Source organism: Rana temporaria, chromosome 5 (assembly GCF_905171775.1).
Source record: "Rana temporaria chromosome 5, aRanTem1.1, whole genome shotgun sequence".
NCBI lineage: Eukaryota > Metazoa > Chordata > Amphibia > Anura > Ranidae > Rana > Rana temporaria.
The window spans coordinates 33,956,019-34,077,914 of NC_053493.1; the positions used below are offsets into that span (position 1 = coordinate 33,956,019).

The 121,896-nt window shown below is 45.2% G+C and overlaps 2 protein-coding genes across 3 annotated transcripts in view; one reads left to right on the forward strand and one right to left on the reverse strand.

Moving 5' to 3' along the window:
- The window catches only part of ANKIB1 (ankyrin repeat and IBR domain containing 1), a 215,858-nt gene extending 180,799 nt beyond the window's left edge, over positions 1–35,059 (forward strand). The window contains exons 15-20 of the mRNA XM_040352348.1: positions 14,724–14,869; positions 16,459–16,637; positions 30,095–30,146; positions 31,060–31,168; positions 33,155–33,198; positions 34,036–35,059. Coding sequence (XP_040208282.1) covers positions 14,724–14,869; positions 16,459–16,637; positions 30,095–30,146; positions 31,060–31,168; positions 33,155–33,198; positions 34,036–34,758 — 1,253 coding nt within the window. The 3' untranslated portion in view covers positions 34,759–35,059. The remainder of the gene's footprint in view (positions 1–14,723; positions 14,870–16,458; positions 16,638–30,094; positions 30,147–31,059; positions 31,169–33,154; positions 33,199–34,035) is intronic.
- Positions 35,060–66,464: 31,405 nt separating this feature from the next.
- On the reverse strand, positions 66,465–109,694 carry LOC120939919 (protein lifeguard 1-like). Of its 2 annotated transcripts, none has more exons than XM_040352350.1 (10): positions 109,587–109,694; positions 103,930–104,244; positions 91,350–91,428; positions 90,126–90,179; positions 81,910–82,000; positions 76,271–76,308; positions 73,180–73,267; positions 70,163–70,252; positions 67,588–67,635; positions 66,465–67,134 (listed from the first exon to the last, which is right to left on the reverse strand). In XM_040352350.1, exons 2-10 carry the CDS (start codon positions 104,234–104,236, stop codon positions 66,985–66,987), a joined length of 945 nt encoding a protein of 314 aa, XP_040208284.1. In that variant the 5' UTR covers positions 104,237–104,244; positions 109,587–109,694; the 3' UTR covers positions 66,465–66,984. The 2 variants fall into 2 exon arrangements, with proteins under 2 accessions (XP_040208284.1, XP_040208283.1); XM_040352349.1 differs by having other exon boundaries at positions 109,583–109,686.
- Positions 109,695–121,896: the final 12,202 nt, after the last annotated feature.

Below are 121,896 nucleotides of genomic sequence, written 5' to 3' on the forward strand. Positions count from 1 at the left end.
GGCCGAAGAGGAAAGGTGCATGCTTGGGAAAAGTAGTCTGGTGAGCCGCGCACCAGCAGAGCAGTACACAGGTGCTCTCCTTACAATTCTCATTAAGCCATGGGACCTAACAGTATGACCTCTCTGAGCCTGCCCCCCTCCCCCGGGCCCCGACCAATGTAGCTGGAGAGCAGAAAGTAATGAGTGAGGTGGAGGATTGCAAAAATTGCCACTCCGGTGCAGCGCTCACTGAAAGTTGCCCTGACATGAGAGCGGCAGCCTTCTAGTTTGTGCAGTTTTCTTCTCCTTGTGCTCTATGTAAGTGTCCAACAGTTTAGCCTGAGCACTGTGTACAGACTGGTCTCAATGTGTGCTGTGCGCTGTCAGTGTGCGCTGTGCTATGGTGTCAATGGCTGTGCAGTTGTGTGGATCTCAGCGCTGGATTGTACTCCCTCCCGCTGTGCTGCAGCTCCTCTTCTCTCTGCCAGCCTGAATAAAAGGGGGAAGTGGGGACATGCAAGCGTGGAGCCGCACACACAGGCTCCTGATGATGAGATGAATGGGAGAGAGAGAGAGAGGATGGATGGGAGTTGCAGAGGAGACAGCAAGAGAATGGGGAAGAGACCCAGTTCTAGTGCCCTGTCCCTCTGGTCTGCCCCCAGTGCCCTGTCCCTCTGGTCTGCCCCCAGTGCCCTGTCCCTCTGGTCTGCCCCCAGTGCCCTGTCCCTCTGGTCTGCCCCCAGTGCCCTGTCCCTCTGGTCTGCCCCTAGTGCCCTGTCCCTCTGGTCTGCCCCTAGTGCCCTGTCCCTCTGGTCTGCCCCCAGTGCCCTGTCCATCTGGTCTGCCCACAGTGCCCTGTCCCTCTGGTCTGCCCACAGTGCCCTGTCCCATTTTGTTAAAGTTGTTGTTGGTAATATTTAATTCTGTAACTTGATTCTGCATAAAACATTGTCATTCCATGAGATAATCTACGAGGGCGTGTTTACGGGTGCAATTAGGCGCAGGGCAGTGTATGAATTGGGTGGGGCAACTGGTGGCGAGTAACTCTTGAGGCCTGGCTAGTAGCTCAGGACTTGAAATTTTGAACCCTGTATGTGTATGTGTATATATATATATATATATATATATATATATATATATATATATATATATATATATATATATATATATATATATATACCGTATTTATTGGGGTATAGCGCGCATCACTAAAGTTGGCCAGAAATTCCTGTGAAAAAAAGGATTTTGTACTTACAGTTTTGGTGTCTTGCGCGGCGGGCTCGTCGGCGGCTTCGGGTGTGCTCTTCGTCGGGTCCGGCGTCCTTCTGCGGTGTCCTCCTCGCTCGTTTCCCGCTTTCCTGCGCCGAATTTGAATACTGCGCTGGCATATACCGAGCGCAGTACACTCGGGCAGGCTCGGCTACGTGAGCGCAGGAGGAGCCGAGACTGCCCGACTATACACGAGTGTACTGCGCTCGGTATATGCCGGCGCAGTATTCAAACTCGGCGCGGGTATCGGCGTATATCGCGCACCCACGATTTTGCCCTGATTTTCAGGGCAAAAAAGTGCGCGGTATACGCCGATATATACTGTATATATAAAAATTATGACAGTATGAAGAACAGCCAGGAACTCTGCCCTAGACCAAAACTACTCTAAAAGTTTTTTTTTTTTTTCGTTTTTTTTTTTATTGCATAGACACAGGTCCAGCTTGGCACCATGTAACCATCCACTTCAGCTCTGGAACGTTTTACCCCCTTCATGACCAGGCAATTTATTGCCATTTGGCACTGCGCTACTCTACCTGGTAATTGCGCTGTACCCAAATTTTGTTTGGGTACAGCACCCAAACAAAAATTCTTTCCCACAAATAGTTTTTTCTTTTGGTGCTATTTGATCACCACTGGGTTTTTTATTTTTATTATGCAAAAATTAAAAAAGACTGAAACGTTTGGGGGAAAAAAACAATATTTTTTACTTTCTAATATAAAACATACCTTATAAAATCGAATTTCTTCATAAATTTAGGGAAAAATTTACTCTGCTACATGTCTTTAGGAAAATAAAAAAAATCCCAATAAATGTATATTGATTGGTTGGCTTGAAAGGTATAGCATTTTTTTTTACTACTAATGGCGGCGATCAGCGTTTTTTTTCGTGACTGCGACATTATGGCGGACACTTCGGACAATTTTGACACATTTTTGGGACCATTGTCATTTTCACAGCAAAAATGCATTTAAATTGCATTGTTTATTGTGAAAATGACAGTTGCAGTTTGGGAGTTAACCACAGGGGGCGCTGAAGGAGTTAGGGTTCACCTAGTGTGTGTTTACAACTGTAGGGGGGTGTGGCTGTAGGACTGACGTCATCGATCGAGTCTCCCTATAAAAGGGATCACTCGAGCGATGCAGCCGCCACAGTGAAGCACGGGGAAGCCGTGTTTACATACGCTCCCCGAGGTAAGCCGCACGCAGTGGGGGGGGGGGGTCCCGATCGGACCCCCGACCCGCTAGAAGGCAGGGATGTATATATACGCCCATCTGCCTGTACGTGCCATTCTGTGGACGTAAATAGGCGTGCGGCGGGCGTTAAGTGGTTAAAAACATCTTCTCAACGAAACGCGGCTAATCGTGAGTTACCGCGTGTACAAGCTGTTCCAGGCATTTGGTGCTTCAAAAGCCTCTAAACATCCATTCTGAATGCATTTTTTTTTTACTTTCCAAAAAAAGCTTCTAAACTCAAATGCCTAGAAATGACTGTAAATGACCCTGTGTACATGTACTGATAAGAGGAGAGTTCAGGAGCAGCTGAAAAAAAACACTCAACTGCTCCTAAACATCCATTTACCAGCAGCAGTGTACATGAAACCTAATACAGTGATCAGTGGGCCAGATTCAGGTACCGCTGCGCACTTCTTACGGAGGCGCAGCGTCCCGTTTTCTTTATCGTTACATCACGGGACACAGAGCGGCATTCATTACTATATGGGTTATATGGAGTACCTTCAGGTGTAGACACTGGCAATCTCAAACAGGAAATGCCCCTCCCTATATAACCCCCTCCCATAGGAGGAGTACCTCAGTTTTTACGCCAGTGTCTTAGGTGTTAGTCATGGTTTAGCTTGCCTCCGCATCCTTGGGATTAGGTGAGCTAACCGGTTCTGTCCAAAAAAGCCTCAGCGCTAAAGTGGTCAGTTACCGGACCCCAAACCCTTGGGGTATAGCCCATAATGCTTTCTTTTTAAGAGAGCTGGACCCTGGGCCCAGAACTTAGAAAACCTTTGGGTGCCTAATGTTTTCTGTTTGCCAGGGTGCTGTATGGGTCCAGGACAGTGGATCCTTCATGGAAGAAGAAGGTTCCCAGGGCCTGAAGGTCTAGACATCCCCACGGAGATGGGGGAAGATTGGGCCTCTTGCTTGGCAAAGTCCTGCGGCATGGAGCAGGTAAGTAAGGGGAAAAACTTGCGGAACTTGGCTCTTAGCAAGTTTTTTTCTGGGAGGTCACAGGGGACATGCCTAAAGTTATGCATTGCATCTGGCAAACCAGTCACATATCATGAAGATAGGATGGCTCTATATGTTGTTATTCCCCATAAAATGTGACCTCCCTGGTAGTGTTGGAAAAGCTGTGAGTGGGGCCTGTGTGTACAAAATGTATGTGTGTGTCAGAGAGCTGTGCTTACCTGCAAGCCTCCAGGCGATGCTCCATCCAGTCTTCTTCCTCATGCCTGCAAGACAGGCAAAACGCTGACCTCCTCGTGTGTTCCAGGCTGCGGCTGCAGGAACGGAGAGGCCCTTCCTCCCAAACCCCCCCCCCCCCCCCCTGTCGGCGGGCGCGCGCGCGGCGCGCGTTCACGTGTTATAGGCGCATTTTGGCGCCGTTTTTGCTGGGGGGGGAAGGGCGGGTCAGTGGTTTAAGGAAGGGGCGGCCCTTCCTTAGATGCCACAGCTCATTCGATACGTTGGTTTGAGGGAGGAAAGACTGGAGTGAAGCACGGGGCGCCGAGGACACACAGTGGCCAGAAAGAATACTACAGTCTTCAGAAGATTGTGGTTTAGCCTAGGAATAGGCTGTTTTCTTTTCCATCTCATAGTCTTTCTCTTGCAATACTACTCAGGGGGACAGAATGTTTTTTCTTGCCTAGATTTGAAAAAAAAAAAAAAAAAAGAAAGAAGAGAAGTTTTTCTTTTGAAAAAAAAAAAAAAAAAAAAAAGTGTCATCTAGGGGAGAGGAAACATTTTTTATCCCCCAAACAGGTGTTTGGGCATTTAACTATTTATAAGTCCCAGGTACCAATAAGTAGCAGGTGTACCTCGGTATTGTACCATGGCATCAAAGAACAAGTCAGAGGGTACAAAAGGTGGGGATTCCCCCACAGAGTCTGAGGTCTCGGACAAAGCTATGCCGCTGCTTTCCCCACAGGGAGCCTTTGGGCCATCGGGATCTGGGGCTGGAGCTGACGCGAGTCAACCCAACCCTAGGATGGTCACGGAGGAGGTGTTACTCACCTCTTTAAATGAGATGCAGAAAAGCATGGGAAAAATGATAGCCGCAGCTATGCGGGGTAGTAAGCGGAATAGATCTCCGTCACCCGTGCGCGGACCCTCTGAAGAGGAGGGCCTTTCCTCAGGGGAATTGGACGACCTCTTGGACAAGGACCAAGTAGGTTCAGGGATCGAAGATCCGGATACAGAGGAGTCTGGGGCAGTCTCCCTGAGGGAGAGCTGGTGGATTCAAGGCTTGACGGACTTGGTCCATAAGGCATTCAACCTGCCTGTACCAGATCTCCAGGTATCGACAGTTTCAGCTTTGGGCTCACTGAGGGCGCCTCAAAGCAATGCTGTGTTTCCGATCCATCCTCTATTGGAGGGAGTTTTGTTCCAAGATTGGAACAAGCCAGACAAAGTTTTCTTACCACCTAAAAAATTTTCTGTCTTATATCCTATGGAAGAAAAATTTTCCAAGAGATGGGCTTCTCCTGCAGTAGACGCAGCCATCTCATGTGTTAACAGGTCGTTAACATGCCCTGTAGAAAACATACAGGTTTTCAAAGATCCAGTTGATAAGCGCTTGGAAGCACTACTTAAGAACTCCTTCACTTCTGCAGGGGCAGTAGTACAGCCAGCCGTGGCTGCGATTGGGGTCGCTCAAGCTTTATCGGATCAGTTTAAGCAAATGCTTGAACTTATTCCTGCCCAGCAGGCAGAAGAATTTTCGGATGTCCCTAAAGCCATATGTTTTACGGTAGACGCAATCAAGGATTCTATCCAGCAAGCGTCACGTTTATCGTTATCCCTTATCCATATGAGAAGACTCTTATGGTTAAAGAGCTGGGAGGCTGAGCCCCCATGCAAGAAGCTCCTGGTAGGGTTCCCCTTCCATGGAGGACGGCTCTTCGGAGAGGACCTGGATAAATACATTCAGACCATTTCAAGCGGCAAGAGTACTCTCTTGCCAACTAAGAAGAAGGTTCAGGGGCCTGCGTTTAAACGACAGCATTCCCCGGGGCAGGGGCCCTCTAATGCCAAGCAGTATCGACGGCCTCCTGCAAGAGCAAACTTCGGCTTCAACAGCAGATCACAAGGACAGGCTGTTAGAGGCAAGAGGCAGTGGTTTCGCAAACCAGCAAAACCAGCCCCCAAGTCTACCTTATGAAGGGGCGCCCCCACCCACGAAGGTGGGGGGAAGGCTGCGACTCTTTTCGGAGATTTGGGAAGCCAGCATTCCCGACGAGTGGGTACGGTCTTCCGTGGCCACAGGCTACAAACTAGAATTCCTAAGGTTTCCTCCTCCTCATTTCCAGGAGTCGAGGATTCCAAACGATCTGGAGAAGGGAGCCGCATTAAGATCGGCTTTAGATCATCTACTTTCCCAGGAAGTAATAGTAGAGGTACCAGTCCTGGAACAGGGGCTGGGTTTCTACTCCAACCTATTCATCATCCCAAAGTCCAATGGAGATGTCAGGCCAATTTTGGACCTAAAGATGGTAAATGCATACTTAAAAGTCCGCTCATTTCGGATGGAATCCGTGCGGTCAGCAGCTGCCACACTCCAAAAGGACGACTTCATGGCGTCCATAGACATAAAGGATGCCTACCTTCATGTTCCAATTTATCAGCCACATCAAAGATATCTACGCTTTATGGTGGCCTCGCGTCATTTCCAATTCGTGGCGCTTCCCTTCGGGTTGGCTACGGCCCCCCGGGTGTTCACGTAGGTCCTAGCTCCAATCCTAGCCAAGCTAAGGATCCAGGGGGTCACGATCCTAGCATACCTGGACGACCTCCTAGTCATAGACCACTCGTCTCCCGGCTTGGAGCGAGCAGTGGCCCTCACGGTCCAATACCTCGAGAGGTTCGGCTGGGTCCTAAATCGAGAAAAGTCAGCATTCCAGCCCACAAGGCAGTTGGAATATCTCGGCATGAGATTAGACACGGAACAACAAAGGGTGTTCCTACCTCTGAGGAAGGTCAAAGCCATCATCCTGCAGGCAGCCATCCTGTCAGCATGGAGCAGAAGGCCACAGGCCTTGGATATCCCGTTGCCACTCTCATCAAGAGTCCGGCAAAGTCTGTGTTGGTGGTTGGACCCTCAGAATCTACTGAAGGGGAAGTCTTTCAGCCCAGTGGCTTGGAAGATAGTAACCACAGACGCCAGCCTGACGGGCTGGGGAGCAATTGTGGATGGTTGCACTCGCCAAGGTACTTGGGCAAAGCCAGAGAGGCTGTTACCCATCAACATCTTGGAGCTCAGAGCTGTTCGACTAGCCCTCAGGGCTTGGACGTCAAAATTGCAGGGGTTCCCGGTGAGAATTCAATCGGACAATGCCACGGCCGTGGCATACATAGATCACCAAGGGGGAACCAGGAGTCAGGCCGCTCAGAGAGAAGTGAGCTTGATTCTCCTATGGGCAGAGGCTCATGTGCCCTGCATATCGGCAATATTCATTCCCGGAGTGGACAACTTTCAGGCGGACTTCTTAAGCCGCCAGACTCTATGGCCGGGGGAATGGTCTCTGCATCCACAAGTCTTTCAAGCACTCTGCCAAAGATGGGGAGTGCCGGACGTGGATATCATGGCATCGAGACTCAACAAGAAGCTAGACAGGTTCATGTCCCGCTCAAGGGATCCGATGGCCTGCGGAACCGATGCTCTGGTTTGCCCTTGGCATCAGTTCAAACTTCTTTATGCGTTTCCCCCGATCCAGTTACTACCCCGCCTGCTGCGCAGGATCCGGGTGGAGCACATACCAGTCATCCTGGTAGCTCCAGCATGGCCCAGAAGGGCATGGTACTCACTAATCCTAAGGATGGTAGTGGGAAATCCTTGGACTCTGCCTCTAAGGCCAGACCTGCTATCGCAAGGTCCGATCCTCCACCCTGCCTTACGGCATCTAAATTTGACGGCCTGGAAGCTGAATCCTTGATTCTCAGGGGTAGAGGTCTGTCTCAGAAAGTAATCTCTACCCTAATCAGAGCCAGGAAACCGGTCTCTAGGGTGATTTATCACAGGGTCTGGAAGGCCTATGTAGGCTGGTGCGAGTCCAAGCTATGGCTTCCTCGCAAGTTCACCATAGATAGAGTTTTAAGTTTTCTCCAGCTAGGAGTGGATAAAGGATTGGCATTAAGCACAATCAAGGAACAGATTTCTGCCCTGTCAGTGTGGTTTCAGCGGCCGCTGGCCACCCACTCGCTGGTTAAGACCTTCCTTCAAGGGGTCTTACGTATTAGACCTCCAGTCAAATCCCCGCTTTGTCCGTGGGATTTAAATCTTGTTCTGTCAAGTTTACAGAAACAACCGTTTGAGCCGTTGGCTGAAATTCCTTTGGTTTTACTGACAAGGAAGTTAGTATTTTTGGTTGCCATAGTTTCCGCAAGAAGAGTTTCGGAACTGGCGGCCTTATCCTGTAAGGAACCATATCTTATTTTTCATAAGGACAAGGTCGTTCTCCGCCCTCATCCTTCCTTCCTACCGAAGGTCATATCCAGTTTTCATTTGAACCAGGATTTGGTATTACCATCCTTCTTCCCTAAACCTACTTCCAGAAAGGAAGGGTTGCTGCATACCTTGGATATTGTCAGGGCCATGAAGGCCTATCTTAAAGCTACAGAGAAGATCCGGAAAACAGATGTGCTGTTCATTCTACCGGATGGGCCCAAGAAGGGGCAGGCAGCTGCAAAGTCCACCATTTCTAGGTGGATTAAGCAATTAATCACTCAGGCCTACGGCTTGAAAGGGTTGCCTCCTCCAGTATCATTAAAGGCTCATTCTACTAGAGCCATGGGCGCCTCCTGGGCAGCACACCACCAGATCTCTATGGCTCAAGTTTGCAAGGCGGCAACCTGGTCTTCTGTCCACACATTTACAAAATTCTACAAGTTGGACGTAAGAAGGAATACTGATACTGCCTTCGGGCAGGCAGTGCTGCAAGCTGCAGTTTGAGACCCTCGGATTCCGGGGGGCTCCTCTTTTTTGAGTTAAATTTAAAAATTTAAGATTATTTTTCTCAACTAAGTTGGATTTATTATGATTTGAGTATATCTCTAAATTAAATCCTTTTGTCTTGGAGATGTTCTCCCTCCCCTCATTGTAAGCATTGCTTTGGGACATCCCATATAGTAATGAATGCCGCTCTGTGTCCCGTGATGTAACGATAAAGAAAAAGAGATTTTTAATACAGCTTACCTGTAAAATCTTTTTCTTGGAGTACATCACGGGACACAGAGCTCCCACCCCTCTTTTTTGAGGACCATTTTGGGAGGCATACTGCTTGCTACAAAACTGAGGTACTCCTCCTATGGGAGGGGGTTATATAGGGAGGGGCATTTCCTGTTTGAGATTGCCAGTGTCTACACCTGAAGGTACTCCATATAACCCATATAGTAATGAATGCCGCTCTGTGTCCCGTGATGTACTCCAAGAAAAAGATTTTACAGGTAAGCTGTATTAAAAATCTCTTTTTTGCCCTGCGCCCCCGCAAATTATCTGCGCTACGCTTCATTCACGAAGCAGTAGCCACGTAATTTGCGTGGGCGCTCCTCAAAAATGCCCGGCGTAAGGGCGCGTAATTTAAATGATCCCGTAGGGGGCGTGGATCATTTAAATTAGGCGCGTTCCCGCGCCGAATGTAGTGCGCATGCTCCGTCGGGAAACTTTCCCGACGTGCATTGCGGCAAATGACGTCGCAAGGACGTCATTTGCTTCAAAGTGAACGTGAATGGCGTCCAGCGCCATTCACGATTCACTTACGCAAACGACGTTAAATTTTAAATTTGCGACGCGGGAACGACGGGTATACGTAGCATTGGCTGCCCCTGCTAAACTGCGTACGCAGGGCTCGCGTATGGTTGTGAATCGGCGTTAGTATGCAATTTGCATACTATACGCTGACCACAACGGGAACGCCACCTAGCGGCCTGCGTAAGAATGCAGCCTAAGATATGACGGCATAAGGAGCCTTATGCCAGTCATTTCTTAGGCTGCAGTCGGCGTATCGAGGTTCCTGAATCAGGAGCATTCGATACGCCGGGGCAAGTAAGAAATTGCGCTGCGGAACTATGGTTACGCAGACGCAATTGCTCTCTGAATCTACCCCAGTGCTAATAATATGCACTGTCACTGTACTAATGGCACTGGCTGAGAAAAGGTTAACATTTAGGGGAGATCTAAGCGTTAACTGTGTGCCTAACAATGTTTACTGTGGGTATTGTTTTTACTTTACAATGTGCCAGTTTTTACTCCCTGGGGATAAAAATCTTATCGCTGTTGACTGCAGAGAGCTCTGTATTGTTTACCAACACCGGCTTCTGTCATTCGCTCAGCCGTTCAGCGGGGTCTGGCCATAAATCATTGGCCAGGACCCGCAGATCGGCTTGTGCTGTAGCAAATGACAGCACAGTTGAACTACTTTCACATTGGGGCGGTGAGAGCGTCAGCGGTAAAGTGCTGCTAGTTTTAGCGGCGCTTTACCTTCCTTTTAGCTGTGCTTTTTGGCCGCTAGCAGGGCGTTTCTAACCATCACTAGCCGAGGAAGGGATTAATACCGCCCATGTAGCGCTGCTGCTGAAGTGTTATGCAAGCGTTTTCGGCAGTGCTGCCCATTCATTTCATATACACACCGCTCCTCCACCGCCACCAAAGATGCTGCTTGCAGGACTTTTTTTTAGCGTCCTGCAAGCACGCCGCACCCGTGTGAAAGCACACTGGAGTGACAAGGGAGGCACTTTACAGGCACTATTTTTAGTGCTAAAATGCCTGTAAAGCGCCTCAGTGTGAAAGTGGCCGTAGGGTGGCGGACATGCATGCACTAGCCCCCTACCCGCAAACGCAAATCCCATATATTTACGTGATCCTGCACAGCCAAGCCTCACTGTAGCAGTAAAGCTACAGGAGCCGGTCGGCAAGTACCTATACATATTCCGTTCCCGAGGGACCACAGCGATCGCTGCGGTCTTCTGGATCCTGTACTGAGAGGCTACCCTTCTGCATAATTAATACAAGAGCGTCCTCACCTGCATTACAACAGAGACAAGATATACATAGGTAGATTCACAAAGCGTTAGGCCGGCTTATCAGTAGATAAGCCGACCTAACTCTGAATCTACGCCGGCGTTTGTTTAAGTGTATTCTCTAACAGAGATACACTTAAACATATCAAAGATAGGACGGCTTGTGCCGTCCTATCTTAGATTGCAATGTTTTGGCTGACCGCTAGGTGGCGCTTCCATTGCGGCCGGCGTAGATTATGTAAATTAGCTTTTACGACGATTCCCGAACGAACGCGAGCCCGCCGCAGTCGATTAACGTCGTTTCCGTAAGGCCTTAGGCGGCCTAAAGTTATTCCACCTATGAGGTGGAATAACAATGTTAAAGTATGGCCGCCGTTCCCGCCGCGAGGTTCGAATTTTTTACGTCGTTTGCGTAAGTCGTCCGTGAATCGGGAGTTACGTCGTTTACGTCTGCGTCAAAATCAATAGGCCCGTACGGCCTACTTAGCCGCAATGCGCACTGGGAAATGTAGTCGCCCGGCGCATGCGCAGTGTCAAAAAACGGCAAAAAACGTGAAGTCAAGCCTCATTTCCATACAACACGCCCCCCTCCAAGTCATTTGAATTAGGCGCCCTTCTGCATAATTAATACAAGAGCGTCCTCACCTGCATTACAACAGAGACAAGATATACATAGGTAGATTCACAAAGCGTTAGGCCGGCTTATCAGTAGATAAGCCGACCTAACTCTGAATCTACGCCGGCGTTTGTTTAAGTGTATTCTCTAACAGAGATACACTTAAACATATCAAAGATAGGACGGCTTGTGCCGTCCTATCTTAGATTGCAATGTTTTGGCTGACCGCTAGGTGGCGCTTCCATTGCGGCCGGCGTAGATTATGTAAATTAGCTTTTACGACGATTCCCGAACGAACGCGAGCCCGCCGCAGTCGATTAACGTCGTTTCCGTAAGGCCTTAGGCGGCCTAAAGTTATTCCACCTATGAGGTGGAATAACAATGTTAAAGTATGGCCGCCGTTCCCGCCGCGAGGTTCGAATTTTTTACGTCGTTTGCGTAAGTCGTCCGTGAATCGGGAGTTACGTCGTTTACGTCTGCGTCAAAATCAATAGGCCCGTACGGCCTACTTAGCCGCAATGCGCACTGGGAAATGTAGTCGCCCGGCGCATGCGCAGTGTCAAAAAACGGCAAAAAACGTGAAGTCAAGCCTCATTTCCATACAACACGCCCCCCTCCAAGTCATTTGAATTAGGCGCCCTTATGCCCGCTCGTTTTAGGCTACACCGCCGTAGGTTAGCAGGTAAGTAGATTGTGAATGACTACTAGCCTAACTAATTTACGGCGGTGTAGCCTAAAAAGGCTAGGCTAGGCAGCCCTAAATTTAGGCCAATGTGTGTGAATCTACCTAACAGTACCTATGCTCAAATCCCAAAAGCTTGTACTTGTATTTTAACGATCAGGTGCTAAAGGGGTGTGACCGCATGTTAATACTACAAATTCTGGATGGACCCTCTGCACACTGCTATGCACCCTTTCCAGCAAACTATGCAGAGAAAAACATGGATCTTTAGTTCACACACATTGCAATACATCTTTAAGCTGGCCAACTGCTTCAATTAATCCCTCCTACGGCCAGTCCTACACTGCTCTGCCACTGCTATGTTACAGTGGACACCATGCCAACCTGGGGCATAATGTTGGGGAGAGCTACAAGGTTCAGCTACCTGATAGTTTAAATACATGTCCAAGCTATTGGGATTTGTGCACAGGTAAATCTTGTCTTGACCTGAACCTAGAAGCTCTCCCTCACCTTGTGTCTTTATGCCCCATGTTGGCTACCATGCCCAACTGCACCAGATTCTGAGTGCTCCAGTTTTATTAACCCATTCAGATCTGCGCTAGAGCCGAATGACGGCTACAGCGCAGACCTACTTTGCCAGGAGGGTGTCAATAGACGTCCTCCCGTGCTCGAGCGACACGCTCCGTGATCAGCGAGTCTGAGACTCCCGACCCCTTACCACGCATGATCAGCTGTGAGCCAATGGGGGGGAAAAAAGCAGATCACCGGTGGCTGTCAGAGGGACGTCGGTCCCGATCAAGGAGAGCAGCCTCCGCCTCATCTGTGCCTATCGGTGCCCACAGTCCCACCTATCAATGTCACCAATCAGTGCCTCTCAACAGTGCTGCCCATTGTGTTACCTACCAGTGCCCATCGGTGTCACCTACCAGGTCCCATCAGTGCCGTCTTATCAGTGGCCATCAGTTACTGCCTTTTTGTGCCCATCAGCACATGTCATTGAAGGAGAAAAATTACCTGTTTGCAAAATTTTATCACAAGCTATGAAATTTTTTTTATTTAATTTATTTCCGTCTTTTTTTTTTTGTTAAGCAAAAAATAAATACCCCAGTAGTGATTAAATAACACCAAAAGAAAGCTCTATTTGTTAAAAAAAAAAATGTTAAACATTTATTTTGGGTACAGTGTAGCATGACCGCGTAATTGTCATTCAAAGTGTGACAACGCTAAAAGCTAAAAATTGGCCTGGGCAGGAGGGGGGTTTACGTGCCCAGTAAGCAAGTGGTTAAATATAACCTATTGTGTCTTTTTGAAGTAAAGCTAGCCTAACACTATTAGATTTTTTATTTTTTGTTATGTTCAGCCAGTGGACTGAGAAAGCTTTGTCACATCAATGATGAAGAAATGTGCCTTTCCCCTCTGGGGCATTCTGTTGTGACAGCTGCAACCACGGCTGTCAGAATACACTGATCAGTGGCTGATTAAGAAACATTTTCTAACATGTCCCTTAAACAGAAATCAGAGGGTCCGCTATTTTGAGTGGAGACTGTCGCACAGTTTTTTGTCTGCCAGTGTCCATTCCTCCTGTAGGCGAGAGCAGGGCCGTCTTAATAGCATCATAGGCCCCTGGGCAAAGTAATGCTCTGGGGCCCCTACAATGGAGACAGTGCAGGTAAACAGGCATCAAGTAGGTAGGAGGCAGACAAGCGGAGCTTCCCCTTTTGGGTGGAGATCTGCATTAACTACATGAACAATCATTCTGTACAGCAAATACTACATACATAAAGTGACAATGATGCTAGATTGATGCCCCCAGCACTCTGACCCCTCTACGCCCCAGATATCCCCCCAGCACTCTGACCCCTCTACGCCCCAGATATCCCCCCCAGCACTCTGACCCCTCTACACCCCAGATATCCCACCAGCACTCTCACCCCCTCCACACCCCAGATATCCCACCAGCACTCTGACCCCCTCTACACCCCAGATATCCCACCAGCACTCTCACCCCCTCCACACCCCAGATATCCCACCAGCACTCTCACCCCCTCTACACCCCAGATATCCCCCCAGCACTCTCACCCCCTCTACACCCCAGATATCCCCCCAGCACTCTCACCCCCTCTACACCTCAGATATCCCCCCAGCACTCTCACCCCCTCTACACCCCAGATATCCCCCCAGCACTCTCACCCCCTCTACTCCCCAGATAACCCCCCGGCACTCTGACCCCTCTATTCCCCAGATATCCCCCCAGCACTCTGACCCCTCTATTCCCCAGATATCCCCCCAGCACTCTGACCCCTCTACTCCCCAGATAACCCCCCGGCACTCTGACCCCTCTATTCCCCAGATATCCCCCCAGCACTCTGACCCATCTACACCCCAGATTTCCCCCCAGCACTCTGACCCCGCACTCTGACCCCTCTACACCCTAGCTATCTATGCTTTGGTAAGCGTGCAGGGGCCCCCCATGCAGCTGGGGCCCCTGGGCAGTGCCCAGGTGTGCCCTCTCATTAAGACAGCCCTGGGCGAGAGTCTAACCCAAAGGTTTATGACTTCTTGTGTTCCTCAAAGGCCTCCAAGAAACAGATTTTATGATTGGTACAACAGTGTATACTGCTATGGAAACTCTAAAAAGGAATTGATAATAAGCCAGCAACAAAATCAGCAATACTTTCCTGCTACTCGTTTAGGTGAAGTCTATACATCTGCTTAATACAATTGCATTATCCACTAACCTCAGCTTTTCATATCGCAGCAAAGAGCCCTTGACTGTGCACAGGGTGGAGGGATTCCAGGAACGAAGCTTAGAGACTACTTTCTAATTATCTGTACAGGATGCTATTAGAGATTGCCGCAGCAGACTTGTACTTTTCATTAAGCAGAGCGCGGTGCAGCACATGGTACTAAACGGTTTGTTGAATTCCCTTCCAGCTGAGAGCGGCTGCCCAGACACCACATTTATTGAAGACGCCGTACAAGAGCTCCTCAAGACCAGGCGCATCCTCAAGTGTTCTTATCCCTACGGATTTTTCCTGGAACCCAAAAGCACAAAAAAGGAAATCTTTGAACTCATGCAGGTGATGTTTGTTGTAGTTTCATGGGGCTGAGCTAATTAGGCCACTAAAGATTGGTAATTTGTGTATTTATCTGTATATTTGGAGAGAAAAAAATTACACGCATCAGCAGTCTATGTGCTGTGACAGGAAGTCAGGTAAATCTGTGGGTGTTGTCACAGACGGGAGATACATTTCTGCCTTGTTTAGACAATACAGCAATTGTTATTAGGCGTCGGCTGCAGAAGCAGCCAGAAATGGTTTAAGGGCGTTGGAAGACTTCAGCTGTTCAGAATGAGACAATTAAGGCCTCTATAAGTAATCCAGAGGATTACCACTGATTTGCTGCATCCTGAGGCTTCGTGATTGACGTTTTTCCCGAACGGCGCATGCGCTGTCCGTGGAATTTCCCAGTGTGCATTGCTCCTAATACGCCGCAAGGACGTCATTGGTTTCGACCTGAACGTAAATGACGTCCAGCCCCATTCATGGACGACTTACGCAAACGACGTAACTTTTTCAAATTTCGATGCGGGAACGACGGCCATACTTAACATTGGTACGCCGCACTTACGCCACCATATAGCAGGGGTAACTATATGCTGGGAAAAGCCTAACGTAAACGGCGTAACTGTACTGCGTCGGCCGGGCGTACGTTCGTGAATTCACGTATCTAGCTCCTTTACATATTTCGATGCATAAATCAGCGTACACGCCCCTAGCGGCCAGCGTAAATATGCAGTTACGATCCGACGGCGTAAGGGACTTACGCCTGTCGGATCTAAGGGAAATCTATGCGTAACTGATTCTATGAATCAGGAGCATAGATACGACGGCGCAACTCAGAGATACGACGACGTATCTGGAGATACGCCGTCGTATCTCCACTGAGAATCTGGCCCATAGTGGGTTTTTTTTGTTTTGTTTTTTAAATTGTTGCTCTGTTTTTTCAATAGCGCAAAAAATAAAAACCACAGAGGTGATCAAATTCCACCAAAAGAAAGCTCTATTTGTGGGAAAAAAAGGACATCAATTTTATTTGGGTACAGCGTCGCACAACCGTGCAATTGTTAAAGCGACGCAGTGCCGTATCGCAAAAAATTGCCTGGTCAGGAAGAGGGTAAATCCTTCCGGGGCTGAAGTGATTGTAAATCGGAGAGATAAAGTCGGAGACAGAGGGCAGTCATACTAAAAGACAACAAGAAGTACTTTAAATTCTGCTACACCCCGTGTTCTAATCATTGGCACCAAAACCTGGAATCCCAAATTCTAATTTCATGCATTTGAAGTGTTGGTAAATGTAGAAATTTATTTACATTTATTTTCCATATGAGAAATCTGCATTTTTGTTTATTTTGGATTTTAGATCAGTTTTAGGTGTCATTTGTTCATTCACATCATTTTGTATCTGCAGGCACTATTTTAATCAAAATCTGTTTGCCTGTTCAAATATAAAATAAAATAAAATAAAAGTCAACAGTTTCTATGGGAGGGACTTATTTTTTCACATGACTGTAAGCCTGGGAGGTGTCCCAATTACACTTTGAGGGAAGAGCAGACGGATGTGTTGAGGAGCACTGCCTACAGTTTCCCTTTTTGTTTCCCTTCTACAGACAGACCTAGAAATGGTAACAGAAGATCTGGCTCAGAAGGTGAACAGGCCTTACTTGCGCACCCCTCGCCATAAAATCATCCGGGCCGCGTGTCTGGTGCAGCAGAAGCGACAGGAGTTTTTAGCGTCGGTGGCACGCGGAGTGGCTCCAGCTGACTCTCCTGAGCAATCGAGGCGAAGGTAAGCGTTAATGCGCTTGGGTGATTTTGTTGATGCTTGGAATTCCTCAAGTGAAGTACAAAGTAATTGAGATTGGGCAGAATTCATTTAGGTAGATTCACAAAGAGTTAGACCGGCTTATCAGTAGATAAGCCGACCTAACTCAGAATCTACGCCGACCTAAGTTTAAGCGTATGCTCAAACAGAGATACGCTTAAACCTATCTAAGATACGACGGCTTGCGGCGTCCTATCTTGGATTGCAATATTTTGGATGGCCGCTAGGTGGCGCTTCCATTGCGGTCGGCGTAGAATATGTAAATGAGGGCATACGCCGATTCACGAACGTACGCCAGGCCGACGCAGTACTTTTACGCCGTTTACGTAAGAGATAGGCCGCGTAAAGTTAGAGCTAGGCTCTAGTGCAGGGATATGCAATTAGCGGACCTCCAGCTGTTGCAAAACTACAACTCCCATCATGCCTCTGCCTTTGGGTGTCATTCTTATGGCTGTCAGTGTCTTGCTATGCCTCATGGGACTTGTAGTTCTGCAACAGCTGGAGGTCCGCTAATTGAATATCCCTGCACTAGTGGAATAGTAATGTCAAGTATGGCCGCCGTTCCTGCCGCGAAATTCGAAAATGTTTACGTTGTTTGCGTAAGTCGTCCGCGAATCGGGATTTACGTTGTTTACGTCCACGTCGAAATCAATAGGCCCATACGGCGTACTTAGCCGCAATGCGCACTGGGAAATGTAGGCGCCCGGCGCATGCGCAGTACCCAAAAAACGTGAGGTCAAGCCTCATTACCATTAAACACGCCCCCCTCCAACCCATTTGAATTGGGCGCCCTTACGCCCGCCGCGTTTACACTACGCCGCCCTAAGTAAGGAGGTAAGTGCCTTGAGAATCATGTACTTGCCTCTCTTACTTAAGGCGGCGTAGTGTAAACACGCTAGGCTACGCCGTCTTAAAATTGCGCGCCCGTACCTGAATCTACCCAATTATTTACAAATACAACAGATCTAAAGTAGAGGTCCGTGCTAGAACTGCTTAAAGGGGTTGTAAAGGTTAGTTTTTTATTTTCTAAATTGGTTCCTTTTAACTACTTGCCTACCAGCCGCCGCAGTTCTACGGCGGCAGGTCGGCTCCCCTGCGCGTAGCCCGTAGCTATACATCGACTCTCTTAGCGGCCACTAGGGGTGCGTGCCTGACTCCCGTGCCCGGCGGGCGCGATCGCCGCCGGGCACCTGCGATTGCTCGTTACAGAGCGAGGACCAGGAGCTGTGTGTGTAAACACACAGCTCCCGATCCTGTCAGGGAGAGAAATGCTGATCCTCTGTTCATACAATGTATGAACAGCGATCGGTCATTTCCCCTAGTGAGGCCACCCCCCTACAGTTAGAACACACCCAGGGAACATACTTAACCCCTTCCCCGCCCCCTAGTGTTAACCCCTTCCCTGCCAGTGGCATTTTTTATAGTAATCCAATGCATTTTTATAGCACTGATCGCTATAAAAATGCCAATGGTTCCAAAAATGTGTCAAGTGTCTGAAGTATCCGCCATAATGTTGCAGTACCGAAAAAAAATCGCTGATCGCCGCCATTACTAGTAAAAAAAAAAATATTAATAAAAAATGCCATAAAACTACCCCCCGCTATAACTTTTGCGCAAACCAATCAATAAACGTTTATTGCGTTTTTATTTTACGAAAAATATGTAGAAGAATACGTATCGGCCTAAACTGAGGAAAAAAATAGTTTTTTTATATATTTTTGGGGGATATTTATTATAGCAAAAAGTAAAAAATATTATTTTTTTTTTTTTAAATTGTCGCTTTATTTTTGTTTATAGCGCAAAAACTAAAAACCGCAGAGGTGATCAAATACCACCAAAAGAAAGCTCTATTTGTGGGGGAAAAAGGACGCCAATTTTGTTTGGGAGCCGTTTGTATGTTTTTTTCTTTGTCCTAATTTGTCACTTTCTGTTCCTCCTCAGTAAGCTGTTCTGGCTGACTAACCCCCATGGATGATGGGGGCAAGCTTACTGAGGAGGAACGGGAAGTGAGAAATTCAGACAAAGAAAAAAAACATTTAGAAGGGAAATCGAAGGAAAAGGTAAGTGAACCAACAATGCACTATCTTAAAGGAACCTATTTAGAAAAAAAAAAAAACGAACCTTCACAACCCCTTTAAATTTAAAGTGTCACTAATCCAACATCATAAAAACTATCAATAAATGGTGTATTGCATGCTGTTCATACTCAGTCGCCATGAGATTTGTTTTCTGTATTCCTCAAAACTCCTGTTCCCTATCTCCACCTTCTGTTCATGTCCCCAATTCAGCTAGGAAGTTTGCAGCAGTGGTGGCAACTCTGCACATGCTCAGTTTTCAGTGAGTTTCTATGCTGAGCATTTCCTCCCTATCACATCTGAACAGCCCATGTGACTATAGAGTCACACATGTGGGTGTATACACAGTGATAAATGACAGCCCACTCCCTCCTCCTCCATGCCCACAAACCAACTAAACACAATGGGGGGGGGGGACATTACATGTAGATTGATGGAGGCTTCACCTCCCTCTTATTCTAAGGCAAAGGCTGAAGGGGCGTGACACAGCCTTTGACTGGCAGAAATCTGCCCACACCATGTTATTTCTACAAAATAATAAAGATTTAATTTTAAATATATTTGTATGCCAATTTAAAACCGTTTATTGATATTATTTATTTTTACTCCATATTCCAAAGGCTTTTTTTTTTAACATGTGACCAGCAGCAGAGGACCAGAAGCTCCTCCTGCTTATGTTTCCTGGCTGGGAGAGAGCTGGGTCATGTGACAGCTGTATATTGATTAGGAAAAAAATACTTATTTTTTGTATTTCAAATAATTGCAGTGCCATCATCCCATATACAGAAAGAGAGGGGACAATGTAAATCTATGTGTGTTTTTAGTATCGCTTTAAAACTGCTCTCATCTCCTCCTTCTCACACCTATACGAACTACATGTGGTTTAAGGCAAGTTTTTACCACCTGCCCCCTTTAAAGCGTACCACCAATTTTTGAGAGGTGGTCTTAAACAAAAACATTGTACATCGATGGAGATGGCTAAGAGGCACGACATTGTCTCATTCTGGGTGTAGCATTAAGGCCATGTCTTTATATCATTCTGCATGATCTGATTTGTGCTATTTTCTGATCTCCAGTGTTTGGATAATCTCATTACACACATTAATTACACATTGACGAGACCTTAAATTGGCTTCATCGGTCATGTGTCTCTACTCAGCTAGGACTCTACTCCAAAAATAGTCAGCAATACCTCCTCATATCGTCGTCTAATCTTTAATGCCAAATTCAAGTTATTTTAGAACAGAGACTTCATCTACCTTGTCAATCATTTATGGAAATGTTTCTTCCTGCAACAGCACTTGAGATATTTTACTTTATTTACACTGGTTGCACTGAGGTCTCTTGTTACCTGTGCAGGGCCACCATCAGGGGGGTACAGGCAGTACACCTGTAAGGGGCCCGGAGGTCCCCAGGGGCCCGGAGGCCCACATGGCCCCAGATGCAACCCCCCCCCCCCTTTTTTTTTTATTATTTTTTATAAAAAAATATATATTTTTTTAAATATATTTTTTTTTGTTTTTTTTTTTGTTTTTTTATTAAAGGGACAATGGGCCAAATTCTCAAAAGAGATACGCAGACTTAACTCCATTTTTCTAATTTTACACGGCGCGTATATTTGCGCGCGATCGTCAAAACGACTTAAGCAAAGATTTCCGTATTTTCAGCCGTACTTAAATTAGTTACACCTGCGCATTCCCGAGCGCAAATTACGCTAGGCTCGCCGCTGTTTTTGATAGGCAAAGATGCAAATGAGGGAGTTAGGGCGATTCTCAGAATTAAGTGTGTGTGCCGTATTTTCCGCCCTGTGTGCACCTGTTAGTTTTTTTGACTAAATTTCCACATTATAAAACCAGCCCTAATTTTACACATGCTGTGGAAGGGTTTGCAGAAGGAAGTGACTAGAGGTTACAGCTCTAGTTGTGAAGGTTGTTGTTTAAAAATGCCAGGACCAGCAATGATTTTGACGGCACTTGCTGCCTTACAGGCACAAAGGAGGAGGAGGGCACAGAGGAGGAGGATGAGGGCACAGGCGCGTGTTTATCGGCCACGCCGTGATATTTGGCAAATGCCAGCTCATGAGGTCATCGGCAACTACCGATTTGATAGGGAGGCCATCCTGGAGATCACCCAACCCCTTCATGAGGATCTAATCGCCCCAACCCTACGTTCCCATGCCCTGACACCTCTTGAAAAAGTTATGGCAACCCTCCATTTTTTATCGAGTGGCTCATTCCAGCGAGCATCTGGAGGTGTGGCTGGGATGGTGCAGTCAACCATGAGTAAATGTCTACATCAGGTGGTCCCTGCCATACTGCGGCGCATGAGCCACCAGTTTGTCATGCCCACCCAGGAGGACCAGCGTGTGCAAGCAATGACAGACTTTTACAATATTGCTGGCTTTCCTAAGATCATCGGGGCGATTGACTGCACCCATGTGGCACTCCAGCCCCCCCATGATACTGAACACCTGTTCAGAAACAGGAAAGGCTGGCATTCGATCAATGTCCAGATGATCGTAGATGCACATGGCCTCATCTGGCACGTTTGTGCCAAGTTTCCCGGCTCGTGCCATGATAGTTTCATCCTAAGGCAGACCAAGATCTACAGAGACTTTGAGATGAACGTGTATGGAGACAGCTGGCTGATTGGTGAGTGACATTGGTGTCAGGTATGCCCCCCCCATGATGCAGACATCACAAGGGGCACATGCATGACTAATATCCTCCTGTCTTTTCCCTTACAGGTGACTCAGGATATGCATTGGGACCCCACCTGATGACCCCCTTTAGGAACCCCCAAACACCCGGAGAACGAAAATTCAATGAGGTGCACATCCAGACCCGGGCTATAGTAGAGCGGACTTTTGGCATGCTAAAGTCAAGATTCAGATGCCTGGACAAGACTGGGGGTACACTATTGTATTCCCCAGACTTTGTATGCAAAATTATTGGGGCATGTTGCATCCTGCACAATTTTGCATTAAGAAGGGGCATGCATGTGGAGATATCTCCTGACCTAACCCCCCACCCAGGCAATCCCCCCCCCCCCCAAACCCCTCTACCCGGTCTGCTGAGGGCCAGGCAATCAGGAGACAACTGTCTGAAGGCATCTTTGCCCAGTAAATGCATCCTAATTATATTTTTGTTTTTGATTTGCAAAGACCAAATCACAGAGATTATGTGACCTTTAAATCTTTATTTTGCTAAATAAATGCACATTACTTATATGCCAAAGAGAATGTTTATTTTTATTTACAAAACGCACATTAATTATCTCACAATGAGAATGCATGAATGCACGTCACTGTGGTCCCTAGCACAGACACATCACATGCACATCGAATTGGATTAGATCCAAGTACCCCCCCCCCTTTGGTACTTGGGAGCAGTAACGCCCCGCCACGGCTCCAATTATGTCACTGTGCATTCATACACCATTCAGGAACCTAGGATGACTTCTCCCTGGTCCTGGGGATCCCTACTCCACCAAAACTGAGGGTGACACCCTTATGTTTTCAGGAATGCCATCCCCCCACATTCACACATCATTCACACACATAAACCAAATCATAAGTACAGTGTAAAAAAAAAAAAAAAAAGTACCCCTGCAAATTAGGGATGTTGCCGAGTGCTCCTTCTGAGCTGCCCACGGGGACGGCCACGGCCGACTGGGGGATCTTCACGGGGGGGGGTCTGTGCAGGGGAGGGAGTATTTTCAGGGGGGGGGGACTGTGCAGGGGAGGGAGTATTTTCAGGGCGGGGGGACTGTACAGGGGAGGAAGCAGCCTCCCCTGGTGTCTGTCCTCCTGCTGGCCTTCCCTCCAAGGCAACGGCTATCCTTGTCAGACAGGAAGTTATGTCAGCCGTATTGGCCTGCACAGCCCGGGTATTGGCCTGCACAGCCTGGGTGAGGGCAGTCACCTCCTGGGCCACACCTGTTGTGGCGTTCCTCAGGTCCCACAAACAGGTGATGACCCCCACGGAGTTGGTGGCCACGTCACCCAGTGACTCCCTCATTGCACCCAGGCTGCGCTCCACCTTGCTCATAGTTTTTTGTATTGCAGACAGACTGCGGGTCTGCCGGACATTGTCCCTCAACAGACTGACCGGCAGACGCACCAACCCCCCCCTGTTTTCAGGGGTCGGCATCCTACTTGCCCCTGAGGCTTGTGGCCTTGGAGGAGGAGTTGGAGTGAGCCATGGGTGCTGCTGCATGTTGGAGGAGGGTTGGAAGGGGCGACCCATGATGGTGGCCTGACTTCTGGGCGCCTGTGGGGTTCCCTCAGGGGATGATTCAAAGGTCATATCTTGGCCCATCATTATTTCCTGCCCAATCAGAATATTGTCATCTTCCTCCCCCTCATCCTCCTCCCACTCAACATCCAAATTAGGGGAGTTGTGGGCACTCCCCTCCCATGGCGAATCCTGCCCTTCTTGGGACTCTGCATGAGCCTGTCTTGGGGGTGGTGCAGCAGCCTGCCCTGATGGGCCTGCAACCTCCTGACCTGATGGGCCAGCAACCTCGTGACCTGATGGGCCAGCAACCTCCTGACCTGATGGGGCTGCCACCTCCTGGGCTGATGGGGCTGCCACCTCCTGGGCTGATGGGGCTGCAACCTCCTGGCCATCTGGGGAGGACACAAAACAATCACAGGTTGTTGGATCCATACACTTGGCACATCTTCCCTTCCCCCACCCACACATGCTAATCACCAGATAGAAATTCCAAAAAATTACCTGTCCTCATAAGAGGATCATTGTCAAAGCCAGGCAGGCCCACCACCTGCTGTGGGTGGAAACACTGGGCCACTGCCCATTCCTCCTCACTCATCCCGACTGGGCAGGGTCCCCCTCCTCCAGTGCCCCTGGTATGGGCATGCAGCGTTGCCAGCTTGTTCCGGGACACGCTCCTCAAGTCATTTTTTTTTTTTGAACTCCAGCGATGGTCCTGGTCTCCCCCCCCCCCCCCCCCGCCGCATTGATCCGATCGGTGATCTTTTGAAGGATCTCCTTCCTCCTGGCCGGGGTGGTGGTGTGGCTCTCAGGGCCATGGAGAAATCGCCCAAATTTAATGACGCCCTGAGCAAGTATATGCTTCTCTGCCGGTGTAAAATTTAGCTTCCTGCGCTTGGGAGCCATGACAGACAACACCCAGCAACAGGGAACTCACCCAAAAAACAAACAACAATACACACACACACCAAAGAAAATACAAACAAGCCAAAATAAAAAATAGACAGACAGCTACTATTAATTCGAAAACAAACAGGCAAAAAAGGAAAACAAAAAATATAAACAAAACCCAAAAAAAAATATTATGAAAAACAAACAGGCAAACAATCAAAACAAAAAACAAATTATCAAAAACAAACACCAACTATACCCTCCAACTCCACAAACACTTTTCTCACAAACCAATCTTACCAACAAACACTGACAAACGTTCAAAGCAGAAGCAACTTGCTTTAGGAAGGGAACACAGGGAAATACTTTTGCAATTGAAGTGTGTTTGACTGGGGCTATTTAGACACAGGGCGATCTTCAAACTAAGTACGCTTGGCCTTTTACCTATCTCACTGATTGCGCTGACCAAAGTTCTGCACATGCGCATTGAGGTCCAGATTCGTGCGCGCATGCGCAGTACGGCCGGCACTTCATTTGCATGGGGTCACGGCTCATTACAATGAAGCACGCCCACTTCATTCCCACTTGCCATAACCACGCCTTACGCATTGAAACTTAAGTTAAGGATGGCGCAGTTTTGTGCGCAAATGCACTGAGAATACGGTAGTTACGACACCAACTTAGGGCGCCGTAACTTAAATGACATAAGTTAGATAATCCTAAATTTACACATGGTTTTGAGAATTTGGCCCAATGTGTGTAAAAAAAAAGATATACAGTGAGGAAAATAAGTATTTGAACACCCTGCTATTTTGCAAGTTCTCCCACTTGGAAATCATGGAGGGGTCTGAAATTGTCATCGTAGGTGCATGTCCACTGTGAGAGACATAATCAAAAAAAAAAATCCAGAAATCCCAATTTATGATTTTTTAACTATTTATTTGTATGATACAGCTGCAAATAAGTATTTGAACACCTGTCTATCAGCTGGAATTCTGACCCTCAAAGACCTGTTAGTCTGCCTTTAAAATGTCCACCTCCACTCCATTTATTATCCTAAATTAGATGCACCTGTTTGAGGTCATTAGCTGCATAAAGACACCTGTCCACCCCATACAATCAGTAAGAATCCAACTACTAACATGGCCAAGACCAAAGAGCTGTCCAAAGACACTAGAGACAAAATTGTACACCCCCACAAGGCTGGAAAGGGCTACGGGGAAACTGCCAAGCAGCTTGGTGAAAAAAGGTCCACTGTTGGAGCAATCATTAGAAAATGGAAGAAGCTAAACATGACTGTCAATCTCCCTCGGACTGGGGCTCCATGCAAAATCTCCCCTCGTGGGGTCTCAATGATCCTAAGAAAGGTGAGAAATCAGCCCAGGACTACACGGGAGGAGCTGGTCAATGACCTGAAAAGAGCTGGGACCACCGTTTCCAAGGTTACTGTTGGTAATACACTAAGGCCCCCCATACACACGAGAGAATTTATCCGCGGATACGGTCCAGCGGACCGTTTCCACGGATAAATCCTCTCAAAGATTTCCGCAGATTTCTATGCGATGGAGTGTACACACCATCGCATTGAAATCCGCGCGGAAATCCTCTGGCGATGACGTGTCGCGCCGTCGCCGCGATTATGACGCGGCAACGGGCGCGACGCTGTCATATAAGGAATTCCACGCATGCGTCAAATCATTACGACGCGTGCGGGGAATCCCTTTGGACGGATGGATCCGGTGAGTCTGTACAGACGAGCAGATCCATCCGTTGGAATGGATTCCAGCAGATGGATTTGTTGTGCATGTCAGCAAATATCCGATCTGCTGGAATCCATCCCAGAGGAGATTTCTCCGCGGAAACAGATCCGCTGGCGTGTACACACCATAGGATCTATCCGCAGAAACCCATTTGCTGGGATTTATCTGCGGATGGATTTTATCGTGTGTATGGGGCCTAAGACGTCATGGTTTGAAATCATGCATGGCACGGAAGGTTCCCCTGCTTAAACCAGCACATGTCAAGGCCCGTCTTAAGTTTGCCAATGACCATTTGGATGATCCAGAGGAGTCATGGGAGAAAGTCATGTGGTCAGATGAGACCAAAATAGAACTTTTTGATCATAATTTCACTAACCGTGTTCGGAGGAAGAATAATGATGAGTACCATGCCAAGAACGCCATCCCTAATGTGAAGCATGGGGGTGGTAGCATCATGCTTTGGGGGTGTTTTTCTGCACATGGGACAGGGCGACTGCACTGTATTAAGGAGAGGATGACCGGGGCCATGTATTGCGAGATTTTGGGCAACAACCTCCTTCCCTCAGTTAGAGCTTTGAAGATGGGTCGAGGCTGGGTCTTCCAACATGACAATGACCCGAAGCACACAGCCAGGATAACCAAGGAGTGGCTCTGTAAGAAGCATATCAAGGTTCTGGCGTGGCCTAGCCAGTCTCCAGACCTAAACCCAATAGAGAATCTTTGGAGGGAGCTCAAACTCCGTGTTTCTCAGCGACAGCCCAGAAACCTGACTGATCTAGAGAAGATCTGTGTGGAGGAGTGGGCCAAAATCCCTCCTCCAGTGTGTGCAAACCTGGTGAAAAACTACAAGAAACGTTTGACCTCTGTAATTGCAAACAAAGGCTACTGTACCAAATATTAACATTGATTTTCTCAGGTGTTCAAATACTTATTTGCAGCTGTATCATACAAATAAATAGTTAAAAAAATCATACATTGTGATTTCTGGATTTATTTTTTTTTGATTATGTCTCTCACAGTGGACATGCACCTACGATAACAATTTCAGACCCCTCCATGATTTCCAAGTGGGAGAACTTGCAAAAAAGCAGGGTGTTCAAATACTTATTTTCATCACTGTATATAAAAAGAAGATATAATATATATATATATATATATATATATATATATATATATATAAATACATTTATTATTTTTATTAAAGGTCCCCCTTTTTTTTTTTTTTTTGTAAAGGACCCCCCCCCCCCGCTTCTCAATTCGCGGCAGCCCCCCGCTTCTCAATTTCAGACGGCAGCACCCCCCCCCCCCCTGGTTCTCTGCTCTAGGGGAGAGGGCCCATGCCTGAAGCTGTGTAAGGGGCCCCATAATTCCTGATGGCTGCCATGTACCTGTGTAACACTCACTCACAGCCTTCACAGGTATGTACTCTATAGCTTTAAAGGGGGTTGTAAACCCTCCTGTTTTTTCACCTTAATGCAACCTATTAAGGTGAAAAAACACCTTGCAGTGTCCGGCCCCCTCGATCCCTCATTTTACTTACCTGAGCCCCAAATTTCCGTTGGTGCGTTCCCGCGTCGCTCTCCACGGCTTCTCGGCTCTTTATTTGATAAATTGATAGTGCAGCCATTGGCTCACGCTGCTGTCAATCAAATCCAATGACGCGGCTGCTAGGGGGGCAGGGCCGAGTCATACACTTGGCGTCTATGGACGCCGAGTGTATGACACAGGAGCTGGTCCGCAAGGTAACCCCCTCGGGAGAGAGCTTCCCAGAGGGGGGTTACCTAATGCAGGGAGGAGCCGCCAAGGGACCCCAGAAGAGGACGATCGGGGGCCACTCTGTGCAAAACTAACTGCACAGTGGAGGCAAGTATGATATGTTTGTTATTTTAAAAAAACGTGAACCTTTAATATCACTTTAATAAAGGGTCTGAAACGATCATTTGTATCGCATCCAAATTATTAAAACTGACCTCCAGCCAAAAATACCAAGAGAAGGAGGAGTAAGCCTACCCATTGAGGCAAGGTTCACACCCATAAAAGACAAATCCAGAGAAATTCCCAGCTCAACTCACCAACCAGTCTGATTACCAACCAAATTAACCCATCCAACAGTATGCATTAAAACCGGGGTTTAGTTGGCAAACATTTGCAAATGCATGCGTAAGCTACAAGGCCCCTTCATGGCACCCTGTATTACCTGCGGTCCTAACTCCTGTACATGAGAGTCTCCACAGTGGAAGCACATGCATTCGAATAGATAGATGGAGTGGCGCCCCATTGCTGGTGTCTGTGGAAAAAATGGCGCCTCATTGTTGGTGTCAGTGGAAAAAATGGCGCCCCATTGTTGGTGTCGGCGGGAAGAATGTTACCCCATTGTTGGTGTCGGCGGAAAGAATGGCGCCCCATTGTTGGTGTCGGCGGGAAGAATGTTACCCCATTGTTGGTGTCGGCGGAAAGAATGGCGCCCCATTGTTGGTGTCGGTGGAAAGAATGGTGCCTCATTGTTGGTGTCAGTGGAAAGAATGGTGCCTCATTGTTGGTGTCAGTGGAAAGAATGGTGCCTTATTGTTGGTGTCGGCGGGAAGAATGGCGCCCCATTGTTGGTGTCAATGGGAGGAATAGCACCTTGTATCAGTGGGAGAAATAGTAACCCAAGAGCCAGGTAGAGGCAAGCAAAAAGCCTCATTCAGCCTACAGTTTAGAGGTCACTGCTGTAGAACACACTTTGAGTAGAAAATAATTCTACCCATTTGGGTCTCGTAGACATGGCGGGTGCTGCTATTCTTGTCCTGCACCCTGAACAGCGCAGCATTCAGTATAATGTCATGGTATGCAGGCGGCAGGACCAAAGGGCATGAAGCACTAAGGGATTTATACAACACTGCAGTGCGTGGTTAAAAGCGCAAGGTCTGAGCATAGCTCGCTATATGTAAAACCTCTTCGTTATTAGGCCAGGCACATAAGGACTGTGACGCGCCTTGAAGATAAGTAGCACAAAGTTCTGGATGGAGGTGCAGAGAATTTTATTAATAGGCCAAGAAGCATGGGAGAGAATTGGTCTCAACAACACCTCAAATATAAGATAATAAAAATGTTTAAAAACTGGTCTATGCGTGGGCACATATAATGGAGCTTTAATGCCGCGTACTCACGATAATTTTTCGGGTTATAAAAAACGACGTTTTAAAAAAAAAAATTCATTTAAAATGATTGTGTGTGGGCTTCACATGCTTTTTTGGGTTCTGAAATACGACAAAAAAAAAAATTCGAACATGCTGCTTTTTTTAACGACGTTTTAAACTATGTAGTTTTTCGGGTTGTAAAAAATTATCGTGTGTGGGCTAAAGCGGCGTTACAAACCTGCGCATGCTCAAAAGCAAGTTATGGGACGGGAGCGCTCGTTCTGGTAAAATTACCGTTCATAATGGAGTAAGCACATTCATCACGCTGTAACAGACAGAAAAGCGCAAATCGTCTTTTACTAACACAAAATCAGCTAAAGCAGACCAAAGGGTGGCGCCGTTTGAATATAACTTCCCCTTTATAGTGCCGTTGTACGTGTTGTACGTCACCGCGCTTTGCTAGAGCATTTTTTTTAACGATCGTGTGTGGGCAACGTCGTTTTAACGATGAAGTTGGAAAAAACTTAGTTTTTTCTAGGGGCTGAAAAATAAATTTTTTAAATGCCGAAAAATGATCGCGTGTACGCGGCATAAGAGTTTGCTGTGAACCACATAATGGAGGCACCAGTTCCTCTTGTGGTTCTGAATCCAGGGATGATCGAGTTCTAGAAACCTGGGGCCCGTGATCTGAGAATCTAAGCAGTTCACATGTGGTGAATGTTAGGAGAGGGTGCAAGGAGCTTGGAGAGAATGTCCCTCCTGCAAGCACCCAGACATGGGAGGTATGACTGCCTTTAAATGATGATACAGTAAAACCTTGGTTTGAGAGTAACTTGGTTTGAGAGCGTTTTGCAAGACGAGCAACATTTTTAAATACATTTTTACTTGATATACAAGTAGTGTCATGTCACAACTGAGTATAAAAGAGAAGAGAGGCGCCTCTAAGTGGAGCAATAAGGTTGCATTTAATGAAGGTACAACATTTAGCAACATATTGCTACACTTGGAGGCGCCTCTCTTCTCTTTTATACTCTGGAGCTCCTGCTGGATTTTGCTTCTAATCCCCTTGTGGAGGCTTCCATTTGTGGATGGACATTTTATGGTTACACAACCAATCACATTGCTATAATCTTTTTATATGGACTATACACTGAAGGACCTATGAATAAATGGTTGTGAAACAAATCATTTGAGTTTTCTTTATTTCTTATGGGAAAATGTGCTTTGATATACAAGTGCTTTGGATTACAAGCATGCTTCTGGAACAAATTATGCTTGCAATCCAAGGTTATTTTCCAGCTCTCCTCAGTAATTATTAAACTTTTTTTTTTTTTTTAGCTTCGCTGGAGGGACTTGGGACTGGGAATATCTAGGATTTGCTTCTCCAGAGGTAAGAAACTTCTTTTTTTTTTTTTTTCAGTTTTTTTTTTTTAACAGAATGAGTTTTATTGAGCAAATAGGATCAATACAATATGTGCAGTTGACAAGTAAAAACACAATAGCCAGTAAATTGGAACTGTCAGTACAGTGCGCTGGGTGAATACATCACAGTAGAACACTAACTGGAGCTGTCATAGGTAGAATACAAAAGGCACATAACTGAAAGCAGTTTGCATTTGCATCTAACCATAGGATGCATGAAAGGGAGTAACAAATATCCCCCTAGAATTCCAGCCCATATACCTAATGGAAGGGCAAGGAAGGAGAAAAAGGAAGGATGAAAAGAAGGGATTTTTGAATTGTGCCAGTTTTACACTGGCACATGTGGACTAAGGGTAGCCTCCCGTAGTATTTACCCTCCTTTTATAAAATAGAACATAGAAATATATGCACTCTATCCAACGTCTGAAGTCCAATGCCACCTTGTAGCAACCCACATATATGTTGATCAAGTCTAGTGACTTCAGGAGTTCACTTGCTGCAAGCTTGTTCTGAGTCAGCAATTCATAAAGCAAAGCCATTGCATGAAGTTGCATTTTCAGGAGTTCAGAAATGGAAGTCTTGATATTTTTCTTTAATTCACACCTATTATGCAGCTGTCAATGCAACAGGTTTTACTGCCCACTGGAGTCCGAGCATATAAAAGCTTGGCATAGGAAGCAAGTGGAGCTTATTTTCAACTTGCTCTGTAGAGGTACAGGAAACAGTTTGATGGTAATGGGTATTTGAGGCATTATAAGGCACCTACAGTCAATTTTTACCTTGCATACATTCCATGTATATTACACTTTATATGCTTACCTGGCAAAAGAGAGAATTGTTTGGAGTACTAATTTAGTTACAATCTTTAATCACCTTTACAGGAATATGCAGAGTTCCAGTATAGGAGAAGACACCGTCAGCGCCGCCGTGATTTGCACAGTATGAGAAGCAACACTCCAGATCCCGATGACCATGCAGAAGGCACTTTGGGTACTCTCCAATTTTCTGAACTGGCTTCAGTAGCAGTGCAGTAGATTTCATACTCCCTGAGATATCCATAGATGAACTTGGCTTGCACTAGTGTCAGCCGTTGAACCCAGGTTGCACTGGTGCGAGTCAGCTCGTTGAACCCAGGTTGCACTGGTGCGAGTCAGCTCGTTGAACCCAGGTTGCACTGGTGCGAGTCAGCCCGTTGAATCCAGGTTGCACTGGTGCGAGTCAGCCAGTTGCGTTGACCCCAGGTTGCACTGGTGCGAGTCAGCCCGTTGAACCCAGGTTGCACTGGTGCGAGTCAGCCCGTTGAACCCAGGTTGCACTGGTGCGAGTCAGCCCGTGAACCCAGGATACACTAGATTCAATAAATTCAGCTTGCACCAGTGAGAGTCAGTCAGTGAATGCAGATATTGCACTAGAGAGAACCAGCCAGTAAAGGTAAATCCATAAAAATTGATTTTACTAGTGGGTCAATCCATGAACCCAGACTGTGCTAGTGAAGGTCAGCTCATGAACCCAAATTGCACTAGTGAGGCTCAGCCAGTTAGCCCAGATTGCACTAGTAAGAGTCAGCCTACAGACCCAGACTGTACCAGCGAGAGCTCATAATCCCAGATTACACTAGGTAAAATCTGCTAATAAATTCAGATTGCAACAGTGAGTGTCAGTCAATGAACCCAGATTACATTAGTGAAAGTCAGCCTATGAACTCGGACTTTACTAGTGAGAGTCAGCTCATAATCCCAGATTACACTAGGTAAAATCCGCCAATAAATTCAAATTGCCAGCTGTAAAGGTCAATCCATAAAATCAGATTTTACTAGTGAGTGAATCAATGAATGAAGATTGCGCTAGTGAGGATCAGCTCATAAACCCAAATTGAACTAGTTGGGCTCCGTCCATGAACCCAGACTGTACTTGTGAGAGCTCATAATCTCAGATTACACTAGGTGAAATCTGCTAATAAATTTAGATTGCAAATGTGAAAGTCCATGGGCTAGATTCAGCAATGATTTACGCCGGCGTATCCATAGATACGCCGCGTAAATTCAAAGCTGCACCGGCGTATCTTCTTTTTGTATTCAGAAAGCAAGATACGCCGACATTAGCCTAAGATCCGACTGGCATAAGTCTCTTACGCCGTCGTATCTTAGGGTGCATTCTCACGCTGGCCGCTAGGTGGCGCTTCCGTCGTTTTCGGCGTAGAGTATGCAAATTACCTAGATACGCCGATTCACAAACGTACGTGCGCCCGGCGGTAGTTTTTTACGTCGTTTGCGTAAAGGCTTGTTCGGCGTAACGTTGCTTCTGCTTCTATGAGGCGCACACAATGTTAAGTATGGACGTCGTTCCCGCTTCAATTTTTGAATTTTTAACGTTGTTTGCGTAAGTCGTTTGCGAATAGGGCTGGACGCAATTTACGTTCACATCGAAACCAATACGTCGTTGCGGCGTACTTGGGAGCAATGCACACTGGGATATGTACACGGACGGCGCATGCGCCGTTCGTAAAAAACGTCAATCACGTCAGGTCATCAGACATTAACATAAAACACGCCCCCCCTTCCACATTTGAATTACGCGGGCTTACGCCGACCCCATTTACAATACGCCGCCGCAACTTACGGAGCAAGTGCTTTGTGAATACTGCACTTGCTCCTGTAAGTTGCGGCGGCGTAGCGTAAATACGATACGCTGCGCCGCCGTAAGATCAAGTGCAGCTACCTGAATCTAGCCCCATGAATTTAGATTGCACTAGTGAGAGTCGGTCCATTACCATCGATTGCACTAGTGAGAGTCGTCATACAAACATTTGTTGGAGAACTGTTTTTGTTTCAGAAAGGATGGGGGGAATACAGAACTGTTGCAACCAGAAAATATATTTTTCTGTAAGGGAGAAGAATACTGGACATTACATAGGAAGAGGAGGAATTGAATAACCCTTTTGAAATTGCATTGTCAGTTTGGTTCCTGTCATTTCAGATACCCTGGAGGTTCGCGGTAGCAGAAGACATGGCACATCCACGGTGAGTCTGACCATCACTGATCCTTCTGACACAAAATCTATAAAGAGCAAATATTTTTGAGGTGATTGCATTCCTTGCAGCAAAGCTGGATAGGTTTAGCTTCATTGGACTATAAATCATATTTGGCTTAGAAACTGGAGGATGGCAGCTTCCGGCATGATTTACACGAATGTGATTAGAATCACACAGAATTGCATGACAATGGAAATCACATTATTTTCAGTGGTGCCCATTCACATCAATGTGAATTTTGGAAAAGTTTCCTGTGCTACTTTGGTGCTATTCCAGCCTAACTGTGGCCCCATAGGGTTTAATATAATCGCATATACATGCTATTCTGATGCAATTTGGAAAGCAATTTTGTTTAACTGTCCACTTTCCTTCAACACGAAGCAGCAGCAGTGCCTTGACTACTAAGGAAGAGATTGCATCAAAATCGCATAAGGGTAAAATCACGCACAAGTTGCACTACATAATTGCACCTCAAAAACGCTACGGTGAGCCAGGCCTCTATGTGAGTCTTAGGCTGTTTTGATTTGTCTTTTGTCAGAAAACATAGCAAAACATGGAGGTTGCCATTCTCCAACAACTAGTTGCCTGGTGGTTGGTCAAAGATCATTTTTGGAAGTATTGGTTACGTTCATCATTAACCTCTATTAAGCCCAATCTCTGAAAGTGATGCTAAAAATGTTTAAGTCTTGATTTTAGCTAGCTGTGTTCTGTACAACGTTTTAGATTTGTAAATCAATGCTATTTTGTAGGATTAGGCAACGATTGCGCTGGAGAAAAAGATGATATCACTATTGCGTACATTTACCATCTTGCATTCCTTTGCAGGCGCTGAGTTCACTGGATGATGACGATCCCAACATCCTCCTGGCCATTCAGTTGTCTTTGCAAGAATCTGGCCTCAATGTTGATGAAGAGACTAGACAGTTCCTCAACAATGAGTCTTCACTAGGAGCCATAGGTTCATCTCTGCCTACAAGACTTGATCCATCTCCAATAAGCTTAGAGAACCCTAGGTCTGCAATGAGTAGCTCCGAGCTGCTAGAACTTGGTGAAAGTCTGGTCAGGCTGGGAGCTAGCAATGACCCATATGCAATAGACCGCATACACTCGAATTCATTCACCGATGTCCCAACATCCAGCAGTGACCTTGATTCTTCTAGTCAAGACCCCAACATGAATGAGAACCTTCTGGGAAACATTATGGCTTGGTTCCATGACATCAATCCTCAGAGCATCGCCCTTATTCCATCTATGGCCTCGGAAACTGACGTTGATTTACAACCTCTGAGTGCCAGTGACCAGTCGCTGCCTCCTGCTCCAAGCATGGCAGAGGAGCATGCACTTTTTCAGGATGCACTAATTAACGAAGACCCAGAAACGCAAACAGAGGAGGTTGCTTCCGAGCAGATAGAAACTCAGGCCGAAGCGGTGTCACAGAGTAGTGACCACACCAACGAAGTCACGAGCAGTATGACCAGCTCCGAAGATATCTCAAGTAGAACTCCTGAACCCCCAACAGAATGGGTCGAACAAGTACATTTGGTATGAGTACGACAAAACCTAAACATCTATCCGGTAACCATATTCAGATTCTCACATACAACCTCAACACCATGCCACCGTACGTTCTAGACCACTTAAGAGATGGATCATGTGTTGGGAATAATGTTAAACCTTTAACTCAACTTGAACTTTTAAACAATATTTTCTGCATTTAACTAATGGAGTTTGATTGCCTTTTATTTTTTTTCTCTTTTTTTTTTCAAAACAAGAAATAAGTAGGGTGAAATCTTTACTCAAATAAAATGCAGTCGTCATGTAGCCTTAGCTTGGTAATACTTACCTTGAAGATATGGGTTGAGTTTTTTTGTTTTTTGTTTTTTTTATTAAGATCACGTAGGTAGTTTAATGAAATCATTGCTGTGTTGTCATACCTCAGTTTTCCCTCCTCGACACAGAAATTCGTATCACTCCAATCATATTCCTTTTTGCTTCCTTTTGTTATTGTCACTTACAGTTGATAGTTATTTTAACTACAGCAGTGAAACTAAAGAGCTGTATCGTGCAAATTGAATTTGGTGTGAACAGTGACACAACCCTGCCAGTGACTCCTTCCATTCTTTTTGGTTTTGTCATGCTTTATATCTTCTATCCACACCAATGTTTGGATATTTGGTGTTTTATCAAAAGCAGCCTGTAATGGCCACTAAAAAGTTGTTTGATACATTTTATTGGCAAACCAACGTTTTTATTTGCAAACGCAACTTTTATTCTCCCTAGTTGGGACATGGCTTTTAAGCTGTCTGGCATTCCTGATTAATGCATTCAACCTGCAATTTTTTTTAGAAGACAGTGGCAAATAAAACATAAATAGGTAATCGGCATTTCTGGGGGAAGGTAAGAGACCTGTGATCGAATGTTGACATAAATAAAGAGCCATAAAAGCGCTGAAACCACTTTCCTGGAGAAAATGCCATTCCCGGCTCATTGAAGGCCTAGGCACTTGGTCACATAATCTCTGCTGAATGGAAGATCATCCAATCTGAAGTCTGAACCTTCTATTGTACAGATCAGATAACCAAATGCCTGGATCAGGGGTGTCAAACTCAATTTCCTCGCATGTCGCATCGGCATTATAGTTGCCCTCAAAGGGCCAGTTTTATCTGTAGGACTACATGTCCAGGGCACCCACCTTCTTACATCAGCTGTCAAGAGCCCCCCCAACCATCAGAAGTCGAGTCCCCTACCCTCCCTTATATCACAGTGCACCCCCTTACCTTCTGCCAGGAAGAAGCTGGGGGTGGGGGGCTGGGAAGCAGAAAGTGTAGGGTCTGGGAGAGGAGCAGAGAAGAGCTGGAGTCAGATCGGTAGGAGAAGTTCTGACCTCCTCTCTGCTGTTGACTGCTGAGACCAGGTGGGGGAGGAGAAAAGGGGGTGTTACGAGACTCTCCAGCAGCTTCACAGAGAAGCATGAGATCTGGCGGAGGAGTTCTGTCCTCTCTGCTGCCGACTGCTGAGAAAAGGAGATAAGGGGGGTGTCGGCACTGCAGGAGAGGTGCGAGGGGCACATGAAATGGCCTGGGGGCAGGATTTGCCCCGCAGGCCTTGTGTTTGACACGTGGCCTAGACCTTTAGACCAGCATATGAGTGGCACCAGGAACAGCATTGTCTCCAGGAAGAGTTACTATTTCAGCCCTCTTTATGCTTTTACTTTTGAATCCCAATAAGACTGTTCACTTTACCATATGTTAGCATTTGAGAATAGATCACCTTTTAATATATAACTAGTATATTTCTAATTGGTTTTATTTTTAGCCTAAAAATAACTTCCTTGCAGAATTGTTCTTTACTTAGACTTGCTGTTTATTGTTCACCAACAGGTCTGTCAATTGCATACAATTATATATACAAAACCTACACTATATTGTTAACAGGCATGTTGCAAATAGATGTTTTAACATAATGGCCCTTTTCAATTTAGAAATAGTAAAGTTAAATTAATGTGTGTTTTTTTTCAATTTTAGGCTGTTCAGAATACAGAAGGATATACAAAAAAATTTGTTTCAACCATATGAGATATATAACTCCGTTATATGGATGGAAGGGTTTGGTTTCCTAATATGTCCACTATGCTTTCTGGTATTGAGTTCTATCAACTCGGCATGGCAGTAACAGGTCAAGTTTGGCCTTTCAAGCACCTTCTTAAGTGAGTTCCTAGAAGGAATCCTCTAAAGCACTGGTTCCCAACCTCTGTCCTCAAGGGCCCCCCAACACTTTCATGTTTTTGGAATTTCTTTCACCTTGTCAAGTGCTTTAAATCGGTGTCATTGGCTTAGTATTAATAAGAGCTATTCTACTGAAGGGAAATTTCCAAAATATGACCTGTTCTGGGCTCTTAGGGGCCTAGGTTGGGAATCCCTGCACTAGAAGGTGAGTAATGAAGCTTTACTGCGTTTTAAACCCTCTAGTGAATTCTTCATAGGAATATATATATATGGCAGCGTTTTTGCATTTGGTCACATTGGGACAGGGTTGACCGTTGAGAAAGTCTGTGCACCTAAGGAGGATTTCAAATCTATAAATGCCAGATATCAGTCCAACAATCCTGCATGTAGGCTCATCTTGGGTTTTAATGCCCCTTGCTTGAGTTTGCTGTTTCCCCAGCTAAGCTACAGTCAGCAAAGTAGGGCTGGTAGTTCTCACTTTGGCCCATTTTATTTACTGTGTACTATAGCTTCGAAACAGGAACAGTTCTGTTTGATGGTGGGTGGGTGAACTTGGATACAATCCACAGTCCAGGTTGTGGACAGCAATATGTTATGCTTGATCTGGAAGTCCCAGGATTGGCCTGTTGCCCCAAAGCCCCAGGAATCTGTAAGGACCAAGTAAGAGATCCATCACAGATACATAGTGGGGGAACTTGGATATAATCCACAGTCCAAGTTGTGGACAGCCCTATGTTATGCAATGATCTGGAAACCCCAGGATCGGCCTATTGCCCCAAAGCCCCAGGAATCTGTAAGGACCAAGTAAGAGATCCATCACAGATACATGGGTGGGGGAACTTGGATACAATCCACAGTTCAAGTTGTGGACAGCCCTATGTTATGCAATGATCTGGAAACCCCAGGATCTGCTTGTTGCCCCAAATCCCCAGGAATCTGTAAAGACCAAGTAAGAGATCCATCACCAATGCATTCCAGTTAGGCGAGACAAGCTTGCAGTTTTGCATTAAACACCAGAAAAAGTTGAGGCCTGTGGTCTCTTTTGTCCAAGTTTTTTGATTTGTTTTTTTTTTTTACTATGAACTTATGTTGTAAATGGTGACCATCAAAAAAGGCAAAGAGTTGCTTTTAACCTAATTTATGGACCTGCTACGTGTGAAATTTGCTTGCAGTGTCTAATTTACTGACAAGCATACCATTCATGAGAAATGTCACCTGTGAAGTTCTCCTCCAGTTTCTGACATAATTTCACAAGAAAAACTACACTAAAATGTATATGACCACACAGAGCCAGTTAGGACTTTCTAGTGCATGCTAGTATCATTCTCAGACGCAAAAGGAAATATGCACTTTGCCAGTAAATAGGCTGGCCACATTTTCATGAATACTTGTGACTATTTAGAACTGTCCTAGATAACAGCAGCTTTGTGCAGATACATAACAAGGTGACTATAGAAGGAATGATGCTCGGGTAATGCATGGTCAGTGTAATGTTTGTGCCGTTTATAACAGGTGCTGATTGTTGGACAGGTCCACTTTAAGTAAGTGAAGATGTAACAGTTTATTTTTGAAGTGCTGAAGGGTTTGATGTACCGAGCTGATGACTGGCAATCATATTAGTAAGGGAAGTTATCACTTGGTACATTATTGATAGCCGGGAAACACAGGTGTTCTAGACTTACATGGACATACAGGAACATAAGAAAAGACAGGGTATGTGGTGGTGTAAATGTAGAATGTATATGTTTGCGGAGTGAGGTGGAATCGGAGCGGATGGGCCTTTAAGTTGGTCATGTTTAGAGAATTTGTATAGGCAAGTGTATTTAAAGTATATTGTCATCTCTTATTGAATGAAATTCAAGAAGGGGTACTCTGCAGCCACGACCTGTAGGGGGCGTTTGAGGAAAATATTTTTACAGTATAGTGAAGTGGCCCCCTATTGCAGCTGTAATTAGCAATGGTAAGTCTCACCAAGGAAAAAAAATGCACTCAGAAAACCTATTAATACATCATATAGCCTGAATAGCACACCCATATAAGTTTGTTGCACATCCCATTCCAAATCCATGGGCATTCATTTGGAGTTGAACCACGCCCCCTTTGCAGTGCCTAAAATTCTAGGAAGGCTTTCCACAGCATTTTGGACTGTCTGGGATTTTGTGCTGATCAGGTCAGGTCTTGATGTTGGATGAGAAGATTTGGCTTGCAGTCAGCTCTTTGGGACTCTATGAAGGCCACTTAAAGGGGAGTTCCAGCCATTTGTATGTTTATTAAAAGTCAGCAGCAACAAAAAGTGTAGCTGCTGGCTTTTAATAAACAGACACTTACCTGCTCCAGCGACGCGCCGGCCGGGGCTCCGCTCCTCACCCCCCCTCCCCGGCCGGCGTCTTCATTCTCAGTGTGGGCACCCGGCCGTGACAGCTTTCGGCTTCACCCACTGCGGCGCCGCACCGTGTAATTGGCCAGGAGATCGCCTAGGACCTGTGACGTGTCCTAGGCGATCGCCTACAGCAGCCCCTTCCAGAAGGCGATTAAGCTTAGTCGCCTGGAGGAAGTGGGACAGGAAGTCCCACTCTTCCTGAAGCCCCCACTCCCCCCCCAAAAAAATTACATGCCAAATGTGGCATGTAAGGGGGAGAGGAGTGGGATAAGAGGAAGTTCCAAATTTGGGTGGAACTCCTCTTTAAGTTCCTCCACATCAAACTCCTCAACAGTCTTTATGGAGCTGGTGTAATAGTCATGCTGGAACAGAAAAGGGCCCCCAGCAAACTGTTGAAAGTGCACAATTGTCCAAAATGTCTTTGCTGTAACATTAAGGCCCCGTTTAGACCAGCAGTTGGAGGGCAGCAAAAATGTGTGGTTGAGCTACATTTGTGTCACCCGCTACCGCCCCCTTTAAGCTATAGGCAGCAGACGGGGATGTTTTCATGCCATGGGCACGATGCTTTGATTTGCCAGCAACGGTAGAGTTGACCTGACATCGTTCAGTGGGCAGCAAGCCTACCTAAGGCGACACATGTAAGTCAAGGGGGAAGCATCACAAACGCCCCCGAACTGCTTTCAATGCACGCCGTTGCAGCGCAATTGGCCATATTGTGGGTGTGATGGTCAGGCGTCTGCAAACTTTTTGTCATATAGTGTATTAGATTGGCTTAATTGGTTAATGGCTGTTTCACTTTATTCTTTTGAGCAGATGTTCACATTGACTGGTACATGCCAATGGCTCAGACAGGTTTTATATATTTTTTCTTTTTAATTCGCCTGACACAGAGAGTAAGAGATCCCAAAAACAGCAAAAGTTAATTTTTTCCATGGACAGGGTTGTTTTTGAAAATTACTGCAGTGTAAATCTACATATGTAACCTACATTGACCTGGTTTATAATCTACATACTAGTTCCAGGGTAGTGCCTTTATTTGGGCAATTTGATTCTCAAATTTGAAGTGGTTGTAAACCCTTACATATACTCAGCGACATGACTGTCTTCAGGTAAGACAAAGAGAGGAAACAAATCATCCTACATAAGTTGTAGCCTTCTCCCCTTTATATCTGTTCAAAGTGCAGAATTTTAAAGCTTATCTGAGAGTTCAGAAAAAAAGGGGGGGGGTCGTGAACTTAAGTTGCACTCCGCAGAGCTCCATGATAACAGCTCTGAGAGCTAATTGGGGAGAAGAGAAACGCACCCCCCGTCCACACAACACGCAGGAACAGAACTGAGGCTGTCAATCAGCTGGAGGTTCCTCCCCTGTCACCATTTTTCTTTTGGTGTCCAGAAAACTTGTTAGAAGTGATTCATGCAGATAGCAGACAGAAATGTCTACTACACGCTAAGAACACATTCTAGAGGGATATATGCTTTGTTTATATTTCATGTCTGAGGTTTACAACCACTTTAAAGAAAATGTGTACTACATCTTCAATACCGGCACTGCCAGTACTGAAGTCTGGCACATTCTGAACGGATATAAAAAAGTTTATTTTTCATTTCAAATGTTTGCTTGCTTGCTGTGCCATATTTTCATGACTGTATTTCAAATCGAGGTTTCTATGTTTGTTTCCATCTATTGTTTGTATTAAAGACAAATTCATTTGGCCTGAGAGGAACGGTAAGGCATACTTGCTGTGCAGCATGACTATGCTTTGTATGTATATGTAATATATACAATTGGATGCTTCCGAGTACACGTACAGTATCATTTACAGCCAAAATGGAAATCTTTTGAAACAGTTTTTTTTTTTGTTTGTTTGTCTTGACTTAATACACGGTTCGAATTTCGAAAGAATTTTCTTTCGAAAATCGTATCAAAGAATTTTCGTACGAATCTTGCACCGTTAATGGGCTGCAGCAACAGCCGATTTTCGTGCGGCAAACAAATTTGAGAAATCCGACATGTTGGAAATTTTTGGAAAAACAAACGATTTTCTGATCAATGATGGGAGAATCGTGCGAGAAATGTAATAGAAAAAAAAACGTGCATGTGCAAGAAAAGAATATTCCCAGAGAGAGAAAAGAATATTCTCTGAGAAAAGAGTATTCCCGGAGAGAGAAAAGAGTATTCCCGGAGAGAGAAAAGAGTATTCCCGGAGAGAGAAAAGAGTATTCCCGGAGAGAGAAAAGAGTATTCCCGGAGAGAGAAAAGAGTATTCCCGGAGAGAGAAAAGAGTATTCCCGGAGAGAGAAAAGAGTATTCCCGGAGAGAGAAAAGAGTATTCCCGGAGAGAGAAAAGAGTATTCCCGGAGAGAGAAAAGAGTATTCCCGGAGAGAGAAAAGAGTATTCCCGGAGAGAGAAAAGAGTATTCCCGGAGAGAGAAAAGAATATTCCCGGAGAGAGAAGAGAATATTCCCGGAGAGAGAAGAGAATATTCCCGGAGAGAGAAAAGAATATTCCCGGAGAGAAAAGAATATTCCCGGAGAGAAGAGAATATTCCCGGAGAGAAGAGAATATTCTCGGAGAGAAGAGAATATTCTCGGAGAGAAGAGAATATTCCCGGAGAGAAGAGAATATTCCCGGAGAGAAGAGAATATTCCCGGAGAGAGAAAAGAATATTCCCTGGAGAGAGAAAAGAATATTCCCTGGAGAGAGAATGTTCTCGGAGAGAAGAGAATGTTCTCGGAGAGAAGAGAATGTTCTCGGAGAGAAGAGAATGTTCTCGGAGAGAAGAGAATGTTCCCGGCAACATGAATATTTTGTCGGCCGAATTTCGAAAATCATTGGTGGCATCGTCGGATCACAAAAAAAACGAACGTTCTGATTTTGAAAAGAAAATTTGTTCGAAATTTGACCGTGTATGGCCTGCTTTAGGCTTTAAAAGAAAATCATTTAATGATTCTACTTCCTCTGCTGCTTCTTAGTTGTCCAGTTGCAGCGCTGCTCACAACTTTCTGAAATCAGAAAGTTTAACACCCAGATACACCCCTAAATTCAAAGACCGTGAGAATCACAAATTAATATACGAAAAATTATTGGATACCCCAAAAGCACTTTTAAGAGCTTTTTTTCCTCAATAATGCTTTTTCGAAAAATAAATAAAAGGAACGCACCTCCCTACGTAAACTTTTGTGTAGCTGCCAGGGGAGAAGTGATGGGAATACTATATAGAGCGTTGAGATGAATAAAAGCTCAGAGTCTGCTGGGCCTGCCAAAATCAGGAGGAGTCTCAGGGCTTTTAAATGTCTACAAAAGTGAAGCTTTTACAGGTAAATAATATGCATAAAATAATTGAAATACAACCTTAGGGGAAGATTGTTGTTAAAAAAAAAAAAAAGTGAATGGTCTGGTCACAGGGTCTCTACAAATATAGTGTATTTTTATACAAAGACAGAGGCATTGGGTTCAAATAAACTAAGGCCTCGTACACACGATAGGTTAACCAGAGGACAACGATCTGAAGGACCGTTTTCATCGGTCCAAACCGATAGTGTGTAGGCCCCATAGGTTATTTAACCTTAGGTTAAAAAAATGGCAACTTGCTTTAAAATTTAACCCCATGGATTGGTAACCGATAGGTCAAACCGATCGTTAGTAAGCACAATCATCGGTTAAAAATCCACGCATGCTCAGAATCAAGTCGACGCATGCTTGGAAGCATTGAACTTCGTTTTTTCAGCACGTTGTGTTTTACGTCACCGCGTTCTGACACGATTGTTTTTTTAACTGATGGTGTGTAGGCGCGACGGACCATCAGTCAGCTTTATAGGTTAACCGAAGAAAACGGTCCTTCAGACCATTGTCCTCTGGTTAACCTTTCGTGTGTACGAGGCCTTACTGTCCCTCCAAATGGGGGATAGTTGGGAGATGCAGTGTATGTCGTAGGCTTGGGCAGGTTGATGACACCAAGCTGTATTGTTTAAGCATGGTAGTAAAAAGTCCGGTCAAAGGCCAGTTTTTGCTGTCTGTCAGGCATGCATAGATCATAATTTGGGCTGAACACATATGTACATTTCCCTTATCAGGAAAAATATGTACATATAATTTTAACTGTACATGTAATTGTTCAGCTTTAGGTAGATGTCGGTCAGGTGTTTCTGCCACTAGTGACAAATCTCCTGCAGCAAAGGTTCTTACCTCTTTGAAAAACGCTCCCTCGCTGGCCTGGAATGCTGCTGTATCTTGATCGCTAGACGTGGGAGCGACATCTTACTGCCTTGGCTAACAAAGGAGTGGTTCCATGGGCACAGACAGGCAGCCTCTTAACAATCCTTAATCACTCATCTAACATCAACTTAAAGTTCACTGAGGTTTGAGAACTGGTTTCAGAACCTGATAATGAGATCATGTGGATCTTGAGTGAGTACAAGTGATATTTTTATTGGCGGTTTTGGTTTTATAATGCAGTGGTAATACAGGGTTGTAAGTGACCTTTCACGTTTTTCTTGCACCTACACCGAACAGTGTTGGCCATGTTGTCGAAGCCCATCCTTTTTTTTTTTTGGGGGAATGATTGGCAACACTAAGGCATCAGTATGGACTGAAAAGAATGATAAGCCTGCTTGTTGCATGTGATTGACTTGCTCTTTGACCAAGGATGAGCTTGGGTTTGGTCTGAACCCAGATGTTGGCTGTTCTTGCTGGGCAAATGGGTTGCGCGTGGGAGATTCCCTGTCGGCCATATTGGGTCGATGATGTTGACCTAATATGGCCATGTGTATATTTTAGGTCATTGACGTTACAATGATGTTGCAAGCATCCCGCACCCTTTTGTGGGGCAGGGAATCGCCTTCTCACAGCTTATTGGCCCCAGCAATGACCACTAAGTTCCAAGCTTGGACAAATCAAACCTGGAATTCAAGCTCATCACTATTCCTGACCAGTAGGAAACCACAGAGCCAATTTATAGCCATGGTTATCCTTCACAAATCCCACTAGAAGTGTTGACTGCCTGATTTAGTATAGAACAAGTACAGTACTTTTAGGTCGTTAACTATATATTAAAAAGCTGTGACATGTATCACCACTCTTTATTTCGCAAATAATCAATATGAGTCGGATAAATTGCTATTCAAATTGAGAAAATGTTATCTATTAAAAAGTATTTTCTGTATATTAAAACATATATATATATATTGTCCTAATATTCTAGCTACAATTTTTAAAGTATAGGCCGAATAGGAAAATAATCTTTAATAAAATACATAGTGGCCGAGGGTAGAAGTGGTAATCATTTGGAACCGTTGAAGCGTGGTTGAATTGATGGGCAGCCCATATTACAACTGACCATTTGTAGATGTCAAGACAGAGTAGTGCCCACAGCAATCTTTTTTTTTTATTTCATCTGCTATGCGTATTACTTGTTTGAAACTCCTTCTTTGTGTACAGTATTTAGGTTACACATGACGTTGATCTACAGTTCTTTTTTTTGTGGGCTGTTGGGTGACATTGACCTAAATATCTTCATGACCACAATCATTTCCTAATCATTTATTCATTCTTTTGTGTGCTATATCCATGACTTTCACCCTGTGACTATTGTTTTTACTGAATGATTGTAACTTTATTGTTCTCCTTTATACTCTGAAATCTATCCCGAACCCATCCTCGTCTTATTGGGACACAACTGCAAACTTTGTACTAACCAAATGCTATGCGACTGCGAAAATTAAATGCTGTAGCTACTGTTAGGACATTTGGTGACACTTGGTGTTCTTTGCGTATGGTCTTATGTGGTTGGTTGACAAACTGGTGCTTCTGAAGGTTCAAAAGTTGAACAGCGGCTTTTTGTTTAAAGAGGAACTACATTGCCTCAGAACAAAGTAAAAATTTCATTTAATAAATGTTTTATATTCACAGAAAACTCCCCCACCTATCTATGTCTCCATGCTTTATTTTGCTGAGAAATTACTTTGAAAAACACCCCGCTAGTGTTTCTGGCCGTGGCCATCTTGAGTAATGGCAGGTGGCCATGTAGTGCATGTCATCCTTCGCAGTTGTAAAGTCTTGTACTTTATTAGCAATCAGTAAATGCTGAGTATACATGATACCCTTTGTCGGCTAACTTAAAGTGGAGTTCCACCCAAAAACGTCCACTTTTTGGAACCCTCCGGTGTCACATTTGGCACCTTTCAGGGGGGAGGGGAGGAGCAGATACCTGTCTAATACAGGTATTTGCTGTAGCAAGCCTTGTGTTTGCAGTGCAGGTTATAAAATAGAAGAGAAGACTGGTCTGTTAAGGGCAAGACAGTGGCAGTGCTTTATGAAAATTGGAGGAAGACAAAATTAGAATTTGTTGCTCAGCAGTTAATCAGTACATATATTTTGTTGGGTCTGGGAAATGACGTGGATTGTCTAGGCCAGCCTTTCTCAACCTTTCTAATATAGAAAAACCCTTAACCTCTTGGCGTTGGTGCTTCCTGGCCCTTTAAACGGTTTTGGCTGCCCGGAGGCGGAGCAGGGTTTATGATCATGTGACCGCCATGGTTGGCTGTCACGGTGGTCACATGATCGGAAAACTCCCGATCGCTGCTTTCTGTTAGCCGACAGTAACTATGCCCAGGAGCGTGCATTCTCGGCACAGCTGGTTTTGCAATATTGCACACAAATATGCAGCTACTCAGCCCCAAGAGGCCGCATATTTGCATGCTGTCGGCACCAAGAGGTTAAAAACTATTTTCTGATCTCAGATAACCCCTGCTAAAAATGACTCCATCTACAGCTCACTGCATTAGTGTGATGGTCAAGGAGACGAATGGTGTTCAGAGGGAATGATCCCCCCTCTTGCATATAGCTTAAAAGATCATTGGTTTCAATGGCAACTTATTTGAGTGGCATTAATTGCTTCTTGTTCAAGGAACCTCTACCAACCTCTGGAGGAACCCTAGGGTTCCATGGAACTCGGGTTGAGAAAGCCTGTTCTAGGCAATAGCTTCACTTCTCTGTGCTCACAAGGAGATAGCGGCAATGCCAACAGACAGTTAACTTGCCAGTTGGCAAGGCTCCGTGGATGCCCATGTGAACAAGACCTTACTGTCTGACTTCCTGTCCTGGTGACCCCTAATTTCACAAGGAAAAAGGTGAGAAGAAATCTCCCCAATGTAGTCACAGATAGCAATACAAATTTGGATTTTCCATCCTTTCTCTACTCTAAAACAATTGTTTTGGCTGGAGTTGAGCGGTCACCAACAATTTCATGAAAAAAAAAACTATTCCCAAAAGATATTTCTGTTTGTGTTAAAAATAAGGCAGTGTAGTGAATTTGTCCCTCTGGCGTCCATATTGATGGGAACCGCAGATTGCTGGCGAAATGTGAAACTAAGAGTTCTAGTGATGACACAGATGGTACATTTTCTTGGATTGACCCATTGGGGGTTGGTTTACTGAAGCTGGAGAGTTCAAAATCTGGTGCAGCTCCGCATAGAAACCAATCGGCTTCCAAGTTTTTTAGTCAAAGCTTAAATTAAAAAGCTGATGTTAGAAGCTGATTGGCTACCGTGTACAGCTGCTCCAGGCTTTGCACTCTTCAGCTTTAGTAAATCCAACCCCATTAGGTCATTCTTTCAGTTAAAAATAGGCATCAAAATGAGCCCCTCTGTAGATTTTATACGAGGCCAAAGGGTTCTTCACACCACACTCAGTTCAGCAAAGCACTGGCCTTGTGCTGCTCTTTAACGAAGTAGACTGTAATTAGAGTTGCAGACTGTTTTTTTCTTTTATATTACTTTTAACCCTTCTCCTCCCCCCCCCCTCCTATAATGGTAACCATGAGTACAAAGCAACAGGTAGTATATAGACTTCTGCTTGTGCAAATGAGTCTAATGCGCTAAAATTTTAAGTATAACGGAATACAAAACTTTTTTCTTTTAGTTTTGGATAGTGTGGAGATGAATTAGATTACCTGTCAGGTTTTCATTGCTGTCTGTGTCCCTGTTAGGGAGATTTACCCTCTCTATTTGGTCCTGGTGACCATTATCGCTGAAAGTGAAATCTCAGATTTTGACTAGCCAGAGCAGGGGGGGGGGGGGTTATTCCAATGGAGGACACTAGTTTCAGTGACTACCAGGGATTTCCCCCACATCTTGTTGTGGTTATAGTACAATAAATTAAGATAAATCTCCCCTAAGGGACGGGAAGTGAAAAGAAACCTCCCCTATGGGACGGGAAGTGAAGAGAAACCTCCCCTATGGGACGGGAAGTGAAGAGAAACCTCCCCTATGGGACGGGAAGTGAAGAGAAACCTCCCCTATGGGACGGGAAGTGAAGAGAAACCTCCCCTATGGGACGGGAAGTGAAGAGAAACCTCCCCTATGGGACAGGAAGTGAAGAGAAACCTCCCCTATGGGACAGGAAGTGAAGAGAAACCTCCCCTATGGGACAGGAAGTGAAGAGAAACCTCCCCTATGGGACAGAAATGGAAGGGAAATCTCCCATAAGGGACAGGAAGTGAGGGGAAATCTCCCATATGGGATACTCTATCCAAAATGAGGAAAGAATAAAGTTTTTGCCTATAGTTCTTCTACTATATTAGTTAGTATAAGTACTTGTATTATTGGACTGCACCAAGGTTTTATCCACAATATGAACGCCTACATTGTGCGCAGAATCACATTTTTTTTTTTTGGGGCAGAAAACGTATATCTATGTAATTATGGGGGTTTGATCAAAATGAATGGAATGTGTCAGTATTGGGGGCTGCATTTGTGTGTATGCTAAGCACTTTACACTTGCTCCAAGGTATCGGTCCACACTATACTGCGGCCATTTTGCCTTTTAAAAAAAAAAAAGGCGACACTGCAATTCTTCAATTCACACATCCTAAATCTGAAAACGCTATTTTGTAAGCAGGTTATTTTATATTGCAAAATGAATAAAAAAAAATACTGTAACCTAGACTTGTTATTTGCACTTTCATAATCTATACTTGATACATTCCCATTTTATATACATTAGAGGACAATTCTGTAGATGTCTGGCCAAATGAATGCTGTTCATAAAATGGAAACGTCTGATTAAACATTTATTACTTTAACAGTTTTCCATTTTGTCTCATTACACCCTGGCATGTATGTCTTGTTTTCTGTCTGATTTTATTTTTTGGATGCTGTTTCAATAAAATGGGGTTGACGTGGCTCTTTTTCTTTAAATGCAGTTCTGTTTGCGAGGTAACCAATAAAGATTTTAGACTTTTTGAAAAAGGTATCTCGGCGGATCAGTCCACCCAATAGATTTCCTCTTACATTCGATTTGTAACTGAAAACAGACAAAAAGAAGAAACTCCAACCTTCCAATATATTAGATTCAAGTTAGGGGATGTAGTAATAAGTGTCACTATATACACATTGAAAAAAAAAAAACAGATACAGCTTTATTAATACAATAAAAGAGAAAAAAAAGAATATATACTGTATTTATCTTGCTATTACGCGCCCCGGCGTATAGCCCGAACTTGAAGGAAAATTCCTGGAAAAAATAAAAATACTTACAGTTTGGATGCTCCTCGTCGGTGTCTTGCCCGTCGTCCATCGCGTCCTGCCCGTCGTCCGGTTCGGCGTCCTTCTGCAGCCATCGTGGTGTCCTCCCCGCTTCCCGCGCTGTGTTTGAACCACTGCGCCGACATATACCGAGCGCAGTACACTCGGGTATAGTCAGGCAGGCTCGGCTCCTCTCGCGTAAAGGACGCACAGGACGTGACCGCGAGAGGAGCCGAGCCTGCCCAACTATACCCGAGTGTACTGCGCTCTGTATATGCCGGCGCAGTGGTTCAAACACAGCGCGGGTATTGGCGTATATCGCGCACCCACGATTTTGCCCTGATTTTCAGGGCAAAAAAGTGTGCGGTATACGCCGATAAATACGGTAAATGTTATAAGTCCATATCCAGGGTATACAATCAAGAGTACTACAAATTTTGGGGCCTGATGGATCAACGCGTTTCACATTAGTATAATGCTTCATCAGTATCCACGTGCTTTCGATTCAAACGGATATGGGACCAAATACAAACTCTACAACAGAGAAATATAGAACATGTCATAAATATTTTATAATGATGAATTAAAATACATCACAGTAAGATGGAGAGCTACGAAAGGGGATATATACATGTTATTCTTTTCCCCCTTTGTAGTTCTCCATCTCACTGAGATGTATGTTGAAGTGGTTGTAATCTTTAAGGTACGAGATATAGAACTGCGCTTTTGCCATGTCAATTGTCCCTTTCTATGTTCTACAATACCTGGTTGATCCTGTGTGTACTGACCATGCTTATCCTGGCTGCTGATCCCTGATATAGTATGGTCAGATTACGTGCCTCCGTCATCCTACTGTGTATTTAAACTCCCTGCATCTCCTTTCCCTCTACTTTCTGTAGTCTTTGTGTGTGAGACGATCTCCTCCCTGCCCCTCTTCCCCTGCCTTGATTTAGTATTCTGCTGCAGCTGCTCCTCTTCTTTGTTAAAGTAGTATCTATTCAGGGCCGATCCGCCCTATAGGCTCACTATGCAAGCCGCTTAGGGGCCAGCAAAGCTGCGGAGGGCCCCCCTAATTACTAGAGGCCCCGCCTGGTAAGAAGTAACTTTTGGCCCCTCACCCCGCTTCTCAACTCGCTGGCTGCATGGGAGAAGAGGTAAGAAGTCTCTTCTCACTTTAATGTAAGATTTCATTTCCGACAGCAGAACACCCCCTCCCCCCCCCCCTTGCTTCTCAACTTTAATGTGAGATATCATTTTCGGCAGCCCCAAGCCCCCCCCCCCCCCCCGGCTTCTCAACTTTAATGTGACATGTAATTTTGCTTAGGGCCCCAGGGAGGTCAGGATCGGCACTGCATCTATTATATACTTTTATCCTTTGTTTCAGGGACATATTAAGTACTGTGTGTTTTTTTTTTTTTTTAATTATAAAGCTAAATCTAAATTCTTAGCCCAGCTCTGTTGTGTGGTCACATGTCCTCCCTCTGCTAGCTTGCATACATCAGAGGGGAAGCTCAGCCCCTCCCACTGCACTCCTTAGATCAAGAAGGAGAGCAGAGGTAGGACATGTGACTACACAGCAGAGCTGGGCAAAGAAGGTATTTAGCTTTAGAATTATTAAATACGGTGTGTTTTATTTTTTATATGTTCCTAGAACACACTTTGAAATACAATTGGTTATGAAACTGTACCCAAATTAAAAATATATATATATTTTAGTAGTATTTAATCACCACTGTGTTATTTTTTGCTAAATCAACAAAAAAGACTGAACATTTTGAGAAAAAAACGTTTTTTTGTTTTGTTTTGTTTTTTCTTTGCTTCTGTTATTAAATTTTGCAAATAATCTTTCTTCAAACATTTAGGCCAAAATGTATACTGCTACATTTCTTTTGTAAAAATAACCCCAATCATTGTATATTATTTAGTCTGTAGGAAAGTTATAGAGTGCAAAAAACATTTTATATTTATGAAACTCAATCAATCCTGATGTATTGCCAACCCGATGCCTGAAAATGCCAGGACAAATATCTCCCAATGACCTCTTTTTGGAAAGTAGACAGTCCAAGGTATTTAGAGGCATGGTGAGTATTTTGCAGTTGTAAAGTTGTCATTTCAATTTTTTTTTTTAACGTACTGTCACCAGTGCAGTACAGCGAATTGTGACAGCATGTAAAAAAAAAAAAAAAAATGCTTTCAATTATTTCTCATTACATTTTTTTTTGCATTATTTTTTATTTTATTCATTTATTACATACTGTGACCAGAGCAATACTGTGTTACCATAGTAACACTGTACTACTCTGGGGAAGAGATCAGCCTTTTTTTTATTAATTTACACACGATGATTGCTTATTACTGTTATAAGCTACCATTGTGTCTGAATGAAATCCATTCATTCATTCATTGTGTACTATTGTGATTTGCTGTGATTGGCCACAGCTAATCACATTGTACAGATGGGCTGTGATTGACCCTGTCTGTACCATGTGTGTACAGAGATCAACACAATCGTATGAATGCAATCCATTCATTGTGTACCAATGCCATGGGATCTGCTGTGACCACAGGTCACAGCAATCACATGGTACCGGCACTGGACCAGTACCCGGATTTATCATCCGCTGTCCATCGGACACAAAGTGGGTGACAGATCACGCCGCAGTGTGGCCCGATCCTGGGAGAACATATTATGCTGTGCACCCAGGATGTCCATGCTCCCGCACAGCTGTCATTTGTATATAGGCCGGGCAGGAAGTGATTAATGACTGGCATGGTAACACTGGATTGTCATAAAGCCTATGTGGTACCTATCTTTTAACCACTTAGGACCCGGACCATTATGCAGGTAAAGGATCTGTTCAGTTTTCTTTATCGTACATCACGGGACACAGAGCAGCATATTCATTACTATGTGGGTTATATGGAGTACCTTCAGGTGTAGACACTGGCAATCTCAAACAGGAAATGCCCCTCCCTATATAACCCCCTCCCATAGGAGGAGTACCTCAGTTTTTACGCCAGTGTCTTAGGTGTTAGTCATGGTTTAGCTTGCCTCCGCATCCTTGGGATTAGGTGAGCTACCGGTTCTGTCCAAAAAAGCCTCAGCGCTAAAGTGGTCAGTAACCGGACCCCAAACCCTTGGGGTATAGCCCATAATGCTTTTCTTTTTAGAGAGCTGGACCCTGGGCCCAGAACTTAGAAACCTTTGGGTACCTAAAGTTTTCTGTTGCCAGGGTGCTATATGGGCCCAGGACAGTGGATCCTTCATAGGAACCCAGGGCCTGAAGGTCTAGACATCCCCACGGAGATGGGGGAAGATTGGGCCTCTTGCTTGGCAAAGTCCTGCGGCATGGAGCAGGTAAGTGAGGGGAAAACTTGCGGAACTTGGTTCTTAGCAGGTTTTTTCTGGGGGGTCACAGGGGACATGCCTAAAGTTATGCACTGCATCTGGCAAACTAGTCACATATCATAAAGATAGGATGGCTCTCTATGTATTATTCCCCATAAGATGTGACCTCCCTTGTAGTGTTGGAAAAGCATTGAGTGGGGCCTGTGTTATATAAAAATATATGTGTGTGTCAGAGAGCTTTGCTTACCTGCAGGCCTCCAGGCAATGCTCCATTCAGTCTTCCTCCTCAGAGCCTGCAAGCAGGCAAAACGCTGACCTCCTCATGGTTCCAGGCTGCAGGCTGCAGTTTGCTGGAACAGAGAGGTCCCTTCCTCCCAAAATCCCCCCCCCCTCCCCCTGTCGGGAGGGGCATTTCCTGTTTGAGATTGCTGGGGGGGAAGGGCGGGTCAGTGGCTTAAAGGAAGGGGCGGCCCTTCCTTGTTTGTTTGTTCCATTCAGTACTTTGGAACTGAGGAGAAAGACCAGAGCGGCAGCACGGGGCGCCGAGGACACACAGTGGCCAGAAAGGATATTGCAGTCTTCAGAGGACTGTTTTTTCAAGCCTAGAAATAAGCTGTTTCTTTTCCATCTCATAGTTTTTCTTTGCAATACTACTCAGGGGGACAGAATGTTTTTTCTTTCCTGGATTTGAAACAAAAACGAAAAAAAAAAAAAAAAAAAAGTCATCTAGGGGAGAGGAAGCATTTTTTTTTATCCCCCAAACAGGTGTTTGGACAATTAACTTTTATAGTTCCAAATACCAATAGGTAGCAGGTGTACCTCGGTATTGTACCATGGTATGCCGCTGTTTTCCCTACAGGGAGCCTTGGGGCCATCGGGATCTGGGGCTGGAGCTGACGCGGGTCAGTCCAACCCTAAGATGGTCACGGAGGAGGTATTACTCACCTCTTTAAAAGAGATGCAGAAAAGCATGGGAAAAATGATAGCCGCAGCTATGCGGGGCAGTAAGCGGAATAGATCTCCGTCGCCCGAGCGCGGACCCTCAGAAGAGGAGGTCCTTTCCTCAGGGGAATTGGACGACCTCTTGGACAAGGACCAAGTAGGTTCAGGGATCGAAGACCCGGATACAGAGGAGTCTGGGGCAGTCTCCCTGAGGGAGAGCTGGTGGATTCAATTGTCGGACTTGGTCCATAGGGCATTCAACTTGCCAGTACCAGATCTCCAGGTATCGACGGTTTCAGCTTTGGGCTCACTGAGGGCGCCTCAAAGCAATGCTGTGTTTCCGATCCATCCTCTATTAGAGGGAATTTTGTTCCAAGATTGGAACAAGCCAGATAAGATCTTCTTACCACCTAAAAGGTTCTCTGTCCTATATCCTATGGAAGAAAAATTTTCCAAAAGATGGGCTACTCCTGCAGTGGACGCAGCCATCTCATGTGTTAACAGATCGTTAACATGCCCTGTAGAAAACATACAGGTGTTCAAGGATCCAGTTGATAAGCGCTTGGAAGCACTACTTAAGAACTCCTTCACTACTGCAGGGGCAGTAGTACAGCCAGCTGTGGCTGCGATTGGGGTCGCTCAAGCATTATCGGATCAATTTAAGCAGATGCTTAAACTTATTCCGGCCCGGCAGGCAGAAAAATTTTCGGATGTCCCTAAGGCCATATGTTTTACGGTAGACGCAATCAAGGATTCTATCCAGCAAGCGTCACGTTTATCGTTATCCCTTATCCATATGAGAAGACTCTTATGGTTAAAAAGCTGGGAGGCTGAGCCCCCATGCAAGAAGCTCCTGGTAGGGTTCCCCTTCCATGGAGGACGACTCTTCGGAGAAGACCTAGATAAATACATTCAGACCATTTCAAACGGCAAGAGTACTCTCTTGCCAACTAAGAAGAAGGTTCAGGGACCTGCGTTTAAACGACAGTATTCCCCTGGGCAGGGGCCCTCTAATGCCAAGCAGTATCGACGGCCTCCTGCAAAAGCAAACTTCGGCTTCAACAGCAGATCACAAGGACAGGCTGTTGGAGGCAAAAGGCAGTGGTTTCGCAAACCAGCAAAACCAGCCCCCAAGCCAACCTTATGAAGGGGCGCCCCCACCCACGAAGGTGGGGGGAAGGCTGCGACTCTTTTCAGAGATTTGGGAAGCCAGCATTCCCGACGAGTGGGTACGGTCTTCCGTGGCCACAGGCTACAAATTAGATTTCCTAAGGTTTCCTCCTCCTCATTTCCAGAAGTCGAGGATTCCAAACGATCCGGAAAAGGGAGCCGCATTAAGATCGGCATTAGATCATCTACTTTCCCAGGAAGTAATAGTAGAGGTACCAGTCCTGGAACAGGGGCTGGGTTTCTACTCCAACCTATTCATCATCCCAAAATCCAATGGAGATGTCAGGCCAATTTTGGACCTAAAGATGGTAAATGCATATCTAAAGATCCGCTCATTTCGGATGGAATCCGTGCGGTCAGCAGCTGCCACACTCCAGAAGGACGACTTCATGGCGTCCATAGACATAAAGGATGCCTACCTTCATGTTCCAATTTATCAGCCACATCAAAGATATCTACGCTTCATGGTGGCTTCGCGTCACTTCCAATTCGTGACGCTTCCCTTCGGGTTGGCTACGGCCCCCCGGGTGTTCACGAAGGTCCTAGCTCCAATCCTAGCCAAACTAAGGATCCAAGGGGTCACGATCCTAGCATACCTGGACGACCTCCTAGTCATAGATCACTCGTCTCCCGGCTTGGAGCGAGCAGTGGCCCTCACGGTCCAATACCTCGAGAGGTTCGGCTGGGTCCTAAATCGAGAAAAGTCAGCTTTCCAGCCCACAAAGCAGTTGGAATATCTCGGCATGAGATTAGACACAGAACAACAAGGAGTGTTCCTACCTCTGAGGAAGGTAAAAGCCATCAAGGAATTAATCCTACTGGTTCTAAGCAAGAAAGAACCGACTATTCGCCTATGTATGAGGTTACTAGGCAAGATGGTGGCCACATTCGAGGCGGTACCATACGCCCAGAGCCACACTCGCATCCTACAGGCAGCCATCCTGTCAGCATGGAGCAGAAGGCCACAGGCCTTGGATATCCCGTTGCCGCTCTCATCAAGAGTCCGACAAAGTCTGTGTTGGTGGTTAGACCCTCAGAATCTACTGAAGGGGAGGTCTTTCAGCCCAGTGGCTTGGAAGATAGTGACCACAGACGCCAGCCTGACGGGCTGGGGAGCAATTTTGGATGGTTGCACTCGCCAAGGTACTTGGGCAAAGCCAGAGAAGCAGTTGCCCATCAACATCTTGGAGCTCAGAGCTGCTCGACTAGCCCTCAGGGCTTGGACGTCAAAATTGCAGGGGTTCCCGGTGAGAATTCAATCAGACAATGCCACGGCCGTGGCATACATAAATCACCAAGGGGGAACCAGGAGTCAAGCCGCTCAGAGAGAGGTGAGCTTGATTCTTCTATGGGCAGAGGCTCATGTGCCCTGCATATCGGCAATATTCATTCCAGGAGTGGACAACTTTCAGGCGGACTTCTTAAGCCGCCAGACTCTATGGCCGGGGGAATGGTCTCTGCATCCACTAGTCTTTCAAGCACTCTGCCAAAGATGGGGAGTGCCGGACGTGGATATCATGGCATCGAGACTCAACAAGAAACTAGACAGGTTCATGTCCCGCTCAAGGGATCCGATGGCCTGCGGAACCGATGCGTTGGTTTGCCCTTGGCATCAGTTCAAACTTCTTTATGCGTTTCCCCCGCTCCAGTTACTACCCCGCCTGCTGCGCAGGATCCGGGTGGAGCACATACCAGTCATCCTGGTAGCTCCAGCATGGCCCAGAAGAGCATGGTACTCACTAATCTTAAGGATGGTAGTGGGAGACCCGTGGACTCTTCCTCTACGGCCAGACCTGCTATCGCAAGGTCCGATCCTCCACCCTGCCTTACGGCATCTAAATTTGACGGCCTGGAAGCTGAATCCCTGATTCTCAGGGGTAGAGGTCTGTCTCAGAAAGTAATCTCTACCCTAATCAGAGCCAGGAAACCGGTCTCTAGGGTGATTTATTACAGGGTCTGGAAGGCCTATGTAGGCTGGTGTGAGTCCAAGCGATGGCTTTCTCGCAAATTTACCATCGATAGAGTATTAAGTTTTCTCCAGCTAGGAGTGGATAAAGGATTGGCATTAAGCACAATCAAAGGACAGATTTCTGCTCTGTCAGTGTGGTTTCAGCGGCCGCTGGCCACCCACTCGCTGGTTAAGACCTTCCTTCAAGGGGTCTTGCGTATTAGACCTCCAGTTAAATCCCCGCTTTGTCCGTGGGATTTAAATCTTGTTCTGTCAAGTTTACAGAAACAACCGTTTGAGCCGTTGGCTGATATTCCTTTGGTTCTACTGACAAGGAAGTTAGTATTTTTGGTTGCCATAGTTTCCGCAAGAAGAGTTTCGGAGCTGGCAGCCTTATCCTGTAAGGAACCATATCTTGTTTTTCATAAGGACAGGGTCGTTCTCCGCCCTCATCCTTCCTTCCTTCCGAAGGTCATATCCAGTTTTCATTTGAACCAGGATTTGGTATTACCATCCTTCTTCCCTAAACCTACTTCCAGAAAGGAAGGGTTGCTGCATACCTTGGATATTGTCAGGGCCATGAAGGCCTATCTTAAAGCTACAAAGAAGATCCGGAAGACAGATGTGCTGTTCATTCTACCGGATGGGCCCAAGAAGGGGCAGGCAGCTGCAAAGTCCACCATTTCTAGGTGGATTAAGCAATTAATCACTCAGGCCTACGGCTTGAAAGGGTTGCCTCCTCCAGTATCATTAAAGGCTCATTCTACTAGAGCCATGGGCGCCTCCTGGGCAGCACACCACCAGATCTCTATGGCTCAAGTTTGCAAGGCGGCAACCTGGTCTTCTGTCCACACGTTTACAAAATTCTACAAGTTGGACGTAAGAAGGAATACTGATACTGCCTTCGGGCAGGCAGTGCTGCAGGCTGCAGTTTGAGACCCTCGGATTCCGGGGGCTCCTCTTGTTCGAGTTAAATTTAAAAATTTTATTTTTCTCAACTAAGTTGGATTTATTATGATTTGAGTATATCTCTAAATTAAATCCTTTTCTCTTGGAGATGTTCTCCCTCCCCTCATTGTAAGCATTGCTTTGGGACATCCCACATAGTAATGAATATGCTGCTCTGTGTCCCGTGATGTACGATAAAGAAAAAGAGATTTTTAATACAGCTTACCTGTAAAATCTTTTTCTTGGAGTACATCACGGGACACAGAGCTCCCACCCCTCTTTTTTGAGGACCATTTTGGGAGGCATACTGCTTGCTACAAAACTGAGGTACTCCTCCTATGGGAGGGGGTTATATAGGGAGGGGCATTTCCTGTTTGAGATTGCCAGTGTCTACACCTGAAGGTACTCCATATAACCCACATAGTAATGAATATGCTGCTCTGTGTCCCGTGATGTACTCCAAGAAAAAGATTTTACAGGTAAGCTGTATTAAAAATCTCTTTTTTGCGATTCGGCACTGCGTTGCTTTAAAGCGGGAGTTCACCCATAAATGTTTTTTTAACCTTAGATGGATGCTCATTTAGTCTAGGGGAATCGGCTAGTTGTTTTAAAATCCGAGCAGTACTTACCGTTGTAGAGGGCGACCTTCTCCGCCACTTCCTGGTATGGGTCTTCGGAACTGGGCATTCCTTCTTGATTGACAGGCTTCCGACGGTCGCATCCATCGCGTCACGAGTAGCTGAAAGAAGCCGAACGTCGGTGCGGCTCTATACTGCGCCTGCGCACCGACGTTCGGCTACTTTCGGAAAATCGTGACGCGATGGATGCGACCGTCGGAAGACTGTCAATCAAGAAGGAACGCCCAGTCCCGAAGACCCATACCCGGAAGTGGCGGAGAAGATCGCCCTCTACAACGGTAAGTACTGCTCGGATTTTAAAACAACTAGCCGATTCCCCTAAACTAAATGAGCATCCATCTAAGGGTAAAAATAGCAATTTACCGGTGAATCTCCACTTTAACTGACAATTGCGCGGTCCTGCGATGTGGCTCCCAAACAAAATTGGCGTCCTTTTTTTCCCCCACAAATAGAGCTTTCTTTTGGTGGTATTTTAATCACTTCTGCGGTTTTTATTTTTTGCGCTATAAACAAAAATAGAGCGACAATTTTGAAAAAAAATATATTTTTGCTATAATAAATACCCCCAAAAAAGATATAAAAAAACGTTTTTTTTTTTAGTTTAGGCCGATACGTAGTCTTCTACATGTTTGGTAAAAAAAATTGCAATAAGCGTTTAACGATTGGTTTGCACAAAATTTATAGCGTTTACAAAATAGGGGATAGTTTTATGGCATTTTTATTAATTTTTTTTTTTTCTTTTTTACTACTACTAATGGTGGCGATCAGCGATTTTTTTTTTTTTTTTTTTTTCTTTCTTTCTCGTGACTGCGGCATTATGGCAGACACGTCGGACAATTTTGACCCATTTTTGGGACCATTGTTATTTTCACAGCAAAAAGTGCTATAAAAATGCATTGTTTACTGTGAAAATGACAATTGCAGTTTAGGAGTTAACCACTAGGGGGCGCTGTAGGTGTTGTGTGACCTCATATGTGTTTCTAACTGTAGGGGGCGGGTCTGGACGAGTGACGTCACTGATTGCCTTTCCCTATATCAGGCACTCTGAAGAACGGGGAAGGTGTGTTTACACACACCTCTCCCTGTTCTTCAGCTTCTGTGACCGATCGCGGGACACCGGCGGCGATCGGGTCCCGCAGCTTCGGACCGGATCGTGGGCCCGCGACTGGGCACTTAAAGGGGACGTACAGGTACGTGCCTGTGTCCAGCCGTGACATTCTGCTGACGTAAATGTGCAGGAGGTGGTCCTTAAGTGGTTAAAAGGGATCAAACTAGGCTTTACCAAATCACTACAGGCCAGTTAGTTTGCCTTCTATAGTTGGGAAGATATTTTAGGCCCCGTACACACGACAGAGGAACTCGACGTGCTTGGCACGTCGAGTTCCTCGTCGAGTTTTGGGATGAAGCCGCCGAGGAGCTCGGCGGGCCGGCTTCTCCCATAGAAGAACGAGGACAACGAGAAAATAGAGAACATGTTCTCTATTTTCTCGTCGAGTTCCTCGGCGGCTCCATCGAGCCAAAACTGTACAGACGACAGAGATTCTCGGCAGAATCCGGGTTTTGACCGAGTTTCTCGGCGAATTCTGCCGAGAATCTCTGTCGTGTGTACGAGGCCTGAGAGTTTAAAGCAGGGGTCCTTTTAAACAGACTAGACTCCTTGCCATCACAGCCCCCCCCCCCCAAAATCACAGAGCCTCCCATCAGAAAGCCCCCCCCATCACAGAGCCTCTGATCACAGATTTCCCCTCCATCACAGAGCCCTCACCCCTTACAGATTCCTCCCTATCACAGAGCCTTGCAAAGCCCCCATCACAGATTCCTCTCAATCACACAGCCCCCCCCCCCCCATATCACAAAGCCTCCTATCACAGATTCCTCTCCATCACAGAGCCCCCACCTCTTACAGATACCCCACCACAGATTCCTCCCTTTCACAGAGCCCCCCCCCCCATTACAGAGCCTCGCAAAGCCCCCATCACAGACTTCTTTCCATCACAGAGCCCACCCCCATCGATATTTACACACTTCCATAAAATCGCAGCACTTGCACACCCTCTCCCCTCCGTTACCTTATTCACGCAAGACAGGAAACATGACAGGTCCGAACAATGGTGGGGACTTTTCATTTTAAAGGCAGGTGATTGGTTGCTGGGACCGCCCTGCTGTCTAGTAACCAATAACCTACTTCTTAACATGAAAAGTCCTGTCTGTTACCTTCTTTTATGCAAGACAGGAAACATGAGGGGAGAGTGTGTGCAAGTGCTGCGATCTTATGGACAGGGCAGTCCCCGGGTGGGGTAAATCAGCCTGGCAGGCCATAGTTCGAGGACCTCTGGTTTAAAGTATATGTAAACGCAACAACTTAGGATCTTTTCAGTCCGCCCCCTTTCTTCATGGACATTTTGCAGGTACGACACATACTTACCTTGGACCAATGTAACTATACTACAATAACTAACCCTAAGCTTCAATTTTAAAGCAGAACTAAACGCATCGTTTAGCGGTTAAAATAATAATAAAAAAAAAAAAGTTACATTCTTGACATGCTGGCAATGTAACTGTCACATTTGCTTGTGCTCTCAACCAAACTGTCAAACCATCCAAAGGCTTAAATGCAGTAATGTATTTAGGTTTTGTGCTGCCCTAGGCCTGACTAAACTCATGCACCCCTAATTTAAATATGACCCACCCCTTCCTGTCAAGGCTGCACCCCTTTCTGTTTAAGACCCGCCCTGAAATTTTCGAGTGTGGACACTAGTTCTTAATTTGCTCTCACTTCCTGTTTGGCTATGGGGCAGGAAGTGAAATCTCTGAAATGGGACAGGGATGGTAAAAAAAAATAAACTGACAGGGGCTATAACCCTCCCTTACTTAATGAAAAAAAAGGTGTTGCCTATAGTTCTACTTTAAGCAGAAATTTCTGATAATTTGATGGAGAGGACTAAGAAGATATAACAATGCCAATTGTGCAGCAGAAAACATTGAGCACAGTGAGGACGGTCTGTGGGTCCGGGATGATAGGACAGTCAAAATTAGAAGCAGCACAACCCCCCCCCCCCAGTTATAAAATGCCAGCCTCCCGCATACCAGAAGCAGTGCGGCCGCTTTATGGGGGAGCTAGACTAATTTGCCTCTCAGCCCAGTCCGCCCCATAAGACTGGGGAAACTCTGTGCTGCCTTCTGCAAAGTGCTGCCCTAGGCCAGGATACAGCGTTGCTCACATGTGCAGCATCATGGCAGTTGCAGATCAAACAGAGGCTAAGATGGTAGCTTCATAGAGGTGTGCCTGGGCACACCCTAATAACGTTGTGCTGAGCAGATTCCCCCTGCTGCTTGGCTACAGAGAAAGTAACTGGGTTATCTCTGTCCTCAGTCCCTTTCTCTGTCTCAAAAGTGAGACATCAGGGGTCTGTTTAGACCCCTAATATTTCACCAAAGACCCCACCAATAGGGCTCCTAAAAAAAAAATATTGTAAAAAATAATATAAAAAAAAGTTATAATAAAAATAAACTACTGCCACCAACCTCTGCACTAATATATATATATATATATATATATATATATATATATATATATATATACATATACATATACACACACACACACACGTGTTTGAGCTTTGAGGTGCACACCCTAATGCAATAGGCTGCGCACACCTATGGGTAGCTTCCTTGGCTGAAAAGATTAAGAGGGTTTAGTTACGTTTTAAAATAAAGATGTAAACCACAACTGAAAGACATTTAGCTTGCCAAGACCCAGTTCCAGAACCAATTGGCTTATTTTAACCGGTTGCCGACCACCGCATGTATATGTACGTCCACAGAATGGCACGTACAGGCATATGGGCGTACATGTACGTCCCCGCCTTTCCGTGGGTCGGGGGTCCGATCGGGACCCCCCCGTAACATGCGGCGGTCGGAAACCCGCGGGGAGCAATCCAGGACTAGGGCGCGGCTATTCGTTTCTAGCCGCCCCCTCGCGATCGCTCCCCAGAGCTGAAAAACAGGGAGAGCCGTATGTAAACACGACTTCCCCGTGCTTCACTGTGGCGGCTGCATCAATCGAGTGATCCCTTTTATAGGGAGACTCGATCGATGATTTCAGACCTACAGCCACACCCCCCTACAGTTGTAAACACACACACTAGGTGAAGCTTAACTCCTTCAGCGCCCCCTGTGGTTAACTCCCAAACTGCAACTGTCATTTTCACAATAAAGAATGCAATTTAAATGCATTTTTTGCTGTGAAAATGACAATGGTTCCAAAAATGTCAAAATTGTCCGCCATAATGTCGCAGTCACGAAAAAAAATCGCTGATCGCCGCCATTAGTAGTAAAACATTTTTTTTTATAAAAATGCAATAAAAATATCCCCTATTTTGTAAACGCTATAAATTTTGCGCAAACCAATCGATAAACGCTTATTGCGATTTTTTTTTTTACCAAAAATATGTAGAAGAATACGTATCGGCCTAAACTGAGGAAAAAATAAAATTTTATATATGTTTTTGGGGGATATTTATTACAGCAAAAAGTAAAAAATATTGAATTTTTTTCAAAATTGTTGCTCTATTTTTGTTTATAGCGCAAAAAATAAAAAACGCAGAGGTGATCAAATACCACCAAAAGAAAGCTCTATTTGTGGGAAAAAAAGGACGCCAATTTTGTTTGGGAGCCACGTCGCACGACCGCGCAATTGTCTGTTAAAGCGACGCAGTGCCGAATCGCTTAACCGGTTAAGCAACCAGCATCTGTTTTTGCATCCCTCGTACATCTCATTGCTACTGATCTCCTGCGACCTCTTTTCCTGTGATAGCTGTATGGCATATCTTAGGGCGGGTTTTCTGATGGTAACAACAGTGGGTGATGCCTGTAATATGTGCTAAACTGGACCTTCATGGTAGACTCACCAGATATGTTAATAAAAATGCTGCTCATTTCAATTTAAAGCGGAGTTCCGGCCACAATTTCACTTTTTAGATATAAATACCCCTGTAATACACAAGCTTAACCACTTGCCGTCGCCGCACCGTCATAATACGTCCACAAGGTGGCTCTCCTAGGCGAGATCACGTATTATGACGTCCTACCTTTTAGCCGCCACTAGGGGCGCACGCGCGCCCCCCGCTCGCCCCCGACTCCCGTGCGTGTGCCCGGCGGGCGCGATCGCCGCCGGGCACACGCGATCGCTCGGTACAGAGCGGGGAACGGGAGCTGTGTGTGTAAACACACAGCTCTCGTTCCTGTCAGCAGGGGAAATGCTGATTTTCTGTTCATACAATGTATGAACAGAAGATCAGTGTTTCCCCTAGTGAGGCCACCCCCCCCCCCCTACAGTAAGAACACACCCAGGAACATACTTAACCCCTTCCCCGCCCCCTAGTGTTAACCCCTTCACTGCCAGTGGCATTTTTATAGTAATCTAATGCATTTTTATAGCACTGATCGCTATAAAAATGCCAATGGTCCCAAAAATGTCCGAAGTGTCCGCCATAATGTCGCAATACCGAAAAAAAAATCGCTGATCGCCGCCATTACTAGTAAAAAAAAATATTAATAAAAATGCCATAAAAATACCCCCTATTTTGTAAACGCTATAACTTTTGCGCAAACCAATCAATAAACGCTTATTGCGATTTTTTTTTAAGAAAAATATGTAGAAGAATACGTATCGGCCTAAACTGAGGAAAAAAAATGTTTTTTTATATATTTTTGGGGGATATTTATTACAGCAAAAAGTAAAAAATATTCATTTTTTTCAAAATTGTCGTTCTATTTTTGTTTATAGCGCAAAAAATAAAAAACGCAGAGGTGATCAAATACCACCAAAAGAAAGCTCTATTTGTGGGAAAAAAAGGACGCCAATTTTGTTTGGGAGCCACGTCGCACGACTGCGCAATTGTCTGTTAAAGCGACGCAGTCCCGAATCGCAAAAAGTACTCTGGTCTTTGGGCAGCAATATGGTCCGGGGGGTAAGTGGTTAATGTATTCTAGTAAAGTTAGTCTGTAAACTAAGGTCCGTTTTGTTAGGTTGTTACAGCATTTAGACACTTTATAAAATAGAAATTGACTGGGGCCATCTTAAGTGTGGGCATCATGAAGCCAGACTGTATGACTTCCTGGATTTCAGCCTTGCAGACCTTGCACATGCTTAGTGCTGCACAAGCAGTGTCAGATCAGGTTTCAGCACCTGTGCTGTCCAAGTCACATGATTCTTTGAGACTGGGGAGTGCACAGACTCCTGGAAAGTTACACCCACTACATTCCCAAGAGTCTGTGCGGTGTAGGTTAGGAAGCATTAAGCACCTAGGTGCAGGAAGTGGGAAGATTAACTATTCTGCCTAGCAACAACACTTTGAAGGCATCTAAAAAAAAAAAAAAAATTGTAAAGGACTAATGACATTTTTTTTAAAACTACTGATGTAATGTTATATTTATGGGTGGAACTCCACTTTAAATTACAGCTATGAGATTTTAATTATTGGGTTCACATATACTATATGGTCTTTTCACACAGGTATTCTGCTTTGTGCTGACTCAAGTTATTTTCATTACCCTTGCCATAAATTATTGTATGCAGGTTATTTCACATTTCTTTATCTAATCTATACTTGTTGATTTACATTTTATCTATAACAGAAGGTGATCTTTCACAGTTTTTTTTTCCATGTCCCTAATCAGAACCACACCTTGGCTCCTCATACCGAAACACAGCGTCAGCAGTGGGCCATTATCTGCTCATGATACACCGTCATCAGAGCTCCATTGCGTAATCCTGGACTGTGTAAATCTTGACTAATGTTTTGGCACAAGCCGTCTTACCGGGTAGTTTACCATAAGGGAAAAAAAAAAAAAACTCAGCCCCATCTGACTGTGACATAATGCTGACCCCCTGGTTCACAGGTATATGTGAGATTTTGATTATAAGTGGAACCTGGTGGTCTGAGTCAGGCCCAATGGTGAGCTTCCCCTGCTATAATTTGGGGATCTAGCCTGCAACACCCCCCTCCCCCCGGTGTTGCCATCCACCCTTGTGATCCATCTACTTCCACTGCATTTAGTTTATCCGATTGATTTCAGGCACTGTCTTATATCTCTGATTATACGGACACAGTGAACTGCGCTATCAATGCAATGTTCATTCAAAGGGCCTGCTGCAAATTGTGACAAAATACCCAATATGTGATAGTGACCATAGTTTAAAAGAAATCCGGAAACACTTATACTACATGCCGCAGTAATGTGCTTGTTCTATGTGTCCAAAATATATTCAATCTTTTCAACTATATGTAGCACCATCTAGCTGAATGCTAGTGTAGGTAAATTTGGCCTGGCTGGCAGCCAAGCCTGGGTCAAGGCTGAATGACTCAGCAGGCAGCATCTCTGGTAACTCCCCCTGCTCTCTGGAACCTTGGAGAAGCTTCTGGAAGTGGAGTTTAGGAGGAGCTGCCTGGAGTATTGAGGGCCCCAACCAATCCCCAGCAAATGGTCTGGCAGTGGGCAAGTACCTCATAAATACTCATGGGTCATCCCAGCAGGGGCAGTCAGGTGGAATATGGAGATGGAGTGCTGAGGAGGCCGTCTGTGGCCCTTGAGGGTTGCCCCTAGTCTGGGAGGGGGTGACCTCAGGCCTGGGGCTCGGGTGCTGGAGGAACCCTCTACAACACACAGAGGATATCCTTCCTGGATGCACAGGAGCAGGTGCGAGGACAGCGGGAGCAGGTCAGCAAGTCCTCCAGATTTCCAGGAGTCAGCCGGGTGGGCTGGTGAGTGTGCAGCATGGGAGGACTGAGAGGTAGCCAGGCGGACATGAAAAGAAGCATCTGCAGCCAGGCGGGCTGGCAATGCCTGAAAAGGTGGTGCTCGGATCAGTAGCCACAGGGATGCAAGCTGGACACTGGACTTTTCTACCCAATCAAAGAACACTGTTACCGTTACTAGTTACAAGGCAGTGTAGCTTAGTGTTGTCAGCTACAGAGGACAGGCATGGATGGTTTTAAAGCTAATTTATTCTTGCAATCAACCCAGTGCCAAGGCTCTGAAGTCCACTCTTGTTCCACAAACAAACGGGCCAAAGATGTTCGACTCCAGAAAAAGGTTTATTGCAATGACAGCACACTGCAGTGTACAGTCTTTGGAATAACCCTGGCTGCAGTTGAATCTTTGGTGTGCAGCCCATTATTTGGATGGCCAATTTACTTCTCGTTATGAATCAAATCTTGAATTTCCACAGCCAAGCCACAAGTTCACTTTTAAACTAAATCATTTGCATAAAGGTTCATATACAAAATCTATGATGTAAAGATATGGAATGATATTGTATAGATATTATTTTATCAGATTGTATTTTTACAAACAGGTTTTTCTTTTTAAATAAAAAGTAGTAAATATACAGAGGTCAGGCTTTGTACAGTATTTTGCCTCAGGAACTTTACATATTTTGCCTCAGGAACTTTACATACTTTGCCTTAGGAACTTTTGAATTGATTCCTAGTGTTCAGCAGCCGGTCTATATTGTATTTGTATATTATTGCGCTGATTTGTTTTCTTTTACATTTGTACAGTAGTACAGGATGGATGGACGAGAATAACATTTGAATATGCACAAAGAGAGAAAACATCCCTCCACACTGCAAGGTGGAAAATTATTTAATTTCATGTTTGTTAGTACAGTTATTTTCACAACATATGATAAATTCAGGTAAAATCTTACTATAAAAAAATAAATAATTTAAAAAGGAATCTAGCTATATGCCTGTGTGATTAGCCTTCAATGAAATCTCCCATGAAACTCCAACTCTGTGTTTTGAGATAATGAAGCCTCTGTTCAGAATTACACCGAGGTCAGTTCCAAAGAAATAGAATGCAGCTTAAAAGTCAGAAGATGGAAAATTCCATCTAAAGCTAGTCACATATTTAGCCTAACAGGTTATCTTTAAAAATCTGAAAAAACAACTAGTGATAAAAATGTGCCTGGGGCATATTGTCACCACTACTGCATGTAGAAAATAGTTGCACACGGCTTTAGTAGTTGGACAAGTCTGATACGTTGAATGCCATTGTTTAAGGTACAGTAATGGGCTCCACCAATAGTCCTTCTTCTGCCTTGTCCAGATATTTTCTGACTAATAGCAGCCCTGTCGAAAATCTCTTAACGACATAACCCAAAAATTGTCAGAAGCAGCAGGAAGAGGTTTATAATGTCCACATAAATGTTGAGGGTGGCAAAGATGTATTCCTCTGGGCTCACTGTGTAACGATGTTTCCCTCCAAGAATCAATTGAGTATCAAAAACCAGGTACTGAAAAGAAAAAAATAAATACAATTTTACTGTATGTACGTGTAAAGATAGTTTAGTTGTATAAAATTCACTAGGGTTAATATAAAGGTCTTTTGCGGTAAAATAAATCTTTTGAACCATAAAAGCTGTCTGTGGCTGTAGCATATGCAAACTTTTGATACTATATACTGGGCATATAATATAAAGCAGTCCCTAGGGTGTCATTCTTCTTAACGTTTATTTAAAACCTTTTAGTTTTAGTTTGCTCTCCGTGTTGCTGCTGGATAGATCCACTATTTTTATTTGACCTGGTTTACCCAAATTTATTCTAATGCTAGCCAGCCCCCTGTCAGAAAATAAGCACTTTACCAATTGCTCTAAAAATCCACCAATGTCTCTTGTGCAACCGTTATAACCCAATTCTCTCTGTATCAATTTGATGGATAAGCTCCAGTTAAGAAAAATATTACTTACCATCCCAAATACAAACGTCCCAATGCATGCATAGACAATGCTCAGCCACTGAAAGAAGGAAAACAAAGGCCGGGATTAAGACTAACACATAAATATACATAACAACAACCAGTGACTACGGTTGTGAGAAAATTATATGCCGATATGAGATATTCTTAAAGCGGAGGTCCCACTAAAAAAAAATAATTAAAAGGCAGCAGCTACAAATACAGCAGCTGCTGACTTTTAATATATTGGCACTTACCTGTCCAGGGTGCCCGCGATGACGGCAGCCGAAGGCGATCTGTCGCTTGAGGATCAGCTGCTGCCGCCATCCTCAGTAAGGGAATCAGGAAGTGACGCCTTGCGGCTCCACTTCCTGGTTCCCTTCTGCGCATGCGCGAGTCATGCTGCACGTCCTCACTGGTCCCTGCTGTGTCCTGGGACCTGTGTGTCTCCCAAAAGATAGCAGGGGGAGGACAGATCACCTTCCAGGGGGGAGGAGGGAACAGATACCTGTCTAATATAGGTATTTTATTTGCTCCCACTTCCTGGCATAGATCATCTATGCCAGGAAGTGGGAGCAAATACCTATATTAGACAGGTATCCGTTCCCTCCTCCCCCCTGGAAGGTGCTAAATGTGACACTGGAGGGGGGGAGGATTCCAAAAAGTGGAAGTTTCAATTTTTGGGTGGAACTCCACTTTAACTGCAAGCGATATATAATATATTTGGCCATGTCCCATAAGAGGTCATTTGTGTTGAAACAAGTAGAGCAGCGACGTCATCATGCTTTACCGGAAAGGGAACCGTAAGTGCAAAGTGTTTTACAAGATTGGGAATTGGTATACAGCACTGTTCATTTTGTTTTACTTGTGCAATTTAGGTGATTTAATTAATTTAATTAATTACATTAAGTTGGGGATCCACCTTACTTGCTTTGCTTGGCAATATAGCCACCAATCTGGCTTATTTTTCAGTAAATAAATCCCCCCTCCCACTGTGAAGTACATTTTTAGATCTATGAATATATGCAATAAAACGTAAAAACAAATTAAGTTACTCCAGATCAGTGGTTGCCAACCTTTTGGACCTCACGGATCACTAAACTCACAATTTAGAATCCTAGGGACCACATGAATTTTAGATGCCTTATATACACAATGCTCTGGCTCTCTTCCCCCCTCTACTCCCCCCACACTCTGCATCACACTGCTGCCTTAGGGCCCTTTCAGACGTGCGTATGTCCGCTTTTTCATCCATCCGTTTGCGGATGAAAAAGGGACATACATTGGTCCCTATGTGATTGCGGGTGTCAGTGGATAAACATCCGCTGACACCCGTAATCACCCGCCTCCACAAAGATCCGATTTTGCAGACGGAAGAATGTCCTATTTTTTCTTCCGTCTGCTGATAGGATCGGATGAACACAGACATACGGTCCGTGTTCTTCCAATCCCCCCCATAGGGGAGAGCGGAGAAAAGACAGGGCGGTCCCTGCACAGTGTGCAGAGACCGCCCGGTCATCCGACGGCTCAGTGGGGATCTACAGAGCGATCCCCCGCTGAGCTTACGGACACACGGAGGCGGATCATTACTGATCCGCCCCGTGTGAAAGGGCCCTAACAGACTTATCGTTAGAGCTCACCTCCTTTTTCCAGCCATGTGCTTGAGCTCTGCACTCCCTCCCACGGTCTGTGATCAGCACTGCCATTGGAAGTCTCCTCCTTTTTCACATCCCATTCTCTGCACTACTCCTGGTGCCTCCCTCTGAGTTCACAAGAGCCGGAACTACAGAGGAGGCATCAGATATCAATGCACACTGACAGTATTGACTGTCAGCGTGAATTGACAACAACACTGGAAACAACATTGGGTGTATACATCCGTCACAATGTTGATTTGCGACAGGACCCCTGGGGACCACCTAACTACTCTAGATACCAAATTGTGACTTCCAATATATGGTCACGTTGCTTCGACTGAATGGGGAGGAACACCGATTGCCCATTTGAGCCTAATGCCCCGGAAATTACGACAGCAAAAGTCAGATGTGAGCTTTTGAACGGAAATTCCGGCCGTGTGTATGCTCCATCGGACTTTTGCTGTCGGAATTTCCGCCAACAAAAAAATTGAGAGCAGGTTCTCAAATTTTCAGGACGGTAAAAATTCCTATCGAAAAATCCGATCTGTAGCAATTCCGACGCAAGCTCGGAAACAATTTGACGCATGCTCAGAAGCGTTGAACTTTCTTTTCTCGGCTCGTCGTAGTGTTGTATAGCACTGCGTTCTTGACGGACGAAAGTTCAGAGATCTTTTGTGTGACCGTGTGTATGCAAGCCAAGCTTGAGCGGAATTCCGTCGGAAAAACCATCCAAGGTTTTTCCGACAGAAAATCCGATCGTGTGTACGCGGCAAGAGAGTCACTCCCCAAGCTTCTTAGGCAGAGACTTGTGACTTGTAAGCATTTTAACACCTTCATCCTGTATCAAATGATGGTAAACTGGATAGCGTTTTGACAATAACCATTTTCTAATTTACAGCATCCAGAATGGTCTGAAGCGGAAAACGAGCATGGATTTGTGAGATTACTTACATTTGATCTGAAGATGGCAGCCAGTAACCCAAAAGACAATAATACCAACAGAGCAACCATCAGACCTCCAGACAGGACAGTAAAATCCCACTAAAGGCAAAGAGTATGACATTAGCTCTTACTATACTATACAGGTAACATATACAACATCATCAAACTACATGCAAAACATGAGTAAATAAATAAATTGTATAGCAAACGTGCCTAAATCAATTGAAAGGACCAGTAAACCTAAACAAAATGTAAGAAAAAAAGGACAGCTGAAAATATTCACAAGCATATAAGTGCAACTACTCATATTGCTACAGAAATAAATGTACTGTTGCAGATCAGGGTTCTAAACTCTTACCAACTAGCTTGGGACTCAGATCTGGGGGAGACTATAGGTGAGGACGTCTGGTTCCCGGTTGGCCGACTATGGTGCACAGGGGAATTTTAAATACTTCCTTGGTGGAGGCTAATTATAAGGTATTGGTCAAAAAAGTTTTTCCAAAAATGTACCTGAATGCATCGCCTCTGTGGTTTCGGGGGCTGCGGTCAGGAAGGAAGCATGCATGCTCCACATTTGGTGGACATGCCCAAAAATAAAACAGTACTGGAGAAGAATTTTCAACCTGGAATAATAAGTGACCAGATTGAATATTCCAAAAATGTTAAGACGGCACTATTTTCTGACCTATCAAGTGAGATACCCAACAATCTCAGGACTCTCGCCTTCTTTATCTTTCTGGCAGCTAAGTTTACCATCGCAAGAGCATTAGAAAACGCCTGCAATAAATCTAGCAATAGTGAAAAACAAAATCTCCTGGATCATGATCAATGAGAAATTAGCTAGTATCCTTCGTTGACCAACAACATTGCTTTGAAAAAGTCTGGAACCCCTGGATCAGTTTACCTTCTTAAAAGTGGTTGTAAACCCTTTACAACCACCTTATGCTACAGGTAAGCCTAGATTAAGGCTTACCTGTAGCTACCCACAATTTCTCATAAACCTGCACAGTTTAGGAGATATGTGTCGATGTCACCGGCACATGCGCACTGGGGCAAACTGAAGCAATGGCACTTATGTGTGCTGTTACCAGCGGCTCTCACGTCATTGTGGCTCTGGCCAATCACAGCGCCGGAGCCGTGATACCTGGAAGTAAGCACCGGGAGAAATGTCTGCGACCGGAGTGGGAGACATGGACTGATGCGGGGGCTTCGATCTGCTATGCATACTAGCTCATTATGCCTTTGTCTGGCAGAAGGGGGGAGGGCGGTAATTTATTTTATTTGGGTTTACAACCACTTTAACCTCTGTGTATTGTTTACTGAAAATATAATAAACAGTTAGAGCCGGTTCACAAACAGGCGACACAACTTTGGGAGCGACTCGGCAAGGTGATCTCAAGGCGACTTGAGAGGCAAAATGACTTCTGTATTGAAGTCAATGCAAATCGCCTTGAGTCGTACAGGAACCTTTTTCTAAGTAGGAGCGACTTGCGTCGATCCTATTAGAACGGTTCCATTGACTACTGCGGACCGTTACTTGTCAGGCGGCTGAGTCGCCTGACAGGTCGCCCATTTATGAACCACCTCTTTTGCTAATATTGTTGCAAAATTACAACTCCTGTCATGTTATTCTTCAGGGTCTCTGCTTTAAGAAAATATAAGGTTTTGTGGGGATTTTCCCTGTCCTGCAGGAATAAAATGTGTGAAATAAACAAGCAAAAACAGCTTTGGCAACAAAAGGGTTAAATTCAAGTTCAACTCTAGACAAAACTGTTTATTTTTTTTATAGAAGAGGGAAGATTTCCATCTGTCCTATGTCCCTTTGGACAGGGGGCAGACAAATAAAAAAAACACATTTATAATGAGCAGGGCCGATCCTAGGGTCACAGGCGCCTGGGTGCAGAAATATTTCTGGTGCCCCCACATGGGCATCGTCATTTTACCAACTCCTCCCCTTTACAAATGTTTTTATGGCAATGACTCAACCACAGAGATGCTCCCCCACAAAGTCTTCATTAAAGCGGAGGTTCACCCATACCTTACACATTTTCCCCTTCGCTTTATGCTCGTTTTGTCTAGGGGAATCGGCTATTTGTATTAAAATATGATCCGTACTTACCCGTTTTCGAGATGCATCTTCTTCCGCCACTTCCGGGTATGGGCTGCGGGAATGGGCGTTCCTTCTTGATTGACAGTCTTCCGAGAGGCCTGCGACGGTCGCATCCATCGCGTCACGATTTTCCGAAAGAAGCCGAACGTTGGTGCGCAGGCGCAGTATAGAGCCGCACCGACGTTCGGCTTCTTTCGGCTACGAGTGACGCGATGGATGCGACCGTCGGAAGCCTCTCGGAAGACTGTCAATCAAGAAGGAACGCTCGCTCCCGAAGACCCATACCCGGAAGCGACGGAAGAAGATGCATCTCGAAAACGGGTAAGTACGGATCATATTTTAATACAAATAGCCGATTCCCCTAGACCGAACGAGCAGGAAGCTAAGGGAAAAAAAAAAAGGAATTGGTTGAACTCCCGCTTTAACCTGGGATCCTTACATGATCTGTTAACAATAAACAAAATACAGGAAGAGAAGCAGAGTACTCTATTGGGACCCAAAGGGGGGAGCCTCTGTGATGGACACAGAGGGGGCTTCTGTTAGAGAGTCTGTTAGATGTTCGGCGCCCCCACCTCTGCAGGCGCCTGGGTGCAATGCACCCTGTGCACCCTGCCTGGGATCGGCCCTGATAATGAGGAAGGTAGGGAACTCCTAGCAATGCTTTCATAGATGTCCATGCCTTCCTGTGCCAGGACAACCTCACGCCCTATTTTTTGTACAGGTATCACCGATACAAGAAGAAACTCCTACCCTCTCAATTCAAAAAAATATTTTCAAGAAAATTGCCTGGATTTATTATCAAAAGGCGTTGATTTTATCCATTTGTTTCTCCCATGAAGATAGACAGTAGAGGGAAAAACATTTTTTTACAGTATTTTTAACATATATTAGGGTTTTTTTTTTGTTTTTTTTTTACCTTTGTCTGTAGTGCAAACAGGGTGAGACCCAATGAGACAACTATGGTGGCTCCTGTAGCCCACATCACAGCATCAGCGTCAAAAAACCTGAAAAAAGCACAAATTAAGAAAAATATAAAAAAAAATACTGCTCAGTCTTCACTGACAAGTGAAGAATTCATATTGGAAGCAGAAGATGGGTGAAGGATCTTGCTTAAGGCTAAAAGCCAAGTAAGGGGTACTTTTCTGTTGGGAAGTGATTGAAATACGTGAACACCTAAAATGGGGAAACGCGAGGTGACATGGTTTCAGTTTCCACGTAACTCTGCGGCTTGTCCCAGAGGTTTTGGTATGGCTGGGACAGCGGTCAATTGGTATGGTTGGGACAGCGGTCAATTGGTATGGTTGGGACAGAGGACAATGGTTGCCTAGTCTTTAACTTCATAATAGAAATATGAAGGCTTCCATTACTAAACTCTCCTCATGGTAATGCTAATTGTTTGGCTAATCCAATGGCTTTAATAGAATAAAGAAAGGTTGTTTGGGATTTTTTAAGCGCACATAAGACCAGAATATAGAAAAATATAAATGTAATAAATTAACATTTTAGATTGAATACATAAAACATTCATATATTGGATCATTGAAATAAGGTATACAAACAAAGGTGCACATCTGATTAATCTCTACATGTTTCGCCATTTGGTGGCTTCTTCAGGAGATCTTTTACAGCAGACACAGTATATAAGATGATTACTGTGTATTCAATAGATGAACAATAACCCTAATATGGATGGATATAATGGATCACTTGGGAGTACCAGGGAGGAATATGGGATGCTAGGATATATCATGGGTCCATCTTGAATTACCAACAATGAATGCATAGGCTGGAAACTAAATTCCAATCTTGTCAAAGAAAATAATCACAAGGAGGTATTTCCTAAGGACCTTCGCATTGATATCCCGGGTTTTCCTATTCAACAGAGGAGCGCACCTCCAAGGTTCCTTTCCTGACAAGGACCGGACTTGAGATTAATTAGATGTGCACCTTTGTTTGTATATTTCAATGATCCAATATATGAATGTTTTATGTATTCAATCTAAAATTTTAACTTCTTAAAGCGGAACTCCGCCGTTAAAAAAATATTAAAAGCCAGCAGCTACAGATACTGCAGCTGCCGACTTTTAATATATGGACACTGACCTGTCCTGAGTCCAGCGACGTCTGCAGCAGAAGACGAGCAATCGTTGCGAAACTACAAGTACCATGAGGCATTGCAAGGCTGACAGTCAGGGCCACTGATAGGGGGGACCACCAGTCCTCCTGTAGTGGGCCCGTTCACACAGGGGGGCCCGAACAGCAGGGGGAATTGGTGCAGAGGTGCAATTACAGAAGGATGCCCCTTGCGGTTCTCTGCAACAGCTGCTAACTTTCAGATGCTGCGGGTAGAGACACAGACACAGGGCATGGTTCCTATAATTGATTCCTTTAAAGCAATTCCCCGTCCCTGTTCTGCCTGCTTCTGATCCCTCCCACGTGCTCACTGTTACCCCCCCCCCCCCCTCCGCAGCTACAGGCTTCTCTATCCTGTAAAAAATGTATAATTAAATATTGTAATAAATAAAACAAAAATTATAAAATAATTGCAAAATGTCCAACATAATTTTTTTTTTATAAAATGTAAAAAAACAATTGAACCATGGCAAATTCACAAAGGCTATGTTAGGTTTGTGTCCACTAATAATAATTTTAGTGAAAATATTGTCTTGATATATTTGGGGGGGGGGGGGCCTGCCAGGTAGGCTGTACGGGGCCCACAGGATTTCTAACAGCAGCCCTGCTGACAGCTACAAACATGACTCCCACAGGCAGAAGAATGATGGGACTTGTAGTTTTGCGACAGCTGGAGCGCCACCAATTTAAGACCCCTGATCTATGGCTTTCTGTGATGTTCAGTAAGAACATATCCAAATCCATGGCACCATTCCAAACCTACACCTCCTAACGTCCACAGAGCATCCAGGTGGTGGCTCCTGTGGGTATCTACTCTATCCTTTGTGAAAAAGCCCATTGGGGAGAAACGCGTTTTGGGAGTGTTTTTTTTTTTATTGGAGACAATGGGCCAGATTCTTGTAGAATCTGCGGCGGTGTACCGTAAGCCATTTACCCTACGCCGCCGCAATTTACTGGAGCAAGTGCCGTATTCTCCAAGCACTTGCTCCATAATTTGCGGCGGCGTAGTGCAATTGGCCCGGCGTAAGACCGCGTAATTCAAAGGGGGCGTCTTGTATTTAAATTAAGCGCGCCCCCGCGCCGATCGAACTGCGCATGCGCCGGGCGCAAAAATAGCCCAGTGCGCATGCTCCAGCTCACGACGGAAAACGTCAATGACGCCGACGTAAGCGTCATTGACGTAAAGTCGTATTCGCGAACAACTTACGAAAACGATGTAAACGACGGAAAAAGCTGACGCTGACCCGACGCCATACTTAACATGGCATACGACGGACCTACGTAAACTTGCCCCTCATTATAGCAGGGGCAAGTTTACGCTTACGGAAACGTCGTAAAATCACTGCGTCGTCCGCACGTACGTTTGGGAATCTCGCGCAACTAGCTAATTTGCATAGACGACGGGGAAAACGACGATGCGACACCTAGCGGCGGAAAAAAAAATTGCATTTAAGAGCCTTACGCCTGTCAGATCTAATGGGTAACTGATTCTAAGAATCAGTCGCATAGATACCCAGGGCCAGATTAGGATTTACAACGGCGCAAATGGCGTTGCGCCGTCGTAACGCCTTTGAGAATCTGGCGCAATATGTATGCAGTCATTTCATCGTTGAAAGATTAAAAAGCTTGTTTTTGATATAACTACGGAGTACGACTCTTCATCTTCTTAAAGCATACAGGTGGTTTTTAGATGCAATTTTCCCCCAGAAGATGACATAGTAAGTTGAAGTCACATATACATGCAACGATGTTCCCATGCTGCTTATATAAGACCCTGGGATAAGCAAGGAAAGGATATTCACAAACAGTCCGGATTAAAAGGAGATACTAACATTTCAGCCATCACAACTGATAGAAAGATGTGAAAAACTTACGCTGCAAAAGTTCCCAGGAGACATCCTTCAAATATTGTCTGAAACCAAAACACATAGCAAGTGTTCACATGAAGACAAACTAAAAAAAAGTACTGATATCAGCTAACATGACATGTAATGAGCTAGTGCAGATCATATAAAACAGCTTGTCAGGCTACAGAAAAATGGCAACCGATCGCACACAGGATGCCGATTCACTGTGTCCAAAACTAAACCAGGTAGTGTAAGAAGGACAGCCGCACTCCAAGTAGGTCTTTAAAAGAAAACGTGCTCTTTATTTAAAAGGAAAAATGCACAGCATACAAACAGCACACAGTGGGGAGAACAACTGACGCGTTTCGCTTAGCTATGACTAAGCATTAGTTCTTAATGCGAAACGCGTCAGCTGTTCTCCCCACTGTGTGCTGTGCATTTTTCCTTTTAAATAAAGAGCACGTCTTCTTTTAAAGACCTACTTGGAGTGCGGCTGTCCATCTACTTCCTTATCTGCATAAGGATATGTTTAACCACTTGAGACCCGCGCTATTGACAAAAGACGTCAACAGCGCGGATCTCAGGTGCCAACTGGACGTCTTTGGACGTCATTTAAAGTGCATTAACCGCGCGCGCCTCTAGGGGGCGCGCAGCGGGTAAACACTGTCCCGGCGCATTGCTGGGAAGCCGATGCGTGTACCTGGCGGCCGCGATGTCCGCTGGGTACACGCGGTCGTCGGGAACACAGCAGGGACGTGGAGCTCTGTGTGTAAACACAGAGCTCCACGTGCTGTCAGAGGAGAGGAGACCGATCTGTGTCCCTTGTACATAGGGACACAGCATCGGTCACCTCCCCCAGTCACCCCCCTCCCCCCACACAGTTAGAACACACCCAGGATACACATTTAACCCCTTCCTCATCCCCTAGTGTTAACCCCTTCCCTGCCAGTCACATTTATACAGTAATTAGTGCATTTTTATAGCACTGATCGCTGTATAAATGTGAATGTTCCCAAATTTGTGTCAAAAGTGTCCGATACGTCCGTCGCAATATCGCAGTCCCAATAAAAATCGCAGATCGCCGCCATTACTAGCAAAAAAAAAAAAATAATTCTGTCCCCTATTTTGTAGGCGCTATAACTTTTGCGCAAACCAGTCGCTTATTGCGATTTTTTTTTTTTTAACAAAAACACGTTGAAAAATATGTATCGGCCTTAACTGAGAAAAAAATCGTTTTTTTTTTAAAAAAAGTGGGATATTTATTATAGCAACAAGTAAAAAATATATATTTTTTTTTAAATTGTCGCTTTTTTTGTTTATAGCGCAAAAAATAAAAACCGCAGAGGTGATCAAAAACCACCAAAATAAAGCTCTATTTGTGGGAAAAAAAGGACGTCAATTTTGTTTGGGAGCCACGTCGCACAACCGCGTAAATGTCAGTTAAAGCGACGCAGTGCCGGAAGCTGAAATTTCGCCTGGGCGCGAAGGGGGTTTATGTGCCCAGTAAGCAAGTGGATAAGCTCCTGTGTTTTTTTGGTAGAAGTTTTACATCTATTTGAGATGCTTGTGAGGTCTTTGAGAATTCATTGACAGATGCATTTCTGTAGGTCTGTAAAGGAATGCAATACCCTCTTAAAGTGAACAAAAGCTCTAACAAAAGAACAAAGCCCACTTGAATTATACAAAAGGGTCCTAAAGATGGCCTGCAATAAATAAAAAGTTTTCAAAAACTTTATACTAAAAGAAGACAGCTGCTCTTTGTAAAAGGAAGCTTGTAAACACTGCACTGGCAAACCAATATTTCTGCACAAATAAGGTACACAGCCACATTTACTATGATATAGGACAGGGGTGTTCAAACTTTTTTCAAAGAGGGCCAGATTTGATGAAGTGAACATGCGTGAGGGCCAACCATTTTGCCTGACATTCTTTGAACCATAAAAAATTTGGTCCAAGTGTGTTTGTCAGAGCACTGCTCAACGGGAATTCTCTCGCTTCTCGTCAGTGCAGCCTCCCCATTGCTATCAGTGCAGCCTGATCCATTCCCATCTGCAGCCTCGGAGGGGACAGGGGGGTGGTGGGACGAGCGCAAACAGATTACATACAGGAGAATATCCTGTTTACTCGGCGGCCTCTTTAATACAAAGTCCTATGATAGACAGAACGTCATCCAATGGCAGCCCAGGAGATGGGACTTTCTAGTACAGATGCCACTGAGTAAACGGGAGATTCTCCTGTACGTAATCTGACGGCGCTCGTTCTGCCCCCTCTCTGTCCCCTCTGAGGTAGCGCAGATGAATTCAGTATATATGTTTAGTGGCCCGGGGGGGCGCACAAGATATGTATATCCAAATTACCAGGGGGGGCCACATTAAACCGGAACAAGGGCCGCAATCGGCCCGCGGGCCGGACTTTGTCGTGCCTGATATAGGAATTTCTTTAACCAAGTTATGCCAATTAATGCTTTTAAAACCATAGTTATACTTTAATTCTTAGTCCTTTCAAGTTGTGTTTGGAAATTGAAATCTGAAAATATAACATATCCATCATACAAGTGTTTTCGTTTATCCAACACTAGCACAATACTTATAGCTACCGTCCATTTATCTATCCTTCTGACTGCCTTGCAAAACAAGCTTCATTCTTTTCTATTATCACAATACAGAAGCTGAAATAAAAAGCATAAGGGATAATGGATTCACCAACGTTCATTCTCTGTTCTCCCCTACGAGAATAACATGGTATTATACGCCAGCTAGACTGGCTCGTTTTCTTCCCTCATATTCCCCTCACTGTTACCGGGATTGTTCGCAGGAAGGTACCATGGCCCACATTTGATGGACTTGTCCCAAAGCATGTAGACTATGGGTCAGGGTCTACACCACAGGTGTCAAACACAAGGCCCGCGGGCCAAATACGGCTCTCCAGGTCATTTCATGAGGCCCTCACACCTCTCCTGCAGCTCCAGCCCTCCTCTGGTCCTCCTCCAGACCCCTACTTTCTGCTTTCAAGCAATGCACCCATCTTCTTCCCAGCAGCAGCTGGGGGGTGCACTGTGGTGTAAGGGAGAGTAGAGAACTCAACTTCTGATGGTGGTGTGGCTCGACATTTAATGTAAGGGGAAGGGATGTGCTGGACATCTTACAGATACAACTGGCCCTTTTGAGGACAATCATAATGCTGATGAGGCCCACAATGAAATTAAGTTTGACACCCCTGGTCTATACCCTTCCGTTTAACATGCTCCATTCCAACCTTAAAGGAACACTAAAGGTTTGTTTTTTATTAGATCAATTGATTGCTGTAAGCTAGAGCAGGGCTCAAAATTTTAAGTCCTGAGCTACTAGCCGGGCCTCAAGAGTTACTCGCCACCAGTTGCCCCACCTAATTGATACATTGCCCTGCGCCTAATTGCACCCGTAAACACGCCCTCGTAGATTATCTCATGGAATGACAATGTTTTATGCAGAATCAAGTTACAAAATTAAATATTACCAACAACAACTTTAACAAAATGGGACAGGGCACTGGGGGCAGACCAGAGGGACAGGGCACTGGGGGCAGACCAGAGGGACAGGGCACTGGGGGCAGACCAGAGGGACAGGGCACTGGGGGCAGACCAGAGGGACAGGGCACTAGAACTGAGTCTCTTCCCCATTCTCTTGCGGTCTCCTCTGCAACTCCCATCCATCCTCTCTCTCTCTCCCATTCATCTCATCATCAGGAGCCTGTGTGTGCGGCTCCACGCTTGCATGTCCCCACTTCCCCCTTTTATTCAGGCTGGCAGTGAGGAGAGGAGGTGTAGCACAGCGGGAGGGAGTACAATCCAGCGCCGAGATCCACACAACTGCACAGCCATTGACACCATAGCACAGCACACACTGACAGCGCACAGCACACATTGAGACCAGTCTGTTCACAGTGCTCAGGCTAAACTGTTGGACACTTGCATAGAGCACAAGGAGAAGAAAACTGCACAAACTAGAAGGCTGCCGCTCTCATGTCAGGGCAACTTTCAGTGAGCGCTGCACCGGAGTGGTAATTTTTGCAATCCTCCACCTCACTCATTACTTTCTGCTCTCCAGCTACATTGGTCGGGGGAGGGGGGCAGGCTCAGAGAGGTCATACTGTTAGGTCCTATGGCTTAATGAGAATTGTAAGGAGAGCACCTGTGTACTGCTCTGCCTGTGCGCGGCTCAACAGACTACTTTTCCCCGAGCATGCACCTTTCCTCTTCGGCCGCCAATCTCATCGGGACTCTAAGTGTAGGCACAGATTGGAGGGAGATTGGTCATGCAGCCCTGTCATCACTCGCCCACAGCTTAAATCCACTCGCCAAATGCTAGTAGGCGAGTGGAAATTTTGAGGGCTGAGCTAGAGCATTTAAATATCACTTACCTCGTTTTTCCTTTTGACCTCCAAAATACAGTAATCCAGGTTTGAAAATGCCATTTCCTGTCTCTCCTCTTCTTGCTTTCCACCAGCATCTGAGCCGTTTTGCATGGTGGAAAGCAGAATGTGCTCACCCCCTCCCTATGACTACAGCCCTGCGTGAAGATGCTCTCTTATCCCTCACAGGCATGGAGGCTAAGCCTAATGGGAACTGTAGTTCCCATTAGGCTGTGATGTAGCAAGAATGAATGTGCACCGCAAACCAGGAAGTCAGTGAGAATAATGATTCAGGAGTGACGGAGGTGAATAAAACAGCTCGATTTCAACAGGTATCAAACTAGTTATAATGCAAAACATTACTTTTTACTTTATCAGCTACTGTCAGACTTTAATTTAAGAGGAAAATATTTTTGTCTTTACAACCCCTTTAAGAGAGCCCTATGAAGCCCTTCTGTGTAAACCTATCCTTGAACTCCTCCGCCCGGAATGGCAATTGGCCTTGCACCTTTTTAATGCAACTAAGTTGACCATTGGGATGGCATGGAAAACCCCAGTACTCAGCTTCCAAGCAGTTAAAAACCACATGAACGACATTATGATTAATGAAAAATTGGCGGAAACTTGGCCAATACATTTTTTAGGGTCTGGCAACCATGGATATCATACAACCAACCAGGTTCAACACCCTACTTCTTTCAATCCGAGGGTCTTGGGATGCACCCCCCCCCCCCCAACAGACTCTTTCCTCCTCCTCCCGTTTTCCTCTCTCTTATATCCCCCTTGTTTTCTACAGTCTAACCATTCCCTCTGTATACTTTCTCTGACACTCCTCGTGTCCAGGGGTCGGTCCAGTGTAGATGGTTACAGTAATAAAAAAGAAATAAAAAAAAAAAATTAAAAAAATGAACAAACAATAAATAAAAACCGAACAATCACTTTTCTCTTTTATAAATAATCAATATGCAATTAATCTATGTATGTACCCCTCATTGGGACTTCTGATCCTTTGCCTACCATACAGTTTACTCTGGGGCATTAAATGATCTTTATTGCGACATATGACCGTTTACTATTGTAATGATGAATATTGTACCATGCATATGACATCCCGTTGTTGGGACCTTCATTTCCATCTTCGGTTTACTGTAACCATCGCACTGTTGAACTACACTGAAGAATTTATATTTCTACCAATAAAGACTTTGTAAAATAGATAAAAAAAACATAAAATAAATTTGAAGAGGATTCTAAACTGCTCCCGACATTCTACTTACAAACAGTCCAAGGAGAATGTAGTTTAGCGGCACTTTGCGACGGGCTTGGTTACAGCAGGCCAGGATCATAACCAAGATAAAGGTGCAGGGTCTGCAAAACAAAGCATGGGATAATTATCTGTAGCACTGACCCCCGAAGGAGCTGCTGGTTTAATTTGGGCCTGCACTCTACCAATAAACCCCACTAACTTGGCTCAATCCCCTTGGCACAGCTGTGATGCAATGCAATACAATGTAAGACAATACAAAATACCTGTATTATAACCCCAGGATCCACTGACTGCACTTGGAGTGAGAAAAACAGTACGCCACAACAACTGGATACTTAACCAGAGATATATTTTACTGTGAAATATGCAAAGAAGTGATTACAGTAATTGTGCTGTCATCCCAACGTAAGACGACAGCACAATTGATTTAAACATAAGGGCCCAGATTCACGAAGCTCAGCGCATCAATAGGCGGGCGTATCGCAATGCAGATACACTAGACCGTCGAAACTTAGAGAGGCAAGCAGCCTATTCAGCAAGCAAATGCGCGCTGCGATGCGCCATCGTAATGTAATTTTGTTGGCGTAACCCGACGTAATTCAAATTGGGAAGGAGGTGGGCGTGATCCATTTAAATGAATCGTGACCCCATGCAAATTAAGGTCCGAACGAACGGCGCATGCGCCGTCACGTGATCGCATCCCCCGCGTCCCACTGCGCATGCGCCCCAATTCGCCGATCGTATTCCCCCCCACGATAACCCAGCCCACCGTTTCCGCCCAGGGCATAAATCCGCCCGGACATGCGCCAGTCAAGTGCAAAAGTACACCTGCTGGTTTTGGTCGTTTGGTGTGGCTACTTTTGCTTTGTTCAGATCAAAAAAGATGTCTGAGGCTGGCACGAAAGATAGGAGGGAAAAAAACTTTCTTATTGAGGAGAAGGCGGTGATTATAGATGCCATGAGGAAGTATAACAAGTTCCTCCACGGCAAGGAAAGTGGCTCGACCAGCAAGGTCCGTAAGGATCAAATCTTGGCACAGATTGCTGCGGAGGTGAGTGCCCTTGGCTATGCCAACCGAACCCCAGACAAGATCGCCAAGAAGATCAATGACCTGCGGCGTCTTGTGAAGGAGAAGGTGGCCAAGATAAAAAAACACAGTAGGGGCACCGGAGGTGGACCAGCCCTGAAACTAAGACTGACACCTGATGAGGAGGTCATTGCCAGGTGCCTGGAGAAGGAGCAGGTGGAGGGCCTGGAGGGCTTCGAGTCAGTTGATCAGCCCTTGAGGACAGGTGAGTGTGTTTTTTCTTTTATCTGGTGTATAGCATGTGGGGGGGGGGGGAGTGAATATGTGACAAGTGTGTGGGTCCACCAACATGTTACTGTTTTGTGTCATCCACAGATGTGCAGGATGAAGCGGGCCCATCCTCGGCTGCTGGCCAACCAAGCCCATCCCAGGATACCAGTGTCCACACCTCTCCATTAGAGGAAGTGGAGGAGGAGCACGGGCACCTGGATGATGGCATATATCTGGGGGATGAGACCACCGTCGCTGGACCCTCCCATACCTCCATAGGGGATACCCCCCCAAGGGACTCCAACTTTATTGTAACCCCCCCAAGGGCCTCCACCCTTTTGGGAAGCCCCCTAAGGGCCTCCGACCTTTTGGGAAGCCCATCCTCCCTAAGGGAAGTTCCCTCAGGGTCCTCCCCATACATTCGTCCCCAAGCCTCACCTGCACCCAGGAAGGCAATTAGGAAGACGAGGGGTGATCCTGATGCCTTAGAAGCCACTTTGGCTATGGACCTGGCCAGGCAGACCCAACATGTGGGTTCTGTTGCATGTGATATGCGCCGGGTGGCAGCCAGCCTGGCCTCCATGCAGCAGACCCAGGCTGCTTTCACTGCCACCATTAGTGAAAATGTGCAGGAGGTCAGTGCCAACAGCACTGCGTTGGTGACCTGCGTTAGGGACCTGGATGACACTAATTCAGGCCTTGTGGCAGAGGTGAGGAGCCTGGGAGTGGCCATACAGGCCAATACAGCAGCCATTGAGGCGGTGGGGAATCAGACCACTGCGGTCCTTACCCGCATAGCCCTGGCTTTAGAGGGTATCCAGGCAGCCAGGGAGAGACCGGGGGATGTTCCTCCTCCCAATGACCCACCCCCCCCACCCGCGGCTGCCCCCAGGCAACAGAGGGCACGGAGCCTTGGCACTAGGCGTAGTACACGTCGGGCCAGATGAGTGCCATTTATATTATTTTATTTTTATATTCTATTTGATTTTTGGTTATTAATTGATACTCATGATATGAGTGATATTTTTTTATTATGATACTCGATTGGAGTTGTATTTATTTTATTTTTATTTGGGATATATATTTTGACAAATATTTTCTGAAAAACATACAGCAACATAATTGGAGCCTTGACGTGGCGTTGCTGCTCCCAAGTACCGCACGGTGTACTTCGGTCTAATCCAATTTATTGGTGTTTGGGGGGGGGGGGTGTGTTAGGGACCACAGTGGGGTGCATGCGTGCATTAGCATTGTGACATGTTTCATGTGCGTGTTGCACGTGAAAATAAGCCTACCACGAGGCATCTCCTGACTGCTCTTCCCTCTGCAGACGGGGGACCCTCGGGTGGGGGGGGAATGTCTGGTTCGGGGGTCAGGTCATGACGGACTTCAATCTGCAGGCCCCTTCTCATTGCGAAATTGTGCAAAATGCAACATGCCCCGATTATCTGGCACACAAAGTCTGGGGCATACAACAGTGTACCCCCAGACCTATCTAGGCATCGGAACCGTGACTTCAGGAGGCCAAACGTGCGCTCCACCACTCCCCGGGTACGTATATGAGCCTCATTGTAGCTTCTTTCTCCTGGTGTTTGTGGGTTCCGGAATGGAGTCATGAGATGGGGTCCCAGGGCATATCCAGAGTCACCTGTAAGGGAAAAGACAGGAGGATGTTAGTCATGCATGTGCCCCTCGTGATGTCTGCATCATGGGGGGGGGGGACAGTCATACCTGACACCCATGTCACTCACCAACCAGCCAGCTGTCCCCATACACGTTCTCTTCAAATTGTCTTGGGATGTCGCTTTGCCGGTAGATAAAGCTGTCATGGGTGGCTCCAGGGTGTTTAGCACATACGTGCCATATGAGGCCTTGAGCATCGGTTATTACTTGTACATTAATGGAATGCCAATTCTTCCTGTTACGGTACATATGCTCAGCGTCACGGGGGGCCTGGAGTGCCACGTGAGAACAATCAATGGCCCCCACAGTGCGTGGAAATCTGGCTATTTTATAGAAATCGGTTCTTGCCTTCATCTGCTGGACCTCCTGGGTGGGTCTCACAATGTGGTGGGACATCCGTCTCAGGATGGCGGGTACAACTTGGTGCACGCACCTACTCATTGTGGATTGGGACATCCCAGCCAAATTTCCACTGGTTCTTTGAAATGATCCACTGGCCAAAAAATGCAGGGTTGCCATGACCTTGAGCAGTGGCGGCACTGCTTGTGATCGATGTGTTGGGTTGGTGAGGTCATCCTGCAGGGATCGTACTATTTCCATGATGGCTTCAGTGTCAAATCTCAACAAGCGAAACACCTCCGATTCCACCATGCCAAAGAGGTCCATGCGATCTCGGGGTACCCTCTCCTGTGCCCTCCTCCTCCTCCTGCGTGCTCGTAGACGCCGTAGTACTATGACCACGGCTGCCCCTGACATGTTGGCACACAGATGTGTTGTCCTGCAAGTGTTGTTGCTCAGCTCCTCTGTCACGCTGCTGCTGTTGCTGCTCTCCAGCTAACCTGTGCAAGTCCGTTGCAAAGTTACCCCTGCTTTTATGAAGGGTAACTTTAGATCGGGCTAGCAGCTTACGCGCACCGCGCGTAGCCTACGACGGACAATCGTACGCATGTGAATCGGCATTTCGCCCTCATTTGCATAATTGAATAGCTAATCAATGGGAACGAAGAATACGCCTAGCCTAAATATGCGCCTAAGTTTCGCCGGCGGAGGACAGTTGCGTTGGACGGGTGAAGCCTAAGTTCACGTGTATGTGCTTCTGTGGGTACCGCGCATCGATACGACGGCGCACATCTACACTTACGCCGCGTATCTCGAGATACACCGTCGTATCTGCTTCGTGAATCTGGGCCAAGATATTTGAAAACAGTATACATAAACATTTTATACCTGGGAGCTCCCCCTACTTTATTAGCTATGCGTGAGATCTCACTTAAAGTACTTGGTCTTGGATCTTCTTTTCTTCGCTAGCTAAAGTGATTTGTAATCCACAGTTTTGATGAGTCAAATTGAAGTGAAAATGCTCCTGGTGTAACTGCAACAACTATTTTAAAATCGCTTGAAACGTCAAATTAGATAGGCCTCAAGCCTTCTCGGTTTCAGTTCCTCTGTGGAACTATAAATCCCAGTGAGGCCTGTATATGAGTCTAACTGCGTGTAAACTTAGCAAACTGTGGGTCGTGACCCGCTCACCCACTGGATCGGAGCTCCGGGTAGTAACTTTTGTTCAGGGTCCTGTGACTGCAACTTGCTTCTCCGTCAGCTCTGTTCAGCTCCGCTGGATGGATCCGGTTCTCCGATGCTCGGATGAGTGTCTCTCGGTCTCTGCAATTCGGCCACTGTCCTCTAGCTCTCCGAGCTCAGCCTTCGCTCCCCAGCAGCTCGGCATCAGCATCCAGAAGGCTTTTTGTTTACACTCCTGTCTCCCCTCGTCAACCCAAAATCCTCAACCAAACATCTCTCTGCATTACCAGTATTTGGGTCTCTCCTCGTCTCCAAGGCAACCAAAATACTAAACAAAACATCTCTCTGCATTACCAGTATTTGGTCACTAGATGGCTCCAAATACTTAAACATAGCAATGTCCATAGACGTTGTATTAAAGTATGCAAACACACATCAATATACAAGAATGTCAGCGCTACATATCTGTAGAATCATCTTTAGGATACAGGTCCTCTTTGGTTTAAATGACACTCCAGCCTTGTTAAATAAGCCTAGCTTCGTGCAGCACTCACTCCTGCAGGAGCCTGCAGTTTAAGGTCCTTAGGTTTTTTTTCTGTGGTTACACCTGCAGCCAGGCACACAGTCACTCCTTTGGCTCAATGGACAGTCTAGGGCAGTGATGGCGAACCTTTTTGAGCCTGAGTGGCCAAAGTGCAACATAAAACCAATTTATTTCAAAGTGCCAAAATCCATCGCCATGCAGCACATTACACATCTCCATCACACTGGTAGGTAAATTGGATCCTGTCCAAATTGGCCCAGTATATATATGTATATCTGTGTGTATGACTGTGTGTCCCAAGCGTGTCACGATCCTACAGGGTAAAAATGACCGCACCAGCCAAGCAGATACTGGCTGGAAAAAGCGCCCAGAGGCGATTCAGTTCGCATGAGTAGCGCTATACAAGTCATTCATTCATTCATTCATTCACACTGTAAACTTCTAGCACATAGTGGGGTAGATTCAAGTAAAGACGCGCACTGATACGGCGTTGCAGCGCATCGTCTTTACGATACGCCGCCGTAAATTACAGGAGCAATCGCTGTATTCACGAAGCACTTGCTCCGTAAGTTGCGGCGGCGTAGCGTAAAAGGGGCCGGCGTAAGCGCGCGTAATTCAAATGATCCGGTAGGGGGCGTGGATCATTTAAATTAGGCGCGTTCCCGCGCTGAACGTACTGCACATGCGCCGTCCCTAAAATTTCCCGACGTGCATTGTGGTAAATGACGTCACAAGGACGTCATTGTTTTCGACGTGAACGTAAATGGCGTCCAGCGCCATTCACGGACGACTTACGCAAACGACGTAAAATCTTCAAATCGCGACGCGGGAACGACGTCCATACTTAATGGCCTCCTAATAGCAGGAGCAGCCTTACACCGAAAAAGCCTTAATGCAAACGACATAAAAAACGCACCGCGGGCGCACGTACGTTTGTGAATCGGTGTATCTAAGAAATTTGCATATTCTATGCCGACAACAACTGAAGCGCCCATAGTGGCCAAAGTTATATTGCACACAATTCTACGCCGCCGCAATCAAGTTACGTCGGTGGAGGAAGCCTATTTTTTCAGCGTAACTGCCTTTGTGAATCGGCGTAACGCTACGCGGGCGCGGAATTCAAATTACGGCGGCGTATCTGGAGATACGCCGCCGCAAAAGGTACCTGAATCTACCCCATTATGTATTGGCCTTCAGCTCACACCTCTGTTGTCCAGCCACAACACATCGGTGAACTACAGCACATTATACATCGCCTTGTAACTCATAGCACACCTCCTCACCATGCGTCACACCCCGCCATTCAGCAAATGGCGCACTTTCTCCTCCATCACACATCTGGTCACCCCTCTGCAACTCACCACCCCTTCCTACCAGTCTGTGTGTCGGTCCCGCATCGCTTTCTCCAAAGAGTTGTCCGCTGAGTCAAAGTGTTGTGTGTGATCGGGAGGAGGTAGGTGGTGCCGGGACAGTGTGGTGACACTGGGCGCTTTGTCCTGCCAGTGAAGTTTGAGGGGCCTTTGTGTCCCTCTGCGTGCCAGTTGTGGCAAGCATGCCATAGGTTCGCCATCACTGGTCTAGGGGTATGCTTTTCTGATGCTTTATTGCAGAACTTGAACTTGGATAGTAAGGTAGGGCAACTGTGGGATACTCCAGCAACTTCCTCTTAATAATCTGAGCAAAGTCCTTGCACATACAGTTAGTGAACTGAGCTATACCAGGACACCAGGCACAATGTACCCCTTTGAGCAATGCTGATTCTAGCACCCATGGGATAGAAGCAGCACACAGTCTCAGGGATCTCTCACTCCAGGGTGTACATTAATGTGTCATTCGATAGCAGGATGCCTCCTTCCAATATCTTCCAGACACCCTTTTACAGTGATACAAGACAAGATCTCCAGGCAAAAGTACATTAGTCAGCGCCAACATCTTAGCAGAATAGGCCCCCCAGCCAGCTTAGCTAGGACCTTAAAGTGAAGTTCCACCCATAAATATAACATTACATCAGTAGTTTTAAAAAAATGTCATTAGTCCTTTAAGAAAAAAAAAATGTTTTTTTAGATGCCTTCAAAGTGTTGTTGCTAGGCAGAATAGTTAATCTTCCCTCTTCCTGCACCTAGGTGCTTAAGCTTCCTAACCTACACCGCACAGACTCCTGAGAATGTAGTGGGTGTAACTTTCCAGGAGTCTGTGCACTCCCCAGTCTCGAAGAATCATGTGACTTGGACAGTACAGGTGCTGAAACCTGCTCTGAAACCTATTACACTGCTTGTGCAGCACTGAGCACGTGCAAGATCTGCAAGGCTGAAATCCAGGAAGTCATACAGTCTGGCTTCATGATGCCCACACTTAAGATGGCCCCAGTCAATTTATATTTTATAAAGTGTCTAAATGCTGTAACAACCTAATAAAACGGACCTTAGTTTACAGACTAGCTTTACTAGAATACATTAAGCTTGTGTATTACAGGGGTATTTATATTTAAAAAGTTAAATTGTGGCCGGAACTCCGCTAAGCGGAGTTCTGCCCCCAATTTTTTTTATAAAGTCAGCAGCTACAAATACTGCAGCTGCTGACTTTTAAAATATGGAAACGTACCTGTCCAAAGTGCCCGCTATGTCCTCACCCGAAGCCGATCTGTTCCTCAGCTCTCGGGTGGAGGCGCTGCCATCTTCGGTAAGGGAATCAGGAAGTGAAACCTTGTCGCTTTACAGCCTGGATCCCTACTGAGCATGCGTGAGTCGCGGTGCGAGTGCTCACTGGTCCCCGCTGATATCTGGGACCTGTGTGTCTCCCAGAAGACAGCGCGGGGGGGGGGGGGGGAATGGGGGGGGGGGTGGACATGGCATAGATCACCACGGAGCCTGCGGCGATCTATGCCCGGAACTGGGAGCAAATACCTGGATTAGACAGGTATCTGCTCCTCCATCTCCCTGAAAGTTGCCAAATGTGACACCGGGGGGGATTTCTGAAAAGCAGAAGTTACATTTTTGGGTGGAACTCTGCTTTAATGAACAGCAGACACATGGCAAGCCTCCAGGCTGGGATCTCCTCCTCTAGGGGGGGTGCTACATAAATAAAAAACAAAATAAAAAACTGACCCAAACCCATTATAGCTTCCTTGAAGGCATTAGCTGTTTGGCTTAGCACTGTAGAAACAACTTATAAGATAACTTACATGAGGGCGTACAATATATATGGATATTCGTTCACCCAATTTCTGAGGGTTTTCCTACAAGACAGCAAAAGGCAAAAAAGTAAAACCATTTTTCCAAATGACATGTTACATACAATATATACAGTATAGTAAACACACCACATTCTCATAACCAGATATTAATTTAAAGAGCATCTCCTGGCAAATGTGTATTTTTCTTTGTAACAATTTTTTTGAAATAAACACTATATAATTTGCTATTAACAGGTTCTGTTTGATGGTTTTGTGTTTTTGGAGAAGTAGAGGCGATAGCCTGCTGAGAAATGGCACACGAGATTAGGAACATGGGGCCAGATTCACAGAGAAATACGTTACGCTGCGGCGGCGTAATGTATCCCATTTACGTTACACCGCCGCAAGTTTACAGCGTAAGTGCCTGATTCACAAAGCACTTACCTGTGAACTTGCGGCGGTGTAACGTAAATCCGCTCGGCGCAAGCCCGCCTAATTCAAATGGGGCGGGCACCATTTAAATTAGGCGCGTTCCTGCGCCGAACGTACTGTGCATGCTCCGTCCGTCAAATTACCCGACGTGCATTGCGCTAAATGACGTCGCAAGGACGTCATTTGCTTCAAAGTGAACGTGAATGGCGTCCAGCGCCATTCACGAATCACTTACGTAAACTACGTAAATTTGAAATTTTGCGACGCGGGAACGACGGGTATACGCAACATTGGCTGCCCCTAATAGCAGGGGCAGCCTTACGCGAAAAACGCCGTACAGAAACGACGTAAACTGCGTACGCAGGGCTCGCGTAACGTTGTGAATCGGCGTTAGTATGCAATTTGCATACTATACGCTGAGCACAACGGGAACGCCACCTAGCGGCCATCGCAAGAATGCAGCCTAAGATATGCGGGCATAAGAGCCTTATGCCGCGCATATCTTAGGCTGCAGTCGGCGTAACGAGGTTCCTGAATCAGGAGCACTCGTTACGCCGGGGCAAGTAAGCAATTGCACTGTGTAACTATGGTTTCACAGGCGCAATTGCTTCTTGAATCCAGGCCATAAAGTTTGGTGGTTCCAAGTCATTTTCTAGCAAAAAATGTAGATTTTTACATGTAGGAGTAAAGTGTCAGAATTGGCCCGGATGGCAAGTAGTTAATGGGATAAAACATGGTGAAATGTGCATGTATTGTAGAGGTGTGCTGTTCTATTTTTTATTTGCCCTGACATACACTTACCAGAATGTGAACATAAACACGATTCCAAATGTGGGAACTAACTGTATGGTCAACGTAATGTAGACTTTCCGGATAAAAGCTGAAAATAACATAGCAATGGTTATAGAATCCATAATTAAAATCCCTAATGCAGTTAAGGTTACAAAACAAATCTGTGGCCACACCAATGCGGTACATCACTATAGGCACTCAAAGAAGTAGAAGCTTCTGATCAAACAGAGCCGGCTCTCAGAAGATTCGGGTCAGGATGGAATTTAGCACAGTATTCTACAACTGCTGGATCAAACTAAATATGCAACTGTAAAGGGGAAAGAGGCAAAAAAGCACAAGTGAACTTTGTTTTAAAAGTCTTCATTACAAGGCCATTTTTCAGTGCCGTGATAGTTTGGCTGACATTTACTCAGTCATGCAACTTACTTCTAGATAATTTTTTATTTTTTTTGGACAGATAGAACTTTCCTGTTTATACAATTTAATTTTGTTATATAAAAGACAAAAACACATTGTTGAAGAAAAAATATTTTTCTCACTTTCTTGCTCTAAAACGTATCAAATAAAAATACCATAACAGTGCAAAATAACCCAAATATTACCACTTTGTGGAAAGTGGACACCCCAAGGTGATATGATTTTTGCCACTTTCTGTATAATCAAGTTTATTAGTTTTTTCAACCAAAGAAATACACATGACATACACATGTTTACCAGAAGACTGTCGTTAGGCAGTACTAGCGACCTCGCAGGGTCTCTCTGGCTTCAAGGCCCCGGAGGGGTCTGTTAAACATACAAAACAAAAACACATATTGTAATAAGGCGTGGGGGTGCCAACGGGCATCCCATAACATGGTGTCAACCAAGGAGGGTGGTAATTTCTGGGTTAATAATACAGGGTCCGGCCGTAACGCCAGCCGTTCCCCGAGGGCAAGGCTACCGGAATCCCCGTGAACGGCCTCGCCCTACCGAGGCGAGACTGGTGTCCGTCCACGCGGGTTGCTACATCAGTAGGGGCCTTAGCCCGCGAGCCGAACAGGGGGGGGGGCCATGGGGCCTCCAACAAACCTCACCCTGCTACAACTCGCCCGCCCCGGGCACCCCACATGAGGTCCTGGAGTTAGACTCGGGGCCAACAGTGTCCCCTCAATACTCGGGGACGGCCCCATAGTCACCAGTGTCTGAAAAATCGGCCTTACCCTCGGCTCCTTGAGTGGCTCCTTGGTTGAGAGTGCAATCAGCAACAGAATATGTAAATCAACAGTTGTAAACAGGGAATAGGGATTGGGTAAGAAGGGAAACAGGGGGAGGAAAAGAGAGGGGATGAAATAGAAAGAGAGGGGGAAAAGGGGGGAGTAAAAGAAGGACATACCAGGTTTACCTTCAGGCGTCCAAAAGGCTGCAAGTTACCCCTCGCCGGGCTCGGTGCCATGGTGATCAGTCCTCACTGGTTCTCGCTGGTCGCTGGGCATAGCCGGATTCACGTGGGCAGGGGGTTGTTATGTGCACTTGCCAACCTGCGGGCTTTGAGGGATGGGTCTGACAGTTCTAGTAGGGCAGTGTCCAAACTTGACGGGACAAAAGTGGGGTCTGAGGTATATTCCGACCAGGGGGCCCATATGGTAGTGTATCTATCTCGTGTGTCGCGACAGGTCGCTATCCAGTCCTCTGCTTCCTTAACCACAGTCACCCCCGTGATCCAGTCTTCCCTCGTAGGGATCCTGGATGTTTTCCAGTGCAGTGGCACAAGGCGCCTTGCTGCATTAAGCAGATGAGGCAGCACATTTTTTTTGTATTGCTGAATGGGGATCGTGGGGATATGTAGCAGGAAGTGTTTCGGGGATAGGGGGATCTCCAGACCAGTCACTATTTTAATTTGCTCCCTTATGTCCTCCCAGAAGGGTTTGATCAAGGGGCAGTCCCACCAAATGTGGAGTAGTGTGCCTCTAAGTCCGCAGCCTCACCAACATAGTGGCGACGTAGAGGAATAAATATTTGCCAGGTCTGTTGGGACTCTGTACCACCGGGATAGAAGTTTAAAGTTCGTCTCCTGCGTCCTTGAGTCAATGGAAGACGAGTGGGTTAGTTGGTATAGGTGGTCAAGCTGTGGCCCTGTGAAGGTCGTTCCCAGATCAGACTCCCATCGCCTAACATAAGCGGGTCTAACTTGTGTTGCAGTGGAAGTGAGGAGTCGGTATAGTTCCGATACCATGTGCGTAATAGGAGCGTCCTCTGTGAACAACCTTTCAAAGAGGGTGAGCGTCAAGGGGTCTCTGATAGTGTGACCATGAATCTCGAAAAAGTGGTGTATCTGTCTATATTTCCAGAAGTTCATACGGGAGCCTTGTCTGCCTACCGGGAGTGTTTCGTAGCTTTGAAGTTTACCGTCTCATGAGTTTCCCACAGCTGGCGTTCCCATCATCCACCCACGGGTCAAAGAAGGACATTTGTTCGCCTGGGGGAAACCATCGGAAACCTCCCAGGGGGACCAGCGGGGACACCGGGGGGGCCAAGCCGAACTCGGTATTGGCCTTGTCCCAGACGTTTAGAACATGGGTCGTCGGAGGTGAAGTTGTGTCCGACAACCCCCTGTGCTCCCGTGACAGCCACGGTGCGTAGGATAAATTCCTACCCGCCAGGCTTTTCTCAAGAGGCACCCAGACCTTGGTGTGGGTATGGAAGCGCCAGTTCAGGATCCTTTGCAGAGCTATTGCTCGGTAGTATTGTTTAACGTCGGGAACCCCTAGGCCTCCCGTGCGTTTTGAACGTCGCAGTATTCTGAGCGCTATTCTAGATTTACGTGCGTTCCAGATGAAAGCGATCATCATGCTAGAGATGCGGTCGAAAAATTGTTTGGGCAGGGGGATCGGGAGCATTTGTAAGTAAAAAAGGATGCGGGGCAGTACAGTCATCTTGATAATATTAACCCGACCCAGCCAGGTAAAAACAGCCGTACGCGTCCAGCGTTGTAGGTCACTTTTAACAGCCGTCAGTAATGGGGTATAGTTAGCAGCATACAAGGTGTCAAATTTATCTGTCAGTTGTATACCCAAGTATCGCAGGGATGTCGTGGCCCAGGTGAAGGGGAAGGAGGTCCGGAGACCACTGGCTACCGTCAGCGTGGTCATGTGACCGATGCGCTAGCCCACACAATACACGTCAAATGCTCGGCTGATCTATGACGTTTTCCTTGACGTGGATGCATATGATTGGCCCTAACCAACGGCTTAGACACACATGTGACCATACCATGTGACCCCACCAAGTCCGATCATTGCGGACTCCTTGCCACAGTCCACACACGGACCAGGTTAGTTTGCTTTCATTATCCATTTATTTTCAAGTGATTTTATTATTATTTATTTTTGGACCTAGATTTTACATAATTTGTTTCATACACTTAATTATTGTACTATACATCAGAGTGACCCGGAAGTGCATTCTCATTGGACGACCCCCCAGGGGAGTGATCCTAGGGAGGTCACAATTTACATTTAAGCATGGTGGCACCAGTAGAGTCTTACCCCAGACGATGCTAGTTGTAGCGAAACTAGTCGGGACTCTACTGCTGCCATGCACTTTTCCACATTGATGTCCTTTTTATCAACTTAATTGTAAGTGTTTTTATCCGGCATTAAAATTTCCCCAGTTTTACGGTATTACGCTATGTGCCTTTTATTTTCCTCCACATACTTTGGGCAAGTTTTCCAACTCCCATGAGTCATCTCCCAGCTGAGGTTATTCCTTCCACCTGTTACTAAGCGAAGATTCCATCGTTACCTGCTGGTCGCTCTGTTTGGTGTGTCCTGGTATATCCCTCCATCTCATATACAAAGCTTTACTGATCCTTTGGGCATAAGCTCACTTGGATCCATCGCATCTGGTAAGCCTTCCCTCCTGGTGGTGGGCGTTATCACTAACATTCCAGCTTAATTAGAATCACCGTGGGTGTCTCATCACTGTCGTTTGATTGACCATCTTGATTTCTGATTTCACGTTCACAATATGGACTTTTAATTTTTTATAAACATTTAGACTTAGGTCTAAGGTGTCTCATCACACTATTTATTTATATGAATTATACACCTATCATGGACTCACGTTTTTTGTTTATTTATATGTGTGTTTAACATAAGACATCACGGTCTTTTTATTAGTCATTGCTTAGCGCTGCATTTTTGGATTTTTTGTTTGTATTTCTTTCCTATTTTCACCGGATTGTATGTAGCTGCTTTTTTACCCTGATAGCGCAGATTTACTTTTTTATTTTTTACTATGTGCAGGGAGGTTGATAGGAAGAATCTCTGACTTTGTCAAATTTATTTTGAAGTTGGACAAGGTCCCAAATAGCTTTAGCTCTTTCATTAGGTTGGGCAATGATATCAGCGGGTTTGATAGATGAAACAGGACATCATCTGCGTATGCAGAAAGCTTATGTTCTGCGTTACCCACCTGAAGGCCCTTGATATCTGGGTTAGCTCGGATGGTCTGGAGTAGGGGTTCCAGGACCAAGGCAAACAGGAGGGGTGACAATGGGCACCCCTGCCGTGTGCCATTTCTGATGGGGAATCTAGTGGATAAGGTGCCATTAACTTTGACTTGGGCGCAGGGTGTGGAGTATAACGCCAGGATCGTGGTCAGTGTGCGCGGGCCTAGGCCGATCGACCGCAGGACCTCCGTCATGTACGGCCAGTCCACGCGGTCGAAGGCCTTTTCGGCGTCAGTTGACAGGACAACATAAGGCGTGGGGTCTGGGCAAATTCGGGCCCAGTGGATGAGTTGGACCGCCCTGAGGGAATTGTCTCTGGCCTCTCGGCCGACTATAAAGCCTGTTTGGTCAGGGTGTATGATGTTGGGCAGAAGATGTTTAAGCCTGTTTGCCAAAAATTTTGCTAGCAATTTAATGTCCAAATTGAGAAGGGAAATGGGGCGATAGCTCTGGGGGACAGTGGGATCCTTGCCCTCTTTCGGAATAACCGTTATGTGCGCCAATAAGGCTTCGGAGGGGATAGTCTTACCCTCTGCCAGGGAATTAAAATACTTACACATGGGCAATGCCAGGTGGGAAAGGAAAGTCGTATAGTACGGTTTAGTGAACCCGTCAGGGCCTGGGCTCTTCCTGTTGGGCAAGGACCCCACTGTGGTCCCAATTTCATTAACGGTGATAGGGAGTTCCAATGTCGCAGTCTGATCGTCAGTGAGTGGGGGGAGGTTAGCCGAGTCAAGGTAATTCCGGATCGTCTGTCGTCTGACGTCTTGTGTGTTGGGGGGTATGTCAGGGTTTAAATTGTAAAGACCTGTGTAGTAGTCCCTAAATCCTGAAGCTATTTTGGAAGAGTGGACCACCAATTCGCCCGAGGGGGAGCGCAATTTCTGGACGTGAGATGTAGCATTTTGTTTTTTAATTGCACGTGCCAGCATCTGTCCACATTTGTTTCCATGTTCGTAATATTTGTGGGCCACATACCGAAATTGTTTACGGGTTTGACGGTCAAGGAGGCGTAGGAAAAGCTCCCTTAGTTCCGTCAGTTCCTTTAGGGCCTCTGGGGTGCCGTTCGCCTTGTGTTGTAGTTCAGCCCTTCCCAGGGCAGTATGTACCCTGAGAAAGTCCGCACCCCTTTCCCGCTTGAGCCTCGCCCCTTGTGAAATCAGCTCCCCCCGAACCACCGCCTTGTGGGCTTCCCACACCAGACCGTCCTCCAGCCCGTCCGCCGAATTTTCAGCAAAGTAGTGTGACTCTCTTCACCGCGACCGGGTCATCCAATAAGTTGTCATTTAACCGCCATGTCCAGGCTTTGTTCAAGCCTGCCGGCAAATCTAAGGCAACGGTGACCGGAGCATGATCCGATATGGATATGTTGCCAATGGCTGCGGTCTGAAGTAGGTCTAGTGTCCTGAGGTCCACGTATATGTGGTCTATCCGAGTGTATACGTCGTGCACTGTGGAGTAGTAACTGAAGTCACGACCCGTCGGGTTTAGCGTACGCCAGCAATCTACCAATAGGTGAGATTGGAGTGTTTTCCGAAAGCGTCTAAGAAATGCGTAAGAGTGTGTGGTCTTCGTGTGGGAAGTGTCCAAAAGGGGGTCTGGGCTGATGTTGAAGTCTCCTCCCAGGACCAGTCGGCTCTCCCTGAAATCTGTCAGTCGGTCTAGAGTTGAGTCAAGAAAGGTGAGTTGGTCTGTGTTTGGGGCATAGATCGTTGCAAACGTGTACATCTGACCTGCGATGCTACCTTTAAGAAACACATATCTGCCCCGAGGGTCTATTTCGCTCCCTAGGGTCAAGAAGGGGCATGATTTGTGAATTGCTATGGCTGTCCCTCTAGATTTGGGTGTTGGTGAATTGCTAAGGAACCATTGGTTAAAGAGGTGGGTAGGTAGTCTGGGAAGGGATTGGGGCGTGAAGTGTGTCTCCTGTAGGAAGAGCACTTGTGTTTTTAAACGCTTTAGTTCCCACCACAGTTTACTGCGTTTGTGGGGGGAACAAAGCCCCCTAACATTGTATGTGCTTACCTTTAAAGATGCCATGGGAGAGATCGGGGGTCCACTAGTTCAGTTGGCTGATGTCGAGCCCAGGGAGGCGATCCAGCAGCTTGGCATACCTGGTATAGGTGGTCTAGAGAGAGCAAGAGTAGAGTCAAGAGGAGAGAGTAGGGGGTGAGGGGGAGGGAAACACAGAAGGTAAGTAACAGGTAGACAATTTGTACATCACAGTGGCCTTTGCCACTACATACACAGTCCATACTAAAGGCCTCGTCCAGGGCCCTGTCCCCTATATGGGGAGAGGTTCCGGGAGTACAACCTGGGGTCCCAACTGGGACCATCACCCTAAGAAGGGTGGCCTACTGGGGATACGTGAGCCAACCTGGGGAAGGGACGGGAATACTCCCAGCTCCGCCCACCTCATCTAGCGTAGTGTAAAGGGGGGGAGAACCAGGGAGGGTATGTTCGCATGGGGAAGAACTGTCCGTTCCCCTCTGGGTGAGCCGAGCTCTACAATCTTGTTCCGGGTCATAGCAGTGGGCATAGTCATGTTCAATAACCCGCAGTAAAAAAGGGGGGGCATATCTGATTATAAAAGCGAATTGGGGGGCGGATAAAAGTGGCACAGTATAGAAACCGGTAAAAGAAAACAAGGGGGGGACAGATCAAAAATTAAAGCATATATGGCCCTAGGGCCAGGGCAGTGGTGAGATCTTCAGCACAACAGTTAGGGGAATTGCTCCTATGGTAGCAGCTTGAATTGTAGTAGCATTGTGCAGCAATGCCGGCTGTCGTTTCAAAAGGACGGGTCCATTGGGAGATCTGATGGGCGGCGGTTGCGGTCTCTTCTGCGATTCCTGCGAGAGGATGATTGCCATGGTTGGGGCTGTGGCAGGTTTAGCGTCGGTTGGTCTGTCCACCCTCTCCAGTCAGGGAAGTCCACCGGATCCAAGCCGAGGGAATCTAAAAAGTTCGGGAGGTCATCCTTGGTGCGAAGTGTCACAGTCCTGCCTTCTTTAGTGGCTTGCAGGTAAAAGGGGAACCCCCAGCAATATGTCAGGCCTGCATCTTGGAGAGCTGTCAGCAGGGGGCGCAATGCTCTGCGCTGCATGAGAGTGCGCCTTGAAATGTCTTGGTAAAAAGCTAGGTGGGCGCCATCAAAATCAAAGAAGGGTTTCCCTCTCATTTTCTGCATGATGCGGTCTTTCAGAGTATATTTGTGAAGTTTACAGATAATGTCTCTGGGGTTATTTACATCTTGGGAGGGGGGCTTCAGGGCCCTGTGCGCCCGGTCTATCTCAATAGTGGCTGTAGCCGGGAGGCCCAGGATTTCTTTAAAGACTCCTTCCAGGGTTGGGACAATGTCCCTGGCTCCTGTGGCTTCCGGCAGGCCGCGGACCCTAATATTGGCCCTGCGACTGCGGTTCTCCATATCGTCAATCTGGCACAGCAGGGCTTCTATTTGGTGGTCTTGGGCAGTGCATTTGTCTCTGAGCATGGAGATGACCGGCAGGGATTCTTCAAATTTTTGCTCCAGGGTCTCCAGCCTCCCCCCTAGATGTGCAGTATCGGCCCTGACCTGGGCTATCTCCTCTTTTAGGGCCCGCTCTACCCTGTCAGCAAACCGTTCCAGGTCTGCCTTAGTGGGGAGGGAGAAAATATGGCGCCGGACTTCCAGGTCATCCATAGGATCGGGGGCCTCACGATCGTCTCCCCTAAGCCTGGGGGAATCTGGGGAGCTCCGTGGGAGAGAGTCACTCACCGATTCTGGCGACGGGATCGGGGATTCCTCCAGGGCTTGCGACCTGGTGTGTAACGAGGCCTTGGGTGTCTTTGCGGCCTTCGTCGCCGCCGCCATCTTTGGAGCCTCGCGGCTGCGTGTGCTGCTCCCGACGAAAAAATCAAGCTGCCCTTGCTTGGTCCGGTCCGGTCTCGGCGGCTGGGAGGTGGACCGGTTCTGCTGTGACATTCTGGGCTGCGGATGGGGTAAGATTCTCCCTCCAGGCTATGATCTGTGCGGCGGTGGGACGGAGCTCAGGAGATGCACGTCCTCACTCCTCCATAGCCAGGACACGCCCCTTTTGCCACTTTCTGGGGGAAATTGAGACATGCTTGTATTGGGGGGGGGGGGGGGTTTAAAATATTGGAGCTTGGTAATGGTTCACCAGATACATCAAATGTACAGGTCATACACAGAGGGAGGAGAAGGTAAGGGGGTTAATGTACTGGTCACATACAGTGGGAGAATGTAGATAAAGGTTTTAATGTACAAAGTGTGCAGGACAAGGGAGGGTATAATGGTTAAAAGGATAGGGCTGGGGTATAAAAAAAAATCCATGACTGCTGCCACTGATGTGGAACTAATGTATAAATGATTTTTTCCTCCTCTCTTTCCTCTGTTGTAAAAGGAAGAAAGCGGGCGTAAATCCTTCCTCTTTCCTCTGTTGTAAAAGGAAGGGTGCGGGCGTAAATCCTTCTTCTCTTTCCTCTGTTGTAAAAGGAAGAAGGCGGGCGTAAATCCTTCTCTTTCCTCTGTTGTAAAAGGAAGGGCGCGGGCGTAGATCCTTCTTCCCTTTCCTCTGTTGTAAAAGGAAGGAGGCGGGATTACCAATGTAAATACTACACTGTTTACATTTATGATCCCTGGTCTTCAAACCAATCACATGATACAGAGCTGCTCAAATTGGCTCTGTACACAGCTATATAGAATTTGTTGGGCTATATGGGCACCTCGTCCCTATTGTTACTCGAGAACTTATAGAAAGGATAGGGTGAACGAACTTTACCGCTACCAGTGAAGGACAGTAGAAAACAAGTTAAAAAAATTATCTTTATTACAAAAAGTTAAAAAATGCTTAACACACTTAATAAAACCAAAAAACATTGGCTCAATATCAAAATATCAGGTCAATAGGTTACTATAGTACATGGGTGCTCAACCTGTGGCTCTCCAGCTGTTGTGAAACTACAATTCCCATCATGCCTCTGCCTTTGGGAGTCAAGCTTGTAACTGTGAACAGCTTGCAATGCCTCATGGGACTTGTAGTTTCGCAACAGCTGGAGAGCCACAGGTTGAGCACCCATGCTATAGTATATCTCTGTTACTGCTGTGTCAAGAGGTTGACGCATTTCGCATCAGTGCTTCTTCAGGGCCTCAGGTTCTTGACCACAGACAGTGAGGGGGGATTTTAACAAAAAGTCTGTCTCAACCGGTGTCCTTTCCCATAGCAAACAATCTTGTCTCCTCATATGCTCATCTCCAGGACTTCTCTAAAACCTCTATCTCAATCTGTCCGGCTATTTCCTACTCTGTCCACCTTTGAGCAATCCCTGAAAACCCATCTCTTGAGGGAAGCCTATGCTGCCTCCACGTAACTAAATGTTTTAACTCTTCTATCAGCTCATGCCTCACAGTTATTACCATTTGTACCACTTGCCCCACCATATTAGAATGTAGGCTCACATGAACAGGACCCTCCTAATCCTATATCGTAACTGGGCCATCTCCCTTTATATTGAAAAGGGCTGCACAAACTGTTGTTGCTATATAAATCCTGTATAATAATAATAATAATAATAATAATAATAATAATAATAATAATGTTTTAGGGATTTTAATTTCAGTTTTGATAGGTAGGGTAACAAGTGGAGTTCCTCTTTAAGAAAAGATAATGGTACTTCTGCAGGTAAATATCAGAACTATTATAACAATGAAGTACCTGTTTCTCATTGTACGCCATAATCAATACATTGAAGTGTCCTTGTAAAAATCACCGGAAAGGCATCTGTGATGTAACAAGTGCCACCATACTGCAGATAAGAATGTATATTCTCACCAGTGATATTGTATGGAGCTACACACAGAGTGGTTAATCATTAGCCATTAGTATTTTCCAAGGCAGACCTTTAGACCTTCATCATAATCAAACACATTACATTAAGGGAGAGCCATAATGCTCACTGATATTTCAGATTTTGTCATTAATACATTTTAAAACTACCATCAAAGCAGCCACTGTGGTTCCCATGAGGCCTGCGGTAGATAGGGGAATATGTGGGGTGAGTTAGCAGGGCCAGCCCCACCTACATGGCGAGCATTGCAGTACTGCATCATATCAGCTTCCCACACAACAAAAAGACCTAAGACACTGCAGATGTGTCCCACTAAATGTTGCTGGGATTGATGCAGCGAGACCCGTCTCCCCCAACTTCACCTGTTTTACTATGTAGGCAGAGTTTCCTACTCGATGCTGTGCCAGGTGTAATTAAAAAAAAAAAAAAAGCCCTGGGAGCTTCAATATGGCCCATGTGTGTGAATACTCCTGATGAGAAAGGAGTAACTACCTGTTGGCCAGTTGTATGGGGAGAAGAGGTCTTGTACCGAAATCTGTGCAACCGGTGATGCCCTGCAAGCTGCAACCTGTATACAGAGCTGCATGTGAAGGCTACATAAAAGGAAGCAAAAAAATGGCACAGAGTCCATTTACATAAAGATTACGCAATGTTGAAGTATGCCTTTCACATTTCTTTGCCATGGGTCAAAGGTATCTGCTGAAGAGCCATGATGATTGACATACAGTAAAAGCTAGCCTGTCATTGCCTTTGGTTGGCTTGAACTGCATCCTCCTCTTCAGCAGAGATCAATGCCATGGCCATTGGTGATTGCAATTATCCCAGCAGAAAGGTACTGTATCTGCACTTTAATATTCATAAATTGATTTGGGAGCAATTCTTCCAAATTAATCAAATTTAAGGTTTAACTTTTTGTAGTTCAAAATAAGTGTCATTTGGCAGCTTAAAGGATAAATTCACCTTTTGACAAAAATAATGAAAATAAATGCACATTTTTTTGTAGGTAAACAAATGTGCATTTATTATTTTTTCTTTTTGGAGCCTGTAAAGCATTGTACCAGTGGCAGAACTACCAGTGTCGCAGCAGTCACACTTACGACTGGTCCCTGGCATTCCGCCACTGTCAGGGGGCCCCCAGCGGGGTTGCTAATTGCAGGTATCTGAGCTGTGTGTGTCTCTTATGCCGCTCACAGTCGTCATTGACAGTTTTACGTTTCTCCCCTCTTGCATGGAATGAGAGAAGAGACAGCCGATCTGCTCCATCTCCATCCCCCCTCCCTCCCGTGTGTGTGCTCTGTGGGACGGTGAAGGATATGTTAAGGTGGCACTGATGGGCACTAATAGTTGGCACTGATTGGCAGCATTGATGAGCATTAATAGTTGGCACTGATGGATGCCGATAGGCGGCATTAATGAGCACTGATAGGTGGCACTAATAGGGAGATTTAATGGGCACCGATAGGCGGCACTGAAATGCCGCACTGATATGTGGCATTGATGAGCACTGATAGGTGGCACTGATAGGTGGCATTAATAGGCACTGAAATGCAGCACTGATAGGCGGCATTAATGAGCACTAATAGGCGGCACTGATAGGCTGAACTGATGATCAGTGTAAACAATTTACTGACATTCTTGACATTTAACGTCTCTCCTTTCCTCACACAGACACCGTGTGGGAGGAAAGGGCTGCTGATAACCGGCAAGTCTGTTTACATGTGATCAGCTGATCACATGGTAAAGGGCCGCCGTGATTGTGCTGAATGCACGTCCTAGGGGACACGTGGTGGGAAGCAGGGCTCTGGGATAATGTCCATGGATGCCCTCACAGAATTGGAATCCGGGGCTCGGATAGAAGGGTGGGTCAGGGGGGCCCATCGTGGTTTCTTGCACCGGGGGCCCTGAAGGTTCTAGTAGTTCATTGAAAACTACAAGCCGACAGCCGCAAAGGCGGACCTTGTAGTTTTCTATTCAAAGAGGACTGTGAATGAGTGACGTGGGCGGAGCCCGGCATGGCTGTGTCTTTTTGAATTGTGGAAGGAGACAGAGGGAGAAGATCCCTGGTCTGCTGTCACAACGGGGATCAGGGGGGGTACCATGATATCATGATACATGGTTACACCCTGAATATGGGTGTAACATGTTATGAAAGGTGAACATATGCTTTAAGTCTGGAGGGCATTTTAAAATACAGGGAACCCTAAAAACAGTTCCACCATGTACACAATGTGGCTAAATTGAGCACCAACTTACCTCTTCTGATGGCACGCTCAGAGAATGGGCTGCTATCCTGGAGACCAATAGTGTACTCAGGAGGTACTTCTACATCGGGCTTGTTCCCGAGGAAAGCCTCATGAGGGTGGTCAGGAGGATTAGGAGGGTAGACGTTGTATGCTGGCCCACCCATCAGTGGTGGGTTCTGTTCACTGTATGGTGGTGGGTTTGGCATATAGCCAGGAGGATTCTGATTGTAGGGTGCTGGGGGGTAGGCAGGGTTTTGCACAGAGTAAACATAGGTCATCTCCGGATTGGTGACATTATCCTGCTGACTTTTTTGCATTTTTATTTCTGCAACAAAATTAAAATAAAACATGTTACATTATTTATATGAAAAAAAATCCACTATGCACATTTTCTTAGACAAAGGCTGTGGTGTCCTTCAATGTACCATCTTTTCTTGCTAAAAATAAATAAATGATAAAAACTTGAAGCAACCAGAGATTTGCACCGCCCTGCCACAAAGCACAGCCCTGTTTAGTAAAGCATTCTGCTGTGGTTTAGTAACACTTGGGGTTGATTTACTAAATGCAAATAATTGATTCACTTTGCAAGGGAGGTTGCGCCTTGCAAAGGAGTTTTCTCCACATCTTAGAAAATGAGGTGAAGCTTTGATTACTTATATCATCAAATGATGTGCAAGCAAAAATGCTGTCTTTTTCCCTTATACATGATTGGGTATTCTTTGCAAACTGAAATTTCAGCACATTCACTAAGCTTTGGGGGAAATTCCCTTGCAAAGTGATCAGACCGTTTGCCTTAAAGTGGCTGTAAACCCTTACACGCCACTTTTACCTACAGTAGCGTCATCGCGGCTTCAGCCAATCAGTGGCGTCATCGCGGCTCCGGTGCCACTGTAAGCGAAAGAAACTCCGGGAGTGATGCTGCTGGCCGGTGCTGTGTATGGGCACCGCAGCGGGGGCTTCGATCCCAGGTGAGTATTACATAATGAGCTAGTATGCTATGCATACTAGCTCGTTATGCCTTTGTCTTGCAGATCCTTTTTTTTTATGCCTGGGTATACAAGCACTTTATAAACAATGCAGAATTTCAGACAACCTCTGGATATGATGCCGAGCACGTGCACTCAACTTCCGAGTGGAACCTGTCCTGTTAAACAGCTGTATGGTCTTGGCCACCGTGCTGCAGCTCAGTTTCAGGGTCTTGGCAATCTTCTTATATCCTAATGCCACGTACACACACAACCATTTTTTTTTAAATGGTCTAGAAAAAAACAATTTTTTTTCATCCCGATTCTTGTCAAGCCTGCCTTACCTACACAAGATCGTGAAAAAAATGCTCTCGCAAAGCGCGGTGGCGTACAACACGTACAACGGCACTATAAAGGGGAAGTTCCATTCGGATGGCGCCATGCTTGGGGTTGCTTTTGTCGATTTTGTGTTAGGAAAAGTTTGGTGAGAGACGATTCGCGCTTTTCAGTCTTTGTTCTTTTCAGTCTGTTACAGCGCGACGAATGTCCATTACGAATGGTAGTTTTACCAAAACAAGCGCTCCCATCTCATAACTTGCTTCTGAGCATGCACATTTTTTTCACGACGTGAAAAACGACGCGAAAAAATAGAGCAATCATTTTTTTTTCCAGATCCTCAGAGAGTTCATTCCCATGAGGTGCCATGTTGAACTTTCAGTAACCAGTATGAGAGCGATAACACCAAATTTAACACACCTGCTCCCCCTTCAAACCTGAGACATTGTAACACTAACGAGTCACATGACACCGGGGAGGGAAAATGGGCAATTGGGAAATTTTCACTTAGGGGTGTACTCACTTTTTTACCAGCGTTTTAGACATTAATGGAGTTATTTTGAGGGGACAGGAAATTGACACTGTTATACAAGCTGTACACTCACTACTTTATATTGTAGCAAAGTGTCATTTCTTCAGTGTTGTCACATGAAAAGATAGAATAAAAATATGTGAAGAGTGTACTCACTTTTGTGAGATACTGTGATAGAGAGTATATATTATATATATATATATATATATATATATATATATGTGCTGTCAGTTAAACGCGTTATTAACGGCGTTAACACAAACCCATTTTAACGCCGTCAATTTTTTTATCACGCGATTTAACTATCCTACGCCGTCCAAAAGTAAAAAACGAAAGCCTTAACTAAAGGCAAAACTTATTTTTTTCAGGCAAAATAAGGGTTATACTTCCTGTCAGATTTTTTTTTTCACCATCTGTGCACAATTTCGGAGATTTCACTCCAATAGCCAAACAAGAAGTGGGAGGAAATCCCTGCAAATTAAGGGAATTCCTTGGGCCCCCCAGATCACCAGAACTAGTGTCCCCATTGGAAGATTTCCCCTCTATAACTTTTCTGGGGAGAAGCCAAAATTTGGGATTTTCTTTTACTTTCACTTTCAATGATAATGATAAATGGGACAGATAGAGATAGCTAGATTCACATAGCCCGCCCTAACTTTGCAGGGGCGTAGCGTGTTTACACTACGCCGCCGTAAGTTAGCTAGGCAAGTACATGATTCACATAGTACTTGCCTGCTAAGTTACGGCGGCGTAGCCTAAAGCGGGCGGGCGTAAGGGCGTCTAATTCAAATTTAGCTGAGGGGGCGTGTTTTATGTTAATGGGGCTTGACCTGACGCGATTGATGTTTTTTTGGAACGGCGCATGCGCCGTCCCCCTACATATCCCAGTGTGCATTGCGGCAACATATGCCGCACGGGCCTATTTGTTTAGACGTGGACGTAAATGACGTAAATCCCTATTCACGGACGACTTACGCAAACAATGTAAATTTTTCGAATTTCGAAGCAGGAACGTCGGTCATACTTTAACATTACTATTCCAACTATTTGATGGAATATCTTTAGGCCTGATAATGCGTTACGTAAACGGCGTATCTGTACTGCGGCGGCCGGGCGTACGTTCGTGAATAGGCGTATCTAGTGATTTACATATTTTACGCCGACCGCAATGGAAGCGCCACCTAGCGGCCAGCCTAAATATTGCACCCTAAGATAGGACGGCGCAAGCAGTCGTATCTTAGATAGGTTTAAGTGTATCTCTGTTTGAGAATACACTTAAACTTAGGTAGGCGCAGATTCCGAGTTCGGTAACTTACTGAATCAAGCTAAATGTGTGAATTTCTAATCAAACTTCACTCTAACCAATACTTATACAAAAGTTTTGCCTTTAGTAATACTTTAATTGAGCTTGAGAAAAAAAAAAAAAAACTTTTACAACAAAAAAGTCATATTAAAACATCAAAATTGTTGGCGAAGTCTTGCATTGTGGCAAATAAATTCCACCTCCGGCAACCCTCTTCCTGAACGGATGCAATTGTTCTTTATATAAAAAAGGTGTAGCAAATGAAGGGTCACTACAAGTTCTTTTGCCTTTCAAGTGCCGCGAATTCACATTGCAACGCACCCTTCACCGACACCAACAATGGGGCATAATTCCCATTACCGACAACATCAGGGGATTATTTCTCCCATTGACACCAACAATGGAGCACTATTCCTCCCACTCGTACCAAAGATGGTTCACTATACCTTTCACTGACACCAACGATGGGGGCGCTATCCCCCCCCCCCCTAAATTCCAAAGATGCACAATTTACTCCCACTGATGCCAGGACGATTTAAAATGATGGGGCACTATTCCTCCCTTTGACACTATTCTTCCCACTGATACCAACGATGAGGCACTATTCCCCCCCCCCCCCACACACTGACACCAGTGATGGGGCACTATGCCTCCCTCTAATGCCAAAGATGCACGGTTTACTCCCACTGATGCCAAGACAATTTCAAATGATGGGGCACTTTACCTCCCATTGACACCAATGATAGGGCACTATCCTTCCCACTGATACCAACGATGGGGCACTATTCCTCCCACTGACACCAACGATTGGGGCATTATTCCTCCCACTGACACCAACGATGGGGCACTATTCCTCCAACAAGTTACTATTCTTCCCCCAATACCAAATATGCACTGTTTACTCCTACTGATGCATGCAGCGGAGCCTGACCTGGTCCTACTGCTTCCTTTCCCTCTGCCAATGCGAGTGCAGGAGATTGCCAATGCCTATTACCAATTCATGCAATTACACTAGTTACATACATCAATAATATTTACAATAAATGGCAGATTTAAATGTGAACGCCTTTGCTTCATGCATCATTTCTAAGAAACTGTACGCCAGCCATTTTTCGCCACATCTATAAACAATCGAAAGCGCCAACTAGCATATCATGAAACATAGGAACTGAAATTTCACATAAAAATGTGCCGCAATTTTAGGGAACACATCTGGCCAACTTGCAAAAAAATAAGAGATAACTTGGACAGCCGCACTCCAAAAAACGTTCCTTTTTGGTCACAAAAAACACATGCCACAGCAAAAAACAGAAGCCGACGCGTTTCACACCGTTACACAGTGCCTAATCATCTGGCCAACTTATGCCCTGTACACACGATCGGAATTTCCGATGGCCTAAAATCCGATGGCACTTCCGTCGGAACTCTGTTCAAGCTGTCTTGCCTACACACTGTCAGACTAAATTCCGACTGTCCAAAACGTGGCGACGTAAAACACGACGAGCCGAGAAAAATTAAGTTCAATGCTTCAGAGCATGCGTCGACTTGATTCTGAGCAATGCGTGGGGTTTTTTCTCTGTCGTCGGAGTTCCACACAGACGATAGGAAATTTCCGATCAAAAAAAAAAAAAAAATCTAACATGTTCTATTTCTAATCTCAGACGAAAAATGTCCCACACGCGGTCAGAATATCCGATAAAAAAAATTCCGTCTGACTTTTTTCATCGGAAATTCCAATCGTGTGTACACGACATTAGGAGAGTTTTACATGTAATTCTATTAGTCATTGTATCAACATGCAAACTTTATTTCAAAGAGTATGTGACCTCCTACTAGATGTGTATTTCAATAAAATATATGTCAAAAACAATTAAAAACAGCTTGCAAATGGTTAACAAATATACTAAAATAAAAATTTAAAAAACTATGTATTATCTGGTCACAAACAAGGCAAATAAAGACAGTAAGGAAAAACAGTATAATATATATATATATAGTTTTTTTTTTGCCTGGAGTTCAGTTCTAATTAAAACTGGAAAATATGAAAAAATACACATGGGATTGAATCAATATTTTAAAAAATACGAACAAGAGAATATGTTTTTGAAATAAAAAATAGGAAGAGGTGTATTAAAATTATGTACAGAACTTCAGTGCATAAGGGTATGACTGAATTTAAACTGAATTAAAAAAAATATATATTAATTGTCACTATCACTTCTACATAAAATGTGCAAATCATTTACATGAAACTGGAAATCTAAATCTAACAAAATACTCTGTAAAATGTGCCTCATCATACATTTGTCATTTATTATTGCACTGCAAAATTGTTTAAATAAAAAAATAAATTAAAAAAAGAAGAAAAGCTGAAATAATTGTAAGCGCAAGATAAAATAAAATTCAGAACATTACATAGTAATTTCACAATAAAAATTGGTACATAAAAGTAGTAGGCACGAGTATCCTAAACATTATTGTAATAATTCTGAATAATATTTAAAAAAATCTTATACAAAGTTCTTACCCACCGGAGCAGTTTTAGCTTTGTCGTTCCAGATAATCAGTGACAGCCAGTAACAGGCATCGTTCACACTGAACCCAATAACCAAACAGTTTTATTTCATGTCAAAGTTCTTCACCGTCTGCTGGGCAGCACAGACCTGATTGGTGGAGAGAGGTGTTTACACAATTCACAGATAAGCACAGATAACACTTTTCCTTCCTAGTTTGGGAAATTGTAAAATGCAAATATACGGTGTCAATGCATGGCATCAATCTAGGGATTGTTTATTGCTCTAAAAATATAAATTTAGTTTAAAATGTCAGAATCTGAATATTTTGATATCTGAATAGAGAGCAGCACAGATTCCCCTTAGTATATATCATATACCAGTTTATTAAATAAAAAAGGGAGCAAAACGCACTCACAGAATTACACACAGGGGCCCAGATTCACAGAAGAGATACGACGGAGTTTCTCTGAAACGCCGTCGTATCTCTCAGAGTATCTATGCGGCTGATTCATAGAATCAGTTACGCATAGATAGCCCTTAGATCCGACAGGTGTAATTGTCTTACACCGTCGGATCTTAGGATGCAGTACCTCGGCCGCCGCTGGGTGGAGTTTGCGTCGTATTCCAGCGTCGGGTATGCAAATGAGGTTTTACGGCGATCCTCGACGTTTTTTTGCGTTCGTTACGTCGTTGCTAGTGCTAGTTTCCCATCGCAAAGTTAGTCGTCGTTTTACCTGCCCTAACTTTACACAGATCATGTTAAAGTATGGCCGTCGTTCCCGCGTCGAATTTAAAAAAAAAAAAAAATGTTCTTGCGCAAGACGTCCGGGAATACGAAAGTACGCTACGCACGTCGCCGTTCGAAAAAATGACGTCACTTCGCGCAAAGCACGGCGGGAATTTCAAACGGAGCATGCGCAGTAGGTCCGGCGCGGGAGCGCGCCTAATTTAAATGGCACACGCCCCTTTGAATTACGCGGACTTAGGCCGCCGGCGCAAGTTTTCACGCAAGTGCTTGGTGAATCAGGCACTTGCGATGAAAACTTGCGGCGGTGCAACGTATATACGATACGTTACGCCGCCGCAATTCTACGTGAATCTGGCCCTATATTACCAAAAGTATTGGGACATCTGCCTTTACACACATGAACTTTAATAGCATTCCAGTCTAATGCCGCATACACACGGTCGTTTTTCGGCATGAAAAAAATACATTTTTTAAAACGTCATTTAAAATCATTGTGTGTGGGCTTCACAACGTTTTTCGGCTTCTGAAAAACGTAAAAAAAAAAAAATTCGAACATTCTGCATTTTTTAATGTCGTTTTTTTAAATGTGATTTTGCGGGTTGTAAAAAATGATCGTGTGTGCGCTAAAACGACGTTTTAAACCCGCGCATGCCCAGAAGCGAGTTATGAGACAGGAGCGCTCGTTCTGGTAAAACTACCGTTCTTAATGGAGTAAGCACATTCATCACGCTGTAACAGACAAAAAAAAAAGCGCAAATCGTCTTTTACTAACAAGGAATCAGCTAAAAGCAGCCCAAAGGCGAATAGAACTTCCCCTTCAGAGTGCCGTCGTACGTGTTGTACATCACCGTGCTTTGTTCATCATTTTTTCAAAAACGATGGTGTGTGGGCAACATCGTTTTTTAATGAAGTTGGAAAAATTTCTTTTTTTGGACATGCTGAATAATGTCATTTTTTTTCATGCCGAAAAACGACCTTGTGTACGCAGCATTAGTCCATAGGGTTCAATATTGAGTTGGCCCACCCTTTGCAGCTATAACAGCTTCAACTCTTCTGGGAAGGCCATCCACAAGGTTTAGGAGTGTCTATGGGAATGTTTGACCATTCTTCCAGAAGAGCATTTGTGAGGTCAGGCACTGATGTTGGAGAAGGCCTGGCTCGCAGTCTCCACTCTAATTCATCCCAAAGGTTTTCTATTGGGTTGAGGTCAGGACTCTGCAGATCAGTCAAGTTTCTCCACCCCAAACTCACTCATCCATGTCTTTATGGACCTTGCTTTGTGCACTGGTGTGCAGTCATGTTGGAACAGGAAGGGGCCATCCCCAAACTGTTCCCACAAAGTTGGGAGCATGAAATTGTCCAAAATGTCTTGGTATTCTGACGTCTTAAGAATTCCCTTCACTGGAACTAAGGGGCCAAGCCCAGCCCCTGAAAAATAACCCCACACCATAATCCCCCCTCCACCAAATGATTTGGACCAGTGCACAAAAGCAAGGTCCATAAAGACATGGATGAGTGAGTTTGGGGGGGGGGGAACTTGACTGGCCTGACTTCAAACTGATAGAACACCTTTGGGATGAATTACAGTGTAGACTGCGAGCCAGGCTCTCATCCACATCAGTGCCTGACCTCACAAATGCGCTTCTGGAAGAATGGTTAAACATTCCCATAGACCTGGAGTCTCAAACTGGTGACCCTCCAGCTGTTGTGAAACTACAAGTCCCATCATGCCTCTGCCTGTGGGATTTAGGCTTGTAAATGTCAGCCTTGCAATTCCTCATGGGACTTGTAGTTTCGCAACAGCTGGAGGGCCGCCAGTTTGAGACCCCTGCAATAGACACACTCCTAAACCTTGTGGACAGCCTTCCCAGAAAAGTTGAAGCTGTTATAGCTGCAACGGGTAGGCCAACTCAATGTTGAACCCTATGGACTAAGATGCCATTAAAGTTCATGTGCGTGTAAAGCAGGTGGTCCAATACTTTTGGTGCTTGGATTTGATGCTTTGTAGGGAAAAATGGGAGGCAGATGTCGGCCCTATAGATGGGGATATCTGGGAACAGATTTTAGCGGCTGTCCACTGGTGTCAGTATCAGCAGCACATAAACTGTCTCAACTATTTATCCTTCACCATGCATATCGCATGCCGGTACAGCTACATAATTGGGGTAGACGGGATTCGCCTATATGCCCAAAGTGTCAAGTACACCAAGGAACTCTTATTCACATGTTATGGAGATGCCCAAAACTAGTGAGATACTGGCAGGAAATCATCAAGTTTATTAACACTATATATCAGGTACAACTTTACTTTACTACAGTTACATGTATTCTAGGTGGACTGTCAGAAGAACTCTATTCCCCGACTACTTATGTGGCCCTTGTTCAATTACTCTATCTAGTGAGAAAACTGATAGCAAGATTTTGGTTATCCTCTCATATACCTACCTGTCAGAAGTGGATACAAACGGGTTAACAATATTTTGATAAGAGAAAAGAATACATACCTTCACAGGAATACCCCTAATAAATAAATTGTAGGGATGGCTCGAAACTCCGGGGGTGGCTTCCTTGCAGCCAATACTTACTAGACTACATCAAACTCGAACGCGTCATGTCCTGCTATAAGTGGGGTGCCAGATGGACATGGGAGATTGGTGAACTATAAGCCAGATTCACAAAGGGTTACGCCGGACGTATCAGTAGATACGCCAACGTAACTCGGAATCTAAGCCTGTCGTATGTTTAAGTGTATGCTCAAACTGAGATACACTTAAACCTAGCTAAGATACGACGGCCTGCGCCGTCGTATCTTAGGGTGCAATATTTCCACTGGCCGCTAGGTGGCGCTTCCGTTGAATTCGGAGTAGAATATGCAAATGACTAGATACGCCGATTCACGAACGTACGCTTGCCCGTCGCAGTAAAGATACGCCGTTTACGTAAGGCGATTCCCGGCGTAGTTAGTCGAACAAATAGTTGGCCTAGTCAAAGTATGGCCATCGTTCCCGTGTTAAAATTAGAAAAATTTACGTCGTTTGCGCAAGTCCATGAATGGGGCTGGACGTCAATAACGTTCACGTCGAAACCAACACGTCCTTGCGGCGTACTTTGGAGCAATGCACACTGGGAAATGTCCACAGACGGCGCATGTGCCGTTCGTAAAAAACGTCAATCACGTCGGGTCACGAGTCATTTACATAAAACATGCCCCCTCATCCTCATTTGAATTAGGCGAGCTTACGCCGGCCCATTCACGCTACGCCGCCGTAACTTAGGAGGCAAGTGCTTTGTGAATACAGCACTTGCCTCTCTCACTTACGGCGGCATAGGGTATATGCGATACGCTACGCCGCCTCAAAAGTAAGCCAGTCTATCTGAATCTGGCTATATGTGTCTAGGTACGGAGGAGATACGTACACTACGAGAGTTGAGTGCGGAGAGAACAAAACAAAAAAAAATTTTTTTTTTTATTAATGATTTTTCGGATTTTGTTGTTACTTTACCCGTGGTGTAGAAAACCACTGTTGGGTTGGTGTGTACTCTATGCTAACAAGTTCATACTTTATGAGACAAAAACAAATCTTTGATTGTCTTACTATGTATGGAGTCTATACTTGATTATCTGCGTTTTATATCTTTGCCTTTGCACAATAAAACCTTTGATTAAAAAAAAAAAAAAAAAAAAAAAAAACTCCAAAACACTTTCTGGTTGGCCATTCAATTTGATAGTTTGCTTCACTAACCAACAGGAATGTTAGGCAGGCAAGCAAGCAAGGGGGACAAAAATCTCAAAAGACGACTCAGATAGCAGTAGGAACCCAAGAATGTTTTGGTTAGACATACACGTTAAATATCGTTTCTCCTTGGTGTATTTCTCAAAAAAAAAAAAAAAAATTTTATGGTATCTTTAATCGGCACCACACCACTCCTCATTGTGTAACACGGAGCAAGCAGGCTACACGTCACATTTTCCTTCCATGATAAACTATGAGCAGAGCTTCCTTGCATAACCTGAAAGTGTGTATGTTCTGACTAAGACCGCACTATCAGGATTCTAAGGAAAATAAACTTTACCCGACCCACTTGTGTCAATGCCGACTAGCGATGGCCAAACTACGCTCTGCCACCAGCCTGCCAATCCACATCAGTTACATTTTGGAAGTGTGGATATTTGTAATTAGGTTTTTTTTTTTTTTTTTTTTTAACAAAAACATGTTTGTGGGCAGCATATTTTTAGTTTATTTAAATAATCTTTATTTTAGTCAGCTTTGTGAGGGAACCATTCAAAAGTAAAGGACCAGAAAAAAGAAAAACCGAAAACAAGACAGTAAAAAATATGTATGCATTGTAATCGAAGTACCAGGAGTCGTCACTCACAACATAGGTAACAGACACCATATAGAGGCCGAGAGCTACCTCGGCTTTCATTAAATACAGGGGGGACTCTGTCACAGACTCCTGTCTAAAGTAACAGAGGAGCGGAGAGACCCACTCTCTGGAAAAAAAAAAAATAAGTGTCTAAAACTCACATAATATTATTCTCCCTTATCCTGAGCGATCATTCGAATGAACCCCTGTACACACTCCAAGAATATGGTCGCAGCCTTCACACCACTTTCAAAGCAACTGAGTGGCCAGCTAATGCCAATGTTTTGAATGTGGGGTCTGCCAACATAAGGCTGTATCCACGCTGGACGAGATTGAGATTGGTTGGGCAATGTGTTCCTTCCAGTTTGCCCAAATGGAATCGAACCTCTTGAGTCTGTCTTTACAATGTCTTCTGCCTCTATAACCTCCCTTACCATCCGCAGCCACTCCCATTTCACTTGGGATTCGAGTGCTTTTCCAGTGAACTGGAAAAAACTAAAAATAAAATGAAGCCCTTCAGTGGTGCTCTGTCAATGCTGACAGGACTTTCCGTCATAACCCAGTCTTCGCTCTGGGTTCACTGCCTCCAGCTACATAAGTGGCCAGGGGGCCGCGATGACGTCACTCCTGTGGAAGGCCTCGGTTTACGGCATGAGCTCTGAAGGTCCGGCACGTTATGCTGGACCTTCAGAGCGCATGCACCAGTGACATCATGGGCTGCATGCAGTGCGAATATCTGACCTCCACCCATCACAGTATACAGTAGCAATGTGGACAGGAGTGCAAGCAAGAGCTGCAGGGACCTCAGAAGATTCAACACTTTCAAAAAGTGTAATTTTCCCTTTGGACTTCAGCAGGACTAGAGATTGAAAACACAGGCAGCAGGAACAGTAAGTTGATCCTGTCCTATTTTAGAGGCATGGTTGGCTTTCAACCTTTCCTATAGCGACAGGGTTGCTTTTCAGTAAACATTCTTTGGTAAAAAGAAAAAAAAAACACAAATCTTTTAAGTACGGTTTTTCTTCCACTTTAAATGTACTACCCCTTTAAAATCAAGAGGGCCTTAAATGTATTAGGGGACACAGCATCTCTGAATGGATTGCCTAATGGAAACAAAGCCATTTTACAGTAGCTGTACTGCACCCAGTTAATGTATAACTTTTAAATCAACAGAATAGGACACCCAGGAGATGAACTTTGATCAGTTTTTATCCAGTAGGGTGTATCTGATTTTGTAAATAAAAAAAAACAAAAAAAAAACACAATGTGTCTTAGTTTCGTACAGTTGACTATATTTACAGTCAAGAAGCATAGCTTAGGAAATTATAGGTATTAATACAGTGCCAACAGTTTACACAGCACTTTACATATTGTAAATTCACCAAGCACGGCATTTTCATACAATTTTGTAAAAAGTCTGAAATAATTCCCACCTGTGCTACCCAACAGCAAGCCGTCAACTTTATTCTTTTTACATTCAGTTGTGAATCTTATTGGCTGGCAAGAGACATTATAGATGTTCTGGAAAAAAATAAAAATAAATACTTGGAATTTCGTCACATTAAGTGCTGACAATCACAGTCCTTGTAATCAAAAAAACATTAGAAATGTCTTAACCACTTCAAGACCAGGCTCTGACATTTGTTGTTTACAAGGTAAAAACTTTTTTTTTTGTTAGAAAACTACTTAGAACCCCCAAACATTATACATTTTTTTTTCTAACCTACAGAATAAAATGGCGGTCATTGCAATACTTTGTCACACCATATTTGCGCAGCAGTCTTAATAAAATTTTTATTAAAAAAAATAAAAAGACAACAGTAAAGTTATCCCAATTTTTATTTATATTGTGAAAGATAATGTTACGCCAGGTAAATTGATACCCAACATGTCACGCTTCAAAATTGCGCCCGCTCATGGAATGACAACAAATTTTTACCCTTAAAAAGCTCCATAGGCAACATTTAAAAAAAATTCTACAGGTTGCATGTTTTGTTTTGAGTTACAGAGGTGGTCTAGGGCTAGAATTATTGCTCTCGTTTTAACGATCGTGGCGATGCCTCACATGGGTGGTTTGAACACCGTTTTCATATGCGGGCGCTGCTCATGTATGCATTCGCTTCTGCACGCGAGCTCGGTGGGACGGGGTGCCTTTTAAAAAAAAATAATTAATTTTGCCTTTTATTTTTTACACTGTTCTTTTAAAAAAATTGTGTCACTTTTATTCCCATTACAAGGAATGTAAACATCCCTTGTAATAGAAAAAAGCGTGACAGGTCATCTTAAAATATGAGATCTGGGGTCAAAGACAAATTCACAAACACAAACACACCTTTTAATTTTTGCTATAATAAATATCCCAATTGTTTTTTTTTTTTTTAAACCTCCCTGGCGGTATGATTATTTTAGATTTTAGGTGCTGAAAGAGGTACCATTATCTTGCAAGGAAATTTGGCGTTTTATACTGTAGGCCTGTAATTCTTAGGAATAACTCACTTAAATCTGACCAAACAAGAGTCTAGTAGGCATCCCCGGTATGAAAAGTTTGAAAAACAAAATCATAAATTATAATATAAATTATAAATATAACAAATTATTCAATAATGTAATCAACTCGAAATCACTGAAATTTGCTCAGTTGCAGAATTGTCGCTGTCATTACTTTTATTTTTTTATGACGAATTTCCCCACAAATCGCTATCGCACAATTCTGCAAGTGATTATAATTTATTATCGCTGTTTTCTAGCTGCTCTAAAACCTTTTTTGACATAAAGGGACACTTTTGGTTGCTATGGACAATCTACAGTTTCCAGGCAGAAAGAACAGTTTTTATTATACATAAGTACATGTAGGGCACTGGGCAGACCACTAGGGACAAGGGGGGTGTGTATTTTTTACATACAGTACTGTAATCTATAAGATTACAGTATACTGTATGTAATGTGTATTTACTTTTTTGAATTTGGCGCCGTTCTCCACCCCGGTGCGACGTAACGTCGCAGGGAACGGAGATCGGCGGCACACAGGGACAGAGAGGACCCGCTCGCTCACACAGCGGGGAGGCATCTCAGGATCCAGGGACAAGGTAAGTAACTTTGTCTGTGGCTGCTGCGAGGCGAGCCCGAGTATGGCTCGGGGATACCGCTTTTGCTACAGAAATCTTACCCTGAGCTAGACTCGGGAATACCGCCAGGGGGGGTTAAATACATTTTTCCTAAGTTTAGGCCGATATGTATTCTACATATTTTTGGTAAAAAAAAAAAATATGGACTGCGACAATGTCACTGGCAGTGAAGGGGTTAACACTAGGGGACGATCACTGTGTTCCAACTGTGGGGGGGGGGGTTTCTAGGAGGAGAATCCCCTCCAGATCCTTGGAATAACATCTGACCTGCTGCTTAGCTGCATCGGTTATTACAAGAAAGCCGGCTGGGGTGATGTCTGCAGCTGTAGGCATCCCTCCGGTACAACCACTTCAGCAAAATGATGTACAGGCACATGCATAGGCGTGCGCACAGGGTGTGCCAGGTGTGCCTAGGCACACCCTAATCACCCTGTGTGGTGCAGATTGCACCGAACTATACTGTGTCAAATGTACACTAATGCACAGAAAAATACAGCATTAAATGGCACGTAACACACAGAAATATACTGCGTTAAACATGCAGTAATGCACTGAAATATACTGCGTTAAGCGTGCAGTAACGCACTGGAATATACTGCGTTAAACACGCACTAATGCACAGAAACATACTGCGTTAAACGTGCAGTAACGCACAGAAATAGACCCCTGATATTTAACCAAAGCTCCCTAATGGGGCTCCTAAAATAAAAACTACTGACACTGCCCTACTGACACTGTCCACGGCTCTGCTGACAACATCAGTATACTGTATATACACATGCAAATATGTTTGATCTTTGGGGTGCACACCCTAATGCAATAGGCTGCGCACACCTATGGGCACATGATTTTGCATGAAGTGGTTAAAGTATATCTAAGGGCAAGTATTGGATAGAGTGGAGATGGATTAGAACACCCATTAGATTGTTATTGGTGTCTGTGTCCCCAATTAAAGGAGATTCACCCTCTCTATTTGTCCCGTTTACTATTATTATTGAAAGTTAAAAGTAAAAAAAGAAAATCCCGAAGAGAGGGGAAGTCTTCCAATGTTCTGGGGATTCCCTAAATTTGAAGGGATTTCCTCTCACTTCCTGTTTTGGCTATGGGACAGGAACTGAAGGTAAATCTCCTCAATGGGACACAGATGTCAAAAAAATAAAAACTGACAAGGGTTATAATCCTGCCTCACTCCATCTAAAAATGAAAAAGATTCCGCCTATAGTTCTACTTTTAGCTGGCTATACATGGATCATTTTTTTTTCTGATCAGCCAGTGTGCCAATGGAAAAAAAAAAAAAAAACATTCACACAATGAGAGTTGGATGGAGGAAGCCTCCCCACTTTGCTATTGCATTCTGATAGTGGGGACCCCTTTGCGGTCAGGTTACATTGATCAGTACTGCAGGCACAGATGCTATAAAAATTTGCCCCATTCAAGAGACGCAATCAGTATATAGAATTCTCTTCAGCCAGAAGGGCCATAGAAGGATCGTAATTCGGCCCCATCCCTGCTGAACTGCCCAGATTTTGATGCATCTATGTCCAGCTTTAAAGTATAACCAATTCCCCCTTTGGTGTAGTTCCACTTCAAGTCCAAGTATGATCCAGCTTGGACCAATATCAATATGCCTCTCATACCCGATAGCCTGCTAGGGAAGCCAACGATCAATGTAGTAATTTGTGCTACTACACTGATCGATGCAATATTCCAGGTCCTGCGCCAGCTTCTCTCCTGGATAAGACCATGGGGAATTGTTGGGCGGTGGGGGGCGAAGGGTTTCATGGCACCACCATTCACAAAACACCTTTTATTCAATACTTTTTATTCAATATGAGCTGTGGAGGGGCGGACGCCTCAGCGGCTCGCTGAGACTGCCATCAGTCCAGGCAGCTGGCAGATCCAGACTTCAGAAGTCAGGAATGACGCGCTGCCTCGACTAATAGCAGTGACGTCAGCAGAGAGCGGACATCAGAGCACTCTGCTGAAAACGGGTCACAGGAGAAGCCGAGCCTATAAAGCTCAGGCTGGACTTCTCCTTTAACTCATTTAACAACTTAAGCAGGTAAAGGACCAGGCCCCTTTTTGCGATTCGGCACTGCGTCGCTTTAACCGACAATTGCGCGGTTGTGCGATGTGGCTTCCAAACAAAATTGGCGCCCTTTTTTTCCCACAAATAGAGCTCTCTTTTGGTGGTATTTGATCACCTCTGCGGTTTTTATTTTTTGTGCTATAAACAAAAATAGGACAATTAAAAAAAAAAAAAAAAAAAAAAAAAAGCAATATTTTTTACTTTTTGCTATAATAAATATCCCCCAAAAAATATATTTTTTCCCCTCAGTTTAGGCCGATACGTATTCTACATATTTTTGGTAACAAAATAAAAAAACAAAAAAACAATTCCAATAAGAGTTTGATTGGTTTGCGCAAAAGTTATAGCGTTTACAAAATAGGGGACCGTTCAATGGCATTTTTGGGACCAGTCATTTTCACAGCGAAAAGTGCTATTAAAATGCAGATTACTGTGACAATGGCAGTGACGGGGTTAACCAGGAGGGGGCGCCAAGGGGTTAAGTGTGTCCTAAGGGAGTGTTCTTACTGTGGGGGGGGGGGGGGTGGCGTGGAAGTGCATGTGATGTCACTGATCATCCTTTCCTAACACAGGGAACAGACGATCAGTGACAGCCACACTAGGAAGCGGGGGGGGGGGGGGGTTTACACTTACTTCTCCCCGTTCTTCTCTGTGACCCGACCGTGGGACACCGGCGGCGATCGGGTCCCGCGGTCATGGAGGACAGGACCAAGTAGCTGGCGGCGTGCTCACGACACAAGGCTGGGCATCGTAAAGGGGACGTACCTGTATGACTTGGTGTTGAGTTATTCACTTTACGGTCAACACTGAGGACAAGGGGGCACTCTTTACGTCTAGAGGAAAAGAGATTTCACCTCCAAATACGGAAAGGTTTTTTCACAGTAAGAGCTGTGAAAATGTGGAACAGACTCCCTCCAGAGGTGGTTCTGGCCAGCTCAGTAGATTGCTTTAAGAAGGGCCTGGATTATTTCCTAAATGTACAGAATATAACTGAGTACTAAGATTTGTAGGTAAAGTTGATCCGGGGAAAATCCGATTGCCTCTCGGGGGATCAGGAAGGAATTTTTTCCCCTGCTGTAGCAAATTGGATCATGCTCTGCTGGGGTTTTTTGCCTTCCTCTGGATCAACTGTGGGTATGGAGTTGGGTGTATGGGATTGTACTGTGTTTTTTATTTTGTTTATTTTTTGTGGTTGAACTGGATGGACTTGTGTCTTTTTTCAACCTAACTATGTAACTATGTATGTCCATATGCCCAGCCATGGCATTCTGCCGACGTAAATAGTCGTGTGGCGGTCCTTAAGGGGTTAATCAGAGAAAGCTGCCCATTACTGAGGAGATACAAAGGCATTCTGTGAATAGCAGCAGGGCTGAGCAAGGTAGCTATACAGAAGGGATGCCGCTTGGCCCTCAACCCAGGAGATTACATGATCACTGTAGTAGCACCTACTACTACTACTACTGAAGTGATGGTCACCTTCCACAGCAGTCCAAGAGGTAAGAGACATGCATACAAGACATCCTCAGAACTATGCAATAATCACACCCATGCTTCATTGTTAATAGCATCTTCCACTGTACATTCCCTCCCTCTGGTGGGCAGACAAAGCATTGTGCAAATTAGTATGCTGGGGGGAATATTTGCTGACATGATGGAAAATGTTGCACAGATTCTGAGAAAATTACGGTTACGCGACAGCGAAAATAAGTCACATTATAAATGTACAATAAATTCCTGCCATAAACAACAACACTAAATTAGACACATCGATCTTCTAGTTATTACCGATATTTTTTGTTTTTATAGAAGTTATTAACCCGATTCTCACCCTGACAGACATGTAGCCAGTGAAGTCAAGTCTGAGCTGCATGCTTTGGGTAAGTGGCTTAATACAAGCATGTTGCTTAGGACTTCACTGGCTGCATGCTTTTGCTGGATCAGCGATTTTTTTTTTAGGAGCTGGAACTATGGGTTGTTCTTTGGTAGATTATGCTA

Excerpts from the sequence above, each read along its gene's own strand:
- LOC120939919 (XM_040352350.1), bottom strand. The coding sequence starts at position 104,236 with ATGCAAAAAAGTCAGCAGGATAATGTCACCAATCCGGAGATGACCTAT. Across the intron at positions 91,429-103,929 it reads TGAGCGTGCCATCAGAAGAG|CTTTTATCCGGAAAGTCTAC; the intron begins GTAAGTTGGTGC and ends TGTTATTTTCAG. Across the intron at positions 90,180-91,349 it reads GTGTTTATGTTCACATTCTG|GAAAACCCTCAGAAATTGGG; the intron begins GTAAGTGTATGT and ends GCTGTCTTGTAG.